The sequence below is a fragment of the Catharus ustulatus genome, chromosome 5 (genome assembly GCF_009819885.2).
Source record: "Catharus ustulatus isolate bCatUst1 chromosome 5, bCatUst1.pri.v2, whole genome shotgun sequence".
NCBI classification, from domain to species: domain Eukaryota; kingdom Metazoa; phylum Chordata; class Aves; order Passeriformes; family Turdidae; genus Catharus; species Catharus ustulatus.
In genome coordinates this window covers 30,900,581-31,032,208 of record NC_046225.1, presented here as the reverse complement: position 1 = coordinate 31,032,208, position 131,628 = coordinate 30,900,581, and the positions used below count along the sequence as shown (strand labels likewise).

The following is a 131,628-nucleotide window of genomic DNA, read 5'->3' as shown; positions in this document are numbered from 1 at the left end:
TTGCAACAGGAAGCCTGGTTAAGGGCATATCTAGTCATGCTTTGCTGATTCTTGGGGGTTACTTTCAAAGAAATAACCCTGAGCCTTAGAAAATTTAGCAGCACTTCCAGTACACTTCAAGGTCCTTAATGTAAAGGATGATAGTCCACATTATAATTCTTATTATTTCTGCCTACTTTGTGACACTTTCAAAGCCACTCTCACCTCAGCCAGTCATTTTATGTTGAAGAGATGAACACTAAAAAAACACAGGTTGTGTGCCTTGTGGGTCTCAATCTGAGCACAGCATTGGGTTCCCGTATGTACTTTTACCTATTTAAGACTTGGCAAATAGGTGTGCAAGGCAGGATTGGTGATTACACACTTGACCATTCCTGATGTATCCCTCACATACTGTGAATCAGCTGAAGATAAGAAACAGGGAACAGTTACAACAAGGAATGCTTTTGTGCGTAAACTGTAAAGAACGTGGGTTTGTCAGGGCTGCGCACATACCACAGAACATGCAAAAACAGTTTATTAAAAATGAAAATTTTCTTCTGGTGTTTTTCAACTCAACCCATATGCCTCCCACAACAATGACTCAATTCTTATGCAGTTTCCATAACTGATGCTCCCAGTAACTTTAGCTAAGAATTTTAATATACCCCCATTTTCTGGGGGCAACCAACAGGTCTTCCTGCACAGTAACTGCAAAGAAAACATACTTAGAAGGCCTACTGTGAATCCTGACAAATAGGATGAGCCCAGGAATATGTTCCTGTTGGCCACTTGGCCCACTACATTTGTAATCCTGAATTACACCAAAATGTTTCTAGGTCCACTGCATAGGACTCATCACTTGTTACTCACTTTGATCTAGAGTTCAGCAGAAATTTTCCAACCTTAAAATGCCAAACAACTTCAGACTATGCCCATGTAAATATATAGTTCACTTTTAGATTGTGCATGCTCTAGTCTAGTCTGCATCACACCTTAATCTTCTCCTTCAGTCTGAATAAATTGAATTTTCTGAGGTTGTTTAGGTCCAAACATCTAAGCAATATATTAATAAAAATAGAAAACAATGCCCCACATGAAACAAACCAGGTGTGAGGAAAATAATAGCCTTACTTGACTGAAGAAACATCACAAAGGTCTGTTTTAAAACTAATTATCAGAAGCTGCTCACTGTTTAAACATGAAGTCAAGCAAACAGTAAAAGTAGGAGAAAAAAATTGTAAAAGGCAACACTCTTACTAAGAGACCTACGTAATTCTAAAAAAATACCTGAGGAAAGTGAAGTAATAGAGTGCAATACAGCACCAGATTTTAGAGAATTCATGTGTCCTGAATCATAGGCTCTTGTTCTTTATTTTCCAGTATTCCAGTTCAGACAAGGACTTCACTTTGTGAAGTACCTCACAAAATGCAGACCCTGTTCTAAAGGTCCTTAGCTTTAGAAATCTGTAAGGCACCTGGTTTGCTCCCCAATTCAAAGCACCTGTGTATTTGGGATGTACTTTATTTGGTCAGATAAGAAAGTGTGGTTAGGTAGGGCAGCTACTTTTTCTCTCATTCTTACTGCTTGCACAGGAAGTTTAGATGTCTCAAAACAAATGACCTTGAGAGTAAGTAGGGAACAGCAACAGCACTGTCATGAGTTAAACATTACTCTTCCTGAGCCTCGCTTGAAAAGGCAAACATGTTTTGCATCTGGTGTATGAAGAAGGATGGAGAAACAATGGTTTTGAATTATGTGGACAGCTCAACTTCCTGTTGCCCAGTTGTTTTGATGACATCTTTGGGTTTCCTCCAGCAAACACTTACCACATAAGCTCTGCTGACGACACTAGCAAATACTGCATTATGATATGCATACTGCATATTTACATTTATATACGGAGACAATATATTTATTCTTTATTGCTGACACGACTGAATTCTCACTGGCTGACATTGCCAGTTTCTGCAGACTTCATAGGAAATTTTCAGTACAATAAGCCAGTAAGAAACTTCTGCCAGAAAACTCTGTCTGAAAATCAAGAACATTATTAGCAAGTTAGTAACAGTACAGTAATTTCACGACTATAAGGCGCACCCTTTTGACTAAAATTTTCCCCTGAACCCGGAAGTGCGCCTTATAGTCCAGTGCACCTTATGTGTTGTACAAAGTTGCGACATTTGCCACCCCGGAAGTGCGAGCCCGCAACAGTCCCCAGCCGAGCAGAGCCCGCCCGGTGGCGGCATCGGGCCAGCGCTGGGCCGGGGCGAGCCTGCCAGCATTGGGGAGGTGGCCGCGTGATGGGGGGAAAGAGCAGCAGCGCAGCCCGGGCAGGGGGCAAAACCGCTGGCATGCGGGCAGCGGCAGCTTGGCGCGGGCCCGCCAGCATCAGGGAGGTGGCCCCGCGGGGCGGGCCTGCCGGCATCGGGGTGGCCGCCCTGCAGGCGGGGGAAAGCTGCCGGAATCAGGGCAGTGGCAGCACGGGGCGAGCCTGCTGGCATCAGGGCAACCGGAGCGCCAGGGGACTCCCGGAGCAGCGGGGCCTGAGGGACACTGCACACAGCGGCAGTGGGCATAGCCTGGCCCTGGGGACGCTCCACGGGGCAGCGGCAGGCATGCCCCAGGGACGCTGCACGCAGCAGTGGCAGGCATAGCCCGGCCCCGGGGATGCTCCATGGAGCAGTGGTGGGCACAGCCCGGCCCCGGGGATGCTCCATGGAGCAGCGGCAGGCACGCCCTGGGGACGCTGCATGCAGCGGCGGTGGACATAGCCCGGCCCCGCCAGGTACAGGTGGGCCTGGGGGCCCATGGCTGCCAGGTTGAGGCGGGGCCTCGGCCAGCAACTGCGCGGGGGGATCTGGGGGTGGATCCTTGCTGCAAAAAAAGAAGTGCACCTTATAGACTGGTGGGCCTTATATGACCTACAAAGTTGCAAAATTTGCCGACTCCCGGGGGGTGCACCTTATAGTCTGATGCGCCTTATGGTCATGAAATTACTGTATTCAATTCTAAAGATGCATCCAAGGGTGCAAACCAGCTCTTTGGGGAAGAGGTAGGTGTAGTTTCCAATTGAAGAAGAGAGTATGGTATAGTTTATATCTCTGAGGAAAATCAGGAGCGAAACAGTTGCTGTGCTAAGGGAAACACTGGACTCTTGTTTTCTAAACCTCTGTGTCTTTCATAATGCCAAACAAGAAATAAACCTTCTAAAGATATGCTCTTCTACTGAGTTTGCACCCAGCAATAGAATTCAGCTCTTCAGCTCCATTAATTAATCCTTACATAAAAAACTCATTACATTCTCACAGTGTAAAGTCAGCAAATATAGTTCTGAATTCAACTACATAACGCTGACATCTTTGCCTTAATAAAGAATATAAACAACTCTGCAAACTGAGCAGTAATTTACATGAGACTGAGACCAGACCTAGGATGCCCAATAATGAAAATATGCAACAGCTACTTATCAATATGAATGTCATTAACAACAAGCTCTATGCAATAGTGGTTAAAGCTAGCAAAATTCTAGAGGGTTACATCAAGGACAAAGTTTGACTAATTGTTTTTTTTCAGTCTCCCTGTCTGACTTACAAATACTATGTTACTCAAAAGCATTCTACCTTCAAATAATCAGCAGAAAGGAGCTGAAGGCTATTTTTTGAGATTGTCAAGCAATTGGCTGAACAGAATTGCTCTTCTGCTGAGAAAGCTATGAGTGAAATGGATTTCTATCACATATTCTGGATGCATGCATTTGGTTTTGTATTACCAAGAGCAGATTAAAAACAGTAATTTCACGACTATAAGGTGCACTGGATTATAAGGAGCACTTCTGGGTGTCGGCAAATATCCAAACTTTGTCCATATATAAGGCGCACTGGACTATAAGGCGCACCTTTTTTTTGCGGCGAGGATCTGCACGCAACAAAGTAATGAATTAGTAACGGAATCGCATGATCATGGGGTTTACTGGCAGGTGCTCAATTTGCAAACATTTTTCATAGATTGGCGTAGCCTTTAAACACAGCCCCAGGTGCCCTCCCCGTTCCGTGGGCCCCAGCACTCCCGCCCGTCCCCGGTGCCAGCTGGCACAGCTCAGCTCTCGCGGTGTGTCCGCAGCTTGCAGCTTGGGGCTCTCACAGGGCTGCCGCCCCTTGCAGCTCAGCAATGCCATGGGGCCGCTCCCCCTCGTGGCTCGCACTTCTGGGTTAGCAAATTTCCCAACTTTGTCCATATATAAGGTGCACCGAATTATAAGGTGTACTTCCGGATTTTGATCAAAATTTTAGTCAAAAGAGTGTGCCTTATAGTCGTGAAATTACTGTAATTAAATAAAGCACATACAGAACTTGATAATTGAAATTAATGCATAGTTCACATGCATCAATAATGAGTATTTGCCCTAAGGAGGAGAAGGACAGCAGAACATAGATGGCAGGCAACTCTCAGATCCGTAAACAAAAACAATTCTTTTGGCCATGCTTACAGAAACTGCTAGTGCCCAAATTCTGTCCCTCTTTTTCTTGTTAAAAGTGGAAAAGCAGAAACATTGCTTGGTACTGTTGTTGCTTTGGACGCTGATGGAAGATAAAGTCCTCAGCAAGGACGTGGGCCTCCAGCACCTTGCCCAGGTCCCCTGCTTCCACCGAGCCACACTGCCTCTGCTACAGGGTGAGGCAGGTGCATCCCAAATGTATGTTGCTTGTGCAAGCATCCAGACAACGAGAGGAGCCAAAATGAGGCCTGGTGCTCAGGAAGCAACAAGACTCTTTTTCTTCACCTTCCTGATGATCTGTTCTATCTGCCCCTGCAGAAAGGAAAGAAGCATATTTGAAAAAGGCATGGCACTGCTTAAAGTTACTGCCTAAGTTATGTGCTGATGGATGGGGACTATTCCTCTCATAGCCTAATTTCCTACTCAGAATCCTGTTCCACTGATTGCTACAATTTTTTATTTTTTTTTTTTTACACCAAGCTGTGCACTGACAGAATTCACCCACTTGCATGTCAACCAGACGAGAATAAAGCTGCTTTTTGTTCTTTCACAAGCAGGCAGCTTTCCATTGTACTTTTTTTGTTTAGGTGCAGATGTTCCAGCTTGACTTAGTGATTGCAGTTAGTAATTCTAATGACCTGTGGATGTTTTCAGTTCTAAAAAACACAATCCAAAGTTCAAATCCGCATTACTGAGATGCATAGAAGGGAAAGGAAATTGTTATAGAAACAGATGAGGGAAAGAAGCAAAAACTCTTTAGTTTCAGCTCCTCCATTTTGTCCACATCCTCATAATTAGCAATAGAAGTAGTTTGAAGGCTGCAGAACAGTAGAACAGAATAGAAGCAGAAGCAGGAACTTTAGGCATACTCCAGGTATGAGCAACAGCCTGGATATAATATATTAGTGCTTCCTGATTTGCAAGTATTTTGAATTCCCACCTTCAATTTAGAGACACTTTCAGTAGCACTTGTCTCAATAGAATTTTTCCTGTGTATTGCCAGAGAGCTGCAGAGGAAATGAACATAAGGTACAGAAAGAGATGTGTAAAATGGACTACTGTGCATCAGGAGTGATACTGTTGGTCAGCAGGAACTCCTAGCAGAAAAGTGAGCACTCCACAAAAGAAGCCACTCCTGAAGTGCTGACAAGTTCTTTCAAACAATTACAGTAATTTCACAATATAAGCCGCACCATTTTGATTAAAATTTTGCTCCCAACCCGGAAATGCAGCTTACACTCAGGACCGGCTAATATATGAAAAAAGTTCAGAAATTTCCAAACCTGGAAGTGCAAGCCAAGGTGCCGAGCCGAGCACCTGTCAGTATAACCTGGGACTGCGCGATTGTTACAAATTGGTTACTCTGTTGCGTGGTGGGTGGAGGCGGGCTCTGTGCCGGCAGCACGGGGACGGGGAGGCGAGGGACTCCCTCCTGCCAGCCCCGCGGCCCAGGGGAGAGGTGGGTGCTCCGTGCTGCCGACTCCGCAGCCCAGGGGAGAGGCAGGGACTCTGTGCTGCTGGCCCCGGGGCTCAGTGGAGAGGCAGGGGCTCCCTCCTGCCAGCCCTGCGGCCCAGGGGAGAGGCAGGGGCTCTGTGCTGCCGGCCCCACAGCCCGGGGAGGAGGCAGGGGGTCTGTGGCTCCCCCTCCCGCTGCCACCATGGGTGTAAGCGGGCTCCATGCCTCCCTCCCCCTCCCGCCATAGGTGAAGGCGGGCTCCGTGCCTCCTTCCCGCTGCCACTGCAGGTGCAAGTGGGCTCTGTGCCTCCCTCCCGCTGGCACTGCGGTGCAGCGCCGGGCAAGGGCGAGCAATCCCGCAATTCCTATACTACTTGGTTACTTTGTTGCACATGGGTCCTCCCTGCAAACGAAAATGCGCCTTATACTCCGGTGCAGCTTATACATGGACAAAGACCTAAACATTGCCGACACCTGGACATGTAGCTTATAATCAGGTGTGGCTTGTAATCGTGAAATTACTGTAATTAACTGACTAGATTTTTTTTTGTAGCAGCAGCAGTGTTACATTTACCATGCAGAAACGACCCAAAAGTCTCTATATAAGAAACTATAAATGAATGATGAAACTATAAATTAATGTTTAGAAAGACCTGGCAGTATCTTTGGCTTATAATTCTTAAATGGTTAAAACAAATTATTTCTTCAAATATGACCTACGTTGGAATAAGCTTCAGTTATTTCTAGGATGCTTTCCTTCTAAGAGCCTTCCATAAACAGGAATGCTGGGTGCTGCTTGGTCGAAGTTGAATTCCTTTTCTTGAACTGAAGTAAAATATTGTTGTTACACAATCCTTACCAAATGTTACCAAATATCCATGTGATTGTAACCATGTATTATGTTAGATGATAGAATATTATATGTTCATTTAAAATGGTAGGTTATCTTACATATTTTTACACATGAGGGATGTTACAATACAAAGTACTGACACATCCATCGGAGACAAAATACCTGATTTGAGTATTCCTGAACTAATATGTAATAAGCTACATGATGTACAAGTTTTGCATAGCATCAGTAGCACCAGTAATAGATGAAACAACCACAAATACTGCACTGACATCTGAAGCCCAAAGCAGAGTTAGCCATCAAGAAGGAAAAGACTTGATTTTCTTCAGGGTGCCAGGGGCAGTCAGGGCAAGGTGAAAATTTAGCACTCAGTAAAAACAAAACTAATGAACCAAAAGGATGGACAGTGTTCAATAGCTATGCAGCTATTGTATGGTTTGGAAAACACGGTTCAAGTGAAAATTGAGATTGAGTCTCTCATAGAGATAAAAATGTTATCATTAACTCAGCACTTTTTCCCAGACAACCTCTTCTTTCAGACTTACAAGATCAGCAATGGGAGGAAGCAATTGCTTTCAAACTTAAATATTTATCTGTGTAAACAAAATTGATCTTTCTTTTCTTCCAGTAACAAAAGCAAACCAGTAGTTATTTATGTGGTCTTCCTTTGGAGAACTGAGTACCTCAGGAAAGTATCCTTATTTTGTAGGCAAGTTTCTTATCATCTAGATCATTACAAAATTGTAGAAACACATCTACAATCTGACAGAAAACAAGGCTTTGATTTCTTGTACAGATAGTTGAAGCTCTGAATGCTTCACTATGCCCTCTGTGGAAAAAAGATACTTACACTTCAACCTGATTATATAGGGTTTTTTTTGAAATCAGGTTGTTTCTCAACACTGCATAGGAAAGATTACATTTATTAAGTTGACTTGCACAAAATACCTGAAAATAACAAGGCATAACAGGCTGGCTTTTCTTTCCAGGAGCCTTACACACAGTGTTTAGGACTTCCAAGAAATGCAAGTGTGCATTTCTTTACACTTAATACACTGCATATTTCAGTGTGATTTATGAAATTGTTTTCTTTTTCATATACTTCATTAGGCACTATGCTCATATTGACACAGGGGCTGAAGGCAGCAATACTGAACTAAGAGTTTTATTTCTCATCTGAAAACTATGGCCATGTAGTTTTTCTGGGGGGTTTTGTTTGTTTTTATTTTTAAACAAAGGCTCAAGGACTATTGGATTAATTGGTCTCCAGTTCAGGATTATTATTAACATCAGCTAGGAACAGTGAACATTTTCAGCCTTTTGCTGGGACTCAGCTAAGTTCTGTCATTTTAATCACAAGTCAGTTGTTTGAGAACTAGACAGGATAGCACGTTTACCAAAGTGTAAAATCAGTTTTGAAAGGCTAAATGACCCTGAGAACCTGCAATATAAAAAAGGCACACGTTTCCTGCCAGACGTGCCTAGCATATGAACAGATAGATCCTCAGCACACAAAATCACTGCCCTTGAAAGCAGTTGTCCCGTGGTGCTGAATCTGTACTAGGTGCATAACCTTCTCTAGAAAAAAACAGTAACAAAGACAATGCAAGTCTGAATGCTGGATATAGGGAATAGTCTGGAACAAAACCTTTATAACAGAGATTACACATGTTCATCCCAAAGTAACAATCACAGTTTTCACATACCACTGTTGTCATTATCTCCAAAACAGTTATATAGGCAAAAAGACCCATTGATTATGATGAAAGTGAACATTAGCCTTTTCCTGTTAATAACAAAGAATGAATTGTTAGAGACAGTATGTATTGTTGCAGTTTTTCCAAACTGACACCGAAAGTCAGACAGAAATCTAAAGAACAGTAGAAAAAACCCCAGTGCCTTGTATGTGCAGCTATAGACTGGGAAACGGAACCTTGTTTTTGTTGGGATTTTTTACAGTTTCATCTGCACAGCTCTGTTTACCAGCTTATTACTTGCTCCCCTCTCATGGTCAGATAGGTGCATGAAATGACAACGGTTTTAGACTCCATCCCCCAGGAAAGGATCTTGTTAAAAAAAAAAAACCCTTGTTAAAATAAAACAGGACTATAAGTCCAGTAACTTCTCTTCACTTGGAGATGGTAAGACAACACAGTGATTGGTAGAATTAATTTACCATTACCCATAAGCTCCCATTTGTACCAGTATGCTGACTGCCTGGATAACATGAATACTAAAATCTCTAATTCTCTTCAATATCTCATAGTGTTAGAATACTAAGACCCAACTTTTTTTTTGTTATTGCTGTTTCTAAATGGCTCTAGAAATGCATGGGATAACCATTTTACAACTTGTGACAATATAGTAAAGCGTCGACCTGTCTACAGGTGAATGAAAAACACTTTTTAGGATACAGATGGGTCAGGCCTTGCTCTGGCTCCATGGAGATAGTGGAGCTCCATGGAGACAGGTGTTGCTGACAAGGCCATTGACATTTCAGAGTACAAGAGTGTATATTGTAAGGCACAACTGCTTGCACCACACTCATTTATTAGCTTTAGATTTTACTAGAGGTTTCTTAAAAGCAAATGTTCTGGGCCCTCCAGCACCACCCAGTTTTTTATTCATATCAGATGCTACCATATCCCCTCCTATTTCCTTCTTGTGTATATGACTGTCTTTCAAAAGTGAGCTTGGAACCAATCAGGTATGATTTGCACTACCACCTTAAACACTGGAACCAAGTAATAAAAAAAAAAAATCTCACAGAACCTTATTGGTTTTGTTTTCATGTCTCTCCTGAAGGATGTCCTTTACAGAGAATCACAGCATGAAAACAACTCTAAGACCATCGAGTCCAAGTGTTAACTTAGCACTGCTGTGTTCACTGCTAAACTACAAGCCCAAGTGCTACAGCTATGTGCCTTTTGAACACTTCCAGGGATGATGATCCCACCACATCCCTGAGCAGACCATTCCAGTGTCTGACTACCCTTTCAGTAAAGACATTTCTGTGATAATCCTGTAAGCAGGTATCTAACTGAGCATCTCACCCACTACTTATTTTCTGTTAAAAAAAAATTAAAAATCAAACATTATGTTACATTCCTGGAGGTTTTTCCTACCAAGGACTGAACCAGCAGTTTGGAAGCCAACTGCAGTAAACACTTTAAGACAGCAGTAGAGTAACAGAGTCCCCTGCACAGCCAAAGCACAAACACCACTGAAAATCAATTTCCCTTGTCTGTCTGAATTCAAATGAGTGCATAAGATCCAGGAGATTGCGCACAATTAAGCATTCCATAATTCTCAATTTCATGGTTGATCTTCCCTTTCTCCTTGTTCCACTTTTTTTTCATTTTTTTTACAAAAAATACTAGAATAAAATACATCCATTTATAAAGATCTTGAAACACTTTGGTAATTACTCTGCCTCATGTTTCAGCTAGAGAGCTACTATTGAAAAAGCAAACCACTACAGTTAAATACAAAAGGCAGCAGAACACACATAAAAGAACTAAATACCTGCAGAAGTGTTTAACTGTTAGCTGAGAGTGATATTTAACCAAACTATAAATTTAGTAGTTGAATGCAGTATTTAAGTGAAGACTAGCTTTAGTAACAGAAGTGGTTAAGTGCCTAAATTGTACTGAGATAAAAAGCTCTTGCACGAACACAATATGAGCTATTATTCTATGTTTTAAGAAATTCGTTATGTTACAAAGCAGCTTAATAGGAGCTTTAATATTTTGAAATTATTAAGAAAGTACAATATAAATTCAGAACATTTATTAAGATTTCTGGCATGCCATCTTCCATCAGCTCAAAGTGTGATAAAAAACAGTTTCTTCAGAACCATTTGCATATGAATTATATAAATACACAATCACAGCTGTCACAAATTCCATGTCTTTTGGAGTCGCCATAAAGTTTTTGTATGCTTTAACAACTTGATCAATTTAAATTGCTCTTGCGTACCTACCTGAAAGAGGGAAACCTCTGATGATGCCTTGGGCATGTTGCTGCCTGGCAGTGAGATGATGGGGAAGAGAATATGCAGTTTCCTCTCTTTCCATTTCCCATTCCTAAAGCTTTGGCTGCTAATGTACATCCCGTTCAAACTGTACAGCTAATAATTTTTGATTGTTAAATATTTCCCAAGAGTTTCAAAGGAAGATTTTATGTATTTTTGTCACCTCATCTACTATTTTTGAAGCATTAACCATTTTGAACACTACATCAATTTGAGAATGTGATCCATTAACCTGAATGTGTGAGACACTTGGACATTTGCAAACACTGGAACAATGACTCAATAATTTATTTAAATTTGAACCGAAAATTATTTAATGGAAAAATATTTGTTTTATATCAAACAATGAAATAAAGTTGTCTACCAAAAGAAAATCACAAGATTTCTAGAGCTCAGTGGAAAAAATAATTTATTGCAATTTCTTTTGCACATTAACATGAAACACTTATACATATATATTCTGTGCTACTAAGATATACTAGATATAGACAATTTTTATACACAAAGTAATTGCACTATTCTATTTTATATTGCAAATATTCAGAATTGATCAGTCAGATAAGAACAGATACTATTTATATATAAATGCACTATATATTAAAGTTATGGAAGGTCTATGCATCTGAAACCTTATCTACTTTTACTGACTATATCAGGTGATAAAACACACTATGTCCCTTTCCAAGCTTTACATCCTTTAATTATGTCATGATGCCTAGAATATTACCAGGTCCTCAAGGAACAAAACAACATAATTTCTGAAATTAGAGAGACCAAACCAAAGGCAACAATGTCCCAGCAGCATGCCAACTCCAGGGGCTACATCAGATGAGAATCAATGCACTACAAATAGTTTAATATTGACCAACAATCTATTATTAATATGACAATTTAAATTAGTTTATATAAATCAATGAGAAATACATTGCAAGTGAACAGCATTTCAGTAGAAGTACATTGGCACATGCTTCAAACGGCAGTATCAACAAAACAGCTGCCCCCTTCCAGTACAGAAGATGTTTACAGTGTTCACAAAGGAAAAATGCAGGATAATATCGAATGAGAAACCTTTTTCTAATCAGGAATTTACAGACCATCAAGTGTTATTCACAAAATGAATGAGAAGCATGGGAATAGCAGAACTAAATCTGATACCATTTATGCAATAATTTTCGTAATGCTGCTTTAGGTATTTTTTTTAAACACAGTTCCTTAGGTTCATTGTTCTGCCTATCAACTGAAATACCTATCTTTCCAGAAATGTCATCAATTCACACAATCACAATACTTCAGAGATGAAGATGAAGATGTGAAGCTTCAGACTGAAGTGGTTAGTTGTGGCTGCATACTACATGGCTTCATTCAATATTGTCTGGTGGTAGGAATGGTCACATGATTGACATGCAAAAATGCCTATCAAAACCAGGAAAGCTTGAAATACATGCTCATAGCAGAGATGTAACAGTACCAAACAATAAGGACAAAAATTAGCAAGCAAGCTCGGAGAAAAATGGTAAGTATGACTTCAGGAGTAGGGCAAAAGACAATGGTATTGCACACGGTAATGGGAATACAATGTGAAAGAACATCCGTAACATAACCTTACTGTCTTGGCACCCTATTTGGAGAGAGTATTGCACCCTATTCAGTGTCCTCTTCCTCTTCCCTCAGCTCAGAAAGCATCTTGCTTTGTTTCCTTGAGAGCATGTAAGCAGAATTTGAGAAGTAAGGAATTTACTTTGAAGCAGCAACATGGTGGGTTAATGCAGTGACAAAATACATTTTACAACTTGTAACCAGTATCAGTAAATAATAAAAATTTAAAAAACAAAAAGTATAGGTAGTGCATATATTTCTTTTATATGTATTGTATGTAGGAATGAAACAATTCCTACATGCTGTGATGAACTACCAGTTCTGCCTGAGATATTTCAGTTTGTTCCCACCAGTAATGTAGGAACAGGGCAGAAGAGAAAGATATTAAAAACTGGAGGGGGAGTAAAATTGCAGTTGTACATCTGGGGCTTTCGCAAGATTGATTTTTTTACAATGAATCTGTTTCCCGAGAGAGAAACTTCAGCTGAACCTCTGTTAAAATAATGAAGACAGTAATAATTAATCTTATAACATGCCAACAAGCAGATGCAAAATTAATAACTGGTCACAGTTGCTCTGTTCTGTGTGTATTTCTGATGCAATTCTACTTATTGCTGTACTGGTATCATGGAAAAGATATCAGAGAAAAAAGATTAGGAGTAGTACTCCAAACCAACACTTATTCTTCTAAATTAGGTCTTTCTCAGAAATAACTGCTGCTCATGGGGACTGATATTAGAAATGTCAACCCAGGAATCAAGTTTGAGGCATGCTGAGCTGCTTCAGCCCTATCATTTTCTACCGCCCTACAGGAGCAAAAGCATATTTTAAGCCTTGGTTTCCTATCTCTTATGGCATCTGTAAACATTTGGTCCTTTTTCCTCACCATGTCCTTATTACTGGTCTTCAGAGCAAAATATTATGCTGATAGATTTGTAAATCCTAAGGTAATAACTCTCTAATAGATATAATGAAAAGAAAAAAAACATCACTAATGTGCATCAATCCTAGATTTAAGATATTGGAGGTAGAAAACTTCACAGTAAAAGCATAATTGGTAAAAGTATCTTCGGGATGATTTAAGAAATATTTTCATGCTTACTTCTACATGCCACTTCTTGCAATACTCTGGAGTGACCTTTCAGGAAGTTTACCATACAGTTTCTGACTATACATGTTAACATGTTCTTATTTATTGTTACGTACAGTCCGCCTGAAAGAAATGGCACTGCACACAATAATACATTAGCATTCCGGAAAACTTCTGGAAAGGAAACCAAGACTACACATGTGCATAAAGCAAAGTCATTACTTTAAAGCGATTAAACATCAAAAGTCATTTATCTGATTTCCGCTTTTGGATTAAATTATTATGCACAACCTATAAAGTACCAGAAAAAAACATGAAAAATACCTTCACAGGAGAAACTGTGAACAGTTCAGAAAATCTTAAAGGAATAAATCTTTGTGCAATTTTTGTGTACGGACAGATGAAATTGTGCAGGGAGTGAAAAAGATAAAAAGGTTAGAGGAATATAATCTTTTCACTTTTCAAAATCACCTCTGCCAAAATGATTATCAGTTCACATCATCTCATCAATGTATTTTTCTAATCTCCAATGCTCCCAAACTTAGTACAATTTAGAAGAGATACGTCTTGGGAGAAGTCCTTCTGTCTCTAAGAATTACATCTATCTGAATTTCAGAATTAACAAAAACTAACAAAATTAGAAAGAATTTTTGAGTGTGCCTAAACTGTGAGTCTTAAGTGCTCCCAAAAATCAGGCTAACAGCATATCTCAGTCAGGCTTATTCCTGCCCCCATGTCCCCCTCTACAAAGCTCAATTGCTGGATAATAGTATCAGCAAGTGGCTCTCAGGACTGCTGTGAGGATTAACAAAAACAGCTGTTGTACAAGATTTCTAAAAAGCAATTGCAATATTTAAAGTCTTAAACTACCTGAACCTTATATTCATATTAAACGTATGTTAGGCTGAAACAAGGAAAATACCCACCTAACTCAGTACCTCTCTGAAATTTACATTTATGTGCCTTGCTACAAATGATAGGACATTTATAATGCAGAAAAAATAGTGAAAGGTGTTTCATTAAAATATATTTTATATACAACAATAGATTTGAAATAATAGTAGCCATGTAAAATTATAGGTTTTTTACCGTAGAATAACAATAGAAAAGTATTCTCAAAAGTGGCACCCAGTAAATAATATATATTAAAATACAGAATTAAAATGCAGAGTGAAAGCATTGGGGGTTAATACTGGGAGTTACCATTAAAATATCAATATACTTGGGTACCAATGGTAATAAATCTGGATTAGATTTCCTAAAAAGGCTAAACAATTTAATAACCTAGATTATATTTTCAGAAGTACATTAGCCTTCAGACACATAATTAATTTACTCTGACTTACAAGAATTATTTCAGCCAAGGTAAATGATGACTTGCATTATTTTAGTCAAGTGTGTTTTTAAGATTAAATACATTAGCTGAAAACTCAGGGCAAAATTCAAGCTCTGTAAATTACTTTAATTTTTTTATCCTTCCTGTTGACAATGGATGGAATGTATGCACCTGCTCAGCTATGGCAAAGCAGCTGGCATACTGTAACCTCCTTGTCTAAGTTTGTAGCACACTTTGAGTCTAGATCTCATTGGCTTTTACTGAAATTCTGGATAATACATGCCCAGAATCCTGAAACTGACGCATGAGCTTAAAGGTCCCACAGTGCCTGAAGAACTTTACCCTACCTCATTTTGAGAAGAGGACATAGGCTGATACGTCATTTACAAGTAGTTTTCACCCTGTATATTTCTAAAGCAGGACCTCTGCCATGCAACACTCTTTGAACAAGCAGGTGCGATCTGGGGTGGTCTCCTCACACATCAGATGTGAACCTGCTTGCAAATTGTTGCTTGACTGTTGCCTAAGTATTTGAAGGCATATTTTTTCACTTACTGCAAGAAAGCAAATGGCAAATTTTGAAGTGTTGATAACCAGACATGTCAGCTAAACAGAAACTGACATTATATCACAAAATCTAGTACAGTGCAGAAATCTGTAAGAGGAAGATAAAAATATTTAAACACTTGGCATTCCCTCAAGGACTTTTTGAAATCAAAAGTATTCTTTCAGGAACTGCACAAACTGCAAAGACAAATAATCAAGGATTACCAAGTACTGTCAAGATAATAGATGTGCTAATGAAAGAGTATTGCCTAAAACTTTATTTTTTTCTATGGAACATTTAGTTTTGCAAATGTAAATGGATCTCCACAGTTTAGATTAAATTTTTGCTGTTTATGTTTGAAAAAACCAAAATTATATTCTAGTTACTCATACCTCTGTCTCTGCACTCTTTCTGGACAAAAACCAAACCTGCATTGGCTCTTTTTTGCCCTTCATGGAAACTGGACCTCTGTACTCCAGGTGGAACTGAGGATCTGAATTTTCTGGTGTCATAAGACATCTGAAATTGAAAGAGAAAACATGCAAATGAATGCACTTTGCATGGATGCCACACAGTATGCAAAATATTAAACATGCTACATGTATGTGAACAAACTATCCAAATACTCAAATCCAACTCTATATCATTATTATATTTGCATATAAATAACTGTATATCATATATATATCAGTTTGCCATACAGTTTCATGAGAACTCACAGTCAAATAATGGTTGCAGGAGGACTGTCACTTCCAAATCCAAAACAACTTTTATGGTATGCTGACAAAGTGATTTATTTCAAGATGCCAACACCAGTAAAAATAACACATCACTCACCTATAAGTATATTCAGAAACATTGATCTTTCCTTTTTCTCCAGTAGTTTCTGTTCTGCTTGTTAGATTGACAGTATTTCCAAAGAGACAGTATCGTGGCATCCTTTGACCTATGACACCTGTGACTACCTCACCAGTATGGATTCCTATGGTTATCTTTTGAGAGAAAAAATTAGATTTGAATATTCAAAATTAATGTAATTATTCTGATGCTTCTGATTAAATACAGGCAATATGCCACTTATATCTAGTAGAGTTTATTCTTCTAAAGTGCTAGTCCTGCTTCTTCAAAGCCTTGCATTTTGTGGGTTTTGTGACTTCTTTGTTTGTTAACTTTAGTACAGTGTCATGCGTCTGCCTTCCATATGAAAAATCAAACTCTGTAATTTTCCACATGCAACCTGCTGTTATAATGTACTGCGAAAATAAAAAAAAATATGTGGGCAGGGAGGTGTACTCTGCAGGTCTGTGTTTAATGAGTGCTCAGAGGTGCAGAAAAGGATGGCATAAGTCAAGAAAAAAGATGTTTCCCAAAGGAAAAATCACAGTATTTTGTATTGTGATGGTCAAGAGATAGGAAAGAGGTCTGTAGCACTGTTACACTGTCTGTACAGGTTCTCACTGTTTTGCTCCATGATGAAGTGAAGTACAGAGCTCCAAGCTAGGTGATAGAACAGCAGCATTCATGTAAACAGAAATAGGCATCGCACTCGTTAGTCATTTTCTGTTCATAGCCTTCTGATGGGGACAGTCAGTGCTGCTTGTCCAGTTCTTTATCAGTGCTACAACATCTCCAGAAACCCCCACAATGAGTGAAATTCCACTAACACACAGTGGTGTCAGTAATCATTGTTGTAACTGTCTATGGAACTGTAATTCTCTTTTCAATGCAATAATTTCTTATTCTGACTTGAGGATCTGAAGTATGATCAAAAATATCAGAGAGGGAATAATATTGTTCTGCTCCTTGAGTTGAAGAAGACTCAACAGATTGTACATCATGCACAAGTAGGAATTAATTGATTATATTGAAATTATCAGAAGACAGACATAAATGATGTGGATCTAAATTAGTCCTTTACTTTTAAAGCACAATAAGCATTTTAAGGTCTGGGAACTGCACATCACAGCTACATGTGACTTCTCACTTTTATATATCAGTCTCAAAATCTAACAATCTTGCATGGACTGGGACTAGAGCATTATCTTATTTCAAAACATTATCATCCTATCAAAGAACGGGTTTTTCATTCAAGCCCACATTTTACTAACCTGTACAGGCTCACCATCTACTTGAACTTGGCCTGTTATTTCCATCATATCCAAAGCCAGGTGGCAGATAGATCGTGCATGATGCATGCAAGGCTCTGGTAGACCACTCACTGTCATATACTTGTCTCCAACTGTTTCCACCTACCAAGATAGATATTTTTCAATATCATTATTATGGCTTTTAGAGTACTAAAACTGATGTAGTGCTTCCTTCAAGACTGTTTCTCCTTTAAAATAGCTTCCCTTCCCTTTCATTCAAATCACCCTAATTACTGTCATCTCTGCTTGTTATTGAAGAGAATTTATTGTAAACCCACAATGTAACAACTTAAAATGACACTGTGATTGTGTAAACCCGAGTCTCTCTTCTGGTGTCTTCTGAATGAAATTTGAGCTCTATGTTTGCTCTGACTCATACCCTTGATTCACACGGTACAGGGTGTAAAATTCAGTTCTAGCAAAACCTAGGAATGAACTTCACTGATATAAACATACAAGCAAACATGTGTACATATAGATGGGATGCATATGTATCTACCTCTGTACCTTCCTGCTACCAGTCATATTTACAACTACATCTCACTTCTAATGAAGGAATGAAATTCACATTGAGTAATTGAGTAAGTTATAATTTACAACTCGAAGACCTAGAAATAGAACTGAAAAATTAAAGCACAAGGTCAGAAGAACCACAAATAGCTTGTATAAGTTTACATCTGCTAAATGTGGAGTACATTTATATGTCCGCCTAATGGGTGACTGCAAAAATTGTGATGAGAATGTAGCATTTTATGTTCCTTCCGACATTTAGAGATAACCAACATACTCTTCTATAGCTATCTAATATCAGGTAACACAGAGAACACAAGATTTTTTAAAAAAGCCTAAAATCCAAGAAAAGAGTGGTAAAGACTGACACCATAGTAAATTATGGAAAAGCAACAGATTATATACTTTAAAAATCGTATGCTTACCTTATAAACAAATGGATTCCTTCTTGAATCAGTCAAAATATCAAATCTTGTGTAAAGATCATTTAAAAGATTGACAATTTTCATGGCTCCCTCTCCAGAGGCATGTTTACTACAAAAGGCATTGAATCCCACAATGCCACTGAAAAGAATGGTGACGTTGTCATAGCGCTTGGCTGGAACAGGACGCTTGTGTCTCAGCTCATTTGCCACTGATGGTGGCAGAACAGAATACAGTAACCTACACAGGTAAGGAAAAAAAATTCAAAAGCAAAAGAGAGAATGTGCAGAGAGATGTTTACAACACCATTCTTCATATATTAACTTCCTACTCCCCCACAGGGTTTATAACATACTCCCAACATCAACAAGCAATAGAAAAGGTGTTTACTGAAGAATATATTATTTGAAAAACAGGAACTGATCTACATCAGTATACCATTTCAAAGACATTAATACATCTAAATTACCAACAAAATGAGACACGTATTACTAATTCTTCTGACATTATTTGTTAATAGTGTCTTGAATAATTTTTACTTCTTTCTGCCACATCCTCAGCTTATATACTATGGTTTTGCTCACAGAACCATAAAAACTGCAAAAAAGACAATGAAGAGATCAAACAGTTTTCCATCTCTGATCAATTCATACATTTCTAAATGCTCCCTCTCTGTTAAGCATGCTGCTTATAGTGCCTAGAGTGTCTTTCTTTAGTTAATAATCTCTTTGATATATTAACACTTGTTCATATTATACATTATACAAATAAAACCCAATCACATACACAGAAATTTATCCTATTCTCATGTGTATTCCTTCAACTTTCTAACTGCTATCTAAAAGGTCCATTTCCCTCCTAACACAGCTGAGTGGACAAGCTGAAGATCTCTGTTTCACGAATCTTGAACATCATTTTGTACACAGTCTCCCGCACAAAGCCTCAGTAGCATTTTTGGCAAGCTCACTACTTGAGTTATAATTAGGGAATACTTTTGGCACATCACACAGTAACTGACACTATCTGTTCCAGCAGCTGCCATGAAGGCTAGAATTCCTGAAGATAAAATGACTCTATAAAGCAAGCCAACAGGAATGAAGAGAAAAAATACTTCTTAGACTCTGTTTTCCCTGATTCTCCTGTTCATCCCTTTTAAGTACTTTTAAAATAATTTCCATTACTCCACTGCAGAAAAAAAAAATCTGTCAATAGATTAATACAGATTTGGGACTGTATTTTATAAACAAGAGCCAATCACAAACTCATGCTACTTTTCACACAAGCTTTTGTTTAATTTGCCAGTGATTGTTAAGCTGAAATGCCATAGACTAATGACATTTGAATTTGACTTCATAGTTTTCTGTAGAACTGGATTTGGGGCACAATGCACACCTACTGTTAGGTGTTATTTTAATGTACTTATATCTAGATAAACCAAAATTCATTTCTACAAGTAACTATAAAATCAAATTCATATCATTAGGCTTTGCAAAAATTCAGCTTTACACAAACTGTTTCCAAGGTTTATAAGATATGTTTTTCTGTTCTATCATCCTGTGCCAGAAAGACAAAAGTTGGTTTACTGAACTCTGTAAACAGAGATATACCAGCACTTTGGCACTCATCAAACTCACCCTCACTAAAGTGACTGCATGAAAGTTTCCAAAATTTTAGGTAATTCACATATATAAAAGAATCGTCAGCTCATTTTTTATAACTTTTCTTGTCAGAGAGGGAGTCATCAAAACATCTAGGCATATAATGGCCTAGACTATGGGTGACTGTTTCGGGTTGTCGAGGTTTAGAAATTTTTCCCATTATTATGTTAAGCTAGCTGGGATGGCTCTCCTATTAGCCGTTAAGAGCTGGAGACAAAGGAATGACTGAAGCAACCTGATGGCCCCATTAGGGAAAGGTGGAGCCCTGCTTTTGTTTTTCGGCAAGTAAGAGGACACTGGGGGTAGGAGAACTCTCACAGCTCGCCGGCCGAACTCGAGGGGAGAGGTTCCTTTTCTCCTGTTGGGATCAGGCTTCTTGGATTTGGACTGCTAAAGCTTCCTGCTTCCTCTGAACAACTGGGAACTGGGACGCCCACGGTGAGCAGAGTTCCTTCCTCACCTTTTCTTCCACCTGTGGTGGTGCGGCCACCTCGCCCCCCTGCCCCTGCAGCAGCCGCGACTGAGAGGCCGCCTGCCCTGCTCCATTGGAAAGCCATCGGTGACTGAAAAAGGGACTGGGACTGAATTCCGTTCTGTTCTGTCACTGTTTTTTTTTTCTTTCATATAGCTGATGCTGTTTTTGTTTGTCTTATAAATATATCAGTAAAGAACTGTTATTCCCAACCTATACCTTTTTTGTGCCTGAGAGTTCCTGAATTTCCTTTTCCTGGTAATACTGTCCCTTTAAACCGGGACAGATCTTGGCGCCCAGAACGTGTGGCACAAGGTTAAGGAATAACAGTTCTTCAGTTGCCTGAGATTGTCTTTTTTGTGTGCTAGCAACATGTGGTCCAGTTTAATCTGGTTTGGGCTGCACATGTTCATACATGTATATCTCCCATTTGCAAACCCTTACATAAGCATGGGCCCTGTAACTAAGGCTACTGTGACTGTTATCGAACTTGCTTTATGGGTTGATAAGGTAAGGAATTCATGGATTTTCAACTTCCTTTGGATGGCGGGTACATGGATTCAGGGATACCACACACTAAATGCATGTTTTTGGGATTACTTTAATAATGGCACCTACTGTGAGGGAATAACACCAGGGGAAATTTTCTCCCAACCCCTCACCCAAATTTTTGGGTCTACCCCACCAGTTTTTGAAGGGTTCAGATTTCCTCTGAATGCTAATGATATCCTACAGTGGCTGGTGTTACTGATAGGCTTGTCCTATTCAACATTAAGAGATAATGGGGGATTAAGCTGGATAACAACTCTGATACCTACTCCAGGAAATAGGGATGCTGCCACAGAGCCTGACCCTGCCCCAGAGGCTAGGGATGCGGCCACAGAGACTGACCCTGGCCCAGAGACTAGGGATGCTGCCACAGAGCCTGACCCTGCCCCAGAGACTAGGGATGCTGCCACAGAGCCTGACCCTGCCCCAGAGACTAGGGATGCTGCCACAGAGCCTGACCCTGCCCCAGAGCCTGACCCTGCCCCAAAGACTAGGGATGCTGCCCCAGAACCTGACCCTGCCCCACAGCCCACCTCAGAAAGAAACCACCTGGAGTGGGTGGGGCTTCTAGTGAAGGAGATACGTGAGATGGGCCAGATGGTGAAGGAGTACCTCTCCCCAGCTGGTGACAAGCCCTGCCATAAAGGGGGAGAATCCAGTGATGCTGCAGTGGAACCCATAGATGTTACATCTGCCCAGGGTCCAACTGAATTGCAAGGGCACTCACAGCCAGCAGCAGTCGCCCCTGTAGAAACTAGGAAGTCTAAAATGAAAGCAAGGCACCTAGACAAAGAGGACCAGAGAGGAGGGCCCTCACAACCAGCAGGGGAGCCAGAGGTTGAAATCATCACTGAGTCCCTGTCTTATGAAAATCTCCGCAATCTGCGGAAAGATATTGCACGACGGGGCCGGGAGGCTTTGACAACTTGGTTACTTCGGGTCTGGGACCTTATGGGTACAGGTGTGCACTTGGATGGTACAGAGGCAAGGAATTTGGGATCCTTGTCCCAGGACTCAGGTGTGGACCAGATATTCGTAAGGGAGCCAGGCCCACTTCCCCTCTGGGAGCGGCTTTTAATGAGTGTGAGAGAGGTTTGTCAACAAAGAAAGAATGCAGGAGTACCATAACAGAATGCATTGGAAAACCGTTGAGGAAGGGATCCAACAGCTGAGAGAGGTGGCAGTACTGGAGGTACTCTTTGGGAGGGATGGACAGCATGACAATGACCCTGACAAGGTCAGGTGCACAGGTCACATACTGTGGAACCTGGCAAACCGAGGGCCATCTCAATACACCACCTTCATTGCAATGATTAATGCTGATGAGCACCGAGAAACAGTGAGCTCTGTTGCTAACAAGCTTAGGGATTTTCACAGTATGATGAATGGCGTAGTGCAGGCCCAGGTTTCTTCCGTGGTCCAGGAGATGAGGGGGATGAGGGAGGAGATGAAGGAGGTGAGGGGGATGAGAGCTGACATAAGTGAGATGAGGGAGGAGATCAGGAAGATCAAGGCAGCACCAGTGCGAGCCTCATACCCCAAGGTTACAGCCCCACGCCCCTCAGCTAGTGGAAGAGGGTACACCCCTCGAGTTGACCTATGGTTTTTCCTGCGTGACCATGGGGAAGACATGGGAAAATGGGATGGGAAACCCACTTCTGTCTTGGCAGCACGGGTGCATCAACTCAGGGAGGGAAATGCTAACCGAGGGAGCTACACTAAAGTGAAGGTAGCCTCAACCTCCCATGACCAAGGTGCTGGGCATTACAGAAGGGAGGATGATCTGTCAGACCCACTTGAAGGAACCTCCACTATGTATGTTCAGGAAAGGAATAATAGCCAGGGCTAGAGGGGCCCTGCCTCTAGCCAGGGAGAGGCACGGGATAACAGAGTCTATTGGATGGTGTGGGTCCGATGGCCTGGCACATCAGAACCACAAGAATACAGGGTATTAGTTGATACTGGTTCACAATGCACTCTAATACCATCAGAACATGTGGGGGAAGAGCGTGTTTCCATTGTTGGGGTGACGGGGGGATCACAGGAATCGTCTTTGCTGGAAGCTGAGGTGAGTCTGACAGGGGAGGGGTGGCAGAAACATCCGATTGTAACTGGCCCAGAGGCACCGCCCATTCTAGGCATAGATTTTCTCAGGAGTGGCTACTACAAAGACCCAAAGGAATACAGATGGGCTTTTGGAATAGCTGCTGTAGTGGCAGAGGGTATTAAGCAGTTGAACACCTTGCCTGGACTGTCAGAAAACCCATCTGCAGTGGGACTCCTGAAGGTGGAAGAGCAACAAGTGCCAATTGCCACCTCAACAGTGCACCGCCGGCAGTACCGGACGAATCGAGATGCTGTGATCCCCATCCACAAGATGATCCGTGAGCTGGAGAGCCAAGGGGTGGTCAGCAAAACCCACTCACCCTTCAACAGCCCCATCTGGCCCGTGCGCAAGTCTGATGGAGAATAGAGATTGACTGTGGACTATCGTGCGTTGAACGAAGTGACTCCACCGCTGAGCGCTGCCGTGCCGGACATGCTGGAGCTCCAGTATGAGCTGGAGTCCAAGGCAGCAAGGTGGTATGCCACCATTGACATTGCCAACGCATTTTTCTCCATTCCCCTGGCAGCAGAGTGCAGGCCTCAGTTTGCCTTTACATGGAGGGGCATGCAGTACACGTGGAATCGTCTGCCCCAGGGGTGGAAACACAGCCCCACCATCTGCCATGGACTGATCCAGGCTGCACTGGAAAAGGGTGAGGCTCCAGAACACCTGCAATACATTGATGACATCATTGTGTGGGAGAACATGGCAGTGGAGGTATTTGAGAAAGGAGAAAAGATCATACAGATTCTGCTGAGAGCCGGCTTTGCCATTTAAAAGAGCAAAGTCAAAGGACCTGCCTGAGAGATCCAGTTCCTGGGAGTAAAGTGGCAAGATGGACGGCGCCAGATCCCCACTGAGGTCATCAATAAGATCACCGCAATGTCTCCACCAACCAGCAAGAAGGAAACACAAGCTTTCCTAGGTGCCATAGGCTTTTGGAGAATGCACATTCCTGAGTACAGCCAGACTGTGAGCCCTCTCTACCTGGTCACCCATAAGAAGAACGATTTCCACTGGGGTGCTGAGCAACAGCAAGCCTTTGCCCAGATCAAGCAGGAGATCGCTCATGCAGTGGCCCTTGGCCCAGTCAGGACGGGACCAGAGGTAAAGAATGTGCTTTATTCTGCAGCCGGGAACCATGGCTTGTCCTGGAGCCTTTGGCAGAAGGTGCCTGGGGAGACTCGAGGCCGACCTCTGGGATTCTGGAGCCGGAGCTACAGAGGGTCTGAAGCCAACTACACTCCCACAGAGAAGGAGATCTTGGTTGCCTATGAAGGAGTCCAAGCTGCCTCAGAGGTGATTGGAACGGAAGCACAACTCCTCCTGGCACCCCGACTACCAGTGCTGGGGTGGATGTTCAAAGGAAAGGTTCCCTCTACCCACCACGCCACCAACACCACATGGAGCAAGTGGATTGCCCTCATCATGCAACGTCCCGCATCGGAAACCCAAATCGCCCTGGGATTTTGGAGATAATTACGAACTGGCCAGAAGGTGAAAATTTTGGTCTCGCCGATGACGAGGAGCAAGAACAAGTGAGCCACGCTGAGGAAGCCCCACCGTATAACCAACTGCCGGCAGATGAAACATGCTACGCTCTTTTCACCGACGCCTCCTGCCGCGTCGTGGGGATGAACTGGAAGTGGAAAGTAGTCGTATGGAGCCCCACTCGACAGGTTGCACAAGCTACTGAAGGAGAAGGTGGATCAAGTCAATTTGCTGAACTCAAAGCTGTTCAGCTGGCCCTGGACATTGCTGAAAGAGAGAAGTGGCCAAAGCTCTACCTTTATACTGACTCATGGATGGTAGCCAATGGTCTGTGGGGTTGGCTGGAAAGGTGGAAAAAGGCAAACTGGCAACGTAGGGGAAAACTAATCTGGGCTGCCGACGAGTGGAAAGACATTGCCACTCGGGTAGAGAAGCTACCTGTGAAAGTTCGTCACGTGGATGCCCATGTCCCCAAGAGTCGGGCTAATGAGGAGCACCGACACAACGAGCAGGTAGATCAGGCCTCAAAGATAGAGGTGTCACAAATAGACCTGGATTGGCAACACAAGGGAGAATTGTTCCTGGCTCGATGGGCCCATGACGCCTCAGGTCATCAGGGCAGAGATGCCATGTATAAGTGGGCATGAGACTGAGGGGTGGATCTAACCATGGACAGTATCTCTCAAGTCATCCATGACTGTGATACGTGCACTGCCATCAAACAGGCCAAGCGAGTGAAGCCTCTCTGGTATGGTGGGCGTTGGTCCAAATATAAGTACGGGGAGGCCTGGCAGATTGACTACATCACACTGCCTCAGACCCGCCAAGGCAAACGCTACATGCTGACCATGGTGGAAGCCACCACCGGATGGTTGGAGATCTACTCTGTGCCTCATGCCACTGCTTGGAACACCATCCTGGGCCTTGAGAAACAGGTCCTTTGGAGGCATGGCACCCCTGAGAGAATTGAGTCAGACAACGGGACTCATTTCAAGAACAGCCTCATAAACAGCTGGGCTAGGGAACACGGCATTGAGTGGGTGTACCATATCCCCTACCATGCACCAGCAGCTGGGAAGGTCGAACGGTGCAATGGCCTGCTTAAAACCACCTTGAAGGCACTTGGTGGGGGGACTTTCAAGAACTGGGAAAGTAATCTACCGAAGGCCACATGGTTAGGGAATACCCGAGGTTCCACTAACCGAGCAGGCCCTGCCCAATCTGAGCTTTTGGGAACACCAGATGGGGATAAGGTTCCAGTGGTACACATGAGAGGTATGCTAGGGAAAACTGTTTGGGTGAACTCTGCCTCCAGCAAAGACAATCCTGTCTGTGGGGTGGTTTTTGCTCAAGGACCAGGTTGTACCTGGTGGGTGATGCAAAAGGATGGAGAAACCTGATGCATACCCCAAGGAGACCTTGTTCTGGGGTGAACTACCTATGATACTGTGTCTGTAACTGCATGTATGTATGTAATTTAAAGGTTCTAAATTAATGTAGTATGTTAGCATGGAAAAAATTTGGGGTGGATAATGTTGTGGGTTGGCGAGGTTTAGAAATTTTTCCCATTATTATGTTAAGCTAGCTGGGATGGCTCTCCTATTAGCCGTTAAGAGCTGGAGACAAAGGAATGACTGAAGCAATCTGATGGCCCCATTAGGGAAAGGTGGAGCCCTGCTTTTGTTTTTCGGCAAGTAAGAGGACACTGGGGGTCAGCTCGCCGGCCGAACTCGAGGGGAGAGGTTCCTTTTCTCCTGTTGGGATCAGGCTTCTTGGATTTGGACTGCTAAAGCTTCCTGCTTCCTCTGAACAACTGGGAACTGGGACGCCCACGGTGAGCAGAGTTCCTTCCTCACCTTTTCTTCCACCTGGGGAGGTGCGGCCACCTCGCCCCCCTGCCCCTGCAGCAGCCGCGACTGAGAGGCCGCCTGCCCTGCTCCATCAGAGAGCCATCGGTGACTGAAAAAGGGACTGGGACTGAATTCCGTTCTGTTCTGTCACTGTTTTTTTTTTTTCTTTCATATAGCTGATGCTGTTTTTGTTTGTCTTATAAATATATCAGTAAAGAACTGTTATTCCCAACCTATACCTTTTTTGTGCCTGAGAGTTCCTGAATTTCCTTTTCCTGGTAATACTGTCCCTTTAAACCGGGACAGTGACATTTGACAATCTAAATAAAGAAATACCATATTAAATCTTCTTTCTTCACTCCGAAATTACCAGTCCTGATTATCTCTGATATTCCTTATAAGATTCGGTTATTCTTTAAAGAAGGTAGCTATAAATAATATATTGCTTTAAGTGTTTCAGCTCAAAGTCGGGACTTGGTTCTTACGTGTCTGTCTTTTTCTTTTCGTCTTCCAGAGCACGCAATGTGTGCTGCAGTCTGTCCGTGAGGATCTCAAGCTCCTGGGTCAGTTTATATTCCTCTCGGAACTGCTCTCCCAAAAGAACCAGATCACGGGTAGCATCATGCAATGGAATATCACTCAGATATAAACCTCTTCTGGTTAAATCATCCAAGTTCATCACACTGCAAAGCAGAGGAATATACAATAATATGGATAAAATCAAACTTGCCAAAGTAGCATTTAAAACTTAAATAAACAGCACAGTCTGCTGAATAACAGTAGAAAGACGAAGCTTCTCAACTTGTGATGAGCTGTACAGCATATCCTTTCTATGAAACACCTTTTTCATAATCATCCATTTTAACCCACAGCTCTTAATTTTTGCGTTTAAATACAGAATTCTCACCAAGAGTTCCATGAACATATCATATGTACATACTTCAGCACACAAAGTGAGATCATGTAAAGAATCTTTCAATTCAATCCTCCATTCCAACCACTTCTTTATCACCAATCTATTACATTAAAACTACTGCAAAAGTTCATGAATCCACATAGAAAACCAAATCACTGTCATATTTCTTAGCATTCTCTGAGAAAAAAACAAAGGATAGAACTTGCAAAAAGAAAAAAAGGAATATGAGGAATAACCTTTTATACAAACTGGGCCAGAGCAAGCCAGTATTTATATTGAATATTCAATAAGCAGTCAAGTTCCTACCTCTTTTAGTATAAACACATCAAAACCAATTAAGGCAATACTCAAACCAATTACAGTAATTTCACGATTATAAGCCGCACCATTTTGACTAAAATTTTGGTCCGAACCCGCAAGTGCGGCTTATAATGAGGTGCGACCAATATATTGATGAGGTTCAGAAATTTGCCAACCCGAAAGTTCGAGCCTGCACGGTCCTGAGCTGATCCGAGCCCACACAGCCCCAGTGGGGGAAAAGCGGGGCTGATCCAAGCCTGCCCGGCCCCAGAGGGGAAAAAGCAGGGCCGATACGAGCCCGCATGGCCCCGGTGGGGAGGCGGCAGGGCCAATTCGAGCCCACACGGCCCCGGTGGGGAGGCGGCGGGGCCGATCCGAGCTCACACGGCCCCAGTGGGGGAAAGGTGGGGCCGATCCAAGCCTGCCCAGCTCTGAGCCAAACCCGCACGGCCCTGGCGAGCTGGGGCGGCGGGACCGATCTGAGCCCACACAGCCCCAGAGGGGGAAAAGCAGGGTCAATCCAAGCCCACCCAGCCCTGAGCCGAGCCTGCACGGCCCCGGTGGGGAGGCGGTGGGGTCGATCCAAGCCCGCACAGCCCCGGCGGGGGAAGGGGGTGGCGGGACCGATCCGAGCCCACATGGCCCCAGAGGGGGAAAAGCAGGGCCGATCCAAGCCCACACAGGCCTGGTGGGGAGGCAACGGGGTCGATCCAAGCCTGCCCGGCCCCGCGCTGAGCCCGCCCGGTTCCGGCAGGGAGGCAGTGGGGCCAATCTGAGCCCGCACGGCCCTGGTGGGGAGGAGGAGGGGCCGATCGGAGCCCACACAGCCCCGAAGGGGGAAAAGTAGGGCCGATCCAAGCCCGCCCGGCCCCAATCCAAGCCCACATGGGCCTGGCGGGGAGGCGACAGGGCCAATCCGAGCCTGCACGGCCCCGACAGGGGAAAGGCGAGGCCAATCCAAGCCCGCCTGGCCCTGGCGGGGGAAAAGCAGGGCCAATCTGAGCCTGTATGGCCCCAGCAGGAAAAAAAAGTGGGGCCAATCCAAGCCCGCCCAGCCCCGGCGGGGGAAAAGCGGGGCCGATCCAAGCCCATATGGCCCCAGTGGGGGAAAAGCAGGGCCGATCCAAGCCCACATGGTCCCGGCGGGGGAAAAGCTGGTCGATCTGAGCCCGTATGGCCCTGAGCCGAGCCAGTAAACTCCGTGATCCCGCAATTCTGTTACTAATTGGCAACTTTGTGAAAGTTGTGCAAGCATCCTTGCTGCGAACAAAAGTGCGGCTTATAATCGGGTGCAGCTTATATATGGACGAAGACCCAAACGTTGCCGACACCCGGATGTGCGGTTTATAATCAGGTGCAGCTTGTAATTGTGAAATTACTGTAGTCTCTGTAGTACTACTCTCGTAAGTGTTCTTAAAATAATTGCAAAATGAAAATCAGTATTACAGAACTCTCTAGGTTTAAAGTACCTTGGTGAACAAAGAAAGAGAATGCTGTCTGCTTCAGGCAAGTAGATCATTTGCCCTTTCAGGCGCAAGCAGCTGATTTCTGTGCCAGTCAGTTCATCTTCACACTCCAACTTCTCCACATCCAATAGCCCTTCCTGGTGATGAAAGCCAAATTGTGTAAGGGCAATGGCATGTTATGCACCAGGCCTCCTTTGTACGTGCATTCAGTACAAAGATAGTCAGAATATATGGGATAAACTTACAGCTTATATTAAATCCTGATGAATTTTTCATTTGAACACCATGCACTGTCTGTGCATTTTAATACTATTATTTGCTACCCTGAAGACATAAAGCATGGTATCTTTCTTTACATCTATGTTTGTAACTCCTTGTTTTCTTCCACATAATTTTTAAACAACAGTTTTCACAATAGTATTGCCTGTTCTGTCAAGTTCTATTTGTGTCTGGGACCACTTCTAAGAAATCATCCTGGTTTCTATCAAGTACAATTTTCTTTAAATAAATAGGCTCCTTGATGTAGTAGGGGTTACTCTACAGGCTGCATCTGTTCGCATCACCTGCCTTGTCTCCTGCCCTCCTTAGGGAAAAGGACACAGACTTTCGTATGAACATATGGGTCCAAACAACAAGACATTTCATAATTGCCTTCCACACTGTTACAAGTAAAAGTAAATGTACAGTAATTTTACGAATACAAGCTGCACTATTTTAACTAAAATTTTGCTCCCACACTGGAAACGTGGCTTACACTCAGGAGTGGCTAATATGTGAAAAATTTTCTGACATTTACAACCCCGGAAGTGCCAGCCAGGGTGCCGAGCTGAGCACCTGCCAGTTAAACCCAAGATTTCGCGATTGTTACAAATTGGTTACTGTGTTGTGCGGCGGGTGGGGCCAGCTCAGTGCCGGCAGCGCGGGGTGGGGGAGGGAGGCAGGGGAGCTCCCTCCTTCAGGTGGGGGAGAGGCGGGGGGCTCTGTGCTGACATCCCCACGGCTCGGGGAGGAGGCGGGGGCTCCGTGCTGCCATCCCCGCGGCCCGTGGGCTAAGTGGGGGGCTCCTGCCCCCGCCTGCAGCGGCAGGAGCAGGTAGGCTCCGCCTCCTCCTGCCACCGCCACGATGGGAGCGGGGGTGCTCCTTCCCCTCCTGCCTTTGTCATCACGGGTGCCGGTGGGCCTTCCCTGCCCGCCGCCGCCGCTGCCACGGATGCCGGCGGGCTCCATCCCTGTCCGCTGCCACGGGTGCCAGCGGGCTCCGTCCCCACCCACCGCCATCACGGGTGCCGGTGGGCTCCGTCCCTGCCTGCCACCAAGGGGCAGCGCCGGGCCGGGGTGAGCGAGTCCAGTGGCAGCAGCGGCTGGCCCCGAGCGGCCCCGCTGAGCAACCCCACCGAGCTGGGCTACCTGGCCCTGTCGGCAGCCCCGAGCGGGCTGAGCCTGCACAGCCTGAGTCGAGCCAGTAAACCCCGCCATGCTGCGATTCTGTTAGTATTTGGCAACTTTGTTGCACGCAGGTCCTTGCTGCGAACGACAGAGCGGTTTATAATCAGGTGCGGCTTGTTTATGGACAAAGAACGAAATGTTTGCCAACACCCGGAGATACGGTTTATAGTCCGTGCGGCTTGTATTCGTGAAATTACTGTAATTACATTTTTTCATTTGCTTTGATACAATGCCATAAACTAGACTGGCCCCTTGCACATTTACTTCACCATTCCTATAAAACATTTTGCTTAGCAGTTACGCACAAATTCATACCTGTGACTTTCTCTTAGCTCAAGACTCAAAAGGGTCTGAGCATACTACTGTGCAGACAATTTTCTCTGAAGACTTCTGAACTTTCTGCACTTCTTATCTCTCCAAAGCACACTTCCTTAAAGAAAAGCTGGGAAAATATTCTCTAGTTACCTTAGTCCTCAGTACGAAGACTGTATTGATATGGGAGAGGATCCCATGGAAGCTAATATCAATGTGAGGCCGGACCAAGGAGAAAACTGACAACAGACTGCAATTTCCTGGCTGCAGCTAGAATATTAAAAAAACAGGAAAAGGAAAAAAAAAGACTGTTATGCTTTATAATAAAAATATACATAAAGCAATTATATTCCATTTTCTTTGATGATAAAATGGAATGCAACAGAATATATACTTTATGCATCTCTCAGTTGAATCACAAGGTTTTTAAACTATTCTCTTACTGCATATGTAAATGACCATAAGGAAAAAAGCTGTTGCAGAATTAGGCTATTTTCAAGTTGTTTCTCAAACTAGAGAAGCACAATTAAGTAAATATTATACACTTACAAGGAAATGCTGTTTAGATAGAGAATCCTAAGTCTATTTTATTAATCTTTATAAATTAATCTGTGAAGAATCACTAGGAATCTCTATGGCTATCCATACATAAGAATCATCTAACCTGTGGAAGGACTCTATATATAGCATTGCCACATTGTGTGACCACCAGATCTCGGTCAAATATGATGTGGAAAGGAAATGCCTTGCAGAAAGTATAGGGACTGATGCGAGACTCTTGGGTACCATTTTCTTCAAATCGGTCAAGGTCCTCATAGTAGTCCTCTTCTTTAGACTCTTTCTCTTCAATTAAAAATTGAATGTGGTCACACTCCTCATTTCTCTGTTGAATAACCTAGAGAAATGAAGAAAAAATGAAAAATTGAAAACTCTGATACTCACTAGTAATTGGAAAGCTACTATGAAGACAGAAATGTATTTAGAGGAGAAAGATATACTCAAGAATTATATTCACATTATGAAAAATACTGTATTCTAATAGGATTTTCGGATTTTATAGTCTTTGTAATTCCAGGTGAATAACTATGCCTTTGATTAGCCACAGTTGCTCTCCGCAAGAGCAATATATTGAAGACCACCCACGTACAATTTATTAAGCCTGAGTGAAATACAAATCCTGAAATGAGGGGTCAAGGCTCAGGTTGTGCTTGCTTTTACTGGTACTTGCCAAAAAAGAGGGTGGCCCCTTCCTCTGAAATGAACCTATGTGAGTCTTGAATCACACAGAACCTTGAATCCTTATTTTGATCAAAGCTGTTTGCAAGGTCTACAACACAACAGCAAAAAGTGCTGACTGTTCAGTGATGACTAAATAGTGTTAATAGAGTGGGCATGTCACTGACAGCAAGAAGCAAAGTGAATGGAGCAGATTTTAGCATATACAGTCCTTATACATTCCTGCAGAGTGTAAGATGAGAACCAACACACAAAACTAAAAGCAATTACAATCTTCTCTGGGCTACATTCCATATTAAAGGAAATGACAGCAAGACTAGAATCATCTACATCAGTGGACTAGCAGAAAGATGTCCCCAACACAGCATTACACTCTTCAGTAGTTTTACTCAAAGTTAGAAAAAATATAAAGAGGGATTATTTTGTTTGCAGCGAGAGTCATGTGTGGCAATATAATTTAAGCTAACAACTAAAAGAATAACATAATTTACACTGAGAAGCCAAATTCACCTCTTTTCAAATTTGATTAGACATAATGATTGGGAAAGAACAATTCTATTTATGTGGTATTGTTTATCAGCGATTTTCTGGAACATGCTCCACCTGATTCTACTTTCATATGGAGTCTGATCCTAAAGTCACTAAAGCAAAAAAAAAAAAAAAATTCTTAAAATCTCTAAAGCATCCTGATTTTGCCCTTTACACATAGTCTTAACCACAGACATTAACAGTCACAATTTGAAAACAGAATAGATATGCACAAACACTGCAATTGATCCCTAAGATGTTAAATTTATAAAATACTGGTTCTCCAAAATTGCCAAAAATACTAGTTGATGGGTTGAGGAGTGCTGATATTTGCTTTATTTGTTTCTATACAAATGAATGTGTGTTAAACAAAATGCCAGTATTTTATAGCTAAATTATGTTTCATTTAAAGTGGCATTGTTCTTTGATCTACAAATTGACTACTTATTTGAAGGAAAGAGAGGCTTTTCTGGAGGACAGTTTAGAGCAAGAGCCCAATTTAGGTGTTCTATAGCTGGGTACTGCATTATTCTTCTCTTTCTATTACTTATGTAAGTAACTTAGATAAAGACCAGGCTACTAAATTTATCACCTATTGTAGGTAACCAAAGCTGGATGCATGAATAAATTCAAATGTTGATGATTATAAAACCTAACTGCCTCAAGAAACTGTATTGGTAAATCATATGCCAGTGTGACAAAGAGAAGTGGGAAATTATGACCTAATAAGGGGTAAGCCTCAGAAAAAATATAGCGGTCATCTGAGGAAAGCATTAAATGGGTTTGTCTAGGAGACTGGAACATAGTAGGTGTTTCAAGGTTTCCCAGGTCTTCTTTAAATAATTGTCCCTGACATTGTAGACTGCGATCATATTGAAGATTATCAGAATGCAGCTAAGAGTTTAGTTCTTACTTTCTACCACTCATACACACTCCCACAGCTTTGATTTTAATAGTACTGTTATTGCGGCCAGAACTATCTGTAGAACTGATCTATACTTCCAGATAATTTCCAGTCTCGGATCTTACGTCAAAGTGCTGCTTTTGCCACAAATGGAAAAAAACCCTACATATTCTGGATGAAAACCTTCTTAACTCAGCAAAGCTGATTTTAAAGAAGCTAGTGATTTTTAAGAAAATATTCATACTAGCAGTACATCACCTTCTAGAGCTATTATCTCCTTATAGCCATCTTACTCACTGCACAGTAGTATTCTGTTACCAACCTGTACTTACAGAATTTTCTCTGCTGCCATGTAACACCTAACAGGTTGTTTTTAATGACTTTCCCATTTTATTTAATTTATTAGAAATAAATGAGGCATCAGTAAACAAAACTCAAGTTTAGATTAAAAAATCACCTATAAAAATAGAACTGCTACGTGTTTCAAGATGTCTAGCTACTTTGAGCCATGACTCTCTGCAGATCCTACAAGCTCACACAGGGACAAAGTCAGTTCTCACACATGCTGTGCTATTTTCCTAACCTTTATAGATTAGAACAGTGTCAGTAACAGTGAAAAGCTGCAAATTTCCCAGCATCTTCAAGTTCATTTGAAACACTATTTTTGACCAGATCCCAGGGCATCTAGAAATGCTTGCTGTATTAGTGCAACATGTTAGTGCAGCAAATGAACATCCAGGCCAAACACATGGACATGTGTCAGACCTACAAGACAGACACAGCACCAGCTACACATTCCTGGTAAACACGGTATGCTGTGGACATGACTGGTTTATGAAAATTTATTCTGATCATTGATGCACAGACACTTATTAACAGAGGCTTTAATTATACCCCTCTCCAGGCTAGGAAATCTACTGATGCATGTCTAATTAACTTCCCAATGGATATGTAATTTCATGATGTCTTTTGTCTTTTCTGCTCACACAACTTACGAACGATCTCATTACTGCATCCACCTTGTCAGCAAATTTAAAATAAGCACTTTTGACTGTTAACATAAGATGTTAAATTTCGTTCCTTCACTCTTGTACCTATAGATCCAACCTAATTGGCCGGATATTTGTCTGGCATAAGGACCTGCCCTAGATACTCTGCTAAGCTAAAGCAGCATAGAACTTATCTACTGATTTATTCTGCAAGTAAAGTTTGCAAGCCACACAATTTCAGTATCATTTAAATATTGTTGAAGAAGCCTCTGATAAATGCTTGACAAATCGAAGTTCAATCACAAAGCAACAAAGTCAGCAATCAAGTCTAATTCTTCCTCCCCCTGCAGTCTTAGCTGGTGAAGTGGCATCAGTTCACAACGTCTAAGAGCTCAATCACCATAGTAACCGCAGTTAAAACTGAAGGGAGAAATCACTCTCTTGGTTTCAAAGAGAATATATAACAACTAACTGCTAACCTGCCTGTGCCTTCCAGAAGATGTACCTTCAGAGATTGTTCTTGACTAATCAAGTGAAAAGTCATACCAATATTTCAGGGAATGGCAACTCAGAGAAAAGTTATTTTAAAATGAGTGTGGTTTAATGTATTTGGTGAGCTTCACACAAGATATTAAATCAAGAAGTACTGCAGTGATGGAGAATATATTATGAGCATAGGCTATCTGTTAAGCTGTCACTGATGTGTCTATAAGACTCCATTCTGTAGATCCGAGCATATCCCCAGGACACACTCATATCTCAGCACGGCAGGATAGAATGTCCTTGGACAGGCATCTTTTTTGATGAGATTGTGAAAATTAATACAAAAACAGGGGGGTTTTGCCCTTTAAAGGTCAATACAGGACGAAATTTTTGATCTCTTCTGATCAAAACTGACTGTGCAATGCTGCTTAACAAAGTTCACTGTAGCCATTTTAGAAAGATCCCAAGACAAAGGAGTTCACTGTGGAAATGGCACCACTTTCAGTTTTGCATACCGAAAGATAGAGCCATGGGGGCATCTTCCTCTTGCAGCTGGTTTCACAGTGCAGATTGTCTCACTTCACCAAACCACTGTGCCTGGAGATAGGGAAGTTTATAGCTGCCCCAGTGCCAAAATTAGAGGCTGATCATGCTCCATGACTGACTTATCTTCACACACAGCATTTTAACGTGTGGACCAGTATTGCTTGTCTTCCGTGACAAGTACCCAAGCAGTTTTTACATCAGCCTCTAGCTGGTCACATCTTCACTTTGTTTTTTTACATTGCCATTAATAAGCCTGAAATTACCATCTTGTCAAGAACTTCCCCTGTTCTTTTCTCATTTTACATTGTAAAACATCCTCCCTATGTAAAAGATTTTGGTATTATGCTCTCAAATAACAGAACTGCAGAAGTCTGCTCACCCGACAGATTATTTGGGCTTTACATGATTATGTACAACAAACATCCTTTGTTGACCCATACCCTTAGCAGCCTTGAGGGAATCTCTGTCCTGACTTCACCTTCACAGGTCACCCTCATTTATATACTAACAATCTCTGACAAGTGAAGCAAGAGAAGGCATAGTCAGTAGCCTGCTAACAGAGATCTCATGACAAAGTTTGTCACCAGGGTTGAGATGATTCTTTAGATCTCATATTGAGACTGGCAGGACATGAGTGTTCTTAGTACTTCCACAAAGTCAGCAACAATTTTTGAGACATTACCTGCTGCAAAAAGTATATAGTCTTAGCTCTGTTTGCTAAAAATTGATTACCACATCAGAGAAGGCAAACTGGATTTGAAGTAATTAATCAATTAATGTTGACTTGGGCTTTCCTGAACTATTCAACTGGAATTCTGAACCCAAGTTCAAAACAAATTGCTTTCCTTTCAGTGCTAACATCATCTAACAGAAAAAAAATGACACTTCCCCTCCCCTGTCCCCCCTTTCCTTCTGCACACACATACTCTAGGTGATAAAAGAGAATGCACATTTCCTGAAAAACACCACTCTGGAAAAAGGAAGCCCTACTTTATTTCAAAAGAAGATGTATGGTTTTATATATTTATACACACAAAATTGTTCCGTGTGAGACTGAAGAAAGGTGGTAAAATTAAAACTTTATTTTTCTTCTTTTTAGTTATTTCTCCACCCAAAGAAACAAAGGGACAAAACAAGAATAATATTTTTCTTAGTAGTTAGTTGCCTCTTGTGATCACTAGCTGGTTTTCTCTGCAGGTTGAGAGAGGTGATCCTTCCCTCAGCGCTGGAAAGGTCACACCAGGAGTGCTGCGTCCAGTTATGGGTTCCTCAGTACAGGAGAGATACAGAGCTGTAAGACAGAGTCCACTGCCTCTAGGGAGGGCCACTAAGATGATCAAGGCACTGGAGCATCTATCAGAAGAGGAAAGGCTGAGACAGCCAGCACTGCTCAGCCTGGAGAACAGATGGCTCAGCAGGATCTATCCATGCACACAAATACCTGAAGGGAGGGTGAAGAAAGGATGGAGCCAGGTTGTCTTCAGTGGTGTCCAGTGCCAGGACAAGAGGCAATGGGAACAAACTGAATCACCAGAGGTGTTGTCTGAACATCAGGAAACACTTTTCTACTGTGAGAGAGATGAAGCACCGGCACCTATGGTCCAAAAAATTTGCAGAGTCTCCATCCCTAGAGATAGCTGGAAGATGTCTGAGCATGGCCCAGAACAACTGGCCCTAGGTGGCCGGGCATGAGCAGGTGAGGTTGAACAAAGTGACCTCCATCAGTCCCTTCCAACCTCAGCCATTCTGTAACCCATGAAACAAAATCTAACCACTTAATGAAACAAAACCAGCATTATCAAAACCAAGATCTGCAACCACCAGAAATACATTAAACAAATTCAAACAAAGTTTCAGGAAAATACAGACTTAGAAGCATGTATTATCTCCAGCAGACTTATGTAAGCCTCTGTTCAAAACAGATGGAGAAGGAAAGTAGATAAAAAAGTATTAAAAATCAAATTGCAGATATCAATGTTATACTAATATAAAGAGAACTGCAGAACTTACGAAGTCCGTCCTGTGTTGGACTGTTATGTAAATGGTTTAGATAAAGGAATTTGAAAGGACGACTCAAGAATCTCTTTTTTCGAGTCAGAAGACAACTCCTACAATAATGCTGGAAACTTTGGGCTAGCACTGAGGTTTTTATTAGATTCAAAAAACCCCCCATTCTTCCTTAAGCAAAATTCTGAGGTCCAAACCAAAAATTTTACACTAGAAACACTGATTGGTCCACAAAAACTGAGGAATTAAAAGCAATTCCATTATTTTTCTGAGTTGTGCTGTTCCAAACAATGCATTGCTAACAGACTAAAGCACAAAAGCATTAATTTACTAAATTACAAGGCAAAGAACGGAGATGGAAGAAGTTGGTCTATTTTTTCTCCTGTTCTCAATATTTTGAACAGTAAAACTACCTAGTTATTATAATGCCAGGCTTTGCCTTAAAGCCTTCACTTCATACCATTCATGATTAATATCTGAACAGTGCAGTAATGGAGGAAGACTTTCATTGTCTGTGGATAAGCTGCAAATTTCAGCATTCTCAGTTAGAGAATCAATTCTCTGAGTATCTACCACTGAAGTTTCTGAGTACCTGTGGAGTACAGCAGTGTGTAATGTCTTAGAAATGGCAAGACATAGGCTTTATTAATCAGGAGAGACATGAAAAAGTTCAGGATTAAAAGTACATGACTTTCTAACAGGGAAAAAGTCAAAACTTTCTTCAGTTTAGAGGTTAATTAGTGTTTTTAGGTACCTATGTGCTTTTATTTCAGACAGTTTAGGACAATAGTGTCAATTCAAACTAGTCTTTGACATACAGTAGGTTTGACTAATACTATTAAATATCTACTTATTTACAACAGTAAAATTTCTAGAAAAACCTAAAAAAGTCAAATTAAAACAAGAAGTAAATGCATAATAAATATTTAAACCTCTTTAGAACATATATTATTTGTGAGAAGTTCTAGATGGATATTAATACAATTTCCTCAGCAAAGTAACCTTCAGATTGAAAGCACAGTTTATCAAAGTTTGTGCTACTAGCTGCTTTGGACAACCCAGATTTCTCCTCTGCCCCATGGATCACTTTTGCCTCTGTGTGACCCTCTGAGAGACAGAACATCAAACCACATAAAGGAACACACGAACACACACAAAAAAAAAAAATACAACCCCCCCTGTTGTTTTGAACCCAGTTCATTTCCTCAGTATAGTTTATTTTATAACTTGACACCAGCTGGAAGGCACAGCCGAAGAAGCTGCTGTAGGACAAGCCTGAGCACTGAGAGAACAGGAACTGCTTAAGCTGCCTGTGCTACCAAAAGAAATGCTTGTCAAGCGACAGCTTCAGCACTTTTGCAGCCAATTTTCCAACACAGTCCTCCTTGTCTGTCTCAACACTTCAAATAAACAGGAATCTAAAAAGAGGATTGTTTTGATTCTGTTGTATCCTTCTTTATCTGACTACTAACATCTGCTGCAAAAGTTTGAAATGTGGTTTTCTACACAATAGACTCTAAACAAGGACACAAGTATATCACCACACTATACACATCTAGACATCTACTATAAACCTGAGCTATCTTAGAGCAGGACACTCAAAAGGTAAATACTCCAATAAAGCAGTACAAGTATCTTCGGCATTGGATTGCTTGCAAATCTCTTACCTAAGCAAGGTCATGGTTTTGTGATAAAATAATGAAAGTATTTTCTCAGCAAGCATACAATGAAACTGTGCTAGAAACGTAGTATGACTAGGAAGTATTTTAAAAACCCAATGAATGATTGGTGTACCTGCTTAGATTATTTTCTACTTGATGAAAAAGAATTTTTATCAGTTGCAATATTTCTAATAGAAAAAAGCTTTAAGTTTTTGTTTCTCCCTCCATACCTATGACCAAAACCTAATTTTATACCATTACATATTCAACGCCTGATACAGTAATTTCACGAATACATGCCGCAGCAATTTGACAAAAATTTTGGTGGAAACCCGGAAGTGCAGCTAATACTTGGGGGTGGCTAATATGTGAATAATTTTCTGACATTTACAACCCCAGACGTGCCAGCCAGGGCACCGAGCCAAGCACCTGCCAGTAAAAGCCGGCATTTTGCCATTGTTACAAAGTGTTACGTTGCCCTGGCTCCCTGCAGGCAGCACGGGGGGCGGGGAGAGAGGCAGGAGAGCTCTCTTCTTCCCTCCTCTGCCGCAGCCCGGGGGAGAGACGGGGGGGGCCCCATGCCTCCATTGCCGCGGTTCGGGGAGGAGGGGGGGGGCTCTGCCCCCACCCTCCGCCGCCGTGGCGGGAGCAGGGGGTGCTCCATGCCCGGTCGGTGCCGCGGCGTGAGTGGGGCGCGCTCTCCGTGCCTGGCCGGCGCCGCAGCGGGAGCGGGGCCGGGGCGAGCGAACCCAGAGGCGGCGGCTAGCCCCGAGCGGCACCACCGAGCTGGGCCACCTGGCCCGGTCAGCAGCCCCTAGCGGGCCGAGCCTGCACAGCCTTAGTTGAGCCAGTAACCCCCCCTGCGGTTCTGTTAGTATTTGGCAACTTTGTTGCACGCGGGTCCTCGCTGCTAACGACAGAGCGACTTATACTCAGGTGCAGCTTATTTATGGACAAAGAACAAAATATTTGCCAACACCCAGAGATGCGGTTTATACTCAGTGCGGCTTGTATTCATGAATTTACTGTAATTAAATCTTTCTGTTGCTTTGCATGGGCAAAGCACACACCTCTTTCTCATTTCACAAGTGACTGAGTAAACATGTCATCACATAAATTCTGTCACTGAGGAATATTTATTCACTTCTGGGCCCTAGGTGCATATCCAGTCATGCTTCCACGCAATGACAGCAAGAAACCAATTAATATATGTATTTTCTGGGAAGAACCTGGCATGCTGGCTGGGAGGTAAACACTGTTTGCCACCCAGGCCTCATCAGTGCACATCAGCCTCACAGTCTGCACACAGATGAAGAAGCTAGGACAAAGAGGAAATGTCTGTGTTCTCAGAGAACACAGTAGACAGTAAGAAATATATGCCAAACAAAAAATAAAGGGGAATAAAAGCACTCCAAATAAGCCAGTATCTAATTTCTTTACATGTCCTCTTTACAATCCTTTTCTGAATAATAGGATATTGTTCTGTACTGTTCGCAGTCAGGTCTGCCTGCCAATTAGAGCTGGCCTTCTCAGCACACGGCTGATATGTCCTTCAAGCAACACAAATTATGATGTCTCTTCCTGAGAGTGAGTACTGATTCCACTTCTTTACAGAAGACAGCAACAGTGAAAATTACTCTAGTTTGCCATCACTTCACTTTTGATTTTCTTGTTTTTTTCCTATTGACATAAATTTTCAATTATTTTATCGCTTCAGACATTACCTTCATATCTATTTCTGTACCATGGATCTGTTGAGCTACGGTTTTGATGATTCCAATGACAATATCCTGCAGACCTTCTCTTTCTGAATAGTAATGCAAAATGAGCCCCTTTCCCTTCTCCGCGTCAGTGCATCTAAAGGAAGGGGCTCGCATACCCGGGTAAATAGTAGCAAGGTGGTCATGCAAAGCATCCAGGTTCTGGAAGAAATTAAAAACATAGTTATAAGGCATTCACTTACCATTTATGAAGAAAGCAAGAACATATTTTGTCCAATCTGAACATCCCCTTTCTCCCACTGCTCATACTTCTACACATTCGCCTTATTCTCTGTAGAACTGCCATCACAGCAGGCTTTTCAGGTAATCCGAAATGTTCTATCTACTGTGGTAACATTTGAACAATGAATGGCATAAAAATTAGGACTATTATAAATTATTCCAGATACTAAGAAGTCATGCTTGATTATGCTGTATTTTGAATCATTCAGATTAAACACCTTCTGTGTGTTTCTCAGTCTGGTACCTCATCCGGTTTAATTCCTTCCAATTCTAGTCTCTATAATGTCCTCTTGAAATATTAATTCAGGAGCCAAATACAAATAAGCATGTCTGAATAAACATAAATCTTTCTACTTATTATCAATGAAAAAGCCTAGTTTTGACACCATAACAATGAAGTTTACAGGGCCTGACAAAGTTCAAGTTTTAAAGTAAAGATTTAAATGCTTAAAAGATCAAACTCAAATATCTTTTCTTTGACAATAATTGAAAAACTCCACAGAATAAACAACAGAAATATCACAGTTTCTGTAATAATGTATCAGATAACGGTGTTCAGGAAAGGGAAGAGATCTTTTTCGCTTTTTTCCCTGCTATTGTCCCAGACATCTCATGTATTTTACTTTCAATTTTAACCAGACAAATTGTGATCTGGAGAGGAAAGCTAAATCATAAACTGATAGGTATAATTAATAAGGACATTAAAGAGAACAGAGAGATCAAAATCACTTTAAACACAACACTAGATTCAACTTTGATTGTGAAGCAATTACCAAGGTTCCAAGTTGCTATTTACTGTACATTTAATATAGAAAGAGCAACCTAGTTTGCAGGACAGAGTTGCAACCCACAATTTTTCATTTATGTTGTAAAATTCATACAATTCTTTACATCTTAAGTCCAGAACATGACTGCATATTTTAAATGTTGTTCTCTCACTGCCCTGCAAGTGACTGCTACCACTAGGTTTTGCATATTGTTTTCTGTCAACATAGGAATTGAAGTGAAAATATTTTCAATGTGCTGTCTGGGAAATTTTCCACCTTTCATGAGAATCTGTCGATCATCAAATTAGTGGAAGCACACTAAACTTGATTTAACATGAACTGTGAAGTGCTTGAACAGCTGTCTCTTCTCCTGGAGACCTCCAGACAAAATTACACTCTTAGCAATGAATTCCATGGGATGCACTTAATCTGGAATTTCCTCCTTCATTTTTTTAGCTTGTTTCAAATACATGTTTTTGTTACTATAGCAACATCTCCACTTTAGAACATGAAGAGGCAACAATCTGGCTGTCAATTCATTCCAGCTGTTAGTGGGCACTGACAAAAAACCAAAATGCTTGAAGGAAAATTCTGTAAGAACTTCACAGGGTTCAAGACAATGCAATTGGAAGAAATTGTTTTGGAAGACTGTAGATGAGAAAAGAGCAAGAGAGATGACTGGCTCTGAAAGACTTGATATTGCAGCTTCTGTAAGAGCAGAAGTCTTTTTTACTGTATGTTCACCTACTGTGATCCAGAGGTGAATTAAGGTGCAGATTATAATAGGCTAAACTCTCTCCCTGAATTTGGCTCCTAGACTGTTCAGATATATGCCAGAGCTTGTGCTGGAACCGAAGAACCAATTCTGGAGCTATGAGGAACAGTGATCAGCTCCATGGAGAAACACAAGGGAATCTCCAAGCAAGAACAAGCAGTCACTCTAAATTGGGCTGATCCTGGTGTGTCTAAAAGTGAGAGTTGTGGTTGGCACCTGAAACACAAAGATATGCTGTTCAGTGCTGTGTGGTACATAGCACTTGGAGACTTACCCAAAAGAGGAGTTATCCCCTGAATTTTAACCCCTGAGTTAATCCCACTACAATCATGAAAACCTAAATAGCCATGTAAACAAATCCTTAAATGGGAGAACTAACCACTTTGATTTTCATTCAATAGAAAGCTACTAAACTCTTTGGGTTTCTTAAGAGGTACCTCTTTTCATACTGCTTCTCATTGGCACATTGTCTTTCAATATGACTGGCAAATTTTCCATGCTTGTGTTTTTCACATAAAGTTTAAATACTTGATTTAGTTCCCCTTTTTTTTTCCTTTTTCATGAAGCTTGAAGTACCTGTGTTTCAACTACAAATAAACTTAAATTTTCTTGAGATATCAAAGGAAACGGAACATAAATGTGAGATTTATTTTCACACATTTTAAAAAGCTGGAGTTCTCAATCATTTTGTATATATACCAGACTCAGTATACAGTTCAAGAAACACCTTTTGGAACTCCATGATGCATTTTAAGAATCTGAGAAAAGTTTGACATTAAACCAAACCTGAACCTATTTCTCTAATAGGCATATAAAGTAGTTTCTGACTTAATATGACTGCTAGAAGATGGAAAAGAAATAAATCACAGCTAAGGTTGATTTTCCATTGCAATAAAAAGCCAAAGAGTATACTTCTGGCACAGCTACATACATTAGCCCCGTTAACATTTAGAGAAGTATACAATAGCCAATGTCATCTAGAAGTATATAATAGCCAATGTCATCTGTTAACACTAAAATTCAAACAAAGCAACTTAAAATACTGTCATTAGAAGAACATAAATGTAAGCAGTTGCCACTTTTACAGATGTTTGGTATCTATCACAAACATGTCCAGTCCTTTCACCAGCACTTGTGGAAAGGAATGAAAAGAGAAGTATATTATATTGAAAAAAGCATGAGGGAAAGCAAATAGTATCTGTATTTGTGGCCCATACATGAGTACCCAAAGTGATAATGCAATGGGAAAGTTACACCTTCTTTCTCCTCCCCTACTCTTGCTCAATCTTAGCCACAACTTTAGTACCCGAGTTATCTTTGGAAATTACTTTTATCTGTAGGCTTGATTTGAGAGCAGACTGTGAATGAAGCTATGAAATATGAAGGATGCTACATCCCATAGACAGACAATAGTTTACAGATCACTCATGATATGCACATGTTGGAACACACACCTACCCTATCTGCCCAGCAACTACAGTTTGTGGGATTTGTACAAGAAGTCTGGGTTGACTGCATCTAGGGTGCTCTAGAATTATGCAGGTTTTGGGGTAGTGAGACACACAATCAAATATTTAAGCAATCCAGTAAACTGTGATTCTTTCTCTCTTAATGTTGGAGAGATTTTAAGGGTACAGATGACAAGAGGTTACTACATTTTCAGAGAAAATCAATAGTTTTGACAGTCAGCTTTTGGGCAATCTTCAGTTCAATGCTTTTAACCTCAATACAGTACACAGTTCTCTCTAATAGTGATATAGATCATAAAATAAATCTTAAATACAAAGTGCTTCCTGAAGTGAACAATGTTCAGACGACAAAAAAGGAAAGGCCATTTTTCTACACTTAGAAACAACACTTTTGAAATGACCCTACATTTCTTCCATGCTATTAATGAATCATTTTAATTTTATTTCTGTTTATAGTGCAGAATCATGCTGTTCTGTATCCCTAGTCCACAGATGAAGAATAGCATCTTAAGAGATAAGCTGTTATGAGCCCTAGCTCAGTACATAACATACTATCAGAAATATCCAGTCTCTGATTAGTCAGAGATAATAGAAGAAATATCATAAAACCTGAAGATCACATTTTCTGTTACTATAAATAAGGTAAATCTTTCCGTTTAACACCCCCACCTCACCATCCGCCCCCTCCCCCCGCCCCCAACCCCCCTCCCCAAATTTGCTGCATATGAATACTCCAAAGTTCTCTTTGGAATTTCAAGTTAAATTTCTGTGGACTAGGCCATGATTGTCTGGTATCTGAAACAATTTGGCACAAAATTCTTACCTGCAAAAACTCTCTGACATTTGAGCCCAAGACACGTAGAATTGTATCATAACCAGATTCTTGACAAAACACAAAAAACATCTTCCCAAACATTTGAAGAATTTCCCCAGCATTTAGATCTAGTTAAAACAGGAAAATATGATTCAGCCCAAACACTTTATTTCATGCACTTGCTTATTTCTTTACTCTTGTATTCATAAACACTACCCAGATGCAGTAGGTAATGAACAAAGCAAGATTCAAAGTTCCTATGGCAAATATTGAGTATCTATAAATCCTGAGTATTCTATACTGAGAAATACAGGAATTTCATTAGGATTTATGAATTACCATTATTATTTCACCACATCGTATGTTTCACACACATAAAGCATAAAGATTTTGATACTTACTGAAAATAAAAGAACTTGGTTGTTATTAGTGCTTGCCTCAGCAGAGTTAATTCCAATTTACAATAGCGTGAAACCTCATCAGCTGCTCCAATTCAACATTACTACAGTCATCAGTCTTACAGATTCTTGGCTAATTACTGATGCAGAACAATTTCATACCACTCTTGGGTCTGCAGATAAAATAATGCTGATGGGCATAATTCTACCTTTTAAATTCCAGATCAGAGCTGCAATGATTGAAAATGAATGCAACCCAAATCAGTGTGTGATATGTAATTAAATGAAATACGTCCATTAAATGAAATATGTGCACAAGCATTTCTGTGACTCATCATTGTTCTTCAGCAGAGAGCAAGGATTCATTCATTCATTCATTCACTCCTCTTGTAGCAGTGGTTGAAACTTGGGTGTACTGGAAGGCAGTTGCAGCAGGATGTTGTTACTTCACGACTGCTTGTTACACTGCCCATGTTATGTGGATAAGGCATATTTCTCCAGTTTAAGATGGAATACTTTGGAAATAATAAAAATAATTTCAAGCAATAAAAGGAGTAGAATTTTCTTAGAGAAATAAGAAATGCAATTCTGGCTCCTAAGATTTAAAATTTCAGACCAGTACTCCATTTTCATTTCCCCTGTGCTAAATTCTGTTCCTCTCTGCTACACAGATTTGGGGGGCAGAAGCATATTACCTTTTTTTGTGATGAACGGGCTAAGAAGATACCTGTATTACTTACTAAGGACCTTGCTTGCAGCTGCAACGAGGTCATAGGTTTTGGAATCATCATAAATTATTCTGACCAGAAACTGTCCCTCTTCATCCAGCTGTGCCTCCTTCCTAAAAAGAAAACAGAATAAAATATTTTTGCTTGAGGGAAAAGCACCATATGGATAAAAGTCTTTTAAATAAAATAAGTTTGTAGAGTTATTTAAGACGGAAACTTAGAAAGAATTTTGTTCCATATCTCAGTCATTAGTGTACAATACAAATATTTCAGACCATGAGTGTTCTGAAAATAATAATTAGCTACAAGAAAATAAACATGATTTTTCAGTACAGAGTCTCAAAAAGAAGTTGCTATACTAACAAGGACACAATTTGCATTTTAAAATAAGAAACTATCCAATAATGCAGTCCATGATGGGTTCTTTAAACACATTTTAAGCTTTTTCACTCTATCACATTTTAATTACACTTTATTTACAGAAGGCATGGAATGTTTCTAACAACCATTTGCACATACGTCCAAAGAGGAATTTAAAATACAGATGCAGGTACCAAATCAATTATCTTTTTTCAGAATATTGCACATGTCCAGTAGATAGGAAGAAAAAGGATGCTAGGATTTTGTAAGGCCTTGTTCTCACATTACACATGAATTCTCATGTGTAAAGTGTCACTGCTAAGCTAAAGCACAATAAAAATATAAATTTCTTCACTAAAGGAAACAAATCTCTACCCTAGGTTTAAGCCAAAACTCATATATATATCCTGTGCATGCTCACTACTGCTACTAAGCAAAAAACCAAAATAAAATGACTACAGTAATTTCACAATTATAAGCCGCACCTGATTATAAGCCGCACTTCCAGGTGCCAGCAACTTTTCATTCTTTGTCCATACATAAGCCGCACCTGATTATAAGCCGCACGTTACAATACAGAGTGTGATAAAAGGTATCTATTCTATCACCATCTGTTGAGACCACATGGGGTAGTGATCCTTATCTCCGTGGGAGATATTCTGCTAATGGGCCATCTATTGAAACCAGGAGGGGCATTGTTCTTTATCTTTTCACAACCCATCATTCCTCCATGAGCCATTTTCTGCTAATGGCCCATTGAGTTCCACTGTGGGACTGATAAAATTACTTCATCCCATTGAAAGTTGCTCCAGCCAGGGGGAAGAGCCCAACATTTCTTACCAAGATAAAAACAGAGGTTTTGGGACACTAAGGGAGCCCCTTTCTCCACTGGACTCCTGAGGAAAATCAGATTTCTCCACATCACCACTGGACCTCCGGAGGGAAACTGCATCTTCTACAGGAGCACTGCTTCAACTGAATCACATCTGTCACTGCAGGAGGATGCAGCCACCATTTAATCGGACTGCAACCAACACCCTGCCTGACAAGATGTCAGGCTGTACTCTGACTTTGTCAGGGTTTGGAGTTTGTTTCTTTATAGTACTGTATTTCTATTTTAATTTCTCTAGTAAAGAACTGCTATTCCTAATTCCCATATTTTTGCCTGAAAGACCCTTGATTTCAAAATTATAATAATTTGGAGGGAGGGGGTTTACATTCTCCATTTTAAAGAGAAGCTCCTGCTTTTCTCAGCAGACACCTATCCTCCAAACTAAACCAGCAACTTTTTGTTCTTTGTCCGTATATAAGCCGCACCTGATTATAAGCCGCACTTTGGGTTCGGACCAAAATTTTAGTCAAAATGGTGCGGCTTATAATCGTGAAATTACTATACTTTGTTTTCTAAGCCAGTACTTCTAAGCCTGTACTTTGTTTTCCAAGCCAGTATTTCTAACTTCTGATGATTCTCTTCAACCTGACCATCAAGTCAGCAGCTTGTCCAAAAGGCAGCACAAATCTGTAGACTGTATATTTTACTAAGGAAAACAAGTTCATCCTGTAGACAATGATTATGTACTGTCATGCCTTCCAAGTTTTGCATTTGGCACAAGTGAATTACCAGGGAGGACCCACAAGCGCCTTCCTCCCTGTTTTACCTTGTCTGCACAGCACAGGAGCCAGGCCACTGGTGCTGCAGGAGTGGCTGAGTCCCAGCTCTTGGGAGGGGGATAGGAAACACCTCCATGGACAGGCAGACCCCAGGACACTGAAGAGCCAGTTGCCCATGTGGTTTGTCCTGCTGTGCACAGACCAAACAATGTCTCTGTCCAGTTTCAAGTAAAGCAGTATTCTGTATTAGTTCTTATTTCCCTTGCAAATTTTCCTTCAGCAGATGAGGAGATGTGCAGAGGGGCCTGCTGTGTTCTCTGATGAAGTCCTGCTCCATCTGTTGAAGTCCTCATCTGAAAAATGAGCACAGGCTCCTTTCTCAGTATGTTTTTAAAAACAGCGTTCACTTCCTGTGGTGTGACTCTCTACAGAGAGTCTACAGAGACTCTCTACAATGACTCTCTACAGAGACAGCGTGCTTTGCAGAAATAGTGATGAAAGAGGAGATATTTGTAAGTGGTCATGCTCTAATTGATGTATTAAGAATATATTTTGGCTCAGCAAAATTAATATGATCATGGCATCATTAGCATATTTGCAGGTGGAGAGTCACAACTACCTCATTAAAAAGAAATCATACCATTTCATCTAAATATATCCCTATGCTGCAGATCATTTTAGGAAATCAAAAGAAAGGCAAAGAGACAGGAAAGTCTTCAAGTGAATTACTGAATCACATTTTACATCACACACAAAAAAAAAATCAGTACACGATGTTGCTCTTCAGAAAAAACCCTGAGAATTATAAAAATTATTAAAAAGGCAGATTATGAGGTAGGATTTTAAAAAATATATAAGCACAAGGGATGCCAATCAAGACATTCATCAACTTGGTAGTAGTATAATTATTTTTCTGATGCACAAATAAAATAATTATACTACTAAAATAATTAAACAATTATTTAGTGGCATCATGGTAATGAAGAGCTATTACCAGAGTATGACTGGTAAACTGAGTAAATACAAAGAAATGGTCTTTGAGATACAGCTCAAGCCTACAAAGCCAGTATTTCTAACTTCTCAATTTCTCTTGGTCAGAGGAATTAGAAAGACCAACAAAAAGTAAAATTCTAAATCTACTATGGAAAATCCTGCATCCCCTTTTACATCAAACACTTTCTCTCCATTACCATAACATAATCAGCCATAAATTAAAACCAAATTCTTTGACTGTAACTCAGGTTTTCATTTCCTAAAGTTGTGTCATTGATTTTTCAAATTAATTAATACAAAATAATAACACCTGCAGAACAATTCAAGCATCTACAGATGTAGAGGAATTATCCATCCATAGAAACAGAAACATTTCCTGAGGTACTCAAAGGGGAGAGGTCTGAGAATTGGGTACTCCTGTTGATCTTAAAACTGCTAGATGGCAAATGGTATTGCTGAGAAGGACTGATTCCAATCTAATATGGCAGTATTCTACTGACCTAAGTGAAATGACTTGTCATTTAACACTCCAGTTTGCAATCATCAGTCTTTGATAATCTGTTCACTTAATGGATATCTAGAACCCATTATTTTCTTTTTCCCCTTCAGCTTTCTTTAATCTTGCTCCTCACATTCTTCCCACTGTCCAAAAATTCCATAACATTTGTTTTATATTTCAAAAATATATTGATTTATTGATAACTAAAGTATTGTAACTGTCACTTGAAATAAACATTTTTACACTCGCTCTAGGAATGATGAACTGAAAACAAGCTAAGCAATTTTCCTAAAGGAGTATGACAAAACTATAGGGGAGGTAAGACTAAATACCCCTCATAAATCCACACAAAAGAAACATCATTCTTTATCCAATGACATGAAAAATACTATAATAACCTTAATTAAGCAAGGTCTTAAGCAGGAGGAGAGGTGGAGTTGTTAGTGAGAAATGATTTCTTGAAAAATAAGAGATCAGTCGGGGACAATAAGATAAAGTTTACATTTCCTAAAAACAGAACTGAAATGCATATGAGAAAAGAAAACCATCTTGATTCTTTGACTCTCGCAACATGGTACGTAACTACAAGTCAACAGCACTTTGGAAGGATGTTTGCAAAGGATGAAAGAACTTTCCCACATCTACGATACATGCTGTGCTTTCTTTCAGTCTCTCTGCTCTGAGCCAAACCACAAAGGATAATACACACATCTGGAAAAGCAATGAACATCCTCAAAAATACTGCATACTTGCACAGTCCAGAAGACACAGCTTTTCTGTGTGAGAATTTTCTCTATGAAAAATTGACCCGGTTTGATGATGTTGGTATCTCTTTCAAAACTTCATACAATTCTTTCCAATTACGTTGACTGGAACTTTTCCTGTTTACTTGTCTGTGCCAAGTCATGCTTCTTTTTTTCTTATTTTATTTGTATTTAGTTTACTTTGTCAAAGTTCTTCAACATCTGCAACTTCTCTGAGCCACCCCTTTTCAAAATCACCAGTGGTTATTTCAGTCTATTCCATTTAATTATTTTAGCTAATTTTTTCTAGTTTACTCTAGACCCTTTGGATCACTCAGCAGCCATCTTCTCTGTAGTCTTACTGATATATCTCCCATTAAAAATATTTTTAAGTTGAGCAACATTTTCTAGAAAATCTGTCAAAGTAAATATTTACTCCTGCAGGGGATTACACTTCTCAGTTAAAACCATGCAGGCAAAAATTCCTTTGCTTGTTCTACAAACATGGCAAATACAATGACAGTAGCTAATCTAAGCCTGTGTCAAAAGATAAACTGTTTTTTTAATATTCATGCTTGAAAATTATTCAATTTCAGAACTTTATTCTTCCTTTCCACGTCAATTCCTTCTCCATATGTCTAAGATCTGTTGTGCTGGTACATCCCAGCAATTTAGATAGGCATTGAGGTGAAATAAAATTCAGTTAGATATCTGTTTTTCTGAATTATTTTTCTGCTACATGAATTTCCCTGTCTACTCCATCAACCTGTTCACATAAGCTGCTCTGCATACAGATAACATTTAGCCAGAGTGATTGTGGACAGGCTTCTGAAGCCCTTCTGCTTCCCTCAGTAATCTAACAACACTGAGAGCTTCCAAAAGTCTTTCCCTCCAAATACTAGTCTTAAGACTATATGTAATGAGAAAAAGCTGTCATGAGTTTATCCAAAATGGCCAGTGCAAAGTGAAAGCAATCCTATTTTTTCAGAGGCAACGGTCCTTCAGCAATTCTACAAAACAGCAGGGCCTCTAATGAACTTGTCTGAGAAAGCATCACAGCTAACAGCACCAGAGAGGCTGACCATGACAGATCTCCAGCAGCCCAGGAAACGGGGCAGTGTCATTCAGGTGAATACCTAAAAACCCTCCACATAAACTGGTGCGTTGGCTGGGAAATCTCAAATTGGTGAGTCAAAACCACTATGCAAAATTGGTGTTTCTGCCTGGTTTCAAACTGAAACCACCGCACCATAGCTTTACAAAAAAACTTGAGGCATTTCCCTAGAAATGTTTTGCTGCAATTTTAAGTTACAGTTTTCGACCAGATAAAATTATGGGAGGAAATTAGCACAGTTGTAATGTTTTCTGCAGACTGTGGTGTTTGATCACAAAGACATTAACAGCAATAACATGTTGCTAGCTTTCTTAAGAACTTGACTGGAAATGGGCCAAAAGCAACAAGCTCTGGCAAATTCCCAAGCCCTGCATAATTCTTCAGTGAAGAAGTAGTATTACAGTAGCAAACTTTTAACTTTTATATGGCTGTTCTTTCAAAATAACTTTCAAGTCAAATAGAACAGAATTCACAATTAATGTCTCATTTACATTTACAGAGACAAAATAAGTGTGGGTTGTGCCCCCCTGTAAATTTATGTTCAAAACACTAAAACATCACAGGATTTTAATGCTCTTGCCCCAACTGACTCCTGTCATACGCGATGAGATATTTCATGTTTCAAAACTTACATCCTATGACATGTCTGTTTCTAGAGTCTGGCAGCCCTTTTTATTTACTCTAAACTAATTCTGAATGATTACACAGAGCTATTTCAATTGTGGGAAACAAAGATTCCAGCACAGACTTTTCTAAAATGCTTTTGTTTTCCTCCAGAATGTTTCTATTATCCAGGTTAATGTGAAGCAGTTTACTTGGGCAAGAGAAGAACCTTAACTACTGTACCATGGAAAATAACAACTAGACAGAGGATATTTCTCACATAAAGATTTGGCCTTGAAATCAGTGGAAAAATTCCTACTGAACAGATGAAAGCAAGATCAAGTCTTAAAACAGCCTTCCCTCCATCAGTCATGCTAACACCCACCAAAATGCTTTTGATTTAGCAGCGCAGAACAGCATTACAGGTGATACATCTGTGTACAATGGTCCCTTTGAAAGTTTTTCCCATTGTGCAATTAGTTTAGTAAACACACTACCAATGTTCAAAGGTAATGTTAATAATTTACAGAAATGGCTGAAATGCTATGTGTGGACAAGTATTCAAAGAAAAACTATTCTTAAAATCAGAACAAATCCTGCACTTCAGATTTTTAAATGATAGGATGCACACGTTTTTATTTCTCATAGAGGTTTAATGTAGAAAGGACTTATCTTGCCATCTTTGGAGATTTTACACACAACACAGCTCGACAAGATGTCACACCAGGCTGGTCTTACTTATATAGCCCATTCTGCACAAGGTGAGTTTTAATGTAGTTTTGCAGTCAGACTGTAGTATTTAAAGTGAATTTGCATAAATCATAAGCAAGAAAATTGCTGCTGAAAAAACTTTTTTTCCAGTAAAGTTGTACTTGCTCTTCTCCCTCTGTAGCCAGTCAAAAAGCTGAAAACTTAATAAATTCTTACAGAAAAAGAACCCTTCCCATTTGCATGCAGCAAATATTGAGAAAAAATATGGTAGAAGACTGCATGGAACAATTACTTCACATCCTGAAGATGCATGGGCTTCTCTGCAATATAAGTATTACTTAGAAGCTGCTGGTGTCACTTTAAGAGATCACCCAGTGTCCCAAAAGCACAACTGGATCTCTTCCTACCAAAACTCATCCGAAGTGTGCACACTGAGTGTGTCACCTTGAACACACCGAAAACATCAGCTAGTTCCAAGACTACCTCCAGGACTTCTTCCATGATACATATTGTTTCTGTTGGGACCTTTGCCACCATTGTGTTTCAGTATTCTTGGTATACCAAGGATGGAAAAAGTGCTGGTTAAATTGAAGAGATCAGTCAAAACAATCTTAATGACAAAATAACCCTACTGCACTCAGAAACACAGCATGGTTCTGATCTCACTGATAGGAGCAAGTCAAGTTTAATTCTGTTCCAAGAATAGCACTCTTAAACAGGATTACATGGGTCAGAACTAAAGATGGTATCTGTGAACCCAGAATTACTGTATTTGCATCTCATTTACATATAAAATGCCAAAATCACAGCTCATATTACTTCACAGACAGTTGTTTTTTTCAAAATGCTTCCCATCTTTTTTTCATGTATTTTACAAAAATGTTTTACTAAAAGTTATCAAAAATATTGAGCCACTATTCCAAAAAAGAAAAAAAGAAAACAGACTTGCACATGTTTTGGATGGTCCAAAGATATTTTAAAATACCAAGCTGGGAAGAACATAAATGATATTAAGTTACAAGATTAAATAAAAATGGGAATCTGTCCAGGAAAATGATGTTCTGGGTAAAGTAAATAGGTGTATTTATAGACTTCGCAGTTCTGAGCTGTTTCCCAGTTTTACAGGCTGGATACAGAACCGTTTAATGTAGGTTTTCAAAACAAGATAATACTAGAAGATACAATTAACAAAAGTATAAGTTCCTTGCTGCTACTACAAATAGTAAAAATGTTATTAAAAATACAAAGCTAGTATTATTTTGCTTCCTTTTATGTAAATGGAATAAAAAGAATGGTATTTACAAAATGCTCTTTCATCCATTTTATTAAAAAGAGAGAATGATGTGTTTATAACACCTGTTATCCTGGCACACCTAAAAGCACTTAATACTGGGAAAACTGCAAAGTACCTTAGAGATACCGCAAGAACACTCACACCAAGTTTCATAACATGCCAGTATTTTGTTTTAGCCAACCCTTCCCCAGAGGAATTAAAGAATTTGGCATTCTTTTGGTTTAATTCCTGACCTTCAAGCAGGTCCTTCCGCTGTGAGGAACTGAAAGAGCAGGAAGTATAGTGTCCTGACCCTATGAAGCTTGTAAATATTAACTTCCCTACCCATGAAGAATCATTTATTCAGCACCACTTTTGGAAAAAAAATAAAATACTGAACTATATAGAACTTTGTAGTAGTATGAAATAAGGACTGAAAAACATAAACAAAAATAAATGTTGCTTTCTGGATAAAATCTCATTAATGTTAAAAGGGACATAGATTAAAAAGAAATCACCTATTGTCATTTCACCACTAATGGCTTTCCAAAGTGTCTTTCTCATATCTATCTGTAGGCAATCTGTACTTTTTTCAAAATTGTTGAGATTGGTTGAACAGAACACTGCCTTCAGCACTGGGTAAACCCACATGGTGCTAAAAGAGGCAGCAAAACCTCAATTTTCTTACTTTTTAACAGATGACTACAATTATTTACAATTGATAATGACATGATCCAAAATAAAAATGTATTCACAATCTAAACTAGTGAATAGTCATTTTTTTCCCCAGTGTTCATTGTGACAAGAGAGTTAAAATACTTAAGACAGTATGTCTGCAACACTTTTGAGCATGAAAGTATCAGTAAGTTCAAGCAAACTGTAAAGCAAACATTCTTTACACCAATTAGCTGTGGGCCAGGAAAGAGAAAAACTCAGCAAAACTCTCAAGAGTTCAACAAAGAAGATTCACAGGGGAGTGACTGCCACCACTGCAGTACACAGGTATGCACGTCTATGTGGTAAACTCTGTAACTCACCTGTTCACCACCCAGAATTCTACAGTTCCTGGGGGAAGAACAGAAGAAAGGAACACGAAAGCCAGCATTTTGATGGGAAAAATCCCAAAAGCTTTAATTGGATAAAATAAAATTGAAGTCTGAGACACACTGAAACCTACACTTACAAGAAGGCTGGCACCAAGGTTCTCCTGTAAACCAACCGCTTGACAAGAAATACCAAAGATAACTGGAAGGCTTTTCACTTGCTTCCACTACAAATGATTACTAACTGAAGTGCCCCACCTCACATTTTGTATAGCTATTTGATTCTCATCTCCTGTTTAGATGGCAGTTTTATTGTTCTGGGCATATGGTGATTGTAAAGACATAATATGCACATACACATAGGCATGTACATCAATATTTATTTGCATATGTACCTACATACACAAATAGATTTTCTCCAAAAACTTTACATTCTAAGGTGATGATTATCCAAAATCTCTCCTACCATAAGTGATGCTGTTATCACTGTAGACAGATTGTTACAGACTATGGTACTGTTTTACATGCTTTTTAAAGGGTTGTCCTATATACAGAATCTACGGTCAGCTGAAAACATGAAAAACACTTTCCAGAACAATAACAAAGAAATAAAACATGTCTCATAAAGAGTCATAAGCATCTGGTGGGTTTTTTGTTCGGTTGAGTTTTTTGGTTTTTAGGGGTTTTTTTGTAGTTTAGTGAAAACAGGAAAGATGGATTCAGGTCCACTCAACATTACAGCAGTTTGCTCCAAGCAACATTTTCCCTGTCTGTTCCTGAGCCTGTATGATACACCCAGTCACACCCACGAGCCCACAGAACCTGTTCCTCTTCCTCCAGGCTTCCAGTTCCTTCAGTACTGAAGCTAGATCCTACTCCACTAATGCACAACTATTTCGTGTTTTATTTTATGCCATTCCTCAATATATAACCTCAGGCTTGATTTACAGCAGTTTTTAAATCCAGTTCTGAAGAGAGAATTAGTCCTTTCTAGTAAGTCTTCCTATGGAATTGATCTCCACTAATTGCATGCAGAAGCATTAATTAGCTGTCCAACAATCTCATGAGGCCAATTATACCATTTCCATTTAAAACAGGCAAGGACATCACAGATCAAAAAGGTTTCATTCATTTAGAGTACCCAATATGTGACTAGTGGTGCTGGCTTTTTAAGATACAGTAATTTCATGAGTATAAGGCACACTGGGGTATAAGGCGTACTTCCAGGTGATGGCAAATTTACGAACTTTGTCCATATACAAGGTGCACCAGAGTATAAGGTGCACTTTCATTCGCAGCAAGGAACCAATTTGTAACAATCACGTAATCACAGGTTTTACTGGTAGGTGCTCAATTTGCGAGCTCTGCTCCCCCCGTAGCACTCGCGGGAGCCCACTTTCCCCGCAGTGCTGGTGGGAGGGAGCCCGCTTTCCCCCACGGTGCCAGTGGGAGCCCGGTCCCTCTGTAACCAATTTCTAACAATCATGCAATTGCGGGTTTTACTGGCAGGTGCTCAATTCGTGAATTCGGCTCGGCCTGTGGCTCGCACTTCCGGGTGGGCAAATTTCCGAACTTTGTCCTTATACAGGGCGCTCCGATATAAGGCGCACCTCCGGGTTGGGACCAAAATTTTAGTCAAAAGGGTGCGCCTTATACGTGTGAAATTACTGTACCTTTTACGCTCAAAAAGCAACTTTCATGGACTTTACAACCTTCCAGCATGAGACCTACAAATCATCTAAATTCCAGCAAATCTTAAGAGCTGACTATTGCAACTTAATCTTTCAGCAAAACTGTTGTCCATATTTTCCTAGATTTCTGAAAAGACGAACTACACTATAGTAGGAGCTATTACTACATCTAAACACTGTGCTAAGCAGTAGTAGTAGGCCAAAGTCTTGATTCTCACAGGATTTGTCAACAAATATAAGTTAGTTTTGTTTTGATATACTAGTGAAAAGAAAAACACACAGTGACATTCTGAACTCAGCATACAGACAGAGTAAGCCAAGCTGGGACCTTCATTCTGCAGCTAAAAAAGTTTTTCTTATTTGCTTTAAATAGCATAAAAAAGGACAGTTTTTGGTATGTGAGAAGTTCTCAGGAAACAATGTAATCCAAAATTATAAAATATTTTCTTAAAGGCATTTAATATTTATTTTATATTAATCACATTGTTTACTATTTTAGTATGTAACTACAAATATAATTAATCAGAATAGCACATCCTATCAGTGAGTTCTTAGTTATTTCAATGCTAGCGAAATCAGGGGAGTACCATGTTTAGATACGTAAATGAATAAAAGCATCTATCTTTCCTGACTTAAGTAGGCAACCTACAACACTACTAATAAATCTAACTGCTAGGAATGCCTTTGAAAATTTACCCAATAATGTGTATTCTTAAATCACCTACATTTCATTGCAGAAGCCACACCAAGTCACTACACTCTGACCTATGTTAACCTTCACCAATACGATGTAGAAGTTTCTGTCTGGTTTAGTTTTCATTTTCAGGCCCTCCCCCAAATGGTACAATATTCTACCACTTCAGTTGAACCCAATTTGAAACTGAGCAGAGTTTTCCACTTTCCTTTTCCATATTGCACCAGGACAATTTCTCAATCCTTAGTGTTTCACCATTTTAACCATAACAGGATACTTACAGAAAAAAAAGTTTTTTGCCTGGAACCTTAGTAGGTGATAATCTGTGAAGCCTGGGGAACAAAAGTTTCCTTCCTCCTAGGATAAGCAATTGACTTTTGCTCTTTTGTAGTGTGCACTTCCAGACCACTGGGTCCCTGTAAAGTTTGTGCTGGCCAGAAGGCTCCTCACACCTGGAGTCCTGGTATTTAAAAGTGTGGACAGCACATGCCATCCCAACCCCTCCAAAGGACAAAACAGGGCAAAGGCAGGAGAAGATGCCTTAATTTTACATTAAGCATTGAGCACCAGAGATGTAAGGCTATTACTTGATTTATATATCCTCATGCTAAGGTACAGACAGAAAAGGGGCAAAAAAAGCCTACTTTTCAACTGTGCAAGTTTGAACACTTCTCCCAAATAAAATAAAAAGTATTTTCACCTCTAGCTAGTTGCTTTTAGCAAACATTAAGTTTCAACTCCCATTCCAGCTTTTCCACGCTACATGTTTTTTTGTGGGGACTTCTACCATAAAAACAGAAGGAAGATGAAGACTGTGACTGACTGGCTGTGCCATTTAATTTTCCAAGTCCAGATATTTCATATGCCTGTGTGGGAAAAATATTAATTTACTGGACAGACTTGTGATGAAGCCTTTTAATGAATTTCTTTATTAGATTTTTTTGTTCTCATTCATTTTCTTGGCAGTATGTTTGAAAGCATCACAGTTTGAGCATCTAACCTGGCCTCAATTCAGATTTAGGAGCCCGTGGGAAAATCCTGTATTCATTTAATCAAACACAGAGGAATAGGGTTGGGAAATACAGGAAAAGACTCTTCATATTCCCTGCTGACAACATTGCTCTAGCTCCCACATATTGACCTGGAGCTGTTTCAAGAAGACATCCCAGTCAATGCTTGCTACACAATTAAACCCTTAGAACTGCTGAATGGAGGGATCAGAATTTCACATATATTGGTAGTTCATAAGTGATACCTGTTGCAGAAGAGCTCAGATTTTATGACAGAGGACTCTTTTAAAAATGTACTATCACACACCCTAAAAATATGCCCACCATAGAAACATACTAGGGAATACAATTTCTTAAGCCCTGGAAATTTTTATTTATTTTGACAATATGAGTAATCTCTCTGCATTGTTTAGGACAGGTACATGGACAGTAATTTCACATGCACTACTGGCAATTGTGTGCACATACTATCATATCACCCAGCAGTACAAATCTGGCCTTAAACAGACATGAGAATTGCATGAACATGGGAATGTCCAGGCCTGACAACTTTCAGTTTATATTGGCTGTGGAGGACTAGAAGATCTCTAATGCCAAAATAAAGGATTCAGAAGACGTTTTCTCTCAAGTATAGAAGGAACAAATGAAAACTGTTTTCTCAGCAAAAGTGTGGTTAACAGTCCTACGTTAACTGTTCATTTAGTAACTCTTTGCAGAGCTAGTGAAGCACTGATCAAGAGTCTGTCTCTATTGCACCGCAGGTCTTAAATCTTCCCTTCCAAGGACTGAAATAGTGAATTACAATGAGCACTGTATGTGCAGCTTACAACTGCTAGTAAGCAAAATAAAGGACTATGGTGAATCATGTTCACTTTCCATCAAGAAAAATCTGCTACTGCAGAATTCAGCAACTACAGAAGGACTTTCCCCTCTCACTCCCTCTTCCTCATCCAGCTTTGCTAAATCACTCTAATGATTCTAGGGGTTCATCACAAAGACCCCATCCACTAGTTCAAATTCTCAATTCTGCAAGTGGCAGTCAGAGAAAACCCTAAGGAGAAGTAAATTTTTGAGACTTTGCTGTTGAGAAAATGAGTAAAGGCTCCATAAATCAAGATTACCTTTCATTACTTATATGACAGCTTTCTTAGTCTTATTTTAAATTCAAATATATACAGTAATTTTTCCATGAACTTAGTGCCTTATTATATGATGTGTAAAAGAAGTCTGTTGTTTAGTTATGTTTTTTTTTTAGCGGATGAAAATAACATGGAGGCTAACTGTCCCAAGAATTCCATTCTGCGCCATTAAAAAACAGTATGTATCTTTTTCAGATAGATCATGGTTTTACAAGAATGCTGAAAAATGAACAAAATAACAGATACAGAGACTTGAAATCATCATTCTAACTCAGTTCACAGTAAGTGAGGGCCCTGAAAACACCACTCTCGTAAGAGCATCAAATTCAACTATTTGTGTACCCAAATTCTCTATGTAAAAGCTTCATTCAAAACCACTTTGGACTGAACATGCTACAAAGGAGTTTCCATGTTTCATATGAAGAATACTCTTTCAATTCAGTATTTAACTTTTTAAAATGCACTTTTTTTTCCCAAGAATGATCAGATTTCATTACTTCAGTTTATTTAGTTCTATGTTTTCTTTTCCCTTCTATCAATATTAAGTACAAATTCACCTGCTGGCATTTGAGAATCACTCAGCAGTCATAATCCACCACTCTGCAACGCTAATTCACATCTTATGTGGTCACTTCCGAGAGAGCAAAATAGCAGTATGTGATCAGTTCAACATTAAAAAAACCAAAAAAGCTTAGGTAAGAAATTTTGTACTGACCTATCCAAAGGCCTATCTACTTCACAAAAATCATGAAGCAAATTCAACCTCATTAACAGTGCAAAGTTCCTCTTGGTTTTGTTGACTTCATTAATTATTTCTCCAGTCATCAGTGATTCAACTGATTCAATTAAGCATACCACAACACTGTTCAGTACTTTCTTGCTGTTTCATAAATGATCAACAGTTCTAACAAAAAAGCCTTTGCAAGATGTTTTTATTTGCTTATAAAAGATAAAACATCCAAGCTTTTCCCCAACATCACTTGGCTACCAGTTGACACTACCATTCCCTAAATCAGCATCACTATAATGTGTTCCAGTGAGGGCTGGTTTACTCATTTCAAACCCTAGAATGCACAGCTGAGAAATACTGCTGAATAAAACCCCATGCTGACCAATTTCACACAAGGAGCTATGGTAAATGGAGCTGTTGCAAATACACTGCCTCCTTCTTGAAGATCACACTCCAATCATCTTCTGGGTAATGTCATGCTAGTTTCCTTCCAGAGGGCCATCTTCTTGTGAACTCACAGCAGAGCCTACCTGCTGGGCTGCTACAAGACATAAATGTTTCTCATTTGAAATGCAGAAACAGGCCATACCAGCTTCCTGAATTTTCACAGCTGACCTTAGAAAAATATTTTGTATATTTCTATTAAAGTTCTCCAAAGTGTTATATGAGTAATATTTCTCATGGGCTTTAGTTATCTTCAGTATTCTACTAGGTGTTTCCAAAATCTAAAGAGATAGGATACATCAGAAATTATGGCTGTGTTCTGACAGTCTGCAGCATGGTCTTACACTAGAAGATGAAACTCTGTATCTCCTCCAATAGATTGATCTAAAATACAAATTCATATTCACTGGGTAATCTGGACAAAATGCGGTCCATGATACTTAAAGGCATCTTGGTAAGGGATGCCATGCCAAAAAAGAGTGAACATATTTCATACATATTTTTATTTTATTTATTTATTTTAATTTTCATGGAAAATGATGCATGTGTTGCTATTTTATCACCCCTTAATTTACATATGCCATTAAAATAAATCAAAACATAGGAACTCAAAATAGATCACTGTGTTTAGAAATAGTCAGTATGTAAGGAAAAGAAATGCCTCACTTATAGCATAAAACTCTGTGGCGCACACTAAAGGTTCATCTGTGGTATGCACAGAACTGTATTTGCAAACAGTAATTTACAGAGTACTTGTCAGGGATCAATAGAACAATGAATGCCTGCTGAACCACAAGTGTGAACTCACCTTTGGTGATTTTAGAGACTCAGCTAGACAAAAGTCATAGCTGAACCCTGACTTAATGCCAGTAACAACCCAGGTTGGAACAGAAACTGGACTAGATTACTTCCAGAGGCCCCCTTCAGAGCACATCTCTAAGATTCTCTGATTTCATGGTACTGTGCAAGGTTACCACATTCTTAACAAATGATTTTATGAAAAAAAGTATGTCATAGTAACAAAAAACTCATAATCAAAACTGGCCTTTGACTCCAAAAATGGCATTAAGACAACAGCAACATATTATAAAATCAACATCAACACTGACATATTAAAATTGGCCCAAAATAAATGCAATCTCTTGATTCCTTATCAAGAGATCATTTCTTCTGAACACGTTACCTAAACCCCAACGAAGCAAGCCTACAACTCTGTAAGCTTTTATATCCTTATAAAAATTTTTGTTGTAGTTTTGCCCAGTGATTCATACTATTATTTTTAAGATAAAGAGAATTTTGTTTGCACACCCATTTAAAACTTTCAGTGCAATCTCACAACTGATCAAAGGTTTAAAGTGAAGATAGTCAGCTTCTCAGAAAAATGTTATACCACCAGAAATGCAAGGGTTGGGCACAAGAAATCAGGCTCAAGAAAAGAAGCCAAAAACCATCCTTCTATACATTCCTATATATATTTCTCTATAATAATCAATGACTGTTTTGATTTCAAGCTGAGGACATTACCAAAATCGGACAATATTTTTAGGTGTTTAATAAACACTGTATCTTAGTTCCATCAAGGATGTAAAGAGATGTAACTGTTGCATGGTTCACCTGGTGGTCTCATGCAAGGACATTACTTCCGCCACATGCTCCATATAACCGAGGAAACCGAGGGATCAAGGCCGGCCCCGCTGCGGCTCCTGGAGACCGGTCAAGGTGGAACAAGGCGGGTCTTGGAGATGGTTAAGGAAGAGTGCGAGCGGGACGAGGTGCTGCACGCTGGCCCTGTCACGACTGGGAGCCGCCATCCAGGGTGCCTCTGCCGGTCTGGGTGTACCGCTGCTGGCGCTGCTGCCAGTTCCTGCCGGCCCGCAGATCCGCCCGGCACGCGCGGACAATAAACGGGGCGCCGGTACACGGAATCCGGCCGGCCTCGGCTCCCGGCCCTGCGCGCCCCGGCGGACAGGCGCGCACACAGACACACGGACACACGCACAGACACTTACTTGATGTCCTCCCAGACGGCGGGGCCGTAGTTGCGGATGACGAGCAGCTCCAAGGCGTGATTAACGAAGCCGTACTGAGGGGCAGGACGAGGCGGTGGCACACGGTCAGGCACCGGGCGTTAGGGGAGCCCCTTCCCCCGCCCGCAGCATCCCACCCCACCCTTCTCATCACCCCGGCGGGAAGCGACCCCACCGAAACATCACCCATCTCTCCCCGAAACAAAGGGCCGTGGTCCGGCTTCCCCCTTCCCAAGTGGATTCAGCCTCCCTCCCACCGCGGGCCCGGTGCTCGGCAGAGAGGACGCGCCCCGGCCCCAGGCAGGGCGGGCGGCCCGGAGTAGCTCACCATGGTGCCGGTGGTGCCGGTACCGCCGCCAGCAGAGGATGGGCCCGTCTGCTTCACCACCTCCAGCTGCCGCCGCCGTCCCGAGTGGCACCCGGCGGCAGCCAATGGCGAGCGCGACAGCTGCCCGAGGAGCCAATGACGGGCGCGGCCACCGCGTGCTCCTCCAATCAGAGGTGGAGGCGGGGCTGCGGGAGGCCGAGGGCCGCGCGGGGGCCGCGGGACGGCGCCGCCCGGGGCTTGAGGGGCGGCCTCTGCTCGTGTTCGACGGGGAGGATTTGATGTCTGCGTCCGGCGCGTTCCTGCTCGTACCCATCCTGCACGTAGTGCTTGGGTGGACATCTGTAGGGCAACGCGTGCTTGCCCTGGAGTCTGTTCTCTGTGCAGAGGTTGCCTTCGCAAGAATTTCTTGTACCGCTTAGCTTTTAGAAAGAAAAATGTCCCCCAAAAAAGGGAAGAATCTGAGCGACAAAGTCATCGCAGATATTTCTACTCCTGTGCATTCATTTCTGAAAAGCCAATGAAGCCAAAAACATAATAACGAGTGCTTCCATTACTGGGGTTTTTGTATGTTTTATGAGTCCTCAGGTGTCAGTGTGAATAAACACTGTGTTATATCATTAACCTACTGAATATGAGTTAGAGGGTTCTATAAGTAAGGTATGATGCTTACAGTAACAGAAGGTTTTGAGCAGAGGTAATATGCCAAGGCCAGTTCAGAAATAACACACTCTATCATATGTTATAATACACAAGGAATAAAAAAAAAAAAAAATACACCACCACATAGTTTATAGCCCTTTGTACAATCAAAAGACCTGGCCTCAGTGTGTGAAATAATTCTAGGGAGACCACTGATTTTCTTAAACTTGTCTAAGAAGAATCAAGACGTACTAAAAAGATAATTAGTTTTAATCTAGGCGGGTAAGGGGATGAGTACCTAGTGGACTACTAGTGTAGTAGCTTTTGGGCAGAAACCTTACTATGTGATGCCATAAACACTAGTCAGACCAGATGGTTTCTAAATATAAGTAAAATTACAGAATTTCAGACCTTAGTAAAATAGTGCAGAATAAATTTAACATTTGAACCATTCACATAGTTCTTGTAACAAATATGAAGCATTGGTGTTGGAAATTCCATGTAAACAAGTTAAAAAATGGAGGCCTGCAAAATCTTTTGAAATTTCAACTACTGCCTGGTGAACTTTTGAAACTGTGTTAAGAGCTTTTAAAAATTCCCGTGAGGATACAAATGAATAGGCATTAGAAATTTGGCAAAATCATCTCAGCAGACATTCCAAGAACAGCAGAGGCAAACCCTACTTTTAGGTCATGGAGGCAGAGTCATCAATTTTAGTTAACACAGTCCAAATCTACTGGGAAAACGAATTTTAGGTTTTTTAAAAGAATTACCCAGAACAAAAGCTTCTGTATAGCCAGTTAAAATCATACAAGTAATATGATAATTTTGAAGGGAGGAAAGTATTTAGATAAATTAAACAAACCACTCCAAACTACTGGTTGAATATCTCTGTATAGAAAACCAAGCAAAAACTAAAGAGATGCAAATCTCTAAAAATCTCTTCAATTTCCAGGAAACTGGCAACAGAAATAATGTAATAAATCATACTGTTGGAACCTGATCAAAGGCTGTGCTTTCCTGTAGCTAAAGAGGGGATGTCACCAATTAACTAAGGTTTGAACACGTCAGGTCACTATCTACTTTTTACTTTTTGATAGGAAATAAATTTTGGAAAAATGGGAAAACATATCCTAACCTACAAATGTAGTTACATCTCTATGTGCCTACTGCTGGTAGTGAAAAGACAAGACTGGGCACTTTTTCCCTCCAGTGTGGCTAGTCTTCTCCTTCAAGCACATATAAAACAGTTTTGAGGATACAAATATCAAGGAATTCCTGTCAGCCCATCCCAGGCCGGAAACAAGTTGACTGTATTCAGAATAGGTGCAAAAAAATACAGTAAATTCACGAATACAAGCCGCACTGAGTATAAGCCGCATCTCTGGGTGTTGGCAAATATTTCGTTCTTTGTCCATAAATAAGCCGCACCTGAATATAAGCCGCTCTGTCATTCGCAGCGAGGACCCGCATGCAACAAAGTTGCCAAATACTAACAGAACCGCGGCATGGCGGGGGGTTTACTGGCTCAACTAAGGCTGTGCAGGCTCGGCCCGCTAGGGGCTGCTGACGGGGCCAGGTGGCCCAGCCTGGCGCTGCCACTCAGGGCTGGCCGCCGCCTCTGGGTTCGCTCACCCCGGCCCCGCTCCCGCCGTGGCGCTGGCCGGGCATGGAGAGCACGCCCCGCTCCCACTGCAGCGCTGCCCGGGCACGGAGAGCACGCCCCGCTCGCACCGCGGCGCTGGCTGGGCACGGAGAGAGCACCTCGCTCACGCTGCGGTGCTGGCCGGGCACAGAGCACCCCCTGCTCCCGCCACAGCGGCGGAGGGCAGGGGCAGAGCACCCCCCCCTCCTCCCCGGGCCGCAGCAATGGCGGCGCGCCCCCCCCCCCCACCGTCCTCCCCGAGCCGCGGCAATGACGGCGTGGCCCCCCCCTCCTCCCCGAGCCGCGGCAATGGCGGCGCCCCCCCCCGCCGTCCTCCCCGGGCCGCGGCAATGGCGGCACAGGGCCCCCGTCGGCTCCCCGAGCCGCGGCAATGGCGGCGCACCCCCCCCGCCGTCCTCCCCGAACCGCGGCAATGGCGGCACAGGGCCCCCGTTGGCTCCCCGAGCCGCAGCAATGGCGGCGCGCCCCCCCCCCCCGTCCTCCCCGAACTGCGGCAATGGCGGCGCGGCCCCCCCCGTCCTCCCCGAGCTGCGGCAATGGTGGCGCAGGGTCCCCCCGTCTCTCCCCTGGGCTGTGGCAGAGGAGGGAAGAAGGAGCTCTCCCGCCTCTCTCCCCACCCCCCGTGCTGCCTGCAGGGAGCCAGGGCAACACAGTAACACTGTAACAATCGCGGAATGCCGGCTTTTACTGGCAGATGCTTGGCTCGGCGCCCTGGCTGGCACGTCTGGGGTTGTAAATGTCAGAAAATTATTCACAGATTAGCCACCCCCGACTATTAGCCGCACTTCCGGGTTTCCACCAAAATTTTTGTCAAATTGCTGCGGCTTGTATTCGTGAAATTACTGTATTTCATTTTTCACAGGTTTCAAGGGAATCCACTTTGTATATGGGGTAAGCCCTCATGCTCATCAAGTATTAGAGAGATTATATGAAATTATTTTTGGTCATGACTTTTGGAAGGTAGATTATCTGGTGATTTTGTGTACCTGAGTGACACTTTTTTGAAAGTGCTAATATCTACAAAAGTCAAAATTGCATTAGATAAATATGAAATTACCTTTCTTCTGATTTGGTTCAGGCTTGGTAGGTTGCATTTGCAGGCTGTTCTTGTGATTAACCCATTATAATACAAATGGAAGTTCTAGTCAATGTGAGATTTGTAAAATGTGAAGTAAAAACAGCATGGTCAGAATACAAGCAAGCAACAGTTGATTTGGTTTTCTAAAACAGGGACCTCCTTTTAAAAGCTTGGAAGATGTTGAATTAAAGAATTCAACCAAGTGATTCGTTGAGTAGGACAAGCCTCCATTCCAGATACCTGCTCAATCAAAATCAAGACTGTCTGGAAGTCTTAGGCAAGAAGATTTGCTTTCATCTGAAGGAGAGGCTCAAAGTCAATAAGATAGATGTCAAATGTCAAACTAAGCTGTTAATATTGAGCTATGCTTCCAAGGCCCAACCATGTCGGTATCAGAACTATTAGGCCACATGCATTATGCACATCATACAAACATTTGGACTGTATCTGATGCACTTCCATAAAACCTGCAGCTGATTCCACTATAGCACACAATCTCATTTGGATACCCTCATACACTAGGTACATGTTATACATCTTTTATTTTAACATGTTTCTTCCTGATTTGAGATGCTGACTTCCTTTGGCAATTCTTGGTGAGATTCATGAAGCAAAAAGTAGCATAGGATCCTTTTATGCTGTGAGAAAGGGCAGTTGCTGAGACACTAACTTTGGCAAAACCACTAGCTGGCCAAGAACATCTGCATTCAGCTCAATATGGTTTGTGTTAATGCACAAGCACTAGTTGCATTTTTTATTATGGACTTTCCTTTTACAGTTCATTTTGTTACTGAAGTCCTGAATAAAAAGGCTGCCTTATATGGTATTACTGTATTCCACGTACTGAAGATGGAGTTACTTTACTCACATGGACTGAACTGTAGGTATTTTTTAGTTAAGGTCTGAGACTTGACATTTGGAATTGTCATAATACTTTTCAGGTACAGAAGCACCCTCTTAAGTTCACTTCAGCAAGATTCATTATTTCTACTATACCACTCTACTGTGTTCTCTTATCCCATTACATTAATTTTTCAGTATTGACAAGCTATAATGAATCAGCCTTCAATATTTCCATGCTATCCTGTAATGCAATAACGTGTACATTTGAGAAACTGAGAGCTCTATTGCATCCTCCTGTTAGAGGAATGTAATCTTAGCCATGCAGAGCAAACTAATCATATGTGCAAATTTTCCCCAACATCATCTGCAATCAGTGGAAAGACTCCTGTTCATCTTCATGTGCCTGTAGTCCAAAGCCCCTGGGAATGCCTTTGTCCTTAATATTCTTTTGGCAGGTTTTGTCTGGGCTGAAAAAATCAGAAGAGTGGAAATGTTTCTATGTCTGAATCCACCCCTTTACAAATCCTTGGGATGCTACTGGATTCTCTCAGTTATTTCCCACTACGTGCTGCTGTATATGCCGGATATGCATTTGCCATAGTGGTACAAAAATTTGTGATTTTGTACTGCTCAAAAAATGAGAAGCAATTTTAGCACAGATCTTTGAAGGCCATCTTATAATGACACTGCAAAGCAATGTGCTCATTTACACTTATATTAGGAAATGACTAGTTTGACTTTGTTTTCAGCATCAAAAGTCTACCAAAGTAGATGAGACACACAACTTTATAAGGTTGTTTACTTCGTTTCAGATTCTTTCAGTTTATTACTTCTTTGACTGGTTTTCCAGCATCATGTTCCACCCTAACTGCACATTTAACATTTAGATCCTACTGCTTGTGCTCTGGAGAGTATGTATCTTTAAACTGTGGCATCTGGATGTAGCAAAGGTTCCAGAATCATTGATTATCTTTTTTTTATTTGTGTTTCAGTATCAGAGCAATGCTCAGTGTAATGCTCAGTAACCTAAGACAGTGGTTTTTACTCTCCCTTCGTGCTCTGCATAAAAGGACTGTCAGTGAACATACCCAAATAGGATTAGAAAATTTAAAATAAAAACAAAACCAAACAAACCTTGTGTCTGATTATTTTCTTCCTATGCAGTTGTGAGCAGCCACACCATCAGAGGTGATTTCAGAAGTCTCAAAGACTGTTGTGGCATACACCTTGCAGACTTTAGAGGCAGAAAAGCAAGTCCTAGCTCTCATTTCAGAAAGTTGAATTTGGTTCCTGCCAAGCTGACTTATGATGAACTGGAGCAGAGTTTTGAAAGCAGCTCAGTACCTCGTACACACTATGGCAAACAGCCACAAAAGTCTTTGCTGTTGCAGGAAGCAAATCTCCCACCACTTTTTCAGAACAATGGGCAGGCATGAAACAAATGTTAGCAGCTGGAGTGGCCTCTAGTTTGTAGGATGGGTGGGGTTTGGAAAAGAATCCCATTGCCAAGATTCAAGAGCAATTCCCTTAATTCTGATGGCCTTTAGTTGGAAATACTGATTTTGCCCCCTGTACTATTAATTGTAGCTGTTTCTGGAAAGATTGCAAAAGAAAGTGATGGGAGAAATAAACTGGGTTTGGGGGAGGTCTGAATTCTGCCTTCACAGGTTTTCCCAGGAAGAAGTAGATCTGTCCCAAGGGCCCAATTAATCTGTGTCCTTCACTGTTTTGTTAGTCTCTGTGACTCCCTTTGCTCTGATTTTGCACAGTAGTTCAGAGAGAAAGAAAGCATCAGCTCCACATTAATTGCACTTCCTCTGACACCAGCAATGCAAATTTTTTTCAACATCCCCCTGAAATCTTATCAGGTCATGCCTGAATGAAATAAAATTAACTGAATTCTTTTGGTATAGCTTTTACTTTAGCTATGTCAATGTTAAGATTCAAAGGACCCACTTATTTCGAGGGCCATTTATGCTTCTTTCGCAAAGAAACTGCAGTGATAAAAATGTATCTTCCATCACATACTCTAAGTGTGAACAGGAATCAGCCACACAGAACCTTCATGAACCAATAAAAGAAAATTTCACACATAACAAAACTGTTTCTGGACGCAATACTAAAGTATTTTTATATTTTCATAAATAGCATTGCACAGTCTCTGGAAATTTCCACAATATTATACACTATACTACAGAAGAGGTCAACTTAAAAACAATTCTTTTATTTCCTTCTAAAATGTCCCAGTATTGCACCAGTTAAATTGCCTTCCTTCTGTTTATGTCAACAATTTGCTTATTAGCTTTCTGATTCATTTTTTTCAATTTAAGTGAAATGATTAATTAAAAGGTGAAAGGAATATTTTAGATCTAAGTGAAAAGATCAATTAAAATATTTATCCCTTATTAAATATATATTTATTCAGCAAAATAATTTAAACAGAGGAACAGCTTCAGTGATTCTTAAATTATGTTTAAAGCTAAATGGACTGAGGGGGGTTTTTGTAGAACAGGTCCAAACACAAGTACATTTTAAAGCACTTTCATGAATCATTGTCTTAAATATGTGCCTAAATCCTATTTACTTCACTAAGACTCAAGCATGTTGCTTTCTGTGTACACTAAAGCACCTTATCAGAATTATTCCTGGAAGGTTGTCACCACTAGAGAAGGTATCTACTGGCAGATTTATATGGAATTTGGCTTTGAGAATGGCCATCGCCCAGTCCAGCAATAGTTGTCTTCTAGGGACAAAAGGAAATTCCCTCCTAAACATACTTCCCATTCAGTAGATTTGCCCATTTGGTAGGTGTGAGAAAAAAAATTTTAGTTTAAAAGCCTATTTATTTCTTAAAAGGGACAGATAGATTCATACTGACCTCCATCATTCTTGGTTTAATAACATAAGCCAACTGAACTGTGAGGAGACAAATACTCCCCCATTTTTATATCCAGGGGTACCCACATGGGACTGCTAGTAATTTCTGGGTACTTCTCTCAATAGAATTGTATGACCAATATAATATTGGAAAGATCAGTGTCCAAGATTTCAATAGTTCTTGTTTCCTTGAAACACTGCAGTCTAAAGTGTTACAAATACATGTGTTTGTATATATGTGCATATATATCTAGTGTGTGCAAGAGAGATGTGTATTTTTATAATATGCAGACTTTCTGGTTCTATTTTTGTGCCACAGAACTATTTCTAAGCATCTCTGACGGACACAGTAGGCCTCAAGGATTCAATGGTTCAAGTTTTGCTCCTTACGGAAATCTGAATTGAAATATGGCTTTAAGATGTTCTTAATTCCGGTATCTTCTAAGATTTTTTCTCAAGATTCTGATGGTACATGTATGAATTTCTACCAAAAACTAGTAGGATAAAATGGTTCATTGGGGTCACAATGTACCAATGAGTTTCAGAATGTAAGATCAGAAAACGAAAAAAGCCAGCACCTTAGTCTAATGTAATTGCTCCCCGTAAATATTAAGAGAGCAAAATGTGATTTACAGTAATTTCACGAATACAAGCCGCAGCAATTAGACAAAAATTTTGGTGGAAACCCGGAAGTGCAGCTAATATTTGGGTGCGGCTAATTTATGAACAAAAATGTGATATCTGCCCTTACCTGGTATCATACCAGTCCAGTCCCGAGCCGAAACAGTTTGAAATCCATGGTTTCCCGTTGTTCTGACGATGAACCAATCAGAGAACAGCTTATTGCCTGCCTGTGGATGGCAGCGTTACTGAGGGGCAGGGGTTGTTATCGGGGTGAGTTACCTCGGCGAGTTACCTCGGCAGTTCGATAAAAGTGTGTGATATTTCTCTGTACTTTTTAAAGTGTTTTCAGTCTTGTGCGGCTGCGGGGCTGGCTGGGCTCGCAGGGAGAGGGCTGGGGGAGCCTCTCGCCCCGCAGGGAGAGGGATGAAGCGGGCGATCAGCTTGCAGGGAGAGGGCTGGGGGAGCCGCTCAGCCCGCAGGGAGAGGGGTAGAACGGCCACTCGCCCCGCGGGGCTGCGACGGGTAGAGCGGCCGCTCGCCCCGCGGGGCTGCGACGGGTAGAGTGGCCGCTCCTGTGCCAGCACAGAGATGTGGCTCCGCTTGGAGCTCAGCTGCCTGCCCGCGCGGCTAAGCGGCTGTTTAAAGGCAACGCGGATCCATTGGGAATGCTCGCAAAATGACCACACTATTGTTCCTGTCTTTTTCGGCTTGTAAATAAAGGGTGTGTCTTTTTCACTTGGAAACAATGTTTCCGAGGTCGGCAGTAAGCCAGTAAGCCCCGGCGATCCCGCGATTGTGTTACTAAATGACGACTTTGTGAAAGTTCACAGCGAACTAAAGTGCGGCTAATATTCCGGGTGCGGCTTATTTATTGACAAAGACATCAATGTTGCCAACACACCGGATATGCGGCTTATACTCCATGCGGCTTGTATTCGTGAATTTACTGTAGTTGGAAGTGGTTTGAAGAGATTTTTACGGTTTGATATGCCAAACCTCAAGGAGGTGAAGAGGCTAGAATAATAACTAATAATACCTGGTACTACTGGGAGTAGTAGTAAGTCTATAAGCTGTGCAGTTCTCCAGCCTGCAGTTGGGATCAAACTGTACAGCAGAGAGGAATTTCTGGCCAGATGGATCTGCTAGTTAGAGGCAGAATCCTAAACTCACAACTCTTAATTAACTCTATTGTGCCAGGCCCAGAGGCAAAGCCTTTAAATTCTCCATTCATATTCCATCAGCAACAACAGAAAAGCTTGTACTGTAGTAGTATTATCTTTGTAAATATATTCATGTTTAAAAGCATCTCTGTTCACCTGAAAATTCCCTTGGCAACTTTAGAGTGAGCATGCAATGGGCATTTCCATAGCACATCACATCCACATTGCATCCTTGAATAAGGATCAGAGCTTTAAACTGGTGTGCTTCCATTTCATACAGTCTGACTGGAATTTCATTTCTAAGCAAACATTTCAAAGCATACTTTATTACATTCTGTTAAAACATTTCAATTTTAAATGACAACAAAAAGAAAACATTTATTGCTGTAATACATAATAACAAGTGGATATTATAATTTTTAAGTACTTTTAAAACTCTATGAACTAAAATAGTTTGATGATTACAGAGACGTTAGTATGTGATTATACAGTGTTTTAATCTATATTCATTTTATATACAAAATAAGGTTCATGAAACAGTAAGCAGTAACTCTGCTGTGCATGTGTATTAGCTACAATTAGCAGCGTGATCCAGAAAATGCTGAGCACCCTCATACTTTGACCAGTCGGTGTGAGAAGATGGTCAGCAGCCTTCTAGGATGGGGCCCACACAATGGACTGGAAGGAGTATGTGATGGCAATGACAATATTTTAATGGACATTTTCTTACGGAATTTCTAAGAAAAAATATTTTCATAGTCATTGATAAGCACCAGCTCACAACACTGCATGTAGCTGCATCACTTGCACATTACATTTCCTGACAAACTGCATACACAATACATCTAGAATTCCCAGTATAGAGAGAACTGTAGTACTTACAAATTACCACAGGGAAAATACAGTTTATAGTAGCATTTCCAACAGTGACGTTGCAACATTGCTTTTGCGACTATGTTCCTTATGCAAAGGAAAAATAAAAAGTAGTCAGTGACATACTTCCTGAAATTTTAATACTGGCTTTCAGGTGTTAACAATCTAAAGTGCTTTCAGGTTTCATACAGTTTTAAAAAATTTCAATTTATTAAAAAAAAATCCAAATATTTATAAATTTATTCTATACATTTGTGAATGTACAATTTAGTCTATTCCTGTTTCCTCACCGAAAAAATTGGCATTGCCATCTCCCAAATCTCTCTTTTGAAACCAAGTCTGTGAGTTTGTTCCTTGAATATAAGCATCCAGAAAATAGCACATTCCAGGGATATCACTCGGAAAATTTGGGGGAAGCTCCTCTCTTGAGCGTGGTGTGAACACAAAACCTGGGTATTCCTTTAACAACCTAGAACAAAAATTAATCATCTTGATTAAAAATCAATCAGTCACTAATAAGTGCAGACATTCAATAATTCTTCATGTATGGCAGGGAAAATCGATTTAATTTTTATAGTTATTTACTGGAAATATAAAAAAAATAATGTTTACTTGGTAATCTTGATAACCTAGTAACTTGTGCATCAGTGCAAGTAACAGTATCACCTGTTTTTTTGTCTTGTCAATGTTTGTTGTAAATATTTTTGTATATGTTTGTTGTAAATATTTTCAAAAATTATTTAGTGCTAAAAGCTAGCTCATATCCGCACATTCAAAGAATGCAATATTGTGAACTTCAATAATTAAACTATTCAGTTAATTAAATCTCTTGTCAATTTTAATATTATTTGCTTTTTCACAGATTGAAATAGAGACTGCTAATCTGTAGGGATAAATGTTAAGAACTCGTATCAAAGCTTTCAAACAATTACTGCAATATACAGGAGTTGTGCAAGCTGCCGTAATGTTATCAGTGTGTCTTTAGAATTGGTGAATGAACTTAAAAAACACCAAACAAAAAGGAGGTTAACACCTTGTTCACCCCAAAAAAAAAAAAAGAAACTCCATAATGACAACAGTTTACCTATTAATCAAACTGCCTATTTTCTAGGGGTACGATTCAAAATGATTTTCCATATGAGTAGAATGGAAAAACAATCACTGTTGGCCAGCACTGCTTATGTTGACATACATAAGCACTGGTGATGCTAATGCTCTCTCTGTGTTTTCAGAGTGCATGATCAAAAGGGTTTCTTTCTCTGTGTTTTAATACCTGTGCTACTTTTTTCTAAATCACCTATCCAAGATCATCTAAAGCTTGGCATCTTCTATGTCACGTAACACATGCTGCAGGGGATGTCAGGAAGGATCCTATGCCAAATTCTCTATCTGATGTTGGAGGCAAAACCTTGCCACAAGGCATTATCAGATATGTGGCAGTGGGTACAAGCTGAGTAGGAGCAACAGACTACAATCTAGGCTATACTGAGGGTAGCAGAGCTTCTTTGAAAGGTAAAAAATAATTTATAATTTTGCTTACTTTAACCAGCCAAAAAAACAACAGGAAGATAATAGACTACTATAGTAGGTGGACATTTTACGTTCTGCACTGTACCTGTAGGTTGTTGGGCTGACATTTATTTTTCTAGGTATACTGCAAGATTCAAACTTATTGGCAAGGGTTACATTATTTCCAAAAAGGCAATAACGAGGCATTTTAACCCCAACAACTCCAGCAAAGACAGATCCAGAATGAAGGCCAATACGCATCTTTAAACAAAAGAAAGAAAACAACATTATTAGGCAAAATAGAATTGGTAAAGTCAATTTTATAAATTATTCTTCATTAAAAAAAATAAGACTGAACTACTAAAATAAACAGAATTAGCAAAGTTGCCTTAAAATGTCTGTACTCTGGTCATTACTGTTCATGGAGAGGAAACTAGTTGAAGTTTATCTTGAACTGCATTTTTGTCAGTAATCCTACCATATCAAAATATGACTGTGAACTGCTGTGAACTTAGATTCATACTCAGATTTTTGACTCTTACTTAGCTGCTGCTGCTTTCTGTGGTTCTTTTTTTGTGGGTTTGTTGGGTTTTTTTGAGCTGTGTTCTTTCTTTCATGCATCTTACACACGTGTAGAGGTGTTTTCTTCAGAACAGCATTCTGACTAAATAATGGCATGATGTCAGAAAGCTTGTATGCTTACTCTGCATACTACTTTTTACATATCAAGACGGTATCATACCGTTATGAAGAAGTTGCAGTTTCTAACTTTGACTGTAAAAACAGAAAAACCTGCAACAAAACCAAAATCCACCCACATAGTAAAGATGGTTGAAATACAGCCATCAAAATTTAAGTCTGATTCAAAGTACGCCATTTGCAGTCACACCTTTTTTTCTTGGCAATTGATATGTAAAATGACAATGTGATAAATTTATTGCTTTTCACAATAGCCAATGTCTTCATGAAGCATTTAATTAAAATATTTCATTAAAAATAGATTGTTTCTTTCTAAAAAGTTTCTCTTAGGTATTGACACAATACAACTTTTTTCTCCTTATTTTAAAATAATTTTTAAAATGTAGTAGTAATGTTTGCATGTAAATTATAAACTTGTTATAATATTGCCAGGATGTTTCCAGATTTTTTAAGTGTAACTTAATTTGATACTGCAAAATACAAAAAGAACAACATTTATTTAGAATACAATACTGCTGTTCTCTGATAAATGTGAAGCATATAATCCTCTTAATAATCCTCCCCTCTTTTGTCTTGGAATACAAGTATTCCTTAATCAAAAATTAAAAAAGGAAGAAAAGCATTAAGTTTTTGGGAGGAACAAATGAAAAGATAAATGTTACAAATTAACAAATTAAAGACATAATGAAGTGAGGCACCTCTATTAAAAATACCAGGATGCCATTCCAGGCCATTTGAACTATGTGGAAGGTCTACATAATTTTTCAGGCACACAGGCCTTTCTTTTTCTTTCTTAGTAAGAGATCCTGTATGAAATTATATAGGGTCTATATAAAAGATAATCCTATATGAAAATTTCAGTACATGTGTAAGTTCTCACTGAAAGGAAGCCATAAATATAATTACCACTGAATGTAACAATTGCTTTGACAGCATTAACACCACTATCTTACGGTGGTTCAGTATCTGACTGTGAAACAAGAACAGCACTTGAATCCTTTAAAGATGTGTGGATTAGTACAATCAGAATGTCTTGGGGCATTCATATTCATAGCTTCTGCGTCAAAAGACTTGGACGTCTAATTTGGAGAGAGGATTAGTAATTTCCTTAAAAAAGCGAATATTCCATGCCACCGACAGTTTTATTGCTACTGAGACAAGAACTGCAGTGTGCCAGATTGCACCTATTGGCTTCACTGCATTTGTTTTTGGGTTGATTTTCAGATCTCTATTTCACCTTTACTGCTCCACAAAATTCTCATCCATAGATCTAAAGAGGTAAGCTTCTCCAGCCAGTCACTTGATTCCCCAAATTCTCTAAGTTAATGCAATGATTCAAATTTCCTTGAGACAAAATCCCAAAAAGCAACTAAACAAACAAAAAAGCTCACTTTAACCAAATAAAATACAATAAAATATATGACCTTGATAGGCTCTCCATGGGGAGACACCACCTCGTCTGACAGTTCCATCATCTTCAGTGCCATCAGTGCTATTTGAACAGCATGTGTTTCACTTTCTTTGTGTAAGCCTCCAGCAACACAGTAGGCATCTCCAATAGTCTCAACCTAAAATAGGGATATTTGTTTCTTATTCTTAGACTGTTTGGTAAATATACAAGAACAGCCTAACTTCAGCAAGAATTGCAACTACATACAATTCTTGACCAAGTCTTAGTTTTCCTGCAAAATTATTTAAGTACTGGACAAATCTTGTAGTGTCATGCAAAAGAAAAAATTGTCCAACTTTTATTTATTGCTGGGCATAATTCTAAAATAATTTTCCTTTTTCATTTACTGTCAGGCACCCCTGGCTACATTAAACACCTGTTTACTCCAGAGTCACAGCACTGTAATTGAAATTAATTTTTAAAATTAACTCTTAAATTTTGATGGGTTTCTTTCTTGGCTGAATGAACAACTGTTTAGGTTGACTTTTTGTTTTGTTTTGTTTTGTGATTTATTTTGTCTTTCATTTGAAAATGGTTTATGGCAAAATTATTTTTGGATCTCTATTATCTTCTGTCCCACTTTGTCTTAATTTCTTTTCCTGCTCCAGAATCCCACAGAAAAGCAATGAATTGTGTACCTTGTAGACATCTAGCTCTCCACATTGGTAATCAAAGCGAGTATAAAGCTCATTAAGCATGGTGATAACCTGCATAGGTGAGCATTGGGAACAGATGGCAGTGAATCCAACAATGTCAGAAAAAAGCATTGTGACATTATTAAATTTCTTGGCTTGTACAACTTGTCCCTGCCACAGCTGCTGAGCAACCTCTCCAGGAAAAATTGAAAACAGAAGATCTACAGTCTTCTTCTTCTCTTCTTCAAGTGCTTGATGGGCGTGCTCAAGGGTTGCTTTCAGCTTTCCTAATCTCTTCTTCAGTCCATCCTGGGCTCTGGCCTGCTCTCCTATCAGAACAACATCTCTTAAAGCATTGTGAATGGGAATATCAGAGAGATATAATCCACGTCCTGTAAAATCTTCTAGTCTGTCCACACAGGGAGATCCCAAGAATAGAATGGCACTGGATTCAAAAATATAGATCATTTGGCCTTTAAGATCCATTACCTGAAACAGTTAACAAAACAAGAATTCATGAAAACATGCATGGCAATAGTCTAGAAGCAAGAAGTTTTACAGAAAATACATTTTGCTAATATGTAAGAAAATCAAGACCAGTCCACAGTCCTTACATTTTCATCTAGTTGCTTAGAGAAAACATGGGGTGCTGAATCACAGAGCCATCAAGTAAGTTAATTTTTCTTCAGTCCTCTGGTGCAGGAGGACTTGTACTCCTCAACTTAGGGATAAAAACCTAATTATGTTTGAGTATCAGTTCATCTTAGGGATAAAAAAACCCCAAAAAGAATAATTTTGTGCATTTTCAGCATTTGATAAAATGTGTTACTGAAATAACCTCTGAATTTCTACTAATAACCAGTTCATGCATCACTTTCTCCACAAGATAAAGTAAGAAAATCTGCTTCAGTTTTATCATAGGATGTTCAGTACTCACTTTAAAATTAAAGGCAGAAATGGCAATAATATCCAATTTTAATAGTCTAAAAAAGAAAAATATTTTGTGTGAAGTGTTTTTATGTCCCTTCTGTAGTCAGTTGTGTAACATGAAAGGTGCTACAGAGCTTAGTTTAACATAGCTTTGAAAGACTACTTTTTAAATAAATCTGTTCCTTACTAATAGACATTTGCATATCATAGCCAACTCTACTACCCCTTGTAATCATTCTAGTGCAGAAATGGATCTGAGATGAAGTAGCTACGGTTTTTAGCTACAGCTTTTTTACTGTTCTTCATTAAAGTTTTTGAAGTGTTGAGTCTGAATTGGTAATTCATCCTGAAGTGCCTAAGGTGTATATTAGCTGGAATTCAGCTAGGACCAGGAACAAATGAGAACAGTCCTTGAATATTCAATGTCTTCACTGTCACCTTCATCAATGATAGTTGTAATCCCATCAGCTGAAACTAAGTGGAATCTTTGGTGATTGCATCTGATGAAAACATCAGAGTACCAGAGATACCAAAACACCAAAGGCTGAATGATCACAGAAAACACCTGTTTATTTTCCCCAAACCTAGAGTTGTTCCCAAATGACTCAGGGGCACTTTGTTAAAGCTTTTCCTGTCTTTGTGCTGAAGATGCACTTATTCTCAGCAGCATGGCATGTCATTGGCTTTGTCTCAGTATCTCAAATTATTAAAATTAGCAGTCAGATTTTACTTGTGTAGAAGTCCTAAAACAAAGTTTTGACTGAACATTTGCTTCAGAATCTGAATTACATTTGACTACTCTAATTAAATCATTATTATACAGTTGTATCAGATGTTCAGATATAGAAAATGCAAAATGCACTATGTTTTGCAGCTATTTTAACTCCATTTGAAGAAAACAAATTTCTCATAGAAGTAATAGTGATAGAAGGTCTCTTACCATGGACGGTTTCATATCAGTATTATCCCATCTTCTAACTCGTACAGTGAACTGCATATTTAACATTGTCATTATTCCACTAAAAGTGCAGCTTACTTTGGGGGTAAGAATTTCAAAATACTCTTCAAAATTGGGCTTAGCTTGAAATTCTCTCCTGGTCAAAAGTCTTCTTATGCCATTTCCAATTTGAAGAACTGACATATCCTTGTCAAACATAAAATGAAATGGGAAAGTCTTACAGAACACAGAGGCAGGAATCACAAGTGAAGACTGTGGTTTACATGGAGATAAGGAAGGTTTTGCACTTTTGACTTGTATAGAATACAGTAAATAAGGCTGATTAGCAAACTCAGTGCAATCATTATGAAAACAAGGAGGCATGAGCATCACTTCCGCCTCAGTTTCATACAAAATATGAGCTGCTGCTTTAATGATACCAGGTAGAATAAGACTTGTGATTTTCTTAGGAAAGAAATAATAAACATTTAAGAAGTCCTGATCCTTCTCCAAGCATAATATGGAGGCATCTTCAAGTCTGTCCTTTTTTCCTGCTTCTTGGCTGTGGCCACTTTGCTTCAGCAGAGTAGTGAAACTATTCAAGAAGTCCTTAAGGGTGCCTCCAATAACCCCTAATATGTATTCATCCTCTTCATAGCATATTTTGAATAGCTCTTCGCCAAGAGATTCCCGTAGAGACTCCACGGGAACACCTGCACAGAACCACATTTTAGTCAGAACTGCACTCATCATCCTGAATCACAGGCTAACCTTCAAATGTTTTTCAACCTAGGCTAAAACAAACTATCAATATCTTTCCCTGATGTAGCATTGACAGCTGAGGGCACTGTCATTTAGGAGTCTGGGAAACAAGGCCTGAAAATGGGAGACAATAGGTAGTAGTTTAGAAAGATTCAAGATTCAGTGGTCTTTGTAGAGATGTAGACAAAATGGATGCATGTTTTGGCACAACTTAATTCCCTTAGATTGATACAAAGGAGTAAAATAAGAAGTTTAAAAACTAATATAAGAATAAAATAGGATCTGTAAATGTAAGTGTTATGTGTAATCCAGTAAATTAAATGACCTTGGGAATATTCTGGAACACTGGGGCCAATTGGCACTGAATGGTTCACATCTTTGCTAGTAAATATTTTTTTCCCGGATAGCTGCATGCAAACTGACTGTTGGAAATGTTCCATTTCCCCAACTGTTACTGGGAATCCTTTGAAAAAGTATTGTCTCTCAGAGACCAACTGTGTGCCTGGACCAGTTTACCAGTTTAAGTGTACAGAAGACCACATTTTAGTTCCAGGAAATGTTAATTTACTATTACAGATGTAGCCAGAGTTACATATTACAAATTACAGAGTTCTCTTCTGACACACAACAGTCTTCAGAATATGAAGCAACATATTAGTAACAAGACTAATTTATATAAAATATTATATATATATATAATTATTTATTTTAATATATATTATTAAACAAGCTTACATTACCTGCTGCAGTGGCATGATCACTGATTATTTTTTCAAAATCTTCTCTATCACCAGTTTTTCTGCAAAGATCAAAAAAATATAAATAAATCCCCTAAATTATCAAGATAAATGCGGTAAAAATAATAAATACTGAAGTTGCATACCTTATCTTTAAAGGTATAGACCCAGTTCTGCAGATCAAATAGGAAGTTTTTAATTAATTCAAAAAGAGGTCTTGGTAGGCTCTTAGATTATCCCACGCATTCCTGGTAAATTAAAGTTTTGGTGGTCTGAGCTCAAATTATGGATTTTGGTCAAATGCTATGGCCTATCTTTGTTAACAGTCCTGGTTTTTTGTTTAGTCTGTGTTTTTTTCTTGAAGCCAAAACTACATTTCCTAACATATTGTATAATATAATTGGAATTTATATTCAAGCATTTTTTTGGAATTACAGTAATTTCACGATTATAAGATGCACCTGATTATAAGCCGCAGGTCCAGGTGTCAGCAACTGTTACAATACAGAGTGGGATAAAAGGTATGTAATCTATCACCATCTGTTGAGAGTGGGGGCAGTGATCCTTATCTCCGTGGGAGATATTCTGCTAATGGGCCATCCATTGAAACCAGGCGGGGCATTGTTCTTTATCTTTTCAAACCCATCCTTCCTCCAGCCAGTCATTTTTCGCTAATGGCCCATTGAGTTCCACTGTGTGACTGATAAAATTACTTCATCGCATTGGAAGTCGCTCCGGCCCAGGGGAAGAGCCCAACATTTCTTACCAAAATAAAAACAGAGGTTTTGGGACACTAAGGTAGCCTTTTCTCCACTGGACTCAAGAGGAAAACCGGATTTCTCCACATCACCACTGGACCTCTGGAGGGAAACTGCATCTTCTACAGGAGCACTGCTCCAACTGAACCACATCTGTCACTGCAAGAGGACTGCAACCACCATTTAATGGGACTGCTACCAACACCCTGCCTGACGGGGTGTCAGGTTGTACTCTGGCTTTGTCAGGGTTTGGAGTTTGTTTCTTTGTAGCACTGTATTTCTATTTTAATTTCCCTAGTAAAGAACTGTTATTCCTAATTCCCATATCTTTGCCTGAAAGCCCCTTGATTTCAAAATTATAATAATTTGGAGGGAGGGGGTTTACATTCTCCATTTCAAAGAGAAGCTCCTGCCTTTCTTAGCAGACACCTGTCCTCCAAACTAAAACAGCAACTTTTCGTTCTTTGTCCATATATAAGCCGCACCTGATTATAAGCCGCACTTCCGGGTTTGGATCAAAATTTTAGTCCAAATGGTGCAGCTTATGATCGTGAAATTACTATACACTGCATGTAATTCAAAAGAGGTGAGAATGTATTTCTGCTTTGAGAGGAAATACAAATAACAACTATTAACTTCAAAATTACTTTTTCATTTGTAGTAATACAGATATTTGACACAAAACTGCAGCCTTCTGAGTTCTCTGAGGACAATAAATGTCAAACTGAATGTTTGACTCAAAGTTATGAGAACAACATATAGCTTAGATTAACCTTCATATAAGCAATAAACTCCTGATACATGCCTTCTGAATTTCTTCACTTGGAACATCATAGATATAGTCATATGCAAAAGCCATACAGACATTTGGATTTGTGATTTGTTTTACATTTGCATTATTGCCTCCTTCAGAATATCACAGTAATTTTCTCTTTTCAACTAATACTCCAGGGAAGCAACACATAATTAAAGAATGGGAAAACATTCATAGCAATAAGCCAGTCAGCAATTGCAAAGCACATGTGATCTGCTATCTTTGGTTCAGTCAATGTCTGCGAAGTGCTTTAAAAATATCAAGTATAAAGATACACTGCAATTATCGATTATTATCATAGTGAGCAACAGTGTAGTTTCCAACTTGATTATTTTTCTTCACTTCAGAAAGCAGATTTAAACTGATGGGTTTATTTTTTCAGATACATTCAATAAACTGAATCCTCAGTGTATCATGAGATGCTAAGAAATTTTTACTCTCTACAAGGCTCAATTGATTAGCATTGGATTAGTACTGAGAAGTGCTGAAAATTGAACTGAGTTCGTCAGAAACAGAAACCAGACGCCAAGTGAGCTCAGGAAAACATCCAAGTCAGTATCTGTAGTGTATGAGTGTTCACTGTATCAGAAACTAAGTTCTTTTGTATAATACTATTTGTATTTAAAACTCTTTCCCTGGGACCTTAGAAACACTGGGCTATATCTATATACAACCATATCTATTGTTCCATCTATGCCAAGCAGTCTCTGAGCTCTTCCAAAGTCCTTGCATGCTTCCCTGTACAATTTGCCCACTAAATCAACTTTGTGAGTGATGTAAATATTTATGAGTTTTTTAATATAAACTAAACCATTACTAGCTTACATTACATGAAATGTTAACACACCAATTTGACAACATTTTTGCAGTGAAGTTAGTTAAAAACCTATTACACTTACATACCTGGCTTCTTTTATTCTGTGCTTTGCAAGTGTTCTCTGCAGTGCAAGATTTAGCCTTTCAAACTGAGGAGAAAAATAAGTATGTCATATATATCTATGTAATTGCTGAAAATTTAATCATGAGATAACATTTCTATACACAGAATTACTTTGCCATCCTTAGGACTAACAACTTTTCTTCAAGACAGTATTGTTGTGAGAAACAGCATGTTACTTCTATGTTAATGGGGTTTACTTTATGTTCATCTCTTCAGCTCCAGTACCACTATAATTAAGCTCCTCAGTACATGTGCACCAGCGGGTGTGTATTTTAAATAGTGACGTTCTTTACCTCTAAGTTTTCAGATGGCAATAAAGACAGCACTGCTAAGAAATAATACAACCATGAATACAAAATTAAAGAAAAAGAATAATTTTCACTGTATATGCCACAACTCCAAACATCTTATAGATGAAAATCTAGTCAATGTAGACAGCCTTTATAAAAGGATTCTCTAATAAAAGACACTTTAGTCTCTAATAAAAGACACTTTAGAGCATAATGAATATTTGCCTTAAAACACTTCAATCCCATGATTCTATATCCCTTCTGCAGTTTCTAATTGGAGCATATGGAACATCTTCCAAATATGCATATTTCAAATTGTTCTCATTCCCTGAAGAAACTAGCAGCTTTTACTGCATCTTTTACTTTTTGTAATACCATGAGAAAAGTTTGCACAACTGAAGAAAATATCATGTGAAAGAAAGGCAATATCTTCTGGAGATGTTTTCCAAGGAAAAATCTAAAGTGAGTTAGATACATATATACATATCTATATATATATATACCATATACCATGTAAATGAACACAACATAAATTACATCTGTGTGGAAACTGATACAGTAAGTGGAATGCCATCCAATCCATTACTTATAAATGGGCAATGTTCTCCATATTTCTGCAAAGAAAGAAGCAAATTAAACAACAAGCACTACATTGTATCTCAAATTTAATCAAAAAGTTGTCTGGATGCACTTTCTCGTGGACTTCCATGCATAGCTCGCTCTTTCCATGAGAAGCTGACAAATAACAGGGGCCATGATGCAACCCCATTTTGGAGCTTCCAGCTGGAAGAAGATGATTTTACTCAACAACATTTAAGTTAGGTAAACTACCTAAGCAATGATAATATGTTTCTAAACAAGCAAAGCCCTTTTATGGAAGAATAGGATTAGGAAGATGCCTAGGGCTTGATCCCAAGTCAGCATGACAACAGACTTGGACACAGTTCTAATGAATATGACTTGAATAATTGTAAATAGTAACAATGATAACCTTGAATTTCAGTGGTTCCTAGGGTACATGGTCATAGCATCTTCACTTTGCCAAGTTCTGACCCAGCTGATGAACTGGTTTATCATAATTCTGTAATAGGCAACTGCATACATTTATACCACTCTTTAAAGAGAAAAAAACCACTAGCTATTAAAAATCCTACCAACAACTATATACTAGAAAAGCGATACAGCAATCATGACACCCTGGAAAGGGTACTTTGCCAGGTTATTTTTGGGCTACAAGTATTTTCCTTTATAAATTTAGAGATCAGTTTAAAGGGATGCATTCCATCTGTATAAATGCAGCAGAGGTAAAAAGGAGTTTTTCAAAACTTAATTATCTAGGGGTTTAGTGAACAGGTAATAGATGAAGAGCTACATAACCAGATCTGCAAATAGATTTAACAAAACTACAGCACTTTAAGTAAGGTACACTGAATGTCCAAGTAATGGAATTGTAATTAAATGAGTACACACAACTGTCCATCTGCTATTTGTAGTCCTGATATATCAATCAGTTCCTTCAAACTTCCCACTGAATTTGAGACAAGGACAAGAGTTGGATGTTGTGGAGCAGCATTTTTCATGTTCTTTTTACAGAGATAAACCAAGTATTCATCTCCACTCAAGCAAGCCTGCTCTGGGCCTGTTTTCAGTTAAGTTGAGCAGAGACATAAGAATATCTCTGGTAAACACAAACAGTAATGGTTTTAAAAATAGTATGACAGGATATTAGTATCACAGCAGATGGAAACATCCATTTTAAATGTTTGTGATAATGACTAATGCACTTAGCAGTTCGGATTCAGTTAGGTGAACTGATGAGATGACCGCATAATTTACATAATTAGGTAACAAGGCAAAATTTCTATTACTGTATTTCTATGTTAAAAAACAGTACAAAAATACATGGATTTAAATAGAGCAATTAAAAAGATCAGTGGAAGGTTGCAAACACAAGGCAAAAATAAGGAAAATAAAGTGGAAGGAATGGTGTGTACAACACAGACTGTGGCCAAATTATATCCAGAAGGAATGTAAGTGGATTTAAACTACGGAGAACTACATAAGAACACAAAGTTTTAAGTCAAAGCAACTTTCTGAAGGCTTACATCTAAACACAGGCACAGAATGCTTTTTCAACATTTACAGTTAAATGCTATTAAAGTTTTATTATTATTTAATATCTGTTTACCTCAGGAAAGATTAGTTTGCAGATGCTTTCAGTTAGTGTGTGCAGGTACACTCTACTTCTGCTTGTTTTCCTTTGTGGATTGTTTCCTTGACCATCTTTTTCATGGACTTCTTTGCAGATGGGCAAAGTTGCTCTAGAGCTGTTTTCTGTGCAGTCCTTGTCATGTTCCTCAGTAATGTGACCTTGAGTCAGTAAGGAGAAAGGACATTCTCCTGTGATCTTCAAGTCTTTCAGTTTTGTACAGAACATACTGTAACGAAGTTTCTCTCTTGAGATTAGGAGTACTTAGCTCTGTGTTTAATAGTTCTCTTCTGTTTACTAACAAGAGCAGAAGATGGCAGAATACTAAGTTGATAAGGTAACCACCGTGGAAGGTTACTGGTAGCTATAAATCACCACAGGAAAGAATCTGTGCCCCTACAAAACAATAATTTTAAAAAAAAATTAGAAACATTAATTTTCTCTTTTAAATTCCCGTGATATGCCTGTTTTATCTTAAGAACAGTAAAATAATGGTTTTTTGAGGACTTAGCTCAGGAAAGCACTTACTTCCATCCCACTTTAAGCATGTAATACCTACTGACTTCAGTGCTTCAGGTCCCTCAAGTTGTGTGCATGGTTAAATTTTGTATGAGTTGGGACTCAAGTGATTAAGGCAGAGGACTTGTCTTACCTGACACATATTTTGTCACATTGATGGATGAGGTTTCTGAAAGAGCAGAATTCAAATGAAGATACCTTTCTGATTATTTTTAAGTAGCTATTAAAAACTATCTCATATGGGACAATGAAACAGATTACAGTAATTTCATGATTATAAGATGCACCTGATTATAAGCTGCACTTCTGGGTGTCGGTAAAGTTTCGTTCTTTGTCCATATATAAGCCCCACCAGATTATTAGCCGCACTTTTGTTTGCAGTGAGGATCCGCGTGCAACTTTCACAAAGTTGCCAATTAGTAACAGAATCGCAGGATCGCGGGGTTTGCTGGCTCGGCTTGGGGTTGGGCGGCTGCCGCTCAGCGGTGCCCCGCTGCCACCGGGGCTGTGCAGGCTCCGGCTTGGCTTGGGGCTGCTGTGGGCTCACACTTCTGGGTTGGCAAATTTCTGAATTTCATTCATGTATTGGCCGCTCAGGAGTATAAGCCACACTTCTGGGTTCAGATCAAAATTTTAGTCAAAATTGTGCGGCAAATAAATGTGAAATTACTGTAGTTATGAATACTTATATCTAAATTTACTTGATGTCCAAGGTATCCTTTATGTAATAGAGAAACATATGACCTAAATTAGTGTGTGTACTTCTTAAACAGTAAACCATCCAAGACCAATAGAGTCTCTTGTAAAAACAACTGACTGGCGACAACTCACGTCTTGGGAATTTGACCACACAACTGCAGTTGCTTGGAAACAATAAGGGATTTTTATGCTTTTGAAGTTGGTATATTAAACAAAAGGCTGCACTTTTAATTTTAATAATGATTCCATTTGTCACAGGGCAAAAGCCCAGCTAGAACTTAATCTGACTACTGCTGTAAAACACAAAAATGTCTTTACAAATACATCAGCAACAAAAGGAGGGCTAAAGAGAATCTCTATCATTTACTGGATGCAGGAGGAAACATCAAGGACGAGGAAAAGGCTGAGGTACTTGGTGCCTTCTTTGCCTCAGTCTTTAAGAACAGAACAGTTGCTCTCAGGATACCAACACCCTGTGCTGGAATACAGAGAGCAGAATGATGCTCCTATAAACCCAGAGAAAATGGTCAGTGATCAGCTACTCAACTCAAGATACACAAGTCCATGGGGCCTGATGGGGTCCACCCAAGGGTCTAAAGGGAATTGGCAGAAGAGCTCACCAAATCATCCTCCATTATTTACCAGTAGTCTTGGCTAATTGGGGCAGTCACAGTTGACAGGAGGTTAGTTACGATAATGTCCATCCACAAGAAGTCAGAGGGAGGATACGACCTGAGAGCCTGACTTCCGTCAGTTTCAGTCAGCCAGGGAAGGTCATGGAGCAGATCATCCTGCGTGCCATCACACAACACATGCAGGACAACCAGGGGATCAGGCATAGTCAGCATGGGTTTAGGAAAGGTAGGTCCTGCCTGACAAGTTTGGTCTCCTTCTATGACAAGGTGACTTGCTTAGTGGATGAAGGAAAAATATAAAGTCTAACCAGACTCAAACAAAGCCTTTGACGCTATTTCCCACAACATTCTGGAGAAACTGGGGCCTCATGGTTTTCCCAAGCATACCCTTTGCCAAGCAAAGAACTGACTGGATGACCAAGTCCAGAGAGTGCTGGTGAATGGAGTAAATGTAAATCCAGTTGGCAACCTGTCACTAGTGGGGTTCCCCAGGGCTCAGTAATGGACCCAGACCTAGTTAATATATTTATCAATAACCTGAACAAGGGGATTGAGTGCACCCTCAGTCAGTTTGCAGGGAGCACAAAGCTGGGTGGGAATGTTGATCTGCTGCAGAGGGACCTGGACAGGATGAATCTATGCACAGAGGCCAGTCATATGAGGCTCATCAAGACCAAGTGATTGTTCCTGCCCTTGAGGCACAACAGGTCCATGCAGTGCTACAGGCAGAGGGAGAGTGACTGGAAAATTGCCTGTCAGAAAAGGACCATGCTGGGGGTGCTAGCCAACAGCAGCTGAACATGGGCCAGTGTGTGCCCAGGTGGCCAAGAAGGCCAATAGCATCCTGCTGGCCTGGATCAGCAATAGTGTGGCCAGTAGGACCAGGGCAATGATTGTCCCTCTGTACTGAGCACTAGTGAGATCACATCTTGAGCTCTATATCACTTCTGGGTCCCTCACTATAAGAAGAACACTGAGGTGCTAGAGTATGTCCAGAGAAGGGCAATGGAGTTGGTGAAGGGTCTGGGGTACCAGTTTTATGAAGAGTGGCTAGGGAAGTTAGGTGTGTTTATCCTGAAGAAAAGGAGGCTCAGCAAAGACCTTACTGCTTTCTAAATGGAGGCTGTAGCAAGGTGAGGGTCTTCTCTCAGGTAACAAGTGTCAAAATGAGAAGAACCAGCCTCCAGTTTTAACAAGGGAGGTTTCGACTGGATATTAAGAAACATTTCTTCAAATAAAGGGTGCTCAAAAATTGGAACAGGCCCAGAGAAGCGGTAGAATCATCACCCTCAAAGGTATTTAAAAGACGTGCAGATGTGGTACTTAGGGACATGGTTTAGTGAAGATGATTTATTTCAGTTAGACTGAAAAAAGCTCTTTCTTTCTATTGACTGTATCTCATTGAATCAGATCCTCTCATCCTCATATAATACTCTTTAAAAAAAACCCTTGAGAGCTTCTGATGACTCTGGAAGTAGCTAAGCATTAGATTTTTCTCTCTGGAGATAAAACAACTACTTCTCTCAAAGGCACTAATAAGCTTTAATAAGGCTGTGCACTACACCATTTATTTTTGCCCCTGAGATACCCTAAGGGCGTTTGGGGTCACACAGCAAATGTAGCAAGATTAAAAATAACTAATTCCCTGATACAGGTTATCAGCTGCTGCTTTTGAAAGGCTGTAATGCATGGCACAACAGAGGAGGGCTGCAGACACAGCACAAATGGCATGGATAAAAGGAGAAACAGGCAGGAGCTACTTAGATTGGATCTGCTGTTGAAAAAAAATATTTGGCAGAAAACCCCCTTTTAAAGTATGCTGTAATACTGATGGTGTCTGGCCAGGTTCTAGGGGACATCTATCAAAATTAACGTCTTAATTTAAGAATCAATAAACACAATGCTAAGAACAAGAGGCTAAAGAATGTTTACATAACATTTTATATTTCTGATTTCAGTTTTTCAGTTGTTTCTGCTGTGTGGACTCAGCAATACTTCCTTTTTTACTGCTGAATAACAATGTGTAGCAAATAAGGCAGTGAAAAATTTAAAGCAAGAACCACACTCCAAATACATAATTTATATAGTGCTTTATACTGAAAGCGTTGTTATAGATAGATAGATACATACATATATAGATATTTTTATCCATAAGCCATTACATACCTGATATTACTACACTAAGAAAGAAAAGTAGAAAAGAACCATATTTTATGTAGTTGGACTGATGTGTGTACTGAAGTTAAATACACATATATACATGCACAGTAGTCAAAGTTAAAAAAAATTATGGTTCTGATGGCTCTTACATATATACTTACATGCTTTGCTGAATTTGGGCCTTAAGCTTTGAGATAAATTTTGAATTTATAAAATAACTACTAAAATTTTTAAGTCAAGTATATCAGCACTTTGAAAGGAAAAAAAAAAGCCTCTGGAATGTATTTTTGTAAAAAATGTAGAATTACACATTTTAAACATCTCTCAGGGAATACAACACTACAAATATATATGCTGCTATTTAAACAGATTTAAGCAAAAGTTCTCCAGTGAAGAATGTAAGAAGGAATTAATGGATAATTAGATAGAAACAATTATTTACTGCATTTGTACTAACCCAAGTACAAATTTGTACTAACCTAAGTGAATGATCTTCATCAAGTACCAATGGTTTCAATGAGTTTTCGGTTTCTTTTGTTGCTTTTGTCCTGCTGATTAAATTATTTCTCCTTTTTTAGAAAACAATGATCTGGAAGTATTTGGGGTTCACTTCCATGCTAGCATATTGTATTTTAACTAAATCACATTTAATGTTATAGGAAAAATATCCAGGCAGGTAGAATCAGTTCTGTAAAGGAAGTGATGCCATTGGTTCACAGCTGAAAAGTCTCCAGAAGCTGCCAAGTGGGAAGAGGAGGTCCCAGAAGATAGTCATGAGACAAGACTTTTCAGGGGGCAAAATGGGCACTAATGTGAAGATCCCTCAGTCGACAAAACTCCTGGACAGGCAGCTACTGTGTCTGCACCTTCTTTTTGTGATGCGACCCTTTGCACTGCAGGACACCTACAGTCAGCCTCTTCCTGCCCTGGTGGGCACTGGAATCTTTGCCCTTGATCTGAACATGATCAGATGTTGGTCTCTCATCTGTCGTTATTTATGAACACATCATAACTGACTTGCAAGAAAGTGGATATCCATGATGTTTCTAGCAATAATACTGTTGTACAACACCAATATCAGATCTTAAAGCCCAAATCATGAAGACACAGTTCCTAAAGAAAGTCTTCTGAAGAACCATTCTCTAAGCACCTGAAGTTTTTGTTTTTACAGAAACAAACTATATTCTTTGATAACAGAGATCTCGGTTCAAATCCATTATCAATTTAACAGGTATAACAATTTTCAAGCTGTGGTCAGTTCAAAACTCTCCCTGACCTCTGCAATGACAAAACTGGAAACAAAGTAGAAAACCTAATCCCATGACACTTCAGAGGATTCAAATACTGAAAAAACCCTATGCATAGACTAGTTCTTCTTTTATTAAAACATCAAGTTTGCATCTGAGATCCTAAGTGCATCTTGCTCTTAAATTAAGAAATGTTCAGCAAAGAAGTCTATTGTATTACATGAAAATCTGTCTCACTCATATGGTAATTAGTGGTATTAAAGGTCTGACAGGAGAAAGATAGTGAATGATAGAGATATTAATGAAAGATAATGAATGTGTAGAGAATAAAGAAGGAATTTCAGCAGTAAAATGGACCTTAAAAAGGTAGGAGAAAGATAATACCACACATTACAGGTTAAGGCAAAGATCTGCAGATGTGTTTCAGGAATGAGGAACACCAGCCCTCTCACTGTTCAGCATGTAATTAGATATTTTCTGACCATAACAAATAAAACAGAAACATGAAAAGAAGTTTCTGGTTTTGATTCCTCTCCAAACATGGAGAGGGCACAGGGCAGCAGCAGAGTCTAATGCGAATTCTCCATCTCTGCCATATTAATTGATGTTGTAGTTACCTTGGGAAACAAACTGAAAATTAAAATTAAATAATCTGCTGTGAGATCAAGCTACAATCAAGCAATTTATTTAGTGTTTGACTGAGTACATGGCACTATGTCACTCAAAAAATGAAGATTACACAGTATAGTCATAGATGCAGAATAACTTAACAGCCCTCAAAATGCTCCGTACGAACATCTCATTCTAAGTTTACATCTATACTTGTCTCACAGTCAAAATGTGTTCCTGTATGTTTATTTTTACTATCTGCTTGTAAATATTTCCTTCATTACAACATTTATTGACATTGTCATGCAATATGGATCAATGAATCAATCATACAGTAAAATCTCTAATATTAACACAGCCATTTATAAGAATTAAACAACACCACTTGTCAACAGTAGCTAAAGGTAGTCCATAATCTTAATTTATGAACATGGCACAAAAACTAAAAGCAACATTAAATTATTTTCTCTGATGACGAGCAGTCCTTCACTCAGAGTAAGACAGAATATTGTATGATGGTATGTACTAAATCATACATGTCTCTTTGTTAGGTGAACTGCTGCATGTTGACCAATAATTTAAAAAAAGTAGTTTGTTTTGCAGCAGTCAAAAGATATCACTGACTGTACTACTTTCTGTAGTACAAGAGTGATTGCAGCACTTGCAGGAGTGGTGTGGAAACCTTTGCCTCCACAGAAGCAGCTGTTAACTTCTGCCTTTATGTAAGAAAATTTATTTTATAAGAAAGGGGTTTGCTATTCACACTCAGTTCTAATCTCTGTGGGGTTCGGAAACCATTGCCTTTTGCCCCCTGCCAAACAGTGCCTCTGAAGAGAGCAAGGCAGGAACTGTTCTTTTTATGCACAGGCAAAACACAACTAGTTTCCAATAAGACAGGTTAGAACCCAGCACCCACCCTATCACTAGCTGTTAATTTTTGTTTCAGTTTCTGTGCCTATCAGCTGACAAACACAGCTAAAATAACTAAATCTTATAATTTTGTCTTAGTAATATGAAGTACAATATCTGCATATTATTTTTTCTACTTCAAGTACTGTGGGTAGCAACAAAAAGCCCTGGTGATTGGTCCGTTTCCAAGGATCTTAGGGACGTTTCTAAATTACTAAGAGAACACACCTCAAGTCCACATCAATATATAAGCTCATATGTTAAGAAGTCAAAGCAAGTATTTACTAGTCTTATTAAAGCCCATACAAATAATTTAACCTTTCATTGTTTGCTTCATTGTTAGTTTAAACATGTCCTGGGTAAATACATTTTCAAAGCATTCATTTGTTTGGATATTGCAAAGCCTAGGAGTTGAGGTCTAGAAACCCCTTAGTATACATGACTATTCCATCTTAAATCATTACCATCTTGTGTAGATCCAGGCTTTACTTATTTTACCAAGTAGTACTTTTCTTTCCTGAAAGATTCTAGGCTTTTTCACAATAGATATTTCTGCTATCTGAGAAAAAGCAATAACTGATGAAAAGGTTGTTACCCTCTCTACAGATCAGGGTAAGACATGATATGGAACAGTGGACTTCACAATAATTTACTGGTGCCCAACAAATTACTAGAAACAGCAACCTCAAATTCTACTCCAGCTCCCAAAAGAAATATGCTTTGCCAGGCGTTAACTTTTCTGCTTGCTCACACAAAATTTCCACCCTCCTTTCTTTCAAGAAAGAACCATCCTGGTTCTGATCTGTCTTTACCCCAGATCCCTTTAAGAGTAGTCTTTTATAATTTTTTTTTCCAAAGCACTAAAATTGCCATTGTGAGCTGTGCAAGCCCAGTTCCAGTGTTCGTACTCTCTGACTATATGACTGCTTAGGGCAAGCTAAAAATCTAGATCTTGCTTACAAGAAATCTTTCTCCCCACATAATGTCAATTTTCCTCACATTTCTACCTTTTTTTTTTTTTTCTGTATAAATTGTTTTAAGAAGCAGAGAAACACAATCAAGTGTTTGGTCTGCACTCCAAATTGAATAGATTGTTTTTGCAACATTAGACAGCTACCAAGTCAGGATGTGAAGAAAATAACTACCTTTGTTTTGAGAAAAAACTAAATTATCTACTTTTCCATCTTGTCATCTATTTTGAAAACAAGCTTCAAAAATACACATCAACTTCAAAACTACTAATATGTCTTATGGTAATGAGACAGACATTTCTGCTGCTTTAAAATATTAGCATTTGTGTAATAACACCAAACACTATATCTTAATATTGAAACTAAAGTTCTTGAAGACAGGGCAAAACTCTCATTTTAAAATATCACTGAATTTCTTATACTGGTTTTGTGACTGACTCATTTCCCTGTAATGGTGTGAAGCAAGTTCCTGGATCCAAATATACTCCTGGGAGAAGCCCAGATTCCAGATGTGAAAGTTATATTGTATCTTTGGTTTCAATTAAAAGCACAGGGGGAACCTTAATTACTACACCCATGTTTTCACATATAGCTAAAGGAAAGACCGATTCCCAAATGCTGCTGATAAAATACATATTTGCCATTTTAAGTATCACATTAAGTATTTTTGTAGGGTAAATATTTTCCTATGCTAGGACCAAATCACATGGAGGCATGCTGAGAAGACAGCGTGAGAAAAATATTCTCCTCCTGTGAGTCAAAACCTTTGTGAAAACCCTCCCCAGCAAACCCAGCAGGCAGGCTCACAGCACCTAATCCTCTGCTCCCTCTGTCACATGCTCAGGATGAAATGGTAGCCCTTGACTGCGGCACATCCATACCCCCTCACCCCTGGCCCACAGCATGGCTGGACTCCCAGCTGAGCAACTCCCGATGAAGGTACCTCCCCAAGAGTCACGGCCTCCTTACACTGCAGGGGCACTGGTGCTGCACTGCTCACGGCCATTTTTACTGAGGCAGAGAGAAAGATACCTCAACAAAAACTCAAAAACCTGCTGTATGCAACCATGACAAAATATTCAAGTTTTGGGCTTGCATTTTGTTTTTTTGAGAAATCCTGATACTGAACTGACTGATGAGAACTTGAGGGACCCAAGTGCCCAGATGAGGAAGCATTTGAAGGAGAGGAGCTGCTGCAGTGAAGGCAAGCAATTTAAAGCATCTGGAAACTATTCTCACTCTTTAAAGGAATTTCTTTTTAAATATAGCATAATCTGTATTTGCAGTCCCTGAAAATGCAATACTTTCATAAAACTTGTAAGAGAAAAGCTATGAAAAATAAATTTATGTCTTCTTTTCAAAAATTAAAACTCATCCTGAGGACATGAAGTGGTCATGACCATCAGCAGGAGTTAAATGTGAAGATCAAAGCCATAGCCAACAGCTCATAGCCAATGGGATTTAATTAGAATCCACAAAAGGAAAATTAAGTAATTGTTAATTGTAGTGCTTACTGATTCCTTCCAAATACCTGCTTAGAGCTCAATCTCTCAAATTTAGCAATGCATAGCCCTTCCCTCATTTAACTTGACCTTTAAAATCTGATTTTTATTTATTTAATAGATCAAAAATGCTTTTAAGGAGCAAATAAACTAAAAATAATAGTAACTATTTTGTGATAAAAGTGAAATCTAGTAACCTTTTATCCCATACCATTACTGGAATCTTTAGCTAGTATTCGTGACTTAGCCAGCATTGCTGCATGTCTTTTTTTAATAAATGAAACAACAAACTGTTTAACAACTCGAAATTTCAAAAGCATGAAGTAACTTCCCATTTGAGCACCATGGTCTGGATTAACTGTGAAGCATCTTTCACAGATGATAAAAAATTTCCCCTACTTCTTGAAAGACACTTATCTTGTTGAGATTTGTACTTGCACATATTCTTGCTGAAGTTGATGTAACTGTTTATGCAATTGACATACAGGTTTGCACAAATATTATTTTCACAAATATACTGTAGCATGGTAGAGCAACATAAAACATTGATTGTAGTGTCTAATGACAGTACATATAGTTAAAGATCCACTTTGTGTTCACAGCTTTAAAGTATAATGACCAGCAGGTTTTATAAATAAAAGTGCTAGAAGTTTCCATGAATTCCACAGATCTTAGAGAAGTATCTGAAAACTAGGTCTGTAGAAATGGAAGTGTTTCATTAGCAGATTTCAGTTGCAGAGTTTTCTGACTGGATGTTTGCCACCTGTCACTTCTGTTTACAATGTCTACAAAATCATTTTCACACCGAAAATTACTGACAGCTACCTTTCATATTTATTCATAGCTAAGCACTCATGCCAACTCCTGTTGAAGTCAATAGCAGGTTTCTGGATATAGCAGGAATAGGATTAAATCTAAAAGGTCTGTCACTGCTGTCACTGAAACACTGATTTGCATGTTTTCTTATTTTTGAACCAAAATATAACCTTGGCTTTTGAACATTGGTTTTTGCAGCTAAGTGTTCAGATGCAATAATCACAGAACTGAGGTCATTTGAGATTACAGAAAGGTTAAAAACTATGCATGGGAAGGTGATAACAGGAACTTGTAATTAGCAAAAAATGGTTTGTCCTGCAGCATTGAGGTCATGCCCCTGTAGTTTTTCACAAAAAAAGCTTACTGATTGAAGATGTGTAATCAACCTAAATACATGCTGAAGGGGTGTTTTCATAGCCATCATAGAGATATTGATTCTGCTTTGGGTAGGTCCCTGCAAAAAAAAGCAGCTCTGAAGAAGCAGAGAAATTAAGAGACTTCCCGATTGTTCTCTTCCATGGTATTTGCAGAACAGGACCAAGAGGCACCTTCCTTTTTGATTGAATGCCTACAGATGGTTTCTGCTACAAAACATGTTTAAAAATAATTGGAATTGTTGATTTAGCACATGTTCACTGTAAATTAACACCTTCCTTTTTTATTTCGCTTGATTGGCCTGTCATTTTGCACACAAAGGTACAGTCACATATAGTTATTCATAGCCCACCTCTTTCAAAATCTGCCCTTCTAAAAATATTTGAGTACACAAAAGCAGTCCTTTCAAAGGTAAGATGCACTATCAGCACATCCAGAGAGACTGAATGTTCTAGGAATACATTACAATACCACTTTAAATAGGTTTAGGTTCTTCCTAATACTCTGCTAATAGGTTCTTTCTTTTGAGGTTCTAATACTCTTTTGCAAAACACAGCAGATATGCATTTAAAACAGAGAAAGCTAGGCAAACATATGAATTTACACTGTCTTTAAAAACACAGCCTTTTTTTTTTTACTAAAATGATGAAGCTATGTATAGATGAGAGCTTCCGTGAAATATTGAGCTTGCACATGTGGTAGTAAGAGAAATTAATCTTGTTAGTCACAACAAATAAGCACTTAATGACTAACATTTGCCTGTTTTTAGTGTTATCACATGTGTAACAAAACTAAAGATTAAATAAATTCAGAAGCAGATTTTGGCTTCCTGTTGAATGTTCAATCTATGATGCTTGTTATTGTCTCCAGTGCAATTGCTGAAGTTATCACAGTTACTGTTCTTTCAAATCCTTCCGTTCCATTTATTCAACTCTTCTTTTAAGCATGTGAAAGAAATCCAATTGCACATAGTGTTTTTTAGATTACTTTTGCATAGGAAAAGTCAGCACATGCAAATGACAGCAGCAGGGAGAAGGAATGCAAAATTAACTCAGAGATAACTGCCACGTTCACCACATATTCTGTGGCAGTTGGGGGTAAAGAGTGAGGGGAAAATGTGGCCCTATGGAAAAGTAAGCTAGAAATATTTATGGGAGATTCATCTTTGACATATCTAAATCATAGCAGGCTATTGGGACATAGAAATGTGAGCTCCTTTATAAAGAAACTTCTCAGGCCATTAAAATGTAGCTTCTGGTTTTAATAATAGATGCAGTGAAAATCAGAGGATCATTGATGTATTGATCATGATGCCAAGGAAAATAAATGATTTATAATGCTACACTTCCAAACCCTCACTAGTGATAAATTTAAAAAAAATACATCCTTCTGGCTAAAACATATCAAACAGCAGAACCCTTGGTCAGTGCTGCTCCTCCAATGAGAACATTTACATTTAGGAAGATTGAGCATATTTCAAGCTACACATTACACAGATTCAAGTACATTAGCTGTTGAATTGCAGCCTCTTGTGACAGTATCAAAGTTGAATATTCAAATAGGACAAAAACAATATCATCCAGCTTTTTGAAACTCTGTTTTAGTTTTGGTCAGAGTGCTGGCTACAGACTGGGACAGAAATAGATGCTTAGCTCGCAATGCTTGTAAATTCCACTGAAATTCTCCAGTTCCTGTTGAAGGTGTTTCAGACAAATAGAGATTAAACAGATAAAGAGATACTGAAGAATGAAAATCCAAGAAAAGGTCAACAAAGAACAGTGCAGGAACCTTGATCATATCGCCAGACTCTAATTTGAGGTTGAAATTCAGGGTTTAATTATTGAGCCAAATTAAATGTATTTAAACTGTAATTCTTCTGCTGGTTTTTTGGTGACTTTTTTGTGCAAGGTCCTTGGGTCTTTCTCTCGCACTGCACTGGCTGCAATGATGTTAGCATCATAGTATGCTTACCAAAGTCTGAAAGATCAGAGTTTGTCTTAATTTCTAAGATTGCAATTTTTCTACTTTTTAAAATTTATTTTGCAGTATGTCCTGTTCTTTATTATGTGAAAGATAAAACAAAGGGCGATACAGACAGAATAAAGGATCAAGGAGGAAAGAACAGAAGAAAACCTATAGAACAACATGAGGATTAAAAAATTCATAAGAAATTAGGAAAATACGGGCAATAGAGCTAAACGACTTGTAGTGGAATGGACAGTTCTCTTTCTGATAAGGTGCTTTCTCCTACAAATGCACTGAAGTTTGGTAGGTTCATATGCAAGTAATTTTTCTGTAATCTGACAGTATAGCCTATAGAATATTTTGACATGCTAATTTCATGGAGCTTTCCAGCAGTATTTTAGATTTTAGGAGAAAATTTTTGTTTGTTGCTTCTGTGTTTCAACCAACTCTCCTACTCTCTGTTGCACAATTAAGGAAGGATACGTGTTTATTACCTTGACTTGACCATCAAGATTGAATTTCTCATTTCACTGGGCTGCCGCAGTAACATCTATTGGGGGGCTGGGAATGACATACCTTGTTTTGCAGCATTGTTTAATGAGGCTGCCCTGTGTTAATAAAAAAGTAAAAACTTCCTAATCTTCCTATGTTATTTTCTAGTATTTTGTTTTAAATTGCACTGATTTATAACAAAGTCCATTGTTACCAATTTAAGGTTTCATTTCATAACTTTACATTTTCTTTTTTTAAAGATATTTTACTTGTGTCTCATAATGTCTATAAGGAACCTAATTTCTCTCTCCATCAGACCTTCTGAAATACCAGTTAGTGCTATACATGTATATGAGATCCCAGGATGGAAATATTACTTGCATCCTTCAAGTCCCTGATCTGCGTTCCATTGAGGCAGCATGGAAATGCACTGGTGTCAGCAATCACCAATAACCACAAGCAGACCTTCCTCCCACTGCCACCACAGAAGGCAAGGAACTGTATAGGCATACAGTTCTTAGTTCACGGTGCGGCAATTTATGATTCAGTGCTGGGAGGCTTTGGGATTCAGTCCTCAGGCAAAATGAGCACAGAACACAGCTGAGCATCTTGGTCTGGAGGAGCTCCCAAAAAGGAGCAACAGCCAAAGAAAAGTAGCAAGAGTCATCTCAGATTTACCTTGTTGAGAATCCAAACTAAAATCAAATGTTATTGATAAATTAAACATCATTGTCTCAACACTTCAGCTACCCAGAGACCTAAGACTAAGTGTAGGGGCTGTACCACACCAAAGGTCCTTCAAGTACAATTTCCCACCAAAATATTAACAAATAAGCATTCTGTATGTGCTGTTTTTAAATCTGTAAAACGGTAATCCATGAATGAACACCTATTTTCTTTCATTATATTAAGAAACTACATTTATTTTAAAAATGGAGCCATATAAGAAGATGTCTCCAACTTGCTGTGCATTTCCAGGCAGCAAAGAACACAGTTCAGTTGTTTCAGAGATGAAAGAGCAGAACAACTGGCCAGTGAACTGTAGCAGAAAACCTATAAACGAATCAAAATCAAATTCTGGCCATAACGAGGGCTTATGTATTCAGAGGGGTACTTTAAATGGGTTTTGAATGTTACTTGAATATTATCTTGAAAAGATACACTCCTTTGACTGGACAGTTAAAATTATTGTTCACTGGACCCTTGAAAAAATAAGTAATGTAACAAATAACAAATTCCACCTCTGTACTTTTTTATGTGCACAGAAAGAGGATGCTACACAGCAAGTTCCCCATTTTCTGAGGGAGCAAAGGCTGAGAAGCCATGCAAATAGCTGGGGCAGAGGGAGGGAATGACATGCACGAGTTCCTGAAGGATGTAAACCAGAGACCTAAGTTTAAAGAGAAAGGTAGTATCTCCTTCACAAAGAATTTCCTGCCAAGATGAAGACAATATTTTTTAAGCATTTTGGCTTTCTAGAACATTTTGAAGCACCATTAATCTTGCAGAGTGCAGTCTCAACAGGTAAAAATAACACAGGGAGGAAAGAAAGTTTGCTGCACTGTGTATAGTCTTCCCTTATATGGGGTCAGAAACAATTGACATTTCTGTCTACACTTTAGGTGATGTGGAAAATACAAAACATTTATTTTAAATATTTGTGCCTGACAAGCTTTAACAAGACACAAGCACTAACTTTACAAGTATCTTGTGACAATGGAGAAGTTAAGCTCTCACAGTATCACAAGTATCTTTGCAGCATATTCATGTTGTAAACTTTTGTTCTGGGTTTTCAACTCTATAACAGGCATCTAAATCTCACACTGCCCATACTATGGCAAATTGACATTAGGATTGCATTCCTAAGTAATACAGCCTCATTGCTAAAAGACAGAGTGCCAAACCTAAGTTTAAAGGTTGGAATGCATTTATTAATATTTTACTAAAGCTTATGAGTGTTTTCCATTACCAAAGTGTAACAACTGGGAAAGAAAACACTGAGTATTTGTTATACAAACCCATATAACTGCCTTTTTTGGCATATTTATTCCAGCATTAAATAGATCAGCCATTCACGATATAGTAACTTACAACAATGGCAATAAAAACTATTTCTTTAAACACATTAACACCATTAGATGCTTTTTTGCCCTGAATAACTCTTATTTCAGTTTATCACCTTATTTTTCCATATACCAATTTACTGCCAACAAAATTCTGCCTACAACACAGGCAGGGATAGACGTTCTGTTTTAGTTTTTGCTATGGATAAATTATAACCCTGTATCCTATCAGTAGTCCTTGATCTTCACTGCTTCAAAGCCTCTTTGAAAAGTTACTTTTTCCTTTTAATTCCCCTCTATTGTTTGTCCCGATTTTTGCTTAGGACTTATTATTACTCAGAACTGCAAATAATTTTCAAAGCGAAACTCAAAGATATTATGAAACCACACTTCATATATTAAGCAACCATTAAAGCCAGTTTTTACCAGCATTTCTGAGTGCCAGTCCGGAATAGCCAGTGACATGATGCTCACCTCTATATCATGCATGCTATAGCTGCACACTTCAAACTGTAGCTAGCCATGCCTCTGTTGGTTCCAAAATTTACTACTGTTATGGTCAATGACTTTTTCCATATATAGTTGACAATCATGCTGCCTCTTGCACAGATCTGGAGCACATGACATACAGGGCTAAGTGTGAATTCGATTGAAGCTGATACTAATTTTCAGATCAGCAGCAGATTTTCAGAGTCACTACAAATGTGTTGTCTGCCTCGTGAGCACATCAAAAGGTTTTGCAAACTGTGCCTAACTTGAGATGAAGACTGGCCTCCTCTGTTAGTTCCTTGCCACCACACAACCAAATGTTTTTGTCTGCAAAGTAAAATATTTCATTACATTCTAATATTTATGAAGTTCTTACTATTTAGTCAACAAGATCATAACATGCAAAAATTCTTACAGAAGTTTCATGTCCACTTAAATATGGTATTCAATTTTCTGTGAGTTCATCCTTGGGCAGCTTGCTCAGCAGAGAAATAGTGCCACTGATACCCTGCATTCTGCTCTCTATTGCTGTTGGTAGGCCTCTTATTTGCTTATTTTAACCCAGAAGGCGCCAATTAAGAGCAGGGCCATACAGAAATACAGTAAATTCACGAATACAAGCCGCACTGACTATAAGCCGCATCTCTGGGTGTTGGCAAACATTTCGGTTTTTGTCCATAGATAAGCCGCACCCGAATATAAGCCGCTTTGTCGTTCGCAGCGAGGACCCGCGTGCAATTAGTAACAGAACCGCGGGAGGGCAGGGTTTACTGGCTGAGCTAAGGCTGTGCAGGCTCGGCCCGCTAGGGGCCGCTGACGGGGCCAGGTGGCCCAGCACGGTGCTGCAGCTCGGGGCCGGCCGCCGCTGCCACTGGGCTCGGTCACCCCGGGTCGGCGCTGCCCCGCGGTGGCAGGCAGGGACGGAGTTTCCCCGCTCCTGCCGCGGCGGCGGCGGGCGGGGACAAAGCACCCCGTCGGCTCCCCGAGCCGCGGCAATGGCTGCGCGGGGCTCCTGTCGGCTCCCCGGGCCACAGCAATGGCTTGCACGGGGCTCCCGTCGGCTCCCCGAGCCGCAGCAATGGCGGCACGCGCTTCCCCCCCCTCCCCGGGCCGCGGCAATGGCGGCGCCGGGCCCCCCCCCGTCTCTCCCCTGGGCTGTGGCAGAGGAGGAAAGAGAGCTCTCCCGCCTCTCTCCCCGCCCCCCGTGCTGCCTGCAGGGAGCCAGGCTCCACCCGCGGTGCAACAGAGTAGCGATTTGTAACAATCGCAAAATGCCGACTTTGCAGCTGCTCGGCTCAGCACTCTGGCAGGCACTTCTGAGGTTGTATTAGCCGCTCCTGATTATTAGCCGCATTTCCGGTTTAGGAGCAAAATCTTAGTCAAATTGGTGCGGCTTGTATTCGTGAAATTACTGTATACAGCAAAAGATGATGTCTGACCTGAAGGGTTTGCCCTTTGAATGGGTAAGATAGAAAAATGAGATATGAAAGGAGCATAACAATGCCTCCTTTATAAGTGGCGATATAAGGTATGCTGGAGATCACAAAAGAAAGACTGCAGGCAAGCTAAAAAGTGAATCCAGATGTCTTAGCACAAGTTAAGAGATTGCACAAGTTTTTTGAGCAGTTTGGCAGATCTGAGTGATTTAGAAAAGTGATGTTTGACCTTATAAAAATTGGCAGACAGATTTTAAAAGCAACAATGGGATGAAAACACTTTACACAGTAAAATTCCAATAGATTTTGCAGATAGGATTCATAAAAAGGTGCAGGTGCTAAATATACAAGCAAAACAACGAAAGTATCCTCACACTAAATCTTCATGGCTAATGCACGACAGGTTTAATGTTATTCTGTTATTTCTGAAGGTTTCATAATTCCTTAAAGGAAATGCATTTCCCCTTGGCTGGTTTTTAATATCATGAAACTTGTTTGGAAACCTTTAACTGTATCAAAATAAGTATTTAATTAATCTATAATTAATTGTTATTAAATAATTAATTATTTCTGTCACAATTTCCTGAAGTTTTTTGAGAAAAAAAAGTCAGTTCTCCATTGACCAAAAGCCTCGCTAAGTTACTTAAGCCACAAGACTCTCTCCCTTCATACCATTCTTCCCACAGGGAAATTCTAAAACCATACCTCTAAATATTTATAATATATAGAGCCTTGTGAGCTCTATGGGCTAATGGCTCTATTTTCACTACAATTTCAAAAATGTATCAGTTCACCAAAGATTTTTCTCATTGTGAAGGCAAACAGTTTTGCACTTTTAGCTTCCCAGTGCAAAGAGGCAAGAGACAACTATGAAGACAATTTTGACAAAAACAACAAAAAAGGAAATTTAAAATTAGATGGATACATGCTTTCTCTGAAGACATGGAAATTTTGCCATTTTTAGCAGTTCTATTTAAAACAGGAACTGCAATGAGTATTTTAGGCTCCTGGATACCTGCAGTCAGGGCTAGGGAGAAATACAGCTATTTGTGTAAGCAGGTACCCCTCCCTATTAACCAGAAGGCAGCACCCTGAGTATACTGTCTTGTGTTTTCAAATCATAGAAATCATTATGAACAAACAAAATCCCAATTTTTCCCCAACAACAAACTAGAAATATTGCTGAGGCGTTCCTCTGTTGTATTCAGGCTTTTACTAATGCTCTTTTGTGTGTGAAAAGTTTCTGTGTTTCCTGAGGAGGGTAATCAGCTTTCCCTGAACAATTTTTGTCAGTCTGCATCTATATCAAGTGCCAAGTGAAACGCAAGGTTAAAATGAAATTAAACACACATTTACCTTAGTCAGCATTAGAAAGGCAGTCATCACTGTACAATGCACTTCTAATACACTATTGAGAAACTTGTTTCTGTGCTATTATTCATTAAAAGTAGCAAGTTTAGCAGCAACTACTGTATGTGGCATCACAGAAGCCCAATGTTTTACTGCACTCTCTGGAAACAGTGACATTCTAGAATTGCACCAGGAGGATTCCCACAAAACACATTTTCCCCAAAAACATGATATTTTTGTTCTGAATAAATCAGAATTGGGCTGAGGAACAGATTCACTTCATAAATGTATGTTTCTTTCCATTTCCATTTGTGGAGGGGAAAATAATAATTTTAGCATGCCGCTGTCTAATAAGAAATTTGAACTTTATTCACAGAGAGTCAATTGGATGACTTGCATGGGATATTTCCTGAAGTTCTCTAATACAAATAGCTGTCAAAGGGCTAGATTCCACAATGCTTGATAACATCTTTGGAAGTGGTTCCAGTCTCCACCAAGATGATACACGTCTTGCTTCTAGATTACAACCACACAATTAAAGCTCTCTTCCTGAGCCACTGCATGGCTGACCTATTTTCTATATGGACTTAGCTGAAACAATCAATGGGCATAGCCATGCGTGAAGTGCAAGGCATAGCCAAACCAACCCAAGGGAGGGTTCCAGACAGCTCCGTGCCCCACAGCCCCCCACAGGAGCATAAGTCTTCAGGTGTTTCTGCCCTTCCCTTAGGGCAGAGAAAATGTGGCCTTGTCACACAAGCCAGGGACAGCATAGCATTCTGTTCAAGGGCAGATACATATGCATAGGAAGTACAGACCGGGGCTCTCATGAAAGAAATGTCCTTTTAGAAGTAACACGCAAGGTCACAGCTTGGTTATCATCTGGGCTTAGTGTGCTCCTTTGTAAGAAATTACCCTCCTGTGGCTGACTTGCACAGGGGGGCTCATTTGAATGCTTCTGCTAGCAGCACACCATTCTCTTGGAACAGCTACTTCAAGTGTGAATAGGGAATAGACAAGAAGAAAATCAATTCACAAATTGACTTTAAGTAATACGAAAATAATTTAAAGAGTCAGAGCAGTAAAATCAAAAATAATGTGTACCACAATACTGCCAAGTTCAAGTAGCTGGGAGAGTGTTTAAAAGTAGCAGTGAAGGTTTGAACTGTGGAAGGGGGGCATTTGAATCAAATGAGAATGTCAGCTAAAATACAATTAAATCACAATTAAATCTGAAAGCAGTAATATTCTTAGCAAGGGCATCCATTCCACTTAATGAAACTATCCTATAATAGGAAACATGAATGAAAAACAAGTGGAAGTGAATATCACAAAATACTATGCTCTGATAGGGTGGGATTCTCCCAAAGACTGAAGGCCTGTGGAGGCCCTGAAGTTCACAGAGGTGCTTGGGGTCTGAATCAATAAACAGGATGTGGTGAGGCCTCTCTGCAGTGGAGTAAAATTAATCCATAGGTATCATATTTGCTCTGGCTTAGGTCATGAAGCAGCAGAGAAACTGAGAGCAGTGAAATGTGCTCTCCTACAAAAAGGGAGTAGATGTCAGCTTGCTCTAAACACCACATCTACAAAAACAAATATCCTGTGTGGTGAGGCACTTCACAGCAGTGACCTACAACTGCCATCACCCAAGAAGGACAACCAAAAAAATGGAAGAACAGCATATTACCAAATGCGCTGCACTCAGTACCTATGGCACAAATAAGAGACTTAATTATAGACAGTAATACGTTTTCTTCAATAGTCTCAAAGTATGTGAATCTATAAACAAAATCCTTACCAAAAATCTGCTGTTTCTAGCAAATTTTGCTGCCTTTATTAGAAAAAATTAATTTACTGTTTACACCACAGCTAGAAGCCCCAGTCAATTTAAGTACATGCTTAAATCTTACTGTAATTTTAAAATTAAATAGATACTAATATTCTGTTCTGAACAGTTTTGCTTTGTTGAACAAAAATCAATGCCCTAGAACTGACCTAAAAATATGTTTAATGATAAACTTGAATCTCTACTTGTCATACAACTATTCATGAAAGACACACCAAATATACATCATACATACAGCCATACAATATACAAACATCATACAGCCATATCTCAAATGGTGAAGACATGCTAGAAAGAATATTCAAAGTAATGTCAAATATGAGATTAGGCCCTAATTTAATTTCAAATGCTAAAAATCTTAATTGAAATGGCAAACATCTACATAAATGCAGTATGTTTTAAAAGACACTTAAACAATAATGGTCTTTAAAAAGTAAATAGTACAAAATGTGCAAGGAATCCCAGCAAAGAAACTCTAATGGCAACTCTCCAATGGCCCAAATTTTATTTGTTAATAAAATGTGCAATCTGAAATGTAGTAATTTCAAGTAACATTACAACAAAATTCTTTAAATAGTGTCCTGTAGTTTCCAATATTCAAAAAAAAATTATTTCTTTTTGCATGTACAGAACTTTTCTTACATGATTAAGCTTTTATAAAGAAAAATTAAAACCTGTAGCTAGTCTACAAAGTAGACAGAAAATACAGCCAGTACCTCCATACACATTTACTTGCTGACAATTTAGAACGTAGCATATGCTTGATTAGATTTCTGAGGTGCTTGAGTTTTAGTTTTTGGAGATTTTTTTAAAAGACAATAGGATTTACAATATTTTTTATAAACAACTCTTTGCAGTTGAAAGGAAAATAGCTTTGTTTGCTACAAACTCTATCTTGGCTTCTTGGATTATTTGAGTCTTGGGTTTTTTGGGGTTATTTTAGAATTTTAAACAGATGATATTCATACGAGCACTGATGTTTTATCTTTTATGGTATGACATAACCAGGTTTTGGTTGCTACTGATATTTGGCATATTGGATTTTTTTTATCAATTCTTACTTATGTTTTGATTACACTATGGGATCTATTTTCAAACAAACTGTCATAGAAGGCTAATGACAGATATTTTTAAAGAAAGCATTAATCCCAAAAAGACAAATATACTCGAGTACTTATTTTATGGACCCTGACTTCTCATTTTTAGTGTTTCATCAAAAATTCAATTAATTTAAGTGGGTACTCAGGAAGTGAACCAGTGGAATAAAGGACAGCGAGACCTCAGTGACACATTTTATTGATGTCAAAAACAGTAAAAAAAAAACACTGTAAAACTAAATTCCTTACCTTCTACTCCAATGTTTGTCTCATGATCTTGCATTGTCATGACTCAATATAGTTGCAAGCTACATATTTCCATAGTAAAAAGAAGTGCAACCAGGAAATCTCAATATGTGCTTTCCTTCTCTCTCCATCTGTACTTTCCCTGCCTGCTTTGGATCAGCACGATTTCAGCAATTTTTTTTTTTTTTGAGAATGGGAGAACAAAGTTTTTATATCACTGCTACAGTACTCTTCAGTTTCATTTACAATCACCTGGTTCATTTAAGGTTCTTGCTACTGGCAAAGCAAACAGTCATCAGAATGTATGGCCATATGTAGCACCCCAGAGCAATACACTCAAAGCAAGAAACTTCTCTACAATTCTCTTTCCCCACAAAGATAACATTCGTAACACATTTGCACATATTGTCTGGATGCCTGAATTGCTTATCTTCTCTGATTAATTATGTAAAATAGTCTGTTACAGGAACCTCTTCCCAGTAAAGGCTGTCACCACTTTTTGTTCCTGACTCTAGAAAAGTAATAGACCCATTTATGTGATTTAAAGTGTATGTTTCCTTATGAATACTTTTAGTAGTTTAGAAACAAATCATCTTAATTCTAACTACGAGAAAAGGAAGTGACTCCATAGGAGTTTTGTCTTAGGAAAAATTCTAAGATTAGACTACTTGCTAATAAATAAAACACGTTGTTCTATTCATACAAATACAATTTAACTCTTACACTTGTTATAAAAAAATTGTTACATTTTTCTGTAGCCTCAGACTTAATAATGGAAAATCTGAGTGAATAAAATGTTCGGTTTTCCCACTAGCATTCCAAATTGCAAATGTCTGCCCATCTCTCTTTAGACCAACCTACAGCAGCACAGTGTAACCTGTAGTCCACTAGATGTGAAAAGCCCAAATACAGCACTACAGACACACTGCATCCTTGCTTGTGACTTTTCCCCGGTTAAATCATCCTTCGAACTTAGAAAGCCATCTTACTACATCCACAGAGTAAGTGACCAGCTCTGAAAATAGAGCCATTTTAGAAGCAGCATTAGATCAAGTTTGAGACAGGACATAAGATGCATAAAAGATGTATAAAAGCACTCCTTCATATATGAGAGAAAAACTTTTCAAGTGTCTCATGATTATAGATAGCAACGATTTTATAAAAAGAATACTAAACATAGGCTAGTAATGGTCACTGAGTTCTAGCAGAGAAACAAACCTATTCACTCAGAAAAGCGATTATGAGCCTAAAGTCTCGAAAAAATGGAAAGAAGAGGGGAAAAAATTACTGAAAAACTGCTAATCATCATAAATGCAACATAATTTGGGGGTTCATTTATTCTTTCTAGGAAAAAGAAATCATTGGAATAGCAGATGCAGAGATGAAGTTATTGTTTGAGAATATCAGATATGCAATGAAATATCAGGTTTGTGCCTAATTCATGAGGTGGAATGATATAAATTGCTCTGAAAACTGGATAAGAAACCTTACCTAAGCATAACGCAGTGACACCAGTCTGAATGGGTTTAATTAGCTTGACGAGCATCAGCAGCTCGCCAATTCTTAGAAAGCCTCGCAATGCACAAAGGCCGCCGGAGTACCCCTCGTGTCTGGAGTTCTCAGCGGATCCCCAGGCGCTTCCAGCCCCGAATCGATGTCTGTTTCCCCCACGCCCATATCTGGCTGGGGGCACGGCGCACACGGGGCTCGGGGCGCTGAGGGGAGAGGGTTTCCCGCGCCCCCTCGCCCGCTCCCGGGGCTCCGTACCGATCACCGCCCGGCCGGAGAGAGCCTCAGCCTTAGCCCCAGCCCCAGCTGCACGCCGAGGTCGCGCCCGAGAGCCCCGTTCCAGCGCTGTCCAGGGTGCCCGCCGCCCCTCTCCATGCCCCGGGCGACCGCTTGCTCGCTCCCTCTCTGCCTCTGTCACTCACCATGGTGCGGAGCGCCCGCAGTCGCAGCCCAGCCGAGGGGCTCTAGGCAAGCGCCGCTACCGCTCCCCGGCGCCGCCAAGGTGTATTTGGGGAGCGGGCGCGGCGCGGCGGCGGCGGAGCCCGGCGGGAGGGGCCTCCCCGCGGGCCCAATCAGGGCGGCGGCGGGGCGGTGGCGACAGCCGGGGGCGGTGCGATGGCCCAACCGGGCCGGGCCGGGCCGGGCCGTGCCGGGCCGAGCTGGGCGGAGCCGCGTCGGTTGTGAGGAGCGCCGCCGGTGCGGAGCGGTGCGTGTACGGGGATCGCCAGAGACGCGGAACGCTGTGGTCTCTGAGCGGGGCACGGGCTCCCCGCTACCGCCGTCCCGCCAGTCCCCCTCGCCTTGCGGCCCCCACGGGTTTAGGTTTCGAGAAATGTCAGTCTGCGCAGTCGGGAGCTTCTGTCCGCGGCTTCCGCGACAGTAGGAACCTGTGTCATGGCGGGGCAAGGAGCTGTGGTTACTGAAGTCTTTTCCACACCAATATCCTTCCATATACCCTTCTGTTTGAAAACGTGTGCTGCCATATTTGTTTATTCGCATTTTCTCTACCACGGCTTATATTTACTTGTTGCTTGTGATATTCCATGCAATACGTGATATATATTTTTTTTACTGTAGCCTTGGAATGCTGTTATTTAAACTAACACCTAAGCAATGAAAGAAGGGAAACGCCTTTCCAGATAAGCACAGAAAAAAAGAATCGTTTACACAACATCAGCATATCAGATGGCCAACTTCAATTTAGAACACAAATTCATAAACCACTTATAGTTGCCCAGGTCTGAAATCGTGCTCTTAATTCTTGCATGACGCCAGAATGATAAGTCAACAAATTTTAAATAATTACTAAAGTATTTTCATGGTACTTTCACTGGATGGAACCAATGTATAGTTTTTTGAAGCTCAGAATGATAAATAATTTTGTCGGGATTGGACAATTACCAGTGACTTAGTTCACAGTAGGAACAGTTGCCGTATCAAATCACATGGAAGCAAATAGAAAATTTCACCAGGAAAAACAGCTGTTGTAAACTGAATTATGAGTTTGGAGGAGCACCATACCTACATAGCAATAGAAGAGGGATATTATTTCTTGTGGCTCACTGACTGTTGTACCTTAATAAGCTTGTATGAAAGCAAGTGTCAAAATCAAAACAAAAGTAGCATATCTCCAAGAGTTTTTGAGCAGACAAGCTTTATGCAAGAGAGGGTATCAAACTTAAGGTGTGAATGTTTTGTTGCCTCCCTGACAGAACTGAAATGTCTGCTTCACACCATGCTTCCCTGCCTGCCATGTTAAAAGAAGAGAAATCTGTCCTTCAGCCACCAGTTAGACGACTGAAAATAATCTGCCAAAGCAGAATTTGCTGCCATTTCTGAAGTTATTGACAAGCAATATGAAACTTAATTGAGTGATAAATAGCATAAGAATTGTGTACTTCATAAAATTATTGCATTAATAGATAATGCATTGATGCAGTATCTTGCCTTCAAAAACAAAAATTAGTCTCAAGGCAAGGTGTGGCCCTGCTAATGTTTGCCCTCATTTGCAAACTACCCTAACTCCTGCTTTTCAGTCTCATTTTTCTTGCCTCAGGGAACCAGATGTTTCTGGGGAAAAAATATAGAAACTGATATAAGTGAATTCCATTATCAGGTTTCTGTACCAGAAGGAGTAAGAGCTTCTGTTGCACAGACAATTCCTATTCCAGGATGTTCTGTGCAGATTTAGAGATGATGATCACTGCAGTGTAAACCTGCTGTGACCAGGGTGACAAACGAACACTGGACAAGAACGGTGAATTTGGACATTTGGTGAGGAACTGAATCATCAGCACACAAATGTCTCCCATAATTCTTGGAAAGCCACTATTCATCCCTGTCACAACAATTGTTATGTGTGTACGAGTAATGACTTGCAAACTTGCACCAAATAAAAACAAAGAGCATGCTTATGAACAGGATCTTTGCAGCGAGTATTTGAAAGAAGAAAATAGTATTTCAGGTTATGTTAATTGAAGTATTAATACAAGGCAGTATTCATTTTAGTCATTGAAAAGTTAGTTCTCCAAACAAAATTAGATTGGATAAATTCCTTCCATAAGATCTGTAAGATCCTACAAATACCAAAAAAGATGTCACGTTTTAAGGAACACTTATGTCACACTTTAAAAAGGCAACATTTTCTTAATTTTCTTCTATAAAATAAAGTTCATCTTTTTCACCAATAAGATGGAATGATTCTATTATATGTAATAGTGCTAAGATAGATGTGTAATCAAATATAAGGGTATCATAATGCAGAGCATAATTAGCACTCCTAAACTGTCATTTACTGGCATCTGCTATATTTAATTCAAGTTCTCAAATCAGATGTCTTCAAAGAAGCACCTCTCAAATGTATCATCTCCCCCATGGCAACTGAAATATCTGAAAATACAGAAAGCTGCAACCCAGAGGTCTGGTGCTGAGCAGCTGATGGCTCAGCTTGAATGGCTTCTGGCACCAGCACTGTGGGGCTGGAGATGCTGGCAGATAACAGAATGGCAGAAAGAATGAGGTTGGAAGTTATCTCTGGGCTTGAGCTAATCCAACCCTGCTGCTCACAGCAGAGTCAACTAGAACACAGTGTTCAACATGGTGTCCAGCCAAATTTCTAGTGTCTTCAAGGGTGAAGACTCCACAACATCTTTAATCATCATGTTGCAGTGTTTGACAACCTTCACAGCAAAAATAAAAGTTATTTTCCTATATTTAAAAGGAATTTCCTGTATTTCAGTTTGTGAAATACACTTCCTCCTGTCTTTACACTTGATGCCACTGGGTAGAGTCCAGGTCCCTGTTCTTTTCTCTTCCATTAGATATTTATACATGTGTATAAGATCTCCAGGAGCCTCCCCTTCTTTAGTCTGAACAATCACAGCTGTCTCCTCCTTTCACTGTGTTGTAATCCACTACCCAAGATGTATTAAGAATGGTATGTCCCTTGACTCCTGTGGACCCTGTAATACCTATGGACTGACCCTATCTCCTATGCTTTACCCTATTGGGAGGAAGCCAAAAGCTCCCACCCCTTTCCTGACCCTAGAAAATAGCCCAGCCCTTGGGAAATTTCCTCTTTGCCCCCTGGTAGCCATGAAGAAATAAACCAAGAAAGCCCCTGGGAGAAAAGAGTCTCTTTGTGTCTTTCACCCCTAGTTCATGCTATTAGTCCCAGGCTTGCCCTGCTACAGTTGCCAGGGTGCGGGGTGAGCCTCAGATAGAGTAGCACCACTGTACATCAGATGCTGCTGCCCCTTAACCATTTTAGCAGCCCTTTGCTGCGATTGCTGCGGTAAGTCCATGTCTCTCCCTCATACTGGGCAGCCCAGGCTTAGACCCAGAAATTCAGATGTGCTTCACCAGTACTGAGTAGAGGGGAAACATTACCTCCCTCCACCTGCTGGCTGTGCTCTCCCTAATGCAGACCATATAATGTTTATGGCAGCCTAAAATTTGCATGTATCATTAACACTAGAAATAGCACTCCTGCAAATGTGCAGTGCTCCAGGTAGAAGTCTGATTGGCTGTAGTGCTCATTTATGTTTATTATTGAACCCAGAGGTGATTTGGCTCTGCTGTGCATCTTTTTACAAGGCATGGACAAACTTAATTCTTGCTTTAACTATAATGCTTGGCTTTCTAGTTTTTATTTTCTTTCTTTCTTTTTCTTTCCTTTTTTTATTTTTTAATTTTTTTGCATTATGCTTCTTGCTTGTAATTGTAGTTTCTACACCACTACATAATGATGCATTTTCAGGATTGCCCTGAAATGGCATTTGTTAGTGTCCCATGAGAAACACATTACGTTTCCACTCCAGTGCAGAGGAGGTGCACACAACACAGAAAGGTGACAATCACCTAATCCATGGCCCTAGTAATCAAATAGGGATTTACAGGAAATGAGAATTAAGCTTAAAGATGGATGAAAATTTGAAAAACTTAAAAAACTCTCTATCATTTGCTGTACCTTTTTAAGAGCCTTCTAAGATCAATCTAGGTACCCAAAGGTGTGATGCCAGCTGAAGAGTTAATGTACAGTAATTTCACGAATACAAGCCGCACCAATTTGACCAAAATTTTGGTGGAAACCCGGAAGTGCGGCTAATATTCCGGGGCGGCTAATCTATTAACAAAATTCTAAAAGCTGCCAACACGGAAGTGAGAGCCCACGGCAGCCCCAAGCCAAGCTGGAGCCCGGCCGGCCCCGGCAGAGGTGGGAAAGCCTGGCAGAGGCGGGGCCAGCAGTGTGGGGGGTGGGCGGCAGAGCCTGAGCCAGCAGGGCGGGGCAGGGAGGGCGGCAGAGCCTGAGCCAGCATGGCGGGGGAGCCCGGGAGAACTGGGGCTAGCAGTGCAGGGGAGCATGGCAGAAGCAGGAAGGCCGGCGGGTGGGGCTGCCTGGCAGCGGGGGAAGCCCAGCAGAATCGGGGCCAGCAGCGTGGGGGAGCCCGGCGGTGCGGGGGCCTGCAGTGCTGGCCAGGGCGAGGAAACGCGGCGGCGGTGCAGACGGGAGGGGGCGGCCGGCGAGCCTGGTGGCGGCGGCGGCAGCCCTGCCGGCGGGGCGAGCGAAAGCGGCGCTCGCGAAAGCGGCGCTCGGTGAGCGAACGAGTGCGCGAAAGCGGCGCTCGCGAAAGCGGCACTCGCGAAAGCGGCGCTCGGCGAGCGAAAGCGGCGCTCGCGAAAGCGGCGCTCGGCGAGCGAACGAGCGCGCGAAAGCGGCGCTCGCGAAAGCGGCGCTCGCGAAAGCGGCGCGGGGCGGGCGCGGCGCGGGGCGGGCGCGGCGCTCGCGAGGCGCGGCGCAGGGCGAGCGAAAGCGGCAGCGGGGCGGGCGGCGAGCCCGGCGGCGGCAGCCCTGCCAGCCGGGCGAGCGAACGCGGCAGCGGGGCGGTGCTGACGGGAGAGGGGGGCCAGCGAGCCCGGCGGCGGCAGCAGCACCACCCGGCCAGCCCCGCCGAGCCGTGGCGCTGAGCTGGGCCACCCGGCCCCGTCGGCAACCATAAGCGGGCCGAGCCTTCCTGGCCCTGCCCCGAGCCAGTAAAGCCCACTATGCCGCGATCCTGTTACTAATTGGCCAATTTGTGAAAGCTGCGCACGGATTCTCGCGACGAACGAAAGTGCTGCTAATATTCGGGGTGCGGCTTATCTATTGACAAAGACAGCAACATTGTCGAGGCACCGGGGGTGCGGCTTATAATCCATGCGGCTTGTATTCGTGAAACTACTGTAGTCTTGTACTATTTAAAAAACATCTGAACTGAGATTAACTGTGGGGTTTTGATACCTTTAATTGTGGAGTTTTGAGACCTCTGCCACCTGGTTGGTATTCTTTCATTGATTCACTTGTTCTTGCTATAGATATATAATGTGTGTGTATATACATATATATGTATACACACTGTGGAAGACATACTAGTACTGATGTGTCTAAAAACATCTTACCAAATTACATCAAATTCAGAAGAGGTTTCAGTGATTTATCCACATGCAACTGAATTTTTCCCTTTCTGGACAATGTTAAATCCACTCGGTTAGAAATCACTCTTACTTAAGGCTCATAAATTCCTTCTTTAGGAACATGTCTCATGCTATTTGAAAATATATCAAAAGGCTGCCAATGATAGATGTTTTACCTTCAGTCTTTTTCACTGAAAGACTCTCTTTTCAAATAGTACCTGTCATTTTCTCACAGTTGTTCAGCCATACTCAGTTAGATCTGAGTATTTATCAGAATTAATGTCTGTATTTTCAATAAAGATTTGCACAGTTTCAAGCTTTCCTTGAAGACGAGTTTTTTCAATGAATCAATAAAAGCACAGGTTCCCTCTTCTTTCATGGACTACATATACCTGCAAGCAAGCTGTTTGGGAACACAAGCTTTCTCAGGATCAAAACGATTTTTGTTTCTGTTGTGAGTTTTCTTGGTAAACTGCTGTTTCCTGGAGGGAAGATTAGATTTACTATGTGTACTCTAACATTATGTCTGTATCTTGTGTACAGAAATACAATTTTGTGAAGTTTTCATGGTAAATTGCCATGGAGATTCACAGGGATGTTACAAAAGTTGTAACAGCAGTGACAGATAAATAGGATTCTTGGTTTTTGCTTTCATTGGAAGATAGAGACAGTCAGACTTCCTATGGAAGCATCTTCCAACTGGATTTGCTTTCTTGCCCAACATTCTTATTTTTAGTTGAAAGATGGGTGTAATGCTTGTTTGTGCTGATAAAGTATTAATATTTCTTTTTAGGCAAGGAAGAAGTGATATTTGGCCAGATGATAAAAATTATTTCACTTATAAAGTCATATTTAGGAAACTATCAACTTTAAATACAAATTCTATCTTGGGTAATCTTTGCATCCTCCTCTAATTTAAATTGTTATGGCATCTTTCCTGTCCTGAGTGAGTTGTTATGAAATCTTTGTCCTGAGTTACATTAAACATTGGCTTATGATGTGTGAACCTGAATAACTTCTCAGTTCCCTCCTGCAGGTGCGTGGCCTTGCAACACCCTGACTTTTTCATGGATGAGCACTGCAAATGGATTCTTTCCCACTGTGGCTTGATTTCCATTAAAGGAAGCCTAGGCAGGCAGGCTGGTAGGCTGGCAGCAGGAAAGCTGCAGGGTGATTCAAAAGGGAGCTCAGGGAATTAGGAATGCATGTATGCTGCAACACATTTTAGCCTTTTTCACATTTTATGATCACATTAGCGAATTTATTCCTGTAGGCATAAGAATTCAAATCTAGCAAAGGTTTTGGTATTTCTTAATAAATAATCTCAGTTTTGGGAAATGTTTGATTTATGTACTGTAGTCCACTGCTCTCTGCTACTTTTCCTCACAGTCTTTGAGTAGAGCTTAATTCAGCCATTAAAATGACGTGAGAAGAAAAAAATCTGTGCACAAATTGGAAATCACATTCGAGGCATTCAAATTATATGCTGTTTTAGCAATATTGAAAATAAGATCAAGTATAATTCTTGTGCATGAAAGTAGTTCTCATTCAATATTTCAGTCTCATAGTCTAAATTAGATAAAGTTTTATAGTTATGTAATTATAAAAATTGCTCATTTGCTTTTAGTTAAGAAGGTTCTGTTTGCATTGTGTTAACTATGATGAATTCCAACCATTTTTTACTTGTTTGGCTGCTGTGAGAGGACAAATATAAGCTAATATCCTAGTTCCTATACATATACTCTCTCATTTTTCTATAGAAATAATTGATCATGAAAATATTCTTGAAAAAGTTCATGAAGTTTCTCTTTTAGATACTGTTATGGAAACATCTGGATCTACCCTTGATTTTGTGGGCACCTATTGTGAGTAGTTAAAGGGAGACTATTCTGGAAGTCCTATTGTGTCAAAAGAAAATGGAATACAGTACTGAATTGTCATCACTGGAAAACCAGGAACATAATTTGCAAATGAAATTGGTTTGACCTCTGTTGTGCAAATGTTGCTTTGTATAGATAAATATTTCTCTTTTATTCTAAGTACTTACCATGGCAAATGCTTACAGACTTTACTGTAGGCATGGGTTTCTTCTTTTCAGTTTGTATTCCTGGATCATTTTGGTTTGCAACTTCTTAGCATAGTTTGCACAGAGTTAAAATATAATTGACTACTTACAGAGCAGAGGTACTATTATCATCAGAATCTGGCTCTCAGCAGTTGCTACTGAATTCTGGAAATTTTGAAGAGGCTTATCATACTGTTAAGAAGATTGGAGTTGCCTTTCTAATTCGTCATAGGAAAGCCTGCAACCTCTCCCCTCCCACCATCCTATTAAACTGTGTTGTTTGATATTTGTAAACATAAATAAATACTAAGCCACAGTGACCTTATTAATCTCAAGTTATCTAGTCAGACAAATCATGACTAGATAATGAAAACCTAGCTCATAGGTTCACAGGGAAAATTCATAGGGAGAAAAAAATAATTTAATCTTTCATGTTGGTATTTTGTTTTGGTTTTTTGGTTTCATTTGCTTTTTTTTGTTTTTGTTTGTTTGTTTGTGGGCTTTTTAGGAAAAAAAATAGAAAAATACCAAAGAAAGAACCCCTTTCTTAGAGGATTTACAGGACTATACACATGCAGGCAGTTCTATTTTCTTCTCTGGGAGCACTCAAACAAATGGAAGTTCCTATTTTTTTTTATTCCTCCTGCCTGTCAGATCTTTCTTGTTTTTCCTTTGTCTGGTCCTGCCCCCCATTTCCCTTTTTTTTTTTTTTGGTTTTTTTTTTTTTTTACTTGTACTTCCCAACTTCCCAGCATTGGTGACCTAGAAAGAGGACCAATAATCTTTGTGAAGCCCAGTGCATTGTGTCAGCTGAGCACAGATGGTGTAAGAACAATCACATATTAACTAGCGCTAAACTGACTATAGATGAAAGCGTATTATCACCTGAATTTGACATATTAAGCATATTTGGCATTGATTTCCTAAAAAATAAAATGTTGATTTCTCACTGCCTCTCCCCAAATATATGGGTGTCTTTTCCTCATTCTAAAACTTCCTAAAGTAATTTTTTTCCACATCTTGGCAGAAACCTTCTATTTTATGTCAAATGTGAACATTTGTCATTATGCCTTCACCTCTCACTTGTGTTCATAACAAAGAATTAGTTTCTTGCAGAGTGTATTATCCTGTAATGAACCTGACACTCCTTTTGTTCTGTAGATCTTTCCCTGGAATAAGTCTATGAGTAGATTCTTTGTATTAAATCAGTAAAAAATAACATGCCATTAGTTTTGAATAACTAAATATGATAATAAGACAACAAAAGAATGAAATCTGAAATCAGCTTAATACAATGGCTAGGAACAGAATAAGAAAAAGAGAAAAGAAGTCAATTTCTGAAAAGCCAGCAAGAAAGCAATCTGGCAAAAGATAAGATTATATGTAAGAATAAAAAAATCCATGAATTTAATAAAAGAACAGCACCACTGAGTGATTTTATTCTTTTGTCCCCAAATTGCCATAGCTGTTCTATGAAAATTTCCACTACTAGATTACACCAAACTGCCACTGCTCTTGCTGCAAGATAGGCTTTAGTAAATACAGTAATTTCACGAATACAAGCCGCACTGTTTTGACCAAAATTTTACTCCTATACCGAGAATGAGGCTAATATTCAGGTGCGGCCAATATGTGAATAGTTTTCTGACATTTTCAACCCTGGGAGTGCAAACCAAGTCAGTGCAAACTGCAAAGTCGAGCTCCTGCCAGTAAAACCCTGCATTTACGCGGTTGTTACGAATTGATACTCCGTTGCGTGGCGGGTGGAGCTGCTCTGTGCGGGCAGCACAGGGGGTGGGGAAGGCGGGGCAGCTCCCTCCTGCTTGGCCCTGCAGCTCGGGGGAAGCAGGGACAGCTCTCTCCGCTTGGCCCCACGACTCGGGGGAAGCAGGGACAGCTCTCTCCGCTTGGCCCCGTGGCTTGGGGAAAGGCAGGCAGCTCTCTCCGCTTGGCCCTGCGGCTCAGGAAAAGCAGGGGCAGCTCTCTCCGCTTGGCCCCGCGGCTCGGGGGAAGGCGAGCAGCTCTCTCCGCTTGGCCCCGCGGCTCGGAGGAGGCAGGGACAGCTCTCTCCGCTTGGCCCCACGTCTTGGGGAATCAGGGACAGCTCTCTCCGCTTGGCCCCACGGCTTGGAGGAGGCAAGGGCAGCTCTCTCCGCTTGACCCCGCGGCTCGGGAGAAGGGGGGGCAGCTCTCTCCACTTGGCCCCGTGGCTCGGGGGAAGACGGGCAGCTCTCTCCGCTTGACCCCGTGGCTCGGGGTGCTCCCGTCCCCGTGTGCCGCCGCCGCAGGAGCAGGCAGGCTCCATCCCCGACTCCCATGGCCACCGCAGGTGCCGGTGGGCTCTGTGCCCCCCCTGCTGCTGTGGGGCAGCGCCGGGCCGGGGTGACCGAGCCCAGCGGTGGCGGCGGCCGACCCCGAGCATCCCCGCCGAGCAGCAGCGCCGAGCTGGCCCACCCAGCCCTGTCGGCAGCCCCGAGCCCTCATGGCCCGAGCTGAGCCAGTAAACCCTGCCCTGCCGCCGTTCTGTTACTATTTGGCAACTTTGTTGCACACGGGTCCTCGCTGCGAACACAGAGCGGCTTATACTCGGGTGCGGCTTATTTATGGACAAAAAATGAAATGTTTGCCAACACCCGGCCATGTGGCTTATGCTCAGTGCGGCTTGTATTCGTGAATTTACTGTATATACTTAACACTAGCAACCAAAAACCCACAAAGCATTTTCATGGGTTTGCCTTGAAGGAAAATGTATGGTGGCTTGATTAGTATCATCTATAGGTGGTATGTTAAAGATTTTCTCTTTATAAAAGCTTTTCTAACCTCAGAAGAACCTTGATTATTTTTCCTGATTAAGAAAACCACAAATACACCCCACAAAACAAACTATCAAAAGCCAAGGTAAAAACAAAAACAAAAACACCCCAAAAGATAAAGATTGTTTTATGGTCCTGGTGTGTCTGTTCTGGTCTCCTTCAGTTTGATTTTTCAGTCAAAAGAATAAAATAGACCTTGTTAATAAGCCTTTCCATCATGCATCCAAATAAGGAAGAATTTTCAGGACCAGGGAGAAAAGATTGAAAAGATTGCTTACTTGCCCTTCTTTCTAAAAAAAGTTGCTTAATTTAGTAAGTTTTAGAATTAAACATAACAGGTTCTAGAGGTAATGGTACATCTGTTTGAATCGCTGCAGCAACATGATCTTGTCAGTTATTTAATTTTTAATTTTTCTGGTTTTAATATGTAATTGAATTGCAAATTGAATTAAGCCATAAATGTTTCATAGTATTGAAATCCAAAAACGCCTGTGTATTGAATGCTAGTAGTCAAAATAACAGTAAAAAATTCTGGACTTTCTAAAAGGGTTTGTTCTGATTAAAAAAAAATTGCTTGTTTTGGTATACAGATGGCCACACCTTATGCTCAGGTCTGAAATGTTTGGACCTGGTTGTGTCGGAAAAGAGATTTTTGTGTTATTAGGTTTAGACTGTATACTGAAATAACTGAAACCAAAGATGTTCTAAAGTAGTTCGAGAATTTTTGTCCACTTCTTTTTTACCCAAGTATTCTATGCTTTATTTATACTCCTTAGTGGCATTTTAAATTTCTTTGTAACTACTCTGTGAATAGTAGTCTGATTGAATTAGGCAACCCTACAAGCCAACCAGCTTGTGTGTGATGAAAACATGTCTACAATCAGATTATCGTTTAAATATTATATGCCCAATACTTACCTACACTCTACTTGCCTACACTCAGGAAAAAGCCTGACAAAGTCTGCTCTTCCTGTTTGTATAGCATACACCAAGCTCTTGTTCCTTTACTCACATGTACAGAGAGACAATGCAGTTTCTGGACAAGTCCATAGTGGATGAATTCTTCATAACAGCTTCTAAATGTTCATAGGCAAAAGAAATTATCTACTTGCTGCATTCATGAATGAGCTGAAAATGTGAACATTTACCATGATCATCCTTTTTTCCTAGCAGCTACAGCTTTAGATTTGCCAAAACTGAAATGTTGTTGCACTTCTTCCTTTCTTTTAATCTTAATGTTGTCAAAGAGCTGACAATAACAAAAAGATCTCACGGTTAAACAACTCATATGCATAGGAATTCTAAGCAGGGGTCAACTTCCCTCCATCTGCTTTAGTTTTATTTCAGTTTTATGAATCACCTTAATGCATAAACTGCTGCTGTCCTACAGGTGGTTTTGTAATTTATGATGCAAAAGAGCCTCTTCTTAATATCAGAAAAACAGGTGTTGGTGTCCTATTGTAGAAATACATGGGAGACTTCTGAAATAGGTTGCTAGAGTAAGCTGTGGTGTGCAGTTGTGTACCAGTCTCTCTTTGAGGGTCTGTAAAGCAACAGCTGAAATTATTAATCGTCTTCAGGAGGAATCTCAAAGCATCCAAATGGATCTTCCTGCCCTGGGTCCAAGCATGGAACTGAGTTACTCACAGTCAGTAATATCAAGGATTCCTCCCAGGTCTATTCACAAACATGGAGTTTAATGTATCATTTCAAGAGTTTGTTAGTGAAGGAAGTCAATGCAAGTGTCTTTCACCAAGGCAAACTACTGCCAAGCTCTTAATTGAAGCTTGTGTAGGACTAGAAGAGCTAATTGTTGTAGCCATCAAATATATTATCTCTTAGTATGCCATGCATTAGTACAAGAACTTTGAATCTCAAATAGTTATTATAGTAAATCAATAAGAAATTTATTTTAAAAAGTATGATAAATTTTCTGGAATTATTCATCTTGCCTTTTTGCAGGCAGTTCATCTTGCCCACATTGCAGGCTGAAAGAAAAACAATCAAACCACAAACCACTGAAAGTTTAGCAGTAAGTGTTGTTTATAGGGCATGTGCCTCCTGATCTCTGAAATTTAAAAACTTGATGTCTTACCTATAGAGAATACTAGGTTTTACGGAAAATATTGATTACCTGATGTGTGAGTCATAGCTTAGGTTTCTGTTAAGTGACAGAAATTTTACCCAGTAGAATCTTTATTATCACTGGTATACCAGAAAAAAAAAGTATAACTGTCAGAGTTTTGGCTGAATTTAAAAGGACACAGATTTACTAGACGCAGAAAAAGCAGAAATTAAACAGAACTGACAGAAAATGGGAAGTTTGAAAAAGGAAAGAGGAGAAGAAATAATTCTGGTTATTTTTAGTTCTACTCTTTGATCTCCTCTATTGACCCTGTCGAATATAACCAGCAGAAAAATTATGTATAAAATTTCACAGAAAGAAGAAAGCAAACATATGTTACATATAGATACAATGTTAAAGGGAATTTATTGTAATTTTTTTGCTTCCTGCTGTAGTTTAGTACACAGATAGACATATTTTGAAATGCCTGCTTAATGCAGTTTTATGGTCACTGAACTTCTTACATATTAAAAAAGCTCCCTCTCTAACCTCCTGAGGGAATGGCACATAGGCAACTACTTTTTAAACATGATTAGGACAACAGACTCAATTGTGTCACAAAAGTTTAGGAAATACAGTTCAGAATTTGGGACAAATCCTGCTTTTTTTACAATACAGCAGATTGATCATCTGATTGTGACTTCCTCATCCCTGGATGCCCTGTTTCCCTCCTGCCCTCCCTTGCCTTAGACCTCTCCAGGCTTCTACCTACCAGAGGAACTTTCTCCTCCTCCAATCCACGTCTTCAGAGACATTTCTCTTCTCATGGGGGTGAAAGACTGCTTTGTTTCCTCTAAAGAAGTTGGATATAACATGACAACAGTATCATGTATTGCAGTATCATGCAGCACATCGTGTCTCAGGTTCCAAATAAAACCATTTTTCCATATGAACTCTATTTTCCAAGAGGTGATTCACTGTGTCTTTCTCTCATATGAACAGACTTGGAGCAATGTTTACAATTCTTTTATACATGAGAATAAATATGCACATTTTAATGAGTTTTTTTTCTATGTACGGGAATATTTCACAGGATTGAATGTAGCTTATTTTATGCAATGGGTTGACAGGCATTGTCTAAAGCCGGGTGCCAGCGGAGCCAGGGGCTGCCCAGGGCCAGGGGCGGGAGGGAGTGCCATGGCCCGCAGCCCAGGGAAGGCGTCTGCAGTTGCGTTTAAAGGCTATGCCAATCTGTGAAAACTGTTCGCAAATTGAGCACCTGACAGTATTCTGTAACTAATTTATTACTTTGTTGCAGACAGATCCTCACTTCAGGAAAAATAGTGCGCCTTATACGCTGGTGCGCCTTATACATGGACAAAGTACGGGGACTTGCCGGCAATCCGGAAGTGCGCCTTATACTACAGTGTGCCTTATACTCGTGAAATTACTGTAATTTATTTGTTACTTCAAAGGAAATATTTTTACTACTGCAGTCCTTAATGTGGATAAACCCTTGCTTTTATTATATGAAGTGGAATTACTCGAAACATATTTGAAGTACATATACTGATTCTGCTCAGTATTTTGTTAAATGAATTTTATACACAAAGTGTTTTGATATTCCTGATGTGATGTATAGGAGTCGGTATTGAGAGCTATAGCACAGGATAAGCCATGTCACAACTAAATGCTCTAAACGCTCACCTTGGCTTTTGTTTCATTTCTGCAGTTTTAGGTCCTTGCTTAGAAACTTTGCATCCATTTTTCTGGCCTCAGCTCAGGTAATGACTTTACATACTGAACGTAATAAAGACTGACCATTCATTTGCATTGATCTCTCTCAGGCAGCTGTTCTGGGCATTGCAGGCACATTAAATACAGTGTATATAACACATCAGTTGTTACTTCCATCTGTCTTTTTGGGGGTAAAAAAAAAGAAATTTGTGATACCTGAAAAAAGCTACTGTTTATGGACTAAGCTTATGTTAGTAGTCTAGCTTCACACTCAAATACCATTATCGCTATATCCAAAAGCAAGAAGTGTAGAAAGCTGAGGTGCAAAACTACTGACATGCCGGCTTTTAGGGCAATATGGAATGCACAGCTAAGGCAGATATAAGGCAACAATTCAATATCTACTCTCACTGTTTGATTTCTAGTGGATGCCATTCTTCATTCACTTCAATAGTGCTACTCCTGGGATAGATGGGCGGTACACAAGGAAGATTGTCTCTTAGATAATAAATATGTATTTATTCAATAGTTCTTTTTTTGCTTTTTTACCTTAAATATTAAGGAAAAAGGTTTCCAAATGCTAGAGAAATTGGCTGTGTTACAAAGCAAAATTGAAAATCAATTATTTTGGCTATTTGATATATTCTCCATATGCAAACTTGTTAAAACAAATTTGTGCCAAATTTCATTATATTTTTTTGTTTACTGATTTATTGTTACGTTGGTTAACATGCATTCTTACGCTTGTAAAAATGTTGATGAGTATAGAAAGAAATACTAATCTCCAACTTCCATAGATCTTATTAGGAGATGAAGTTAAAGATTTCTGAGACTAACCCTTTTTCCTTCGTGTAGTCTTATCTCTTATTCCCTGTCTCAGTGCTGGAACTGTTAAAATCCCCTTTTCACACTGTCCACATGTCCACAAAACATTACTTAACATTGAAGGAGTATCCCCATCATATTGTCTGATGCAAAACTCTACAGCTTCATATAAAGACCTTTCCATATAAACACCTTTCATGTAAACAAAGATTATGTCAAACCTTATCTTGAAAAAAAACCCAAAAAACTTTATTTCTTGATCTATTTAGTAACAGGAGGGGACATCGTGCTTGCACCAAGTGTTAATGCATCTCTATCAGGCATTTGATGACCCTGAGACTGCTGGTTTCAGTTCTGTATAAAGCTGCAGTCAGCTGGAGCTTCTTCATGTGCCATGCTTGAACAAGTCAAAGTTGTAACTCCTGCCCTGCTGAAACAAATGTCAGTGAGAACAGGATCAGACCTCTGTATTAGTATAGACTTGGACAGCACGGGTGAAAAATGGAGAATAGGAAAACAAGAAACTTATTTTCCCTTTTACTGATAGTTCAGTCAATCTGATTATTTTAATAATTATTTAGCATAATTTCACCAAATTTGAACTGTTTTGGCATTTGTACTGGTGCCACATGTGTTTCCAAGAACTATCACTTCTAATTGCCTTTGCATAGGGAATCTGACAAACTGTTTCCAGCTTCAAATCAGGCTTGGCAACTGGGACTCCAAATTTCTATCCCTTCTGGGGGGTAAGGGGAGCTATAAGTCCCCTAATCAGTGCTCTGAGATATATTCCTGCTCTGCTAACAGGGAAGACCAAAAACTTCCTTTGGCCAAGATGTCGTCATTGTCAGCTGGCTGTCTCTGTATCTTCCTGTATTGCTGTGCTTGCTAAAATGAGTAGCAGTAAGTTATGTAAGCTTCCACTTTACTAAAGCTATGAAACCTAAAGATAAAGGATTTGTTCATAAGTTTTAAAGCTCCCTGTCTAGAAGGCAATAAATTTCCTTTTTCTCCCAAGAAGGTTGTTTTGGCTGCCCCAAGATGGCAGATGAACCCAGTGTATAATGAATAGAAGGACACTGTCAGTCTGAATTGTTGGGTCCTAAGAACTATGCCATCATGACAGTCTATTTTCCTCTGCTTCCTCATTACACTTGTGTTTCTCTCCCTTTCCCAGGTAGAGGAAATGATTCAGGGGGAATAGTGAATGTTTTATGTGGGACCATAGTAAAAAGTAGGAGCAGACTATCACATAAAAATTCAAAAGAGTAAGTTGCCACCAGTGTTAGATTCTCCTCCTCTTTTGAGCATTGCAAAGTATTAACTAGAGAGCATTTATAAAAGGTATTTATTTTTAAGGAAGAAAGAAAAGGACAGAAGATAGGAAATAATGTCTTAGTGTCTGTTATGCATTCTGTAAGGCTTCAAGGAAGTTGGGATAAAAATGGAGGCTTTTATTCCCTTCCATCAGAACAATGGAAAAATCTTTTGCCATTCTGGTAAACCTGTATGAAATAAAAGGAAGAAAAAAAATTCACTTCCTTGAGTACTTGGGTCCATCTGGGAACTCTAGTTTTAATTATATAATACAGGGGGAAAATATATATGGTAATATAAATATTTTAGTTCACACTGCGGAGTTTTTGTTTTCTGTTTTTTTTTTCTATGAATAAACTTCATGCTACAAGGCAAAGTAAAAAGTGGAAGGCTGTGGGAGCTAAGACAGAGGGTACTGTGTATTTAATTAACATAAACAGTTTGATAACCAAGATGCCTTGGCAAGAACAAATAGAACTTTGAAAATTGCAAGAAGATTGGACCAAGACTGGTGACAGGGAAGAAAACTGAATCAAGTAGAAATGTTGCAAAATGTATAAGTTTGTCTATGTGATGTTTAACCCAATCAAGGTAGTAAAAGATTAGTAAAAAGCTAGTCTTCCCAGAATGGTATATAAGCATATGTAGCTCACAGTAAATTTGCATTCTGATCACAAATCAGTTGACCCATCTCTCAATCATCAATAAAAGGCAATAGGTCAGATTTCCTTCTGTGGTCCAGTAACATACTGAAATAAGCCCTACTGTTCATCCTTCTTACATCCTCCTGAAACTAATCTTTATTAATTCTCTGTTTGAAAGAGAACACAATGTATGTCCTCATAATAGGTCATATCCTGCTATCAATATTTTAACAGATCCCCCATGGACTGTAATGTGGAGTCTGCTAAAAAATTGATGGCACCATTATGCTCAACTGCAAGTATATTTATAATTAAATTATTTTTCTTTGTATTCATTCAAATTCCGTCTATGGGAAATTAAAGGGCCCTGGTTAAACTAATTAATGGGGAACACATTGTGTTATGCTTGTTTTGTTAATGTTTGCTTCAGTCTGAAAACCTGTCAGAAATGTTCATGCTTTCTTGCTATGGATTAACATACAAAAGTTCAGCAGACTCAAAAGACAAATTACAGCAAAATTAATTTGCTTTGATTATGGGAAGCAATTTTTATAACTAAGTATAATATATGTACTATGTATAATACATGTATAAGTCAAGGGTTGTTGAATAAGCTGCATAAAACAGAGGAAGGAAGGCTAGAACCCACAAAACAGCAAACATGATAAAAACTGAAATAGAAGAATTTATGAAAAATTCCTATTTTTGGCCTTCTAACTTTCATCAAGGTTTAGAGAGCTGGGAAATAAAGTACATGAAGTTTCAACAAATACCATAGAATCGCCACTCAAGATGTATGTGTTTTAGAAAATAATTCTCCCTACCATTTAAAATTTAAACAAATACATTTATTGCAAAATAGATACTGCAATTTATTTAAGAAAAAAAAACTTTCCAAAATAAAAGAGAGATTAGGGTAAATTTCTGGATTGTATTACATTGGACTAAGCCTTTTAGCTGCTGCTTTCCTTTATTAATTGCCTGAATTTCTTATTTCTGAGTATTTCACATCACTGAGACATGGAATTAATGAATTAGTAGCTGAATTTAAACCCTTTCTGACTTTATGTTCTCTTTGTTTGTCTTGGTAGCTTTTTGAGGTTTTCTTTTCTTCCCTTCCTTTAGTGCTTTACAGTTCTTGAAAATCTTTTCATTTACTCATTTCAGAAACTACCTGGAAGATAAGTCTTGGTAACTATCAATGCACAAGTTGATCAAAAGCTTTGTGAAATGATACTTTCAATTTTTTTTCATCATGTGTGCTAGATAAAATTCAGTTTTTTAGACTTTCACACTCCATAAATACATATATAAGTCTGTTTCCATTTTTTTCAAGTGTTCCGAAACAGTATATCAATACAGTAGATACATATGTCTACAAATAGGGTTTATACATTTTTACATACATTTTTAAGGACCTAATTTTGAATGGCTAGATTTTCATGTGTCTGTCTGAAAGTTTTTTCAGTCCACAAAAAGAAGCAGGATAAGCCAACTGAGCACAATAGAATAGAAAGAAAATCACTGTTCTGCAGTCTTTTACAGAATATGGAAAGATTTGGGCTAGGCTCTCTGAAATACTGAGTATCTCTATCACAAAAAATAGAGTGGAGCATTCTAGACATCTTGATTTTAAGCAGAAAATCACTTCTTTTCAAAAAGTTTCTGGCAGGAATGAAAAGTGGCAGGTTATGAATGATGATTTTTGTAATCAGAATGGAAAATTGCTCTGTCACAGCCTCCTTTCTTTACCATATTATAGCTGAGCCTAAATATCCCTTCTTGGGAGCAGCAGGAAAACACGTACAGCATTCCTTTTTATGCTGCAGTGCATTCAAATAATTGCTGAGTAAACATTGCTGGAAAAATCTGTTACAGTGACAACATTCAGTTTTGCTATTCTTCATCCATAGTGTGACAATCTATGTATACAAATCCATTGGGCATGTGTTTTGCCAAGATACTCACAGTAATTTCAAGATTATAAGCCACACCTGATTGTAAGCAGCACATCCAGCAACGTTTAGGTCTGTGTCCATATATAAGCTGCACCCGATTATAAGCCGTACTTTCGTTTGCAGCAAGGACCTGTGTGCAACAAAGTAACCAATTAGTAATGGAATCGCGGTGTTTACTGGCTCAGCTCAGGGCTGGGCGGGCTCAGCTCGGGGCCAGGTGGGCTTGGCCTGCTTGGGGCTACCAACAGGGCCAGGTGGCCCAGCTTGGTGCTGTGGCTCGGCGGGGCCACTTGGGGCTGCCAACAGGGCTAGGTGGCCCAGCTCAGTGCTGCTTCAACTACCGCTGCTCGTCAGAGGAGCCTGGCACTGCTGGGGCTGTGGTCACTCGGCGCGGAGGTGGCCGGCGCTGCCCCGGCCGCTCAGTGGCACAGAGGCATACGGCACTGCCCCAGCCGCTCAGTGGCACAGACGTGGCCGGCGCTGACGCCGCCACCACCGCCGCTCGGCAGAGCCACCCGGCACTGCTGCAGATGCCAGGTTCGCTCGCCCCAGCCCTGTGCTGCCCCACAGCACTGGCGGGAGTCCGCTCCCCCCGCCATGTAACCAATTTGTAAAAATTGCGTGATCGCAGCTTTTACTGGCAGGTGCTCAATTCCCAAGTTCGGCTCGGCCCACGGCTTACACTTCTGGGTTGGGAAATTTCCGAACTTTGTTCATATATTGGCCTCTCCAAAATATAAGCTTCACTTTTGGGTTGTGACCAAACTTTTAGTCAAAAGGGTGCGACTTATATTCGTGAAATTACTCCCAAAATCAGATTTAACTCTCTATGGAAACTAGCCTAGTAATTTATGAGAGAACAGGAGGTAAGCAAAATTCTTCTCATCTGTATTTCTCAGCAGTAAATCAAAATAAACATGCAAGTTTAGGAACAGTTTCTCTTGCTTTTTGCAGTGCTGCTCCATGCAGGCCCAGTGTTGTGTAAGTTAGTTGCTTCATTAATTCTTTGGTCTTGTAAAACAGGGAAGACACACACAAGCTTAAAATGTTTTCGTATTTATGTATTTATAAATACGTGTATATGTGTTTATGTATAGGAAATTATCTCACCCATTTAGGCCAGGCTATAAATTAACTCTGTTTTCAACTAATTGTAGAATTCAATATCCCATAGTATAGCAAAGCTCTATTTTTTACAACTGCTCAGATGTCAGTTGCTCAAAATGGGCAGAATGACTAAAGGATAATTCTGTTACCCACCCTGGTGCATGAGAAGTGCTACAGTGTGGGTGGTGTACTCCATGTATTTTTTGGCCACCAGTATAGACATATCACTTAGAAGATTACAAAAATATTGGCATCAATGTCTTTTTGTGGAGTCTTTATATAGCTCTTTCAGTCTACTGCTTGGTGTAAACCTGCAATATGAGAAAATATCTTCAAAAAGCTGAAAAAAAAGAAAAAAACCTCTACCAAAATTAAATTTACACAAGAAAGTGAGGGTTAACATGCCCAATTTGGTTTGTTTATAGTTACCTTTAGCAGATCTGCTTACAAGTGCTGTATGTGGATATGTCTCCTTGATAAGAGACAACACAGTAAGAAACAGAACATGCAGGATTTTTCATAAGAGGCTTGAATTAACATTGTCTCATTTGCACTTACAGCTTAAAGATGAACTTGCTGTTTATGTTGTGGCACAGTATTAGTTAATAAATAAAAAAAAATTAATTTTAATTTCAAGACTGATACACCAGTATTTATTATTGTTGAGATGCAGAATTTTTACATGTGTAAATTTTGTACAAATATCTTAAAATTGATTGAGGATGATCTTTAATAATATTTAGGAACATTATACATTTCACATAAACTATTAGATTTCCTATCTTCGGAAAGGCAATGCGTTTCTGGAATAAATTTGATCCTACTAGCTGCGTGATGCTAAACTGTGCTTCAGTATGATTTAAATGAACTATAATTATATTTACAGTTGAACCCCAACACCTGGCTTAGCTGATTACAGTTAAAAAAATCAACAAGTAAGCATAGCTTCAAAGGAATAAAATTAAACCTACCAAATCCTATGACTACTCCAGCAAAGCTGTGGGAAAGGGATTAGAAAACAGATTAGCTCAGTGAGATATCTTGTGAGGCAGACAATATAATATTCTTTTTGTGTTACATTTTAGAGCAGAGAAACTTTAAAGCATAAGCTTTAAACTGGCAATCCAGCTACTGTTGAATTGTCCTTGGCTAGAGTAACACCAAGAAAACAGGTTTTGCATCTCTCCTGGTCCTCTATGCCAAATAAGTACAGGTAGACATATCCTACAATCTTCTGATGCCATCATGTACACACCATGCACAGTTAGAAGAGGGCACAAAGCTTCCAAGTTTCCTATACTTACTGCCTCCTGTGATTGATTTTTGTCTGTTTGAAGCAAAATTACATGCTTCAGATGTGAATGAAGTAGAAAGAATCCTAATAACCATTCTTGTAATTGTTGCAAGAGAGTTAACATTAGTGTTATCTAGCACGCAATATTAATGTTATTGATAGCAGTACATTTATCTTTTATTGCACCAGTCTAGGAAAAACTGTGGATTTTAATAGTACAGGACTTTTTTTTTTTTTTTTTTTTAGAATATACTGCAGATTCTGCATATCAATCATGTCTTAAATTGTCAGCTCTTATTCTAAATTTAACATTCAAGAAACACAGCAAAACCTTTGTTCTGAACTCAGTGGGATGTGAAATGCCAGCATAGCAGAAAAATACCATTTTTTCATGTAGAAACACACCATCAGACCATCAAAGATGTCAGGATTAATATAAAGTGGGCTGTCAGAAGTACTAGCTGCACTGAAAAACAGATAAACAGATTTTTAAATGGGAGCTAAATACTTTTTCTTTCAAAGTATTAAAGACTAGCTATAAGTTAATTTCTGCATCAGGAGTAAAAACTATGCCATCTGGTAGGACAAGAAAAATTTTCAGGCTCTAGTCACAGTGAATGCAGTTGGCTCTGCTGAATACTGTCTATATAGCACATTGCAGTATAATGTAGAATTGCCAGAGTTATGTATAAAATGAGGACTTTGAATACTGGGAGGAATAAAGTCACATCAGTTAAGATTTCTGCTTGGATTAATGCATATTGCTGTTCTTGATAGGATTTGTACGTAAAATTCCAATTGGATTATCTTCAATGGAAATGTTGCCAGTTCTAGTTTCCAGTCTAGTGCCAGCAAGACTGTGTTTAGATATCCTGAACCTGATTTTGTAGGCAAAATTAATACAGATCATCAGCTTGAGTATGTGCTACTCCAGTTATGTACAAGTCAATTTACTCACATGCTAGTAACCTGAAGAAGTCTGTTGCTTGTCACAAATGCAGACAGAGGATGTTGCAGAGGAATTGCCAAGGCACCATTTCATGGGAACCGTTAGCTTTTCCTGCTTCAAGAAAAAAAGAATAAGTATGAAAAGCACACTTTTGTGCTTCCAAAGATATTGAAGAAC

The 131,628-nt window shown here is 39.9% G+C and overlaps 2 protein-coding genes across 3 annotated transcripts; both read right to left on the bottom strand.

Annotated features, from left to right (window-relative positions):
* Nucleotides 1-11,212: 11,212 nt before the first annotated feature.
* Nucleotides 11,213-63,466, bottom strand: GUCY1B1 (guanylate cyclase 1 soluble subunit beta 1). Of its 2 annotated transcripts, XM_033059855.1 has the most exons (14): nucleotides 63,358-63,466; nucleotides 63,012-63,085; nucleotides 46,357-46,457; nucleotides 45,228-45,346; nucleotides 41,115-41,312; nucleotides 31,701-31,931; nucleotides 31,190-31,306; nucleotides 29,282-29,415; nucleotides 27,082-27,279; nucleotides 18,472-18,709; nucleotides 17,498-17,638; nucleotides 16,227-16,381; nucleotides 15,782-15,908; nucleotides 11,213-12,516 (listed from the first exon to the last, which is right to left on the bottom strand). In XM_033059855.1, the coding sequence occupies exons 1-14, from the start codon at nucleotides 63,358-63,360 to the stop codon at nucleotides 12,493-12,495; spliced, it is 1,860 nt and encodes a 619-aa protein (XP_032915746.1). In that variant the 5' UTR covers nucleotides 63,361-63,466; the 3' UTR covers nucleotides 11,213-12,492. The 2 variants fall into 2 exon arrangements, with proteins under 2 accessions (XP_032915746.1, XP_032915747.1); XM_033059856.1 differs by lacking the exon at nucleotides 63,012-63,085 and having other exon boundaries at nucleotides 63,358-63,461.
* A 9,069-nt stretch (nucleotides 63,467-72,535) lies between these two features.
* Nucleotides 72,536-109,260, bottom strand: GUCY1A1 (guanylate cyclase 1 soluble subunit alpha 1). Its single transcript, XM_033060766.1, has 9 exons — nucleotides 109,148-109,260; nucleotides 85,767-86,183; nucleotides 83,252-83,313; nucleotides 80,780-80,838; nucleotides 79,281-79,990; nucleotides 77,414-77,899; nucleotides 76,750-76,893; nucleotides 74,733-74,887; nucleotides 72,536-73,586 (listed from the first exon to the last, which is right to left on the bottom strand). The coding sequence occupies exons 2-9, from the start codon at nucleotides 86,013-86,015 to the stop codon at nucleotides 73,385-73,387; spliced, it is 2,067 nt and encodes a 688-aa protein (XP_032916657.1). The 5' UTR covers nucleotides 86,016-86,183; nucleotides 109,148-109,260; the 3' UTR covers nucleotides 72,536-73,384.
* Nucleotides 109,261-131,628: the final 22,368 nt, after the last annotated feature.

Excerpts from the sequence above, each read along its gene's own strand:
- GUCY1B1 (XM_033059855.1), bottom strand. Across the intron at positions 17,639-18,471 it reads GGAATCCATTTGTTTATAAG|GTGGAAACAGTTGGAGACAA; the intron begins GTAAGCATACGA and ends CTATCTTGGTAG. Across the intron at positions 16,382-17,497 it reads TAGATGGTGAGCCTGTACAG|ATAACCATAGGAATCCATAC; the intron begins GTTAGTAAAATG and ends TTCTCTCAAAAG.
- GUCY1A1 (XM_033060766.1), bottom strand. The coding sequence starts at position 86,015 with ATGTTCTGTACAAAACTGAAAGACTTGAAGATCACAGGAGAATGTCCT. Across the intron at positions 77,900-79,280 it reads CTGATATGAAACCGTCCATG|GTAATGGATCTTAAAGGCCA; the intron begins GTAAGAGACCTT and ends TAACTGTTTCAG. Across the intron at positions 74,888-76,749 it reads CCCATGGAGAGCCTATCAAG|ATGCGTATTGGCCTTCATTC; the intron begins GTCATATATTTT and ends TTTTGTTTAAAG.